General features: G+C 42.9%; 5 protein-coding genes and 1 long non-coding RNA gene across 11 annotated transcripts; 2 read left to right on the top strand and 4 right to left on the bottom strand.

The window, feature by feature from the left end:
- Positions 1–50498: 50498 nt before the first annotated feature.
- LOC115152649 (uncharacterized) lies at positions 50499–51216 on the bottom strand. Its single transcript, XR_003867549.1, has 2 exons — positions 51026–51216; positions 50499–50804 (listed from the first exon to the last, which is right to left on the bottom strand). It is a non-coding gene; the product is annotated as an uncharacterized LOC115152649 (long non-coding RNA).
- Positions 51217–57405: 6189 nt separating this feature from the next.
- On the bottom strand, positions 57406–58747 carry LOC115153470 (transmembrane protein 100-like). The gene is made up of 2 exons (XM_029698938.1): positions 58618–58747; positions 57406–58343 (listed from the first exon to the last, which is right to left on the bottom strand). Exon 2 carries the CDS (start codon positions 58218–58220, stop codon positions 57810–57812), a length of 411 nt encoding a protein of 136 aa, XP_029554798.1. The 5' UTR covers positions 58221–58343; positions 58618–58747; the 3' UTR covers positions 57406–57809.
- A 23466-nt stretch (positions 58748–82213) lies between these two features.
- On the top strand, positions 82214–107526 carry dna2 (DNA replication helicase/nuclease 2). The gene is made up of 23 exons (XM_029698935.1): positions 82214–82581; positions 86479–86535; positions 87137–88170; positions 88320–88493; positions 96449–96632; positions 96730–96878; positions 97574–97705; positions 97818–98046; positions 98166–98283; positions 98397–98550; positions 98684–98878; positions 99259–99492; positions 100578–100694; positions 100797–100906; positions 101061–101170; positions 101763–101984; positions 104700–104893; positions 105322–105411; positions 105568–105775; positions 105987–106076; positions 106329–106511; positions 106698–106844; positions 107038–107526. Exons 1-23 carry the CDS (start codon positions 82555–82557, stop codon positions 107089–107091), a joined length of 4212 nt encoding a protein of 1403 aa, XP_029554795.1. The 5' UTR covers positions 82214–82554; the 3' UTR covers positions 107092–107526.
- LOC115153469 (phenazine biosynthesis-like domain-containing protein) lies at positions 107281–110549 on the bottom strand. 2 transcript variants are annotated; one of them, XM_029698936.1, is made up of 9 exons: positions 110405–110549; positions 110173–110266; positions 109823–109921; positions 109600–109709; positions 109442–109471; positions 109265–109353; positions 108978–109153; positions 108835–108897; positions 107281–108473 (listed from the first exon to the last, which is right to left on the bottom strand). In XM_029698936.1, exons 1-9 carry the CDS (start codon positions 110486–110488, stop codon positions 108361–108363), a joined length of 858 nt encoding a protein of 285 aa, XP_029554796.1. In that variant the 5' UTR covers positions 110489–110549; the 3' UTR covers positions 107281–108360. The 2 variants fall into 2 exon arrangements, with proteins under 2 accessions (XP_029554796.1, XP_029554797.1); XM_029698937.1 differs by having other exon boundaries at positions 110173–110257.
- A 1388-nt stretch (positions 110550–111937) lies between these two features.
- hnrnph3 (heterogeneous nuclear ribonucleoprotein H3 (2H9)) lies at positions 111938–117400 on the top strand. Of its 2 annotated transcripts, XM_029698933.1 has the most exons (11): positions 111938–112032; positions 112735–112833; positions 112957–113112; positions 113548–113691; positions 114181–114319; positions 114944–115128; positions 115251–115343; positions 115433–115566; positions 115742–115877; positions 115988–116044; positions 116150–117400. In XM_029698933.1, the coding sequence occupies exons 2-11, from the start codon at positions 112746–112748 to the stop codon at positions 116221–116223; spliced, it is 1206 nt and encodes a 401-aa protein (XP_029554793.1). In that variant the 5' UTR covers positions 111938–112032; positions 112735–112745; the 3' UTR covers positions 116224–117400. The 2 variants fall into 2 exon arrangements, with proteins under 2 accessions (XP_029554793.1, XP_029554792.1); XM_029698932.1 differs by lacking the exon at positions 111938–112032 and having other exon boundaries at positions 112040–112833.
- Positions 117401–120905: 3505 nt separating this feature from the next.
- rufy2 (RUN and FYVE domain containing 2) lies at positions 120906–136929 on the bottom strand. 4 transcript variants are annotated; one of them, XM_029698929.1, is made up of 19 exons: positions 136741–136929; positions 135927–136053; positions 132600–132773; positions 130180–130297; positions 128893–128994; positions 128514–128637; positions 128097–128161; positions 127719–127784; positions 127272–127341; positions 127071–127172; positions 126819–126935; positions 126381–126548; positions 125195–125292; positions 123851–123970; positions 123588–123717; positions 123361–123455; positions 123019–123067; positions 122652–122732; positions 122326–122469 (listed from the first exon to the last, which is right to left on the bottom strand). In XM_029698929.1, the coding sequence occupies exons 2-19, from the start codon at positions 136000–136002 to the stop codon at positions 122326–122328; spliced, it is 1899 nt and encodes a 632-aa protein (XP_029554789.1). In that variant the 5' UTR covers positions 136003–136053; positions 136741–136929. The 4 variants fall into 4 exon arrangements, with proteins under 4 accessions (XP_029554788.1, XP_029554789.1, XP_029554790.1 ...); XM_029698930.1 differs by having other exon boundaries at positions 135927–135987; XM_029698928.1 differs by lacking the exons at positions 135927–136053; positions 136741–136929 and adding an exon at positions 134935–135211 and having other exon boundaries at positions 120906–122469.
- Positions 136930–144179: the final 7250 nt, after the last annotated feature.

Here is a 144179-nt window from a genome sequence, read left to right as displayed (position 1 = left end):
CACGACCAGGTCTCTGACCTCCTCCCTATAGGCTGTCTCATCGTTGTCGTTGATCAGGCCTACCACTGTTGTGTCATCGGCAAACTTGATGATGGTGTTAGAGTCATGCCTGGCCATGCAATCATGAGTGAACAGGGAGTACAGGAGAGGACAGAGCATGCACCCCTGAGGGGCCCCTGTGTTGAGGATTAAAGTGGTGGATGTGTTGTTCCCTACCCTTACCACCAGGGGGCAGCCCGTCAGGAAGTCCAAGATCCAATTGTAGAGGGGGGTGTTTAGTCCCAGGGTCCATAGCTTAGTGATGAGCTTTGAGGGCACTATGGTGTTGAACGCTGAGCTGTAGTCAATGAATAGCATTCTCACATAGGTGTTCCTTTTGCCCAGGTGAGAAAGGGCAGTGTTGAGTGCAATAGAGATTGCATCATCTGTGGATCTGTTGGGGCAGTATCAAAATTGGAGTGGGTCTAGGGTTTTTGGGATAATGGTGTTGATGTGAGCCATGACCAGCCTTTCAAGCACTTCATGGCTACAGATGTGATGCTACGGGTCGGTAGTCATTTAGGCAGGTTATCTTAGTGTTCTTGGGTTACTATGGTGGTCTGCTTGAAACATGTTGGTATAACAGACTCAGTCAGGGACAGGTTGAAAATGTCAGTGAGGACACCTGCCAGTTAGTCAGCGCATGCTCGGAGTACACATCCTGGTAATCCGTCTGGCCCTGTGGCCTTGTGAATGTTGACCTGTTTAAAGGTCTTACTCACATCGGCTACGGAGAGCATGATCACACAGTCATCCGGAACAGCTGGTGATCTCATGCATGTTTCCGTGTTACTTACCTCAAAGCGAGCATAGAAGTAATTTAGCTCGTCTGGTAGGTTCGTGTCACTGGGCAGCTCGTGGCTGTGCTTCCCTTTGTAGTCTGTAATAGTTTGCAAGCCCTGCCACATCCAACTAGCGTCGGAGCCAGTGTAGTACAATTCAATCTTAGTCCTGTATTGATGCTTTGCCTGTTTGATGGTTCGTTAGGCATTAGGGTTTGCTGGGCTGCGTCCCGACTCATTTTAGGGTTCTATCCTTCATTGGAGTTTTGTACCCTGCCTTGTTTTACGGCACTTTTTGGACTTGTTCATTAAACGTGTGTTTCACGTACCTTGGTCTCCTGCGCCTGACTTCACTACTCCTGCATGTTAGAGTCGCTCTAACACCACTGTTACTTTTAAAACCTACCCAAACCAGAAAACGTGGATAGATGGCAGCATTCGCGCAAAACTGAAAGTGCAAACCACCACATTGAACCATGGCAAGGTGACTAGGAATATGGCTGAATAAAAACAGTGTAGTTATTCCCTCTGTATGGCAATCAAACAGGCAAAACGTCAGTACAGAGGCGTATGTAGCAGGGTCTACAGACAATCACGGATTACAAAGGGAAAACCAGCCACGTCGTAAACACCAACATCTTGCTCCCAGACAAGCTAAATACCTTCTTTGTCAGCTTTGAGGATAACACAGTGCCACTGACGCGGCCCGCTCCCAAGGACTGTGGGCTCTCGTTCTCTGTGGCCATTGTCCGTAAGACATTTAAGTGTGTAAACCCTTGCAAGGCTGCCGGCCCAGACGGCATTCCTAGCCGCATCCTCAGAGCATGCGCAGGCCAGTTGGATGGAGAGTTTATGGACATATTCAATCTCTCCTTATCCCAGTCTGCTGTCCCCACTTGCTTCAAGATGTCCACCATTGTTCCTGTACCCAAGAAAGCAAAGGTAACTGAACTAAATGACTACCGCCCAGTAGCACTCACTTCTGTCATCATGAAGTGCTTCGAGAGGCCAGTTAAGGATCATATCACCTCTTTACCTGAAACCCTAGACCCACTTCAATTTGCATACCGTCACAATAGATCCACAGACGATGCAATCGCCATCACACTGCCCTATCCCATCTGGACAAGAGGAATACCAATGTAAGAATTCTGTTCATTGACTATAGCTCAGCCTTCAACACCATAGTACCCTTCAAGCTCATCATTCAGGACCCAGTTGCCCTCTGCAACTGGGTCCTGGACTGCCTGACGGGCCGCCCACAGGTGGAGAAGGTAGGAAACAACACCTCCACTTCTCTGATCCTCAACAAAGTGGCACACAAGGGTGCGTGCTCAGCCACTTCCTGTACTCCTTGTTCACCCATGACTGCTTGGCCATGCAAGCCTCCAACTCAATCAAGTTTGCAGACGACACAACAGTAATAGGCCTGATTACCAACAATGATGAGACAGCCTACACGGAGGAGGTGAGGGCCCTGGTGGAGTGGTGCCAGGAAAATAACCTCTCCCTCAACGTCAACAAAACGAAGGAGCTGATCTTAGACTTCAGGAAACAGCAGAGGGAGCACGCCCCCATCCACATCGACGGTACCGCAGTGGAGAAGGTGAAAAGCTTTGAGTTCCTCTGCGTACACATCACTGACAAACTGAAATAGTCCACCCACACAGACAGTGTGGTGAAGAAGGCGCAACATCGCCTCTTCAACCTCAGGCAGATTAATAAATGTGGCTTGGCCCCTAAGACCCTCACAAACTTTTACAGATGCACAACTGAGAGCATTCTGTCGGAGTGCCTGGTATGGCAACTGCACCGCCCGCAACCGAGGTCTGCACAATGCATCACCAGAGGCCCACTGCCTTCACTCCAGGACATCTACAGCACCCAATGTCACAGCAAGGCTAAAAAGATCATCAAGGACATCAACCACCCGAGCCACGGCCTGTTCACCCCGCTATCATCCAGAAGGCGAGGTCAGTACAGGTGCATCCAATCTGGGACCGAGAGACTGAAAAACACCTTCTACAGTATCTCAAGGCCATCAGACTGTGAAATAGCCATCACATCACTTTTATCTTGCCCATTCACCCTCTGAATGGCGCACATACACAATCCATGTCTCAAGGCTTAAAAATCCTTATTTATCCTGTCTCCTCCCATTCATCTACACTGATTGAAGTGGATTTAACAGGTGACATCAATAAGTGGTCATAGCTTTCACCTGGATTCATCTGGTCAGTCTATGTCAGGGGTATGTTGGGGCAACAGGTGGCCTAGTGGTTAGAGCATTGGGCCAATAACTGAAAGGTTGCTAGATCAAATCCCTGAGCTGACAAAATAAAAATCTGTTGTTCTGCCCCTGCTGTTCTTAGGCTGTAATTGTAAATAAGAATTTGTTCTTAACTGACTTGCCTAGTTAAATAAAGGTAAAAATACATTTCAAACTCATTCCATGGAGGGCCTAGTGTCTGCATGTTTTTCCTTTCAATTAAACCCTAGACAACAAGGTGTGGGGAGTTGCTTACTAATTAACTCCCTTAATTCATAAATCAAGTACAAGGGATGAGCGAAAACCTGCAGACACTTGGCCCTCCGTGAAATGAGTTTGTCAAGTGGTCTATGTCATGGAAAGAGCAGGTGTTCCTAATGTTTTTTACACTCAGTGTATATTGGCAATGGCAGCATGCCTCCCTCTGTTTATATAGATATATCTCCTCTGTAAATTGTATATTTCCACTGTAATCAGCCCATACTCTAGACTTGTATGTTTTATGTTCCGATATTGTATATTCTGTATGATATCTATGTTGTTGATATCTGTTTACATTTGAGTCATTTAGCAGACGCTCTTATCCAGAGCGACTTACATTTCATTCATTTCATTTCTTTTTTTTTTTTTCATACTGGCCCCCCGTGGGAATCGAACCCACAACCCTGGCATTGCAAACACCATGCGTTGCAAACACCATGCTCTACCAACTGAGCTACAGGGAAGGCCTGTTGTCTGTATTCTGTTTGTATATTGTGCAGTGGAGGCTGCTGAGGAAAGAACGGCTCATAATAATGGCCGGAACGGAGCAAATGGAATGGCATCAAACACCTGGAATACATGTGGTTGATGTATTTGATACCATTCCACGGATTCCGTTGCAGTCATTACCATGAGCCCATTTTCCCCAATTAATGTGCCACCAACCTTCTGTAATTGTCTGTTGCTGGCAGCACCTTCTCACTGAGGCAAATTCCTGGTATATGTAAATGTGCTTGGCGAATAAAGGGGATTCTGATTTAACAATCATAGATCCCCAAAGATCAATACCTGCCAGAAGGAATGAGACGGAGAAATAAAAGACGAAGTGATGACCAGGTTAAACTGTCGTAAAGATGTTGTAAAAAAAAGAAAGAAAAGACAATATGACCTTTATTATATCATGTGTGAATACCATAGTAAGTAGCAATATGTTAATATTAGAAATTAGGCTATAGCTCCAGCTCTAGATAAGGTATGTTGTGTGTTACACAGTTCTCTTACAGTCGAAAGGGAATGGAAGGATATAGATCTCTGAGGAAAAGAGATAAAAAGCAGAGCTAGAAGGAAGAGGGCAGAAGGAGAGAGGGATGAGAGAGACTAATGAACTGAATGATAGGGTGAGCCCACATTCACGAGAATGAGAGAGAGAGAGAGAGAGGGCTACAGAGATAGACAAGGGTAGAGAGAGAGAGAAATGGAGGCGGGGGTATTGAGAGAGAGAGAGAGAGAGAGAGAGAGAGAGAGAGAGAGAGAGAGAGAGAGAGAGAGAGAGAGAGAGAGAGAGAGAGAGAGAGGGCTGAAAATGGAGGGAGAAGTTTTAAGCATCGCCAGCAGTACGCCTGGATGCATAAAGGATCCATCATCATGGTAGGAGTGTGCTTAACAAGACCTCCTCAACCAGCTCTCCTGATGAATAACTCACTACTGATATGATATGAGGCTTATCTCACCATCTCTTCACTGCCTGAACACTAGGATCTCTACTGATAATTGTAATAATATGAGCCTGCTCTCACCTTCTCACTGTAAGCTACCGCAACACCACAGGCCTCCAGCCTGAGTACCAAGCTCTTACTCCGAATTCTTCTCCTCTTGCCTTGGAAGGCTGCAAGGTTTTAAGTATTTGATCCAGGCCCAATAAACACACCTTATTCAAATACTGTAATCCACCAATGGTCTTCCCACAGTGTGGCCCTCCTTCATCGGAAGGGAAGAAAGTTATTCTAGTTCAATTGCACTCACACAGAGTGAGATCTGGGGCGGCAATATCTCTTATCATCATCAGTTCTCTTTTATCTCTCCATCCTCATCTCACTGACACCAAATGTAACATAACATTGCAGAATGTAATGTAATGCATTGTAGATGAGAGTGTAGACTGGAAAAGTTGAAAACATACTTATTGTCCAGAGCAGTGAGGAACATTATCAGGAGCATTGGTGCTCATTTTGTTGTTGATTAGATGTAGATAGTTACAAGGTCGATGTTAAAAACAGCACTGGGCTGTTTTAGGGAATAGCCATCCGTTATGTAAAAACCACATACATTTCACGTCACAGGCCAGATGTCATATGTCATTTAGAAAACTTTACTTTAAAAGTAATAATTTACATGAATTCCATTTAAAAAGGCATGGTCCCAAAAAGTTTTGTCTAGTTCCAGGTGTGTTCCAGGGACATCCCCAAGGATGTTTTTAGGACTTTCTAATAATGTTGTGTCATGGTCCCCTGGAGGTTTTTGTCTAGTTGCGGAAAAAATACGGTAAATCTACAACTAGCTACCGTATTTGTACGGCTAAATTTAGGTGTTCATGTTAAAAGGACAATATGTTGCTGTGTAAATGGCATTCAACCTCACTTGGGATTTGAACTCTCAATCTGTAAGTACTTTGCCTAAAGTTGCAGTAAAAATAAAGTAAATATATAAAACAACTTGGTGTTATTTCACTAAAGTGGCAGTATGCTGCTGTATTCTGATTTCAACTACTGTAAAATTTTGTATAATTTTGTACTTTGTACACATTTGGGACTCGGCCTTAAATGGAATTTGAAATAATAACCTCTTGGATGCTAGCAACTTGAAATGTCCTGCTACAGTGCAGCTACACCACCAGATATTCGAGTGAGAAACAGAGTCAAGTAAATAATTGTACAATTATTACCACCAACGTAAAACTATCAGTGCTCAAGGACACTTGACAGAGAGTACACATAAATTCTTTAGGGATTTCAACTTGCAAACTCTTTGTTGGGAGTGCAACAATGTTTCTGCAGTGCCACCAGGTTTATACTTACTGCTGGGAATGTAAATTTACACACAAAAAAATAAGGGTATGGTTAGGGTAGTGTTGTTCCCTGAGGTACAATAAGTTCAAAGGTACACTTCACAGTTACATATACAAATTCACATGATACAGTTTGGTACCTTGTAGGTATGGAAGCTTTTTCTACCCAATATTTTGAATATAAGGTACGATCACCACAGCGTTTTGAAATATAGATAGGGCAATGTACTGGTTGGGGCTCTATAGCATATTTGGGGGCATGGTCAAAAACATGTGTATTTGTGCCAACCGTCAGTGAAAGTGTTGTAGCAGTTTAAGTGTTTGATGTCAATGCCAATGCAAGTACCTCCTTTGACACTGTCTGTTCTGCAAACGGTGTAAAATAATGTTTCAGTAATGGGGTGCACTGTAAAGAGATTTTTTTGCGTTTTCAAGTAACTTAAGGCTGGCTTGTTGCCATAAGTTGCTGAGAATTTGTAATTTATTAACTGGAAACTACTTGTCAGTAAGTTACTGTAGAAGTCACAATAACTTACTGCCAAAACTGTGCCTTCACTGATGTCTCTGATAACATGCACATCACTTGCTGATTGGCACCGTACTGTAACAAAAGATTGCAAGTGTGACTTATTCGAGGCGTGGCTTTCAGCTGTTGCTTTTTGGTCTCCCATGAGAAGGAATGTCATCCCAGTTAATGTTGTATTCTGTCGATAAACATTAAAGGGGAATTTCACTCCAGGGGAATCAGACTTGTTTTCATCATATCTAAGGCATTTCTAGGACAGTGAGCTATGTTTCACACATAATTTCCCAGGAGGAATGCAGGTCAGGGCTTCACGCACTGAATGGTACACCCTATGACGGCTTCCGATGTATTAATGGGGGGGTGAGATCCCAAAAATAAATGTAGTCCTGCTTTGTGTCATTTCACGAAGGCTCTATGTTATACTGATCACACTATACGTTTTATGTGTGTGTAGATATGGTTGTCCATGTTCGATAGAGCCATTGGACGTCTTTCAGCGATGCTCCTATCGGCGGATTCATTGCTAAATATACAAGCAGAGTTAAAAAAGTACTCGCACTCAAAAAAACATGAAAAGTAATAACCCAAGGTGGCCTAGATGCAAAAATAACATAATTCATTTACCTTCATCAGTACAGTACAACCAAAATAACAGGCGCAACAGTTGCCACCAGATAGTTGATTGGAGACTGGCGAATAGGGAGTCAAAGCATATTAACAAGAAATATAAAGAAGAATATCAATAATGGACATATAATTGAAAAGATGTCACATATGATTGGAAAAAGACAACAGTTTGGGCTACATAACAATATCAAAAGTAATAGATATGAAATACATCCGTATTGCGGCATCTGCGGCAAGAGAAAACACGGTCAATAGCACAGAACTTAAAATCAGCCACAGCATGATTAGCCTCATGAAAATGTCTGGCCACTGGTGACTTTAGGTAATTTCTTTGGATGGCACTGCGATGCTCGTTGATGCATAACCGTAGTTGTCTGAGCATAATACCAGTGTATTGCAAGCCGCATGGACAAGACAGTAGATAAACAACATTGTTAGATCCACAGGTAATGAATCTATTGATGGTGCATTCTTTATTTGTGACAAAAGATCTGAAAGTGTTGGACCTTTTTAATACCTGTACAGGCCGCACAATTGCAGCAGGGGAAGAAACCACGGGCATCATCCAGACCTTCCTTAGGAGATGTTGATGCATCATAAGTGTCTGCGCGCACCAGCATGTCCCTTACATGCTGACCACACCGCTCGCGTGCATGCTTTGATTTTGTCCACCCACACCAGACGCGATCAGGACATGCAGGTTGAAATATCAAAACGAGCTCTGAACCAACTATATTAATTTGGGGACAGGTCGAAAAGCATTAAACATTTATAGCAATTTAGCTAACTAGCTTGCTGTTGCTAGCTAATTTGTCCTGGGATATAAACATTGGGTTGTTATTTTACCTGAAATGTCCTCTACTCTGACAATGAATCCACAGATAAAAGGGTAAACCAAGTTTGTTTCTGGTAAGCTTCACAAACAGAACCCAGTTCTATTTCAGCGCCTGGCTACGCAGATGCTTGTTGATGTGCGTGAGCAGTGTGGGTGTAATGATTGAATAACATGTATGTGTACATTTATTTTGCAACAACCATCTCCCTTTTTACAGTCCCCCTTCCCCCAAAGCCATTTTCTGAGCTTTTTAGCGTACTTGAGTATTTCATATCTATTGCTTCTGATATTGTTATGTAGAAAAAAGACTTGTCTCTTTTCAATTATATTTTACATTTTCATTTTCTATTTTTTATACTCTTCTGTACATTTCTTAGTATACATTGACTCCCTATTCGTCATTCTCTAATCAACTATATGCTTGCACCTGTTGCGCCTGTTACGCACAGCAGGTGTGTCTTAAGTACTGTACCTGTCTTCTTAATTTGTTTGTACAGCACTGATAGGTATAAGGCCGAAATGTATGCTCTGTTCCTTTTTTTAAATATATAGCACCTTGCACTTTCACTTTTTGTATTCTTTCGAGCATAGATTAAATTAATTATATTATTTTTACATCTCGCCTCCTTGGGTTATTCCTTTTCATGGTTTTGAGAGCGAGTACTTTTTTAACTTTACAGATATTTTCTCTCCCACGCACCGACTTTCATTCAGTGCAAACCCTCATCCTGGCTTTCTGAATATACAAGCAGACACATTTTTTTCCAGACTCTGAAAGACTACAACTTGTGTTGGGCGGTGCTTCATGCTCTGGCCCCTGCCCCTGCCCAAAGGCGTGCTTTTTTTTAAAGGAGGCGGACACTAACAACAATCCTTTGGAGCTGTTCAGAATCCCAGTGCACATCCAGAGTGAGTGAGGAGAAAGAATTATCCCAGGAGAAAAGGTTGTCCCTTGAGAGGGCAAGAACAAAATTTATGTCAGGAGAAGTGTAGTGTAATCATAAGGAGAGGTATTCTTGGAATACGGAGGAGGAATGGAGGGGAAAAGAGAGGCAGAGGAGGTCGAAGAGAGAGAGGGAGGAAGAGGGTGAGCTTGAATCAGTTAGAAATAGCAGAAAAAGGGAGATGCTTTCTTAAAGAAGAATGATAGAAAGGTTAAGCAGAGTGAGCAGTATGCCGGATTGAAGACAGGAGGAGAAATGGAAGTGAGTGAGGGCGAAGTATCAGGGGTGGTAGGTGAGGTGAAATTTTCGGAGCCCTAGGATTGCGCCAAGGGTCAGGATAAAAATGAATCTTTGACGGTAGGTGTGAAATTTGGGGGAAAAAGTGGACTCTTGCCTTTTTGCTGATTCATTTGTGGTTTCAGGGTGGGTGAAAACAAAGTTGGGTGTTGTGGAATCGGTGATGGTGACCAGAAGGGGTCTTGTTTGTGTTTCTGCTGGTCAGAGGGCGCTCCATGTTTAAATGAATGGGGACAAGAGATGTGAATTGTTTTGCTCTCAATAAATGGGCACCATTGAAAGGAGTGATTACTGGGGTAGCGGTAAATGTGAAAGTTGACCAACTGAAGGGGAAGATTCCCAATGTCTGTGATGCTTGTCGTTTGGTGCAATGCAGACAGGGTGGCGTGAGTGGTGAAACAGAAGAGTCGTTGTCTGTTCTTTTGAGTCTTTGCCCGACAAAGTGATGTTAGGGTATATCAGTTATCCTGTACAAGCTTCTGTGCCGAATACATTACGTTGTTACAGGTGTCAAGCTTATGGGAATGTGGCAGCAGTGTGTAGGAGGGAGGATCCTGAGTGGGAAAAGTGTTCAGAAGGGCATGAGACAATGGAATAGGTAGCATTGGGGAAAGTAGTGGTATGTGTTAATTGTAGGGGTGCCCATGGGCCTGTGGATCAGAAATGTCCAGTACGAAAGAGGCAGGTTGAGGTTTCCAGGGTTAGAGTGGTGCAGAAGTTGTCATATGCTGAGGCAGTGAAAAAGTAGAGGAAGATGGGGCAAGGGGGCAAGGGGGCAAGAGGTAGGGATCCTGAGAGGAGTGGTGTGAGTAGTAGATCTGTACAGAGGGATAGGCCAACAAGTGATATATGTTTCAGTAAGATTGGATTTTTAGCATTTATAGCAATGGTTATCAACTGTACTGTAGGGATGGAACTTAAGTCACAGAAAATTGTGGTTGTGGCAGCAGCTGCAGAGAGGTTTCTTTTTTTCACCTTTATTTAACCAGGTAGGCTAGTTGAGAACAAGTTCTCATTTGCAACTGCGACCTGGCCAAGATAAAGCATAGCAATTCGACACATACAACAACACAGAGTTACACATGGGATAAACAAAACATACAGTCAATAATACAGTAGAACAAAAGAAAACAAAAAGTCTATATACAGTGAGTGCAAATTAGGTAAGTTAAGGCAATAAATAGGCCATGGTGGCGAAGTAACTACAATATAGCAATTAAACACTGGAATGGTAGATGTGCAGAAGATGAATGTGCAAGTAGAGATACTGGGGTGCAAAGGAGCAAGATAAATAAATAAATAAATACAGTATGGGGATGAGGTAGGTAGATAGATGGGCTGTTTACAGATGGGCTATGTACAGGTGCAGTGATCTGTGAGCTGCTCTGACAGCTGGTGCTTAAAGCTAGTGAGGAAGATATGAATCTCCAGCTTCAGAGATTTTTGCGGTTTGTTCCAGTCATTGGCAGCAGAGAACTGGAAGAAAAGACGACCAAAGGAGGAATTGGCTTTGGGGGTGACCAGTGAGATATACCTGCTGGAGCGCGTGCTACGAGTGGGTGCTGCTATGGTGACCAGTGAGCTGAGATAAGGCGGGGCTTTACCTAGCAGAGACTTGTAGATAACCTGTAGCCAGTGGGTTTGGTGACGAGCATGAAGCGAGGGCCAACAAACGAGAGCGCACAGGTCGCAATGGTGGGTAGTGTATGGGGCTTTGGTGACAAAACGGATGGCACTGTGATAGACTGCATCCAGTTTGTTGAGTAGAGTGTTGGGGGCTATTTTATAGATGACATCACCGAAGTCGAGGATCGGTAGGATGGTCAGTTTTATGAGGGTATGTTTGGCAGCATGAGTGAAGGATGCTTTGTTGCCAATTCTAGATTTAATTTTGGATTGGAGATGCTTAATGTGAGTCTGGAAGGAGAGTTTACAGTCTAACCAGACACCCAGGTATTTGTAGTTGTCCACGTATTCTAAGTCAGAGCCGTCCAGAGTAGTGATGCTGGACGGGCGAGCAGGTGCGGGCAGTGTTCGATTGAATAGCAACCCTGTGGCACACCCATAGAGACTGCCAGAGGTCCGGACAACAGGCCCTCTGATTTGACACACTGAACTCTATCAGAGAAGTAGTTGGTAAACCAGGCGAGGCAATCGTTTGAGAAACCAAGGCTGTCGAGTCTGCCAATAAGAATGTGGCTGCACAGGAATGTCTCTTATCGATGGCGGTTATGATGTCGTTTAGGACCTTGAGCGTGGCTGAGGTGCACTCATGACCAGCTCTGAAACCAGATTGCATAGCGGAGAAGAAACGGTGGGATTCGAAATGGTTGGTAATCTGTTTGTTAACTTGGCTTTCGAAGACCTTAGAAAGGGTATGATAGATATAGGTCTGTAGCAGTTTGGGTCTAGAGTGTCACCCCCTTTGAAGAGGGGGATGACCACGGCAGCTTTCCAATCTTTGGGAATCTCAGACGATATGAAAGAGAGGTTGAACAGGCTAGTAATAGGGGTTGTAACAATTTCGGCAGATAATTTTAGAAAGAGAGGGTCCAGATTGTCTAGCCCGGCTGATTTGTATGGGTCCAGATTTTGCAGCTCTTTCAGAACATCAGCTATCTGGATTGGGTGAAGGAGAAATGGTGGGGACTTTGGCGGGTTGCTGTGGAAGTTGACCGGGGTAGGGGTAGCCAGGTGGAAAGCATGGCCAGCCGTAGAGAAATGCTTATTGAAATTCTCAATTATAGTGGATTTATCGGTGGTAACATTATTTCCTAGCCTCAGAGCAGTGGGCAGCTCGGAGGAGGTGCTCTTATTCTCCATGGACTTTACAGTGTCCCAGAACTTTTTTGAGTTAGTAATACAGGATGGAAATTTCTGTTTGATAAAGCTAGCCTTAGCTTTTCTAACTGCCTGTGTATATTTGTTCCTAACTTCCCTGAAAAGTTGCATATCACGGGGGCTATTCGATGCTAATGCAGAACGCCACAGGAGGTTTTTGTGCTGGTCAAGGGCAGACAGGTCTGGAGTGAACCAAGGACTATATCTATTCCTAGTTCAACATTTTTTGAGTGGGGCATGCTTATTTAACCTCTACGGGCTAGGGGGCAGCATTGAGAATTTTGGAAAAAATATGTGCCCATTTTTAACTGCCTCCTACACCAACTCAGAAGCTAGAATATGCAGGTTTGGATAGAAAACACCCTAAAGTTTCTAAAACTGTTTGAATGGTGTCTGTGAGTATAACAGAACTCCTATGGCAGGCAAAAACCTGAGAAGGTTTCATGCAGGAAGTACCCTGTCTGACAAGGTGTTGTTGTTCTTGCTTCTGTTTATTGAAGAGTCAGGATCTTAGCTGTAACGTGACAATTCCTAGGGCTCCAATAGGCTCTCAGAACCCGGGAAAAACCTGAACGATGACGAGGCAGCCTCAGGCTGAAACACATCATCTCCTTTTCCAAGTGTCCCATCAGAGGACAATAGAATTAGGCGCGTGCGTGATTCGCCCCGTGGAGTATTTTCCTTCGGCTGTTTAGCTAATTGCAGATTCCCGGTCGGAATATTATCGCTTTTCTACGAGATAAATTGCATAAAAATTGATTTTAAACAGCGGTTGACATGCTTCGAAGTACGGTAATGGAATATTTAGAAATGTTTTGTCACGTTCTGCGCCATGCGCACGACCGTGATTTAGCATTCTGATAGTGTCTAGAACGCACGAACAAAACGCCGCTGTTTGGATATAACGATGGATTATTTGGGACCAAACCTACATTTGTTATTGAAGTAGAAGTCCTGGGAGTGCATTCTGATGAAGAACAGGAAAGGTAAGACCATTTTTCTTATAGGAAATGTGATTTTGGTGAAGGCTAAACTTGCCGGGTGTCTAAATAGCTAGCCCGTGATGGCTGGGCTATGTACTTAGAATATTGCAAAATGTGCTTCATCCGAAAAGCTATTTTAAAATCGGACATATCGAGTGCATAGAGGAGTAATGTATCTATAATTCTTTAAATAATTGTTATGCTTTTTGTGAACGTTTATCGTGAGTAATTTAGCAAATTGTTAGTAAATTCCCCGGAAGTTTGCGGGGGGTATGCTTTTTCTGAACGTCACATGCTAATGTAAAAAGCTGGTTTTTGATATAAATATGAACTTGATTGAACAGACATGCATGTATTGTATAACATAATGTCCTAGGTGTGTCATCTGATGAAGATCATAAAAGGTTAGTGCTGCATTTAGCTGTGGTTTAGGTTTTTGTGACATTATATGCTAGCTTGAAAAATGGGTGTCTGATTATTTCTGGCTGGGTACTCTGCTGACATAATCTAATGTTGTGGTTTCGTTGTAAAGCCTTTTTGAAATCGGACAGTGTGGTTAGATTAACGAGAGTCTTGTCTTTAAATAGCTGTAAAATAGTCATATGTTTGAGAAATTGAAGTAATAGCATTTCAAACGTTTTAAAAATCGCGCCACAGGATTACACTGGCTGTTACGTAGGTGGGACGAATTCGTCCCGCCGGTCCCATAGAGGTTAAGATGGTGAGGAAGGCACTTTTAAAGAATAGCCAGGCATCATCTACTGACGGGATGAGGTCAATGTCATTCCAGGATACCCCGGCCAGGTCGATTAGAAAGGCCTGCTCGCAGAAGTGTTTTAGGGAGCGTTTGACAGTGATGAGGGGTGGTCGCTTGGTCGCAGACCCATTACGGATGCAGGCAATGAGGCAGTGATCACTGAGATCTTGATTGAAAACAGCAGAGGTGTATTTGGAGGGCGAGTTAGTTAGGATGACATCTATAAGGGTGCCCGTGTTTACGGATTTGGGGTTGTACCTGGTAGGTTCATTGATAATTTGTGTGAGATTGAGGGAATCAAGCTTAGATTGTAGGATGGCCTGGGTGTTAAGCATGTCCCAGTTTAGGTCACCTAGTAGCACGAGCTCAGAAGAAAGCTGGAGGGCATTCAATTCACATATGGTATCGAGGGCACAGCTGGGGGCAGAGGGAGGTCTATAGCAAGCGGCAACAGTGAGAGACTTGTTTCTGGAAAGGTGCATTTTTAGAAGTAGAAGCTCGAATTGTTTGGGTACAGAATTGGATAGCCTGCAGAGTTCTGTACTATCTTTGCAGTAGATTGCAACACCGCCCCCTTTGGCAGTTCTATCTTGACGGAAAATGTTATAGTTAGGGATGGAGATTTCAGGGTTTTTGCTGGTTTTCCTAAGCCAGGATTCAGACACGGCTAAGATATCTGGGTTGGCAGGGTGTGCTAAAGCAGTGAGTAAAACAAACTTAGGGAGTAGGCTTCTAATGTTAACATGCATGAAACCAAGGCTTTTACAGTTACAGAAGTCAACAAATGAGAGCACCTGGGGAGTGGGAGTGGAGCTAGGCACTGCAGGACCTGGATTAACCTCCACATCACCAGAGGAACGAAGTAGGATAAGGGTACATACGACCTTGCCATCTAGCACGTTCGGAACAGAGAGTAAAAGGAGCAGGTTTCTGGGCACGATAACATAGATATAAGGCATAGTGTACAGACAAAGGTAAGGTAGGATGTGAGTACATTGGAGGTAAACCTAGGCATTGAGTAATGATGAGAGAGATATAGTCTCTAGAGACGTTTAAACCAGGTGATATCATCATATATTTCGGAGGTGGAACAACATGGTTGGTTAAGGCATATTGAGCAGGGCTAGAGGCTCTACAGTGAAATAAGACAGTAATCACTAACCAGGACAGTAATGGACGAGGCATATTGATATTAGAGATAGGCATGCGTAGCCAAGTGTACATATGGGTCCAGTGAGTGGTTGGGCTGACTGGGGACACGGCGATTCAGTTAGCAGGCCGATGCTAACAAGCTAACAGTTAGTAGGCCGGGGCTAAACAAGCTAGCAGTTAGCAGACCGGGTTAGCAAGCAAGCAGTTAACAGACTGGTGCTAGCAAGTTAGCCTTTGGGGGACGTCGCGATGGGGGTAAGTCTGTTTTTCCCTCTTCGTGCGGTGATGTCGATAGACCAGTCGTGGAATTAGTATGGTTCCATGTAGCTCTACGTAGCTAGTTGGCCGCGGTTAGCAGAATGGGCCTTCAGCGGACGTCGCGCCTGAGGGGCCTGTTGGAATCCTCGGGCAGATTATGTCGGTATTCCAGTTATAAAGGATCGGCGGGGTTCCGTGCCCCGTACCGGCAGTGGAAGGGGTCCGGATATTGTAGCCCAGGAGTGGGCTTCGGTGGTAGCACAGGAGCCCTAGCCAGGCTAGCTTCAGGCTAATTGGTGCTTGCTCCGGGATGGAAACGCTAGCCAGGAGTAGTCACCCGGGATTGCGGTTAGCTAGTTCCGAAAATCCAGATGAAAATGTTCAGAGTTTGCGGTATGAATCCGGGGATATGGGGGGGAAAAAAAATAATAATAATAGGTCCGTTATGCTCTGGTTTGAGTCACGTTGTTCGAACTGGCGAGAGCTTCCCGAGCTAAAGACTAGCTGATGACCGCTAGCAATGGTTTGATGACTGTTAGTTGGTAGGTAGTTAGCTGGCTAGCTTCAGTTGAGGGGTTCCAGATCCAAAGTAAATAGAAATACTTTAGGAAAAAAAACAGATCCACGCCACATTGGGTGAGGCGATTTGCAGGAGAGTATTTAAAAGTTGAGGTTTAGGAAAATATTTTTAAAAAGATATGCGAAGAAAAATATGTAAAAAGATATATACAAGGGACACGACAGGACAAAGACAAAGACGTCTGACTGCTACTCCATCTTGGATTCACTGAATTTTTACGAGACTTGACGTCAGAAGAGTTAGAGGTTGGCCTGAGGTAGGACTAGATCTATTTAAATAGTGGAGTAGGGTGGTGGGGTTTTAGTGAGTGTAGGGTTAGATGGTAGGGTAATTGTTGATTTATTCATATTACATTTTTTTGTACATATACAGTGCCTTCGGAAAGTAATCAGACCTTGACTTTTTCCACATTTTGTTACGTTACAGCCTTAGTCTAAAATGGATTAAATGGAAAAAAAATCCTCAGCAATCTACACACAATACCCCATAATGAAAAAGCAAATACAGGTTTTTAGAAATGTTTGCTAATTTATACAAAATAAAAACAGAAATACCTTGTTTACATAAGTATTCAAACCGTTTGCTATGAGACTCGAAGTTGAGCTCAGGTGCATTCCTGTTTCCATTGATCATCCTTGATATGTTTCTACAACCTAATTGGAGTCGACCTGTGGTAAATTCAATTGATTGGACATGATTTGGAAAGGTACACAACTTTCTATATAAGGTCCCACAGTTGACAGTGCTTGTCAGAGAAAAAAACAAGCCATGAGGTCAAAGGAATTGTCCGCAGAGCTCAGAGACAGGAGGCACAGATCTGGGGAAGGGTACCAAAAAATGTCTGCAACATTGAAGGTCCCCAAAACACAGTGGCCTCCATCATTCTTAAATGGAAGAAGTTTGGAACCACCAAGACTCTTCCTAGAACTGGCCTTCCAGGCCAAACCTGGCAATCGGGGGAGAAGAACCTTGGTCGAGGAGGTGACCAAGAACCTGATGGTCACACTGACAAAGCTCTAGAGTTCCTCTATGGAGATGGGATAACCTTCCAGAAGCACAACCATCTCTGCAGCATTCAACCAATCAGCCCTTTATGGTAGAGTGGCCAGACGGAAGCTACTCCTCAGTAAAAGGCACATGATAGATCTCTTTGAGTTTGTCAAAAGGCACCTAAAGACTCTCAGACCATGAGAAACAAGATTCTCTGGTCTGATGAAACCAAGATTGAACTCTTTGGCCTAAATGCCAAGCGTCACGTCTGGAGTAAACCTGGCACCATCCCTACAATGAAGCATGGTGGTGGCAGCATCATGCTGTGGGGATGTTTTTCAGCGGCAGGGACTGGGAGACCAGTTAGGATCGAGGCAAAGATGAACAGAGTAAAATACAGAGAGATCCTTGATGAAAACCTGCTCCAGAGTGCCCAGCACCTCAGACTGGGGTGAAGGTTCAGCTTCCAACAGGGAAATGACCCTAAGCATACAGCCAAGACAATGCAGGAGTGGCTTTGGGACAAGTCTCTGAATGTCCTTGAGTGGCCCAGCCAGAGCCCGGACTTGAACATCTCCGGAGAGACCTGAAAATACCCAAGAAGACTCGATGCTGTAATCACTGCCAAAGGTGCTTCAACAAAGTACTTAGTAAATGGTCTGAATAGTTATGTAAATGTGATATTTCAGTTTTTTTTTTTTTATAAATTAGCAAAAAATGATAAAAGCCTGTTTTTACTTTGTCATTCTGGGGTATTGTGTGTCAATTGAAGAGGGAAAAAATTATTTCATACATTTTAGAATAAGGCTGTCACGTAACAAAATGTGGAAAAAGTCACCCTATTTATTTTTCAACTGAAGTATAAGGGAGGTATACTCCAGTCAAGTAGGTGACTGTAATGCAACATTTATTGGATGCCAACTGCCAGTAAACCTCATTGAAGAAAAGAAGAAGAACAATCCTTTGTGCAAAACTGAAAGAACTGTCCAGATGCAATGATTTCCAGAAGCCCCAAAGGTTCCAGGCGCATGTCGGACAGGCAGCCACGAAGGTCCACCTCCGCCGTGGGTCACCGAAACCTCCTCCTCAGAAACTCTAGCGTTCTCTGCCCTCCCGGATGAGAGGTGAGACGCGACGAGTGAGCCCACTGATGTACCTTGGACCATGCAACCAAGAGGAACAAAAAGTCGGGGACTGAGGCGTTTAGCCTCCTGAATGTAGGCCAGGTTGTTGTGGTAAGTCCAAACCATAAAAGGATGTTCCGAACCCTCCAAACAGTGCCGCCACTCCTCCAAAGCCAGGTTGACCGCAAGAAGCTCCCGATTGCCGACATCATAGTTTCTCTCCGCTGGAGTGAGACGCCTGGAGAAGAAGGCACAGGGATAAAGCTTTTGATCTTTAGCTGAGCGCTGAGACAGAACCGCACCCACGCCAATGTCAGAGGCATCCACCTCTACCACGAAGAGAAGAGAAGGCTCCGCATGAACTAGAATGGGTACAGAAGATAAACAACGTTTCAGGTCTGGGAACACCTTCTCAGCAGCAGGGGTCCAGCATACATACCCAGCCGAATACTTGGTGAGCAATGTCAATGGCGCAGCCACAGAACTAAAGTCTCTCACAAATCTCTGATAGAAATTAGCAGAACCCCCAAAAACGCTGGACTTGCTTGACTGTGCTGGGCCGCGGCCAGTTGACCACCACTTCTATCTTTTGGGAGTTAATCCGTACACTGCCCTGAGACACGACGTACCCCAGGAAGGAGATCTGAGGAACGTGAAACTCACACTTCTCGGGCTTCACAAGGTGAGAAAGGAGTCTTTGAAGAACCTGGGGAACATGTTGGATGTGTTCAACCATGGACCTGGAGAAGATGAGGATGTCATCCAGGTACACAAACAAACTGGTGAAGGAAGTCGTGCAGCAGATCATTAACCAGGGCCTGGAAAACGGCTGGAGCATTTGTAAGTCCAAAGGGCATGACATGGTACTCATAATGTCCATTTTGGGTGTTGAACTCTGTCTTCCACTCGTCTCCCTGTCTGATGCGCACCAGATTGTACGCATTCTGTAAATCCAATTTTGAGGAAACTGTAGCTCCCTGGAATCTCTCAAAAGCTGACGATATAAGAGGAAGAGGGTAACAGTTCTTGATGGCAATGTTATTTAAACCTCGGTAATCGATACAGGGAAGTTATCCCCCATCCCTCTTTCCAACAAAGAAAGAACCCGCTGCTGCAGGTGAAGTGGCTGGCCGAATAAAACCAGCCGCCAGCGCCTCCTTAATATAACTGTTCATGGCTGCAGTCTCTGACCCAGATCCCAGTAATCCCGAGGTACGCGGGAAAGATCAGTCTTGTCATCCCCAGCCGGTGGAACAGGAGAATCGGAAGTCTTCAGACGAGCAGGGACGGAAAGATATGGAGAGCGTTGCTGGCAGGTAGACTGGCAAGTGGACTCTTCCAAAGGGCCAGTCAATTTGAGGATTATGGATAGAAAGCCACAGATGTCCAAGAACCAGGGGAAGCTCAGGAGAGTACACCAAATTTAACTGGATAAACTCCACATGATAATCCAGAACTCGTAGCTGAATAGGCATAGTGAGTTGCTTCACCTTTCCAGACCCTAAGGGTTGACCATCCAGCGCAGTGACCGACAACGGAATGTCCAACTAAGTGAGGGGCAGCCCCTGATGGCGAGCTAATATGCGATCCAGAAAACAGCCGGTAGCCCTAGAGTCTATGAAAGCAGGAATGTCCAACTGCCCATTGTCCCACCACAGGTTGGCCGGAAGCAAGGTGCGTACCGTGTCGGCAGCTGGAGACTGTATCTGACTGTATTCTCCCATCTACTGATGAGTCATCCCGTTTCCCGTCAGCTTGGAACAGGAGGCACGGAAATGTCCAGCCTGTCCACTGTAAAGACAACGTTGCTCGTTAATCCTGCACCTTCTCTCCAGAGCGGAAAGTCTGGTACGTCCCAATTGCATCGGCTCCTCTGAAGGATATGAAGAAGAACCAGAGCCGAATTGAAAACTCTGACTGGGTACAGAACAGCGGACACAGCATAAGGCAGTAGAACAACCAAAGAATCGACTCCCTCAGCAGGACCCAAAACACTGGAGACCACTCAGAACCCCTCCGTCCTCTCACGACAATGTTCCCGAAGCCAGTTGACTGCAAGTGGCTTCGGATGGGGCCACAGTGTCTCCTGACCCCTCGTGTCTCAGCCTCCAGTATTTATGCTGCAGTAGTTTGTGTCGGGGGGCTAGGGTCAGTCTGTCACATCTGGAGTATTTCTCTTGTCTTTTCCGGTGTCCTGTGTGAATTTAAATATGCTCTCTCTAATTCTCTCTTTCTTTCTTTCTCTCTCTCGGAGGACCTGAGCCCTAGGACCATGCCTCAGGACAACCTGGCTTAATGACTCCTTGCTGTCCCCAGTTCACCTGGCCGTGCTGCTGCTCCAGTTCCAATTGTTCTGCCTGCAGCTATGGAACCCTGACCTGTTCACCGGACGTGCTACCTGTCCCAGACCTGCTGTCCCAGACCTGCTGGAACCCTGACCTGTTCACCGGATGTGCTACCTGTCCGAGACCTGCTGTTTTCAACTCTCTAGAGACAGCAGGAGCGGTAGAGATACTCTCAAAGATCGGCTATGAAAAAGCCAACTGACACTTACTCTTGTGTTACTGACTTGTTGCACCCTCGACAACTACTATGATTATTATTATTTGACCATGCTGGTCATTTATGAACATTTGAACATCTTGGCCATGTGCTGTTATAATCTCCACCCGGCACAGCCAGAAGAGGACTGGCCACCCCTCATAGCCTGGTTCCTCTCTAGGTTTCTTCCTAGGTTTTGGCCTTTCTAGGGAGTTTTTCCTAGCCACCGTGCTTCTACACCTGCATTGCTTGCTGTTTGGGGTTTTAGGCTGGGTTTCTGTACAGCACTTTGAGATATCAGCTGATGTAAGAAGGGCTATATAAATAAATTTGATTTGATTTGAGTTGTCAATCCGGATGGCCAGAACAATAAGCTCATCCAGAGTGTCAGGGTTGTCCCGGGAAGCCAGTTCATCCTTGAGAACATCGCTGAGTCCGTTCAGAAAGGCTGATTGAAGTCTCTGTATTCCAACCGCTCTCAGCAGCGAGTGTCCGAAAGTTAATGGCATAATTAGCTATGCTCTGGCTGCCTTGCCGAAGCGCAATGAGTCTTTGAGCAGCGTTCCTGCCACTGATGGGGTGATCAAAAACCTTCCTCATCTCTTGGGTGAAGCTTTGCCAATTAAAACAAATGTCTGATTGCTACTTCCATGTGGCCGTGGCCCAGGCCAGAGCCCGTCCTGAGAGCAAGGAGATGACGTATGCCACTCTGGAACGCTCGGTGGGAAACGTCGATGCCTGCAGCCCGAAGGCCAGCGAGCATTGGAGTATAAACCCCCGACACCTCCCAGGATGCCCCTCATAGCGCTCCGGTGCCGGGAGATGAGGCTCCCGAAGGGAGGAAGACACTGAGCTGGTAGCGAGCGGAGGATTAGGAACAGCCACAGGTGAAGCAGCCGTTGCTCTTGTCTGTTCTATCTGCAGAGCCGACAGAAGAGTTCTTAAATCATCCGACAATGTTTGCAACCGCGCCTCATGGTGGTCAATCACAGTTCCATGGTGGGTGAGAGGCGACCGTAAGTGGTGGAGTTCGACATGTTCCTCGGACGACGGAGAAATCTCTGTTGGGTCCATTGTCTTGACAGAAACAAGGCAACAGCACAAGAGTACACTAACAAAACATGAGACCTAAGCACAGACACAGGCCAACTGAGGAACCCAGCCAGGTGAACAGAGAAGGAAATTAAACACAGGTGAAACCAATAAGTAATAATCAAGGTAAGCTGAAAACTAGGAAACAAGGTATGGCTGCCCTCCAGCGGTAACCTAAGGAAACAACAATGAAATAAAACAGAAACTGTGACAGTTCTGGCGGCTTGTGGTGGGCCAATGCCCTATTAAGACACTTTATGTTGGTGTTTACTTTATTTTGGCAGTTACCTTTAGGTTATTGTACCACAGTCCTCAGAAAGAAATTAGATAATAATTTATCCTATACATCAGATTCTCATATTAGTGACATTTGTTTGAGGTAATACAACAAACACCCACTCTCGACTGGTAGCTTACTAATGCAGCCTCTCGACAGAGAAACAGATAGACCTCAGTCCTCTCATTACTCACATCCTAAACCCTGCTGCTGGTACTTGTTCACCAGCATGAGCCTGCATGTGATTGGTTCAAGCAGCACTTGTGTGAAACCTCCAACCTGCCATGAGGTCTGTATATATCCTCTGTGTGTTTGTTGTTGACTACAGTTCACACTTTACCATGTCTTGCTGCTTCAAAGGGATATCCTCTCCTGAGGGATCTTATGTTCTGCCTATGGGCTTCAGTTTATAGTCTGTTGCTAGAACCTTGACACAGGGGTTGACATAACATAGAAAAAAGTACATTTGTACATATTGTATGATATGTCTTAATTTGTGGATATGCATCATCCATTATCTAAGATACTATTTGGAGAGGTTGGTAGTTTCAGATGTTTTGGGCAAAGACTTTGCTATTCTAGCTTCAGGGGCAAGCTGGTTGCACCATTGGGTGCCAGGAGAGAGAGCTTTGACTGGGCTGAGTGGGAGCTGCCCTCCTGTAAGGGGTGGAAGGGCCAACAGACCAGAGGTGGCAGAACGGAGTACTCTGGTTGGGGTGTAGGGTTTGAGCATAGCCTGAAGGTAAGGAGGTACAGTTATTTTTGCTTCTCAGTAGGCAAGTACCATGGTAGTGGATGCAAGCTTCAACTCGAAGCCAGTGGAGTGTGCAGAGGAACGGGGTGACATTCGAGAACTTGGGAAGATTGAACACCAGGTGGGCTGCAGTGTTCTGGATAAGTTGCAGGGGTTTGATGGCACAAGCTGGGAGCCCAGCCAACAGCGAGTTGCAGTAGTCCAGACGAGAGATGACAAGTGCCTGGATCAGACGAGGGATAAATTAGGACCTGCGCCACTTCCTGTGTATTATAGAGTTGTACTCTACGGATGTTATAGAGCATGAACCTGCAGGAGCGAATCACTGCTTTGATGTTTGCAGAGAATGACAGGGTGTTGTCCAGGGTCACGCCAAGTTTTTTGCATTCTGGGAAGGGGACATTATGGAGTTGCCAACCATGATGGTGTCGCGACCTGGGTGTCAGAAGGGAGGAAGGACAAAAGTAGTTGAGTGTCATCCACATAGCAACTGAATTATGAACTGTATCCACGTGTGTTGTCTGCTGTAGTTATTTCTTGTGATTTGTGTTCGTATTTATGCACCTATTGGTGATGCTGTGCTGTTGTTTGTTGAGATGCAAGACAAATTTCCTGAAAGGGACACACAATAAAGAATCATTAGCAATAATAGGAATGACTATGTAAGGATATGACGGAGCTGAGTGACTTGAGTATTGAGAGAAGAGGAGAGGGCCTAGAACCGAGCCCTGTAGTGAGAGCACGTGGTGCAGACACAGATCCTCTTGACGTTACCTAGCGGAAAGGGAGGAGAGTAAGGTCGAAGAGGCAGAAACAGGAGACAGCCGGGAGAAGGATTTATTTAACCTTTATTTAATTAAGCAAGTCAGTTATGAACAAATTCTTATTTTACAATGACGGTCTACCTCGGCCAAACCCTCCCCTAACCCATATAACGCTGGGCCAATTGTGCGCCACCCTATGGGACTCCCGATCAAGGCTGGTTGTGATACAGCCTGGGATCAAACCAGGGTCTGAGATGCAGTGACTTAGACCGCTGTGCCACTCGGGAGCCGCCCTGAGATGAAAGGAGAGAAGATGAGAGAGTAGTGGGAGAGAGATAGCAAAGATTGAGACTTCCAGACAGAAAAGGAAACAAAGTAGTGATCAGAGACCTGGAAGGGGGTTGCAGTGAGATTAGTAGGCGAACAGCATCTAGTAAAGATGAGGTCAAGCGCATTGCCTGCCTTGTAAGTGGGAGGGGACTTGGAAAGGGTGAGGTGAGGTCAAAAGAGGAAAGTAGTGGAAAGAAAGAAATCAATTAAATACTGACGTCAGGAGGTTGAAGTCCCCCAGTACAATGAGTGGTGAGACAATTTTCTCAAATTCAGCACATTTTTTATCAAGGAAAGTATTATGTGTGATGTTTTGGTCACTCAAAAAGCTATTTTACATGGGAATAAGAATGACAGTGCCAGATCTTTAAAAAGCTGTAAGTAGTTGCAAAGATGCTAACTAGCTAAAGTGCTAAAGGTGTTCAAGGTGAGAGTTGAACAGTCACAATATACGTTCAACCATCCCTTCCTGACCATATGGCTTAAACGCAGAATCATATGATACAAAATGTATTTCTGTATTTTGAAAGTTATATAACTTGAAAACTTGATTGCTGACATGCAAAACATGTTGGGACTGTATCAACAATGATCTAATGAAACAATACCAAAAGATAGTTTTTGCGTGTCATTTTCCTGTAAGTAACCTACTAGTTGCTCTGTCTGCACTTACGTTGTTAACTTTTGGGGAGTGTGTATCAATCTCCTATTTTGCTGCACCAAACATAAAGCCTAGTTGATAAGATCATGGTGCATAATAACCAGTGGCCTGGGTAAGAAAAAAAGCTGAATTCTTGTCATTGTCTTCTCAAAAGCTTTATCTCATTATAAAAACAGATTGAGATAGAGGAGAAAGAAAGAATTAGCAATTTGAACAGTTTAATATAGAGCAGACAGTAATGATTTCTCCTGAAAGTGACTGCTGTATTTGCCCAAAGAGTGTATGAGGACTGAGAAGCACAGAAACAAAATACCTGATGATAGTATATAACCCTCCAAGGGATTACGTTGGCATAGATCCTGCTAAAACAGACACAACACAATGCCACAGATTTCTTAAGTTTTGAGGGAGTGAGCAGTTGGCATGCTGACTCTAGGAATGTCCACCAGAACAGCTGCCAGAGAATTCAATGTTCATTTCTCTACCTTAAGCCACCTCCAACGTCATTTTAGAGAATTTGGCAGTACGTCCAATCGGCCTCACAACCACAGACCGCGTGTAACCACGCCAGCCCAGGACCTCCACATCCGGCTTCTTCAAATGCGGGATCGTCTGAGACCAGCCACCTGGACAGCCAATGACACTGAGGAGTATTTCTGTCAACACCAGTGGGTTGGCCTGGCTCCCAAGTGGGTGGGCCTATGCCCTCCCAGGCCCACCTATGGCTGCGCTCCTGCCCAGTCATGTGAAATCTGTAGTTTAGGGCCTAATTAATTTAGTTAAATTGACTGATTTCCTTATATGAACTATAACTCAGTAAAATCTTTGAAATTGTTGCTGGTTGTGTTTATATTTTGTTCAGTTGTATGTTCCTTGTTTAAAACTTTAGTCATACATTGAGTTGGTATTTTGTTTGTTCAGAATGTTATATTTGCACAACCTCAATGGAATGTTCAGCAAATAATGTTGAGCATAAACTGCTAGCTCCCTGTGTTGTTTTTAGACAGAGCAGAGGATCTGCAGAGAAGAATGGGAGAAACTCCCCAAATATAGGCGTGCCAAGCTTGTAGCATCATACCCAAGAAGACTCAAGGCTGTAAGGTGCTTCAACAAAGTACTAAGTAAAGGGTTGGAATACTTATGTAAAGGTGATATTTCAGTTATGTACTTTAAATACATTTGCAAAAATGTCTACAAGCCTGTTTTTGCTTTGTCATTATGGGGTATTGTGTGTAGGTTGATGAGGGGGAAAAAACTATTTAATCAATTTTAGAATAAGGTTGTAACGTAACAAAATGTGGAAAAAGTCAAAGGATCTGAATACTTTCTGAATGCACTGTAGTTATCATGTGCTATGTGATTGAGGTGGATTGATTGGTTATGCCAAGGGAGCCAATAGCAGATAATAATTGATTTCAATTCACACCCTGGTTTCACTGGATGTTTCCCAAATGGCACCCTATGCACTACATAGTGCGCTACCTTTGACCTGGGCCCAAAATACTCTGGTCAAAAGTAGTGCACTATATAGGGAATGGGGTGCCATTTGGGATGCTCCCCTGGTGTCAGTAGCTGTGGGTGGACTCTTGAACATGCTGCAGGACTGTAGTCATATAAATAATTGGACCAAGGCGCAGCGTGAGTAGAGTTCCACATTTTAATAATAGTGAAACTTCTCAAAACAACAAAGATATGACGATGTGAAATACGTAGCGCACATAAGCACACATACAAAACAAAACAATATCCCACATCGCAGGTGGGAAAAGGAACATACTAAGTATGATCCCCAATTAGAGGCAACGATTATCAGCTGCCTCCAATTGGGAACCATACACATACACCAACATAGAAATATACTATCTAAACCCCACCCTAGTCACGCTCTGACCTATTACACCACAGAGAACCCCGAGGGCTCTCCACGGTCATGGCGTGACAGTGACCCCCCCCCAAAGGTGCGGACTCCGACCGCGAAACCTGAAACTAGAGATGGGGAGGGTTAGGGTGGGCAACTAGCGTCAGTGGCGGCTCCGGTGCAGGACGTAGCACCCGCTCAGACCGCGAATCCGGCCATGGAGCCGGGCTGAACGCTGTGCCCGGACTGGGTACCGGCACAGAGGAAGGCTCCGGCCATGGAGCGGGACTGGACGCCGTGCCTGGACTGGGCACCGGCGCAGAGGAAGGCTCCGGCCATGGAGCGGGACTGGACGCCGTGCCTGGACTGAGCACCGGCGCAGAGGAAGGCTCCGGCCATGGAGCGGGACTGGTCGCCGTACCTGAACTGGGCACCGACGCAGAGGAAGGCTCCGGCCATGGAGCGGGACTGGACGCCGTGCCTTGACTGAGCACCGGCGCAGAGGAAGGCTCCGGCCATGGAGCGGGACTGGACGCCGTGCCTGGACTGAGCACCGGCGCAGAGGAAGGCTCCGGCCATGGAGCGGGACTGGTCGCCGTACCTGAACTGGGCACCGACGCAGAGGAAGGCTCCGGCCATGGAGCGGGACTGGACGCCGTGCCTTGACTGAGCACCGGCGCAGAGGAAGGCTCCGGCCATGGAGCGGGACTGGACGCCGTGCCTGGACTGAGCACCGGCGCAGAGGAAGGCTCCGGCCATGGAGCGGGACTGGACGCTGTGCCTGGACTGGGCATCGGCGCAGTGGAAGGCTCCGGCCATGGCACCGGCGCAGGAAGCTCCGGGCCGTGGACCATCATTGGAGGCTCTGAACTGTGAACTGTCACTGGAAGCTCTGTACTGTGAACCTTCGCTGGAAGCTCTGGACTGTGAACCGTCGCTGGAGGTTCCGGGCTGTAGACCGTCGCTAGAGACTCCGGACTGTATACACGCACTGGTGGACGAGTGCGGGGAGCCGGCACTGGACGTACTGGGCTGGGAAGACGCACTGGAGGCCTGGTGCGTGGAGCTGGCACAGGTTGAACCGGACTGATGACACGCTCCTCAGGGTGAGTGCGGGGAGCCGGCACAGGACGTACCGGGCTGGGGAGGCGCACTGGAGGCCTGGTGCGTGGAGCCGGCACAGGTTGCACCGGACTGATGACACGCTCCTCAGGGCGAGTGCGGGGAGCCGGCACAGGACGTACCGGGCTGGGGAGGCGCACTGGAGGCCTGGTGTGTGGAGCCGGCACAGGTTGAACCAGACTGATGACACGCTCTTCAGGGCGCCTGTGCTGCAGAATACACCTAACCAACATCTCTCTCCGATATCCCTCCTCCAACTGCTCCATCGACTCCCAGACGGTCTCTGGCTCTGTCCTCGGCTCGGCCGACCGCCCCTTGTGCCCCCCCCCCCCCCCAAAAAAAAACTTGGAGTTGCCCTTGGGCTGTTTGTGGCCGTGGACCCCGGCGTTGTCGCTGTCCTCCTTTACTCCTCGGCGACTCCCGCCAAGGAAGGGTCTCGCATCCACCTAGTATCTCTTCCCATGTCCAACTCTCCTTCACCTCCTGGGCACGCTGCTTGGTCCTGTAATGGTGGGATATTCTGTCACGATCGTCATATAAATAATTGAACCAAGACACAGCGTGAGTAGAGTTCCACATTTTAATAGTAGTGAAACTTCTCAAAACAACAAAAATATAACGATGTGAAATACGTAGCGCACACATACAAAACAAAACAATATCCCACATCGCAGTTGGGAAAAAGAACACACTAAGTATGATCCCCAATTAGAGGCAACGATTATCAGCTGCCTCCAATTGGGAACCATACACATACACCAACTTAGAAATAAACTATCTAGAATCCCCCTAGTCACGCTCTGACCTATTACACCACAGAGAACCCCGAGGGCTCTCCACGGTCAGGGCGTGACAAAGTGACTCAAGTAGTTGGTGCATACTCTCACCATTCTCACACCATGCATGAGAGGGATATGTCATGAAGAGGATGTGGAGTGAGCGTGGAAGAGAGAAGAGAGGTGAGGAAGGGAGGAGTTGGAGTGAGTGAATTTGAAAGCGAGAGGGATGGAGGGGGTGATGTATAGTGATGTGAGGCTGTCCTGCTTTTTCTGCTCTCCTTTTCAGAACGGTTAGTCTAACACAAGGCATAAACACATATGCCCAGCGTCCCTCCCCATACACACATGCACACACACACGGAGGGGCATACACTCCTTCACACTATGCCAATGACTAATTGATAACCAGTGCACATGGCTTTGCTTAGCAACAGTAATGTACTCACTACAGTTATATAAAGATGTACAAAACCTATCCACAAACTGTCTTTCCCTCATTTTCTTCCTTCCCGCCATCATTGAGATCCCAGGCAGATTGATGTATAAGAGATGAAATGCCCGGGTGAAGCTCCAGTGAGTCACCTTTGACCCTCAACCCCCATCTCACCTCAGCACACTGGTTCTGTATATTGATGCTTTACTCAAGTCCTCTACTCACAGGGAGGTTATGGTCCATCTCAGTCACACATAGTAAGACAGTGATGTGAAAAACACACACACAAAGAGAGAGAGAGAGAGAGAGAGAGAGAGAGAGATTAATGACAGCTCAATTCAGACAATTGGAAAACTTCTCAAAGCACACACTCAGACACATTTGTGCCAACAAAGCAGGTTAAATACACACTATTCATGCACAATAGAGATATGTCACAATGCTGTAAAGGTCATTCAAAGTAAAATACAGTAGATCAATGGCATCACAGAGCACACAATTCCTGTACCTCCCCAATCTCACTGTGTCTCCTGTGACATTTTCAACCAAACGCCCCCAGACAATGCGTCCATCCAGCTAGTCACTTCTGTGGTACCGTATTAGCTGCTAGAAACATGACCAGCAAAGAAGTGGCAGGGAGACAGAGAGAGGGGAGCATTGTGGAAGAGATAAATATAATTCTAGAGCAAGCGAGAAAAGAGAGTTTTACAGTAGACGGCCTAATTTTGTACACACATACTGAAACATGTTCAGTATTATGTTCATACACTACATGACCAGTTTACAGTAATTTTTTAATTTTTTTTTTATCAAACTCACATAATACCGAATAGATAGAGATATTAATTGGATATGGAGTTAATTGTACTTGTAAGGCGTGGGTGTTGGTAGATGAGGAATCAAATGCAGGAGCACAGCGATTCGGTGTATGGGCTTTAAACATAGAGAGTCTGGGAACATCAAACAAGTGGGGGGAAAGGAACCATATTTCGGTAATAGAACCAGTTGAAAATATGCGTTGGTACTTAATGTATATGATGTCTGTTCGGTTGTCATCTGAGACATTATGACTGATGACAGGACGACATAAACTGTATCTGGGAAAGTCTACACATTCTAGTTATCAGATTCACATGGAATTGTTGTGCAAATTAAATGTTTGAATATGAAACTATTTGTGATAAGATTAAATCTAATTTTAGCTTCCAAATTAGAGAATTGTGTTTTCATAAGGTTAGAGCCCTGCTAAATCAGTGGCCTGCCCCTGTGAAGAGACATGGGTTATAAACTATGATACACACCCTTCTCTCCCTCCACTATATAAGTCCTTGACGAAAATGTAACCTCCTGTTCCGAGGACGATAGGACGACAGTCCATACGTTAAATGGGACTAACATGTCAACTACAGAACTAAGCCAACCTCAGCGTGAGTTTTGGTTGTGAATGGTATGAACTTTGAACTCTTATTCACTAAAGAAGTGAGACCTCCTAGCCGTTGAGTTAGCAACAGCAGCTGTAAACGTAGGCTAGGAAAGGACGGATGACGTATCCAGTCTAACACACAACGAAGATACTACAACGTATGCAATTTACCACCAGAGACATTCTTCCGAGGACAGGAAGATCTCTGTTGGCCAACACGGCCAGCATCTACGACCAACCTACCGAAGCGCAGCTCAGAGTAAATATTTATTGCATTTTCCTTTTCCAAATGGGCGGTAATTTAGAATGCATAAGATACTGTATTTACGAAAGCTTAGCTTCTCCCTTTGTTCCTCAGTCTTCCCACTCTTTCATTCAAGCCCAACCCCCTCTCTTTGTGTAACAAGCCATCATACAGGTTCCGTCCACCAGGGACGTTTTCTGTATGACATAATTTGCATTCTGTGTATATGTAATTCTGTGTGATTAGTTAGGTATTTAGTAAATAAATAATTAAACCCAATTTTGTATTGCTGATTCAACTTGTTAGCCAGGGTTCGTGAAGATAACCAAGAATTTACAACTTTCAGATGAGACTGACATAAGGTGACAATTAATATTGACTGCTATTGATGTAAAATATTACTAGGTCTTTCTAAGTTTCTAAGTTTATTTGGAAGATAACAGCTCTATAAACACTCTTTGTGGTGCCCCGACTTTCTAGTTAATTACATTTACATGATTAGCTCAATCAGGTAATATTAATTACAGAGAAAGGATTTTATAGAATAGCATGTCATATCACTTAATCCGGACAACTACGAAGAAGGACAATAGGAGAAGAGTTGTTGGAACCTTTTCGGACAATCAGAGCCTTATAAGCGTGCCATGAAAAGGCCCAACCCCCTTTCCAAGGCTGCCCCGTTCACAGAGAGATCCCCAGGGAACCCAGGCATTTCACATAAATACATTCATGATTTCTTGCTCAAAGCGGGCGTCGGTTCGTGTGCAAAGTATATGGTTATTGTAGGTGAGAGTAGTTTCTGAACATGGCAATGTTAAATGTCTCTGTCCCTGTAATGGAAATTATATGATTAAAGGTTTGACTAAATGATTTCACTCAGAAACCATATAACCTGTTGAAATGTATTAGTAATTATAAGGCTATAATAATATGTTAAAAACTATAATCCAATACTGTGTGTGAGGAGACTGTTTAAGACTAAGACACTGTTACCACTTCAAAATGAGCAGGGCAGAGTTGATAAGACGACCTTGGGAAAGGAACAGGAAAAGAGGCCTCCCTAAGTTAGGGAGAGAAACAACGGCCTGGGAATGGCTTAGTTGGCAGGAGGTTAGAAGACAGGTGGCAAGGTTTGATAAGGAATGTAAGTGTACTGTGGAAAAATACAGCCGCCTAAAGTGGGATGGAGTTCTTTACTGATGCGAGTTCATTTGGGTGTGTGTGTGTTAATATAAAAGGCTTTGTACATTGTATGGATTTTAGAGCTCTCGTAAATAAACATTCTGACCAATTGTAAGCTGACTCTCCATCTGCTTCAATCAACCAGAATCGTACACCCTCTGGGGGGCAGACTGAGTAGTTTAATTGAAGTTCGGTTTAAGAACATTGATAACTTAATTCACGTAACAGTCCCTCTCTCTCCCTCTCCATCTCTTCTTTAACAAGCATCCATGTTGTTGTCATTCCACTAGGGACCTGTTTTCAGCGTATTAAGTCTCCAGTCAATAACTGGTGCAGATTGTGTGTTTATCCTGTGTTCCCATTTAATTAGTTAGTAAATAAATAATTAATAATAATTAATAATTAGTTTGTGTAGTACTGAATCATAAGTAAGGCTCAGGTTTTTGCAGGTGCAAGGAGGTTACGACTGCTCAGAATGGTGACATGATAAGAGGTTATTATTAATAAGTTGACTGTTTATAGATGTGATAGGTAAAAACCTTTTAGAGTTTAATTCGGGAGATGGTAACGCTTTAAAGAACCACTCTCGCGGTGCCTCAGATCCTAATGAGTGAGTTAATTGTTACATAATTAATTTAATCCGGTAACAATTAAACATAGTTAGTTAATTAGATAAATAACAATTTTCTGATTGTTAGTCAAGTCACGACAATGGGTTCACCCAAGCTGTACACCCACTGTGCCAGTACTAGAGTAGCTGATGAAAAGGAGATGTTGCCATTATCTGTTTGTGTAATCTGGTTGTATACGTGTGTGTGTGTGCGTGCCTGCATACGTGTGGCATCCCTCATTAAAAGGGGGCCATAGTGTATGGGTGAGCCATGACGTCAATCTGTGAGCTACAAATCAAACAGTATCAGTTCCTTTGAAGAAAAAATAACAAGGATACAGAGATTAGTAGTACCCAGATTTCAACCAGGCCCACTGACATACTGTAATTCTCTTCAGATTCACAATTAGTTGTGTGTATTAATGCTTTATTAAATGCAAGATTATTAATGTAAACTAAACCTGTGTACATTTCTGTCAATCAAACTGAAAACAAAATGGCAGTCACAGGGGATGAGAGGAAGAGAGATATAAATATAGTACTCTCCCTCTGTGGTAGGCTCCCAGAGTGTTGCACCAAAAGCAATCTCTCTCTCTATTTCTCTCTGTTATCACTCTCTATTATTTTTCAAACTGGTTTTATTCCCTGACATCTGTAGCCTATGACTCATCTCATTAGCAGGATTAACTAATTAGTCTGCCATTGATTCATCTGCTGATCCGCTACTCATGCCTGGCAGGTCCCAGTGATCCTCTACTCATGGCTGGCAGGTCCCAGTGTCAAAGGTCCTTAATTAGCATACTCAAAAGTAGTCTGTCATGTCCTCAGCTCTAATCAGTACAGACACCTTCAGTCAGTCACATTGAACGGAGGGAGAGACAGAGCTGCTGTAGTCTCTGAATTACTGCATGGGTTATGTCCTAAATGGTACCCTATTCCCAAAAGTAGTGCACCATATAGGGAACAGTGTGCCTTTGGGATGCACCCCATGAGTTCAGTGAAGTCTAGCTGTCACGTCCTGACCAGTATTTAGGTATTATTTGTATTATATTTGGTCAGGACGTGGCAGAGGTATATTTGTTTTGTATGGTAGGGTTTTTTTGTGTGTGGTGTAGAGGGGTGTTTTATTTATGTGTTCCTGGGTTTTGGGTGTATGTTCTGGGTTAGTATGTTCTAGGTTCGTTTTTCTATGTGTAGGTTTGGGTGCTGGACTCTCAATTGGAGGCAGGTGTTTCTAGTTGCCTCTGATTGAGAGTCCTATAAGTAGGTGTGTGTTTGGTTTGTAGTTTGTGGGTAGTTATCTTTTGCATTGCTGTCTGTTCAGCCTGTGAAACTGTCATCTGTTGTGTTTATTGTTTTTTCGTGTACATCATATTTAAATAAAATGATGTGGAGCACGCAACCCGCTGCGTATTGGTCTGACAGTGATTTCGAGATATCTTCAGATGAAGGTGAAGATTGTGACACTAGCCTAATCAAAGGTAGCTTCAGCTCTAGTGAAGGTCTGATTAGGCTAGATAGGCTAACAATAATGGTGGATAATACATTTCTTATTTCATTTGTATGGATTTTGAGAAGGAGGTGGTCATGTTGGGGAATGGGTGCATCATAAAATGATAAGATTTACTGGGGTACACATTCCTCCCATAGGACTTGGCACTTTCCTGTAACCCAGGATAATTAGCGCCCCTGAACAAAGCTATGTTTTGGTTATTTAACCCCATACCTGAGGACAGCAGGTATGGGGTTAAATAACCGGCAGGTCAATTATTAAGGTATTTTCTGATACTTGAGTGACATGGTTTACAGTACCTCAGGCAGGTTATCCAGAAAAAGATGCAACTCAATTATTAAGGTATTTTCTGATACTTGAGTGACATGGTTTACAGTACCTCAGGCAGGTTATCCAGAAAAAGATGCAACTCAATTTCACAAGGCTTAACCTCTCTCGGGTATGTGGGACGATTTCGTCCCACCTACGTAACAGCTACTGAAATTCCAGTGGCGCGATTTTTGAATCGTTAGAAATACTATTACTTCAATTTCTCAAACATATGACTATTTTACAGCTATTTAAAGACAAGAATCTCGTTAATCTAACCCCACTGTCCGATTTCAAAAAGGCTTTACAACGAAAGCAAAACATTAGATTATGTCAGCAGAGTGCCCAGCCAGAAAAAATCAGACAGCCATTTTTCAAGCTAGCATATAATGTCACAAAAACCCAAACCACTGTCACGTCCTGGCCAGTATATAAGGTTAATTGTTTTGTAGTTTGGTCAGGGCGTGACAGAGGGTATTTGTTTTATGTGGTTCGGGGTGGTGTGTTTGTGTAAAGGGTGTTTGAGTTAGTATGTCCGGGTTTTGGTTTATGTCTAGGTAGTTCTATGTGGAATCTAGTGTGTGTGTTTCTATGTTTGGTTGATTGGGGCTCTCAGTTGAAGGCAGGTGTTGTCTATCTGCCTTTGATTGAGAGTCTCATATATGAGGGTGTGTTTGTGTTTGTGATTTGTGGGTGATTGTTCTGTGTTCAGCCCTAGGCTTTGCCAGACTGTTTGTTGGTTGTTCGTTCATTCTCGTGGTTTGTTATTTTGTATTCATTTTGGAAAGTTAATAAATCTCAAAATGAGCATACACTTACCTGCTGCGTATTGGTCCACATTTTCCGATGACGATTTCTTTATATCGTCAGAGGACGAAGACAACCGTGACAACCACAGCTAAATGCAGCACTAACCTTTGATGATCTTCATCAGATGACACACCTAGGACATTGTGTTATACAATACATGCATGTCTGTTCAATCAAGTTCATATTTATATCAAAAAACAGCTTTTTGCATTAGCATGTGACGTTCAGAAAACGCATAACCCCCGGCAAACTTCCGTTGAATTTACTAACAGTTTGCTAAATTACTCACGATAAACGTTCACAAAAAGCATAACAATTATTTTAAGAATTATAGATACATTACTCCTCTATGCACTCGATATGTCCGATTTTAAAATAGCTTTTCGGATGAAGCACATTTTGCAATAATCTAAGTACATAGCCCGGCATTACAGGGCTAGCTATTTAGATACCCACCCAGGTCAGCATCCACCAAAATCACATTTCCTATAAGAAAAATGTTCTTACCTTGCTTGTTCTTCATCAGAATACACTGCCAGGACTTCTACTTCAATAACAAATGTTGGTTTGGTCCCAAATAATCCATCGTTATATCCAAACAGCGACGTTTTGTTCGTGAGTTCTAGAATGCTTCTTCGCGGTCCCGCGCATGGCGCATTGGCGTGTCAAAAATGTCTAACTATTCCATTACCGTACTTCGAAGCATGTCAACCGCTGTTTAAAACCAATTTTTATGCCATTCAACTCGTAGATTAGTGATAATATTCCGACCGGGAGTATGCATTGAGCCTAAACAGCCGAATAAAATTTCTCCTCAGAAGCGACTCATGCACGCGCATCATTCAAAGGTCCTCGGAGCATCCACTTACAAAAGGCGATAATCTGTTTCAACCTGAGGCTCCCTCGTAAACCTTCAGTTATTTCGCGGGCTCTGAGAGCCTATTGGAGCCCTGGGAATTGTCACGTTACAGCTAAGATCCTTACTTTTCAATAAAAAGATGCAAGACGCACGACTCCTTGTCAGACAGGGTACTTCCTGCTTGAAACCTTGTCAGGTTTTTGCCTGCCATAGGAGTTCTGTTATACTCACAGACACCATTCAAACAGTTTTAGAAAATTCAGAGTGTTTTCTATCCAAACCTGAACAATAATATGCATATTCTAGCTTCTGAGTTGGTGTAGGAGGCAGTTAAAAATGGGAACATATTTTTTCCAAAATTCTCAATACTGCCCCCTACCCCAAACAGGTTAACAAACCTAAACAGGCCTAACAAACTAATCCTCTTCAACTACGTGGATTAACAGGTCAATTTGCAACATTTAGAGCCATTGGAGTTGGTTAAAGGGGTCCCACAAGGTTCTATACTTGGTCCATTACTGTTCACTCTCTACATAAACAATATCGGTGATGAGATAAGAAAGTGTCAAATTCATTTATATGCTGATGACACTGTCATGTACTCTATTGCTTCAACAGCTGACCAAGCATTATCACTATTGGAGACAGATTTTAAGATATTACAAGGGTCTTTTATACAGCTGAAACTTGTTTTAAATGCAAAGAAAACACATCAAGTTGGTTGAAAATACACTTGCACTTACGAGCTTAGATGGTTCTCGAATTAATCAGGTCTCTGCATATAAATACTTAGGGGTATGGTTGGATGATAAACTGTCTTTTAAAATGGATATTGACAAACTTTGTAAACGGCAAAAAATCAAGCTAGGCTTCCTCTATAGAAACTGGACATACTTGTCCTCTACAAATAGAAGACAAATTGTGCAAGCTACTTTTATGTCTGTTATAGATTATGGGGATATTATTTACATGCATGCTACGGCAACAACACTTAAATCGCTGGATGCTACTTATCATTGCGCACTTAGGTTTATTACGGGTGCTAGCTACAGAACTCACCACTGGGTTTTATATCAACATGTGGGTTGGACTTCGCTGTCCGTGAGACGAGAACAACATGCTCTCGTGTTTGTCTATAAAGCACTTATGAATAAGCTACCTTCTTATTTATCATCACTCATCAATATTAGAATTAGAATTCCTAAAACCAGGTCTCAAGCATGGATTACACTTGAGGTCCATGCGATTTCCAGAGTTGGGTATGGTTGCCTTTTCCTGTTACGCTCCTTGCCTATGGAATAGCCTGCAGACTAAACTTAAACTTGAGACTCTTGTCCCCCTTGCTCATTTTAAATATTTATTGAAGCATTTTTATTTTTGTATTGCTTGTAACTGTTTCGGGTAATGCAAGTTCTTGTGCTGTTAGTAGAATAACCTATGTGTAAATGAAATCTGTTGCTGTATTTTTATTTTTTTGTGTGTTATCTGTGATCGTTTTGTTTGTCTTGTTTAGTTTTTTAATCATTGTACCTAAACTGTATGTGTAAACATGTATACGCAGGGCCCAGCTGTAAAAGAGACCTTGGTCTCAGTCTGTGTTCCTTGTTGGAATAAAGGTATAATAATTTCTTAATGTAGAAATAGTGATCTAACTACCAAAACATGGGTACTTTGTGATGATAACATTAACAAAAGGCATGATTAGCCTGTATGTTAGATGTAATCTAAATTGTAATCTATGGAATCCCAAAAGTAATTATTTATCATAATAAATAATACTGTATATGACATTTAGCAGATGCTTTTATCCAAAGTGATTAACAGTCATGCATGCATACATTTTTAAATATGGGTGGTCCCGGGAATCAAACCACAATCCTCATGTTGCAAGCAACATATTCTACCAACTGAGCCATACAGGACTACATGTATGTACCACACCATCATGAAAGGGCAATAAACAATAACTAATAATGCTGCATACTCCAAGAAAGATTAAAATCTCACCTTTCTGGTAACAGTAGTTATAAATTGCTGAGGTATAGTCACTTTTAAAGACACAAGCTCAACATCACAGAACAAATATGATAAAAATATGAAATATTTTATATGATGTATTTGGTATTCAACAAAACTGGCTTGAAATGACAATACAAATATAGTAAAAAAAAGAGCTATAAGATTTCACCTTCCTTATAACTGTAAAATACATATGTGTATGTTAAGTGTTAGAGAAAACGTGCATATTTTCTAAAGCTTTCTCTTGATCAAAACTTTTGCCCCTATCCTTCTGAACATCAGACAGGGCTCTAGCTTGGCTTCCTAAACTCATTTCGGAAATGCCCTTTCATTCATAATAATCGGAGCCAGTCAGGATAATTAATGTGGCAGGTTAGGAGTAGTCTCGTAAACCTGATTCAAGGCAAATACATTGTGGGAGGCAACAAGTCTGCCTAGGGAGACAAGAATAGGATAGCTAAACAAGCAGGTTAGGAAAATGAAGGTTAAGGTTAGGAAAAGGCTTAGGCTTAACTAAAATCATACAATTAAGCAGCAAGGAGCCACGCAAAAACAGTCTTGAGTGGCAACCAATATGCCCAATTACAGTAGTTTACAGTAGGTTTACATACACCCACTTACGTTGATCCTCCCACTTATTTCGCCGCGCATATCCACATATGCAATTACTCATGGGCCATGACTCGTGCTTGTCAGTGGTGCATTCAAGACAAATAGGAACTTGGGAGAAAAACTAGGTCAAATCATGATGTCTGTGATCTTCAGGTGGGAAAGTCGGAGCTCTAGAAAGATGCCAGAGTTTCCGACATGGAATTCCGAGTTGGATGACCATTCAAAACTATTTTTCCCAGTCGGAGCTAGTTCTTTTCCGAGTTCCCAGTTGTCCTGCATTTACTGAAGTCGGAAGTTGCAATATCGCTCAACCAGGAGTTGATGGACAATCGGAAGAGTAAATTAAATGGTAGGTGGGACATCGCAGCTTTAAGTGGCACAGGCAGAAGAAATTATTAATGCGTTCACATGCTAGACAGAAGGCAGAAATCTTTGACTTGCTAACTGGTTGAACGCGGCACGTGTATAATGTAACTACAACCACTCAGCAAATTGGACATTTCCAAGCTTCCTAGTTCCGACTAGCACGTGAACGCGGAAATACTCCAGAGTCTGTGAAAACTAGGGCTATCGCTGAATGCAAGGCATTTCGATCGACGTCGTCCACAGATAGATTTATAATCGAAAATGTTGGACAGAAGCAGTATACCAGAACCACACTAGTCCCCTCTTTAGGGGACATTACACCTAAGATACTTTAGAAGATCTAATAGCGGAACAACCAGCCTGTTCTCATAGACGTGACGTAACATAGTAAACGTAAATCATGTGTCGTATGGTTACATTGGACAGATGGTTACTTATGGCAAAAGTTAGAATCTCATTGCGGATAACTTTAGCATTTTAGCAACTTACTATGTTCAAGTACTTACTATGTTTTTACCTACTTTCCAACTATTTAGCATGTTAGCTAACCCTTCCCCTAACCTTAAGCTTTTTAGCTAACCCTTCCCCTAACCCTAGCCTTAACCCTTTAACCTAACTCCTAAACTTAACCCTGCCTTAATCCTAACCCGAACTCCTAGCCTAGCTAACGTTAGCCAGCTAGCTAATATTAGCCACCTAGGCACCTAGATAGAATTTGTAAAATATCATAGGTTTTGCAAATTCATATCATATTTAACATTTTACAAATTCGTAACATAAAATATGCATTCTAATTCGTAACATATCATACGTAATCCACAAATCCACAAATTAAGACATACCATACGGAACGTAACATATCATACTACATGGAGAGCCGGATTTGCATACATAATAATACGAAATGCTCTGAGACCAGGTTGGATCAACAAACAAATGGGGTGCCCAAAACAAATTGAATTGCCAGCGTCCAATTACCAACTCATTGTAATTGTAAACTGCCTCATTTTGTATGTCTAGCAGTCAGATTACACATTGAAGGGTTCTGCCGACAACCCTCTATGAAGGGTTCTACCAATAACCATTTTATCATCAAAAGTTCTTCATAGAACTCTCTATGAAGGGTTCTACCGAAAACCCTTTTATCTTTGGTGGGTTCTTCCTAGAACCCTCTATGAACGGTTCCACCAGCCTTATTAGCCTTTAAAATTGTATTATTTATGACAATACATTACATGTATCATAAGGTCTTTCTTTGAGGGCCTAGTTATACCCTACCCTAACTCCTGTTTTAAAGGCCACGTCAGGCCTGCAAGTCACATTACGCTGGCTTGCAAAGTGATATTTAATTCCTACTGGAATCTAGCCAAAGTTATGATATCCAACAATTTTTTTTTTTAAATCACCTGGAACCTGCATTCAGAATGACTGCCAGGGTAGGGAAGATTTAATACTGAGACTACCTAAATCATCTAAACTAGAACAACCATATTAGTAACAGGTGCAATAGGTCCAATTACTAAGAGATTGGATTAGTTTAGAAAAATGTATGCTATTTATCTTTGTGTAGCATAAAATGTATCAATCAATCAAAAACACAGATATTAAAACAAACATTTCTGAAACTCACCCTGCAATAGAGCATTCTGGGAAATATGATATATGGTTCTATGTGGAACCCTTCTTGCCATCGAAAGAATAATCAAATAACCCTTTCTTCCAAAAACGGTTATTAGGATGTTAAAGGTTCTAGATAAAACCCTTTATACTACAAATAACCCTTGTCTTCCAAAAGGGGTTCTTAAGATCAAAACGGTTCTTGTTAGAACCCTATTCCTCCCCAAAGAACACTTTTGGAACCCTTTTTCTACGAGCGTAGATATGTGAGGAAACAATGAAGAAGTATCCTTGAAGCCATAATAATAACTCAAGGATAGCTGGATTAATGTAATTCTCTTCTCATTAACAAGACAAACAACACTTGGGTCTGGTACCATTCTGCACCTCCCTGTAGTTAAAATAGAAAATCACAGGTTAGCTGACTAGAATGGACAGGTGGATCCTCGCACACACACTGTTTACTGAGATGGATGTCCTCATTATGGTTTGTTTCACAGGAGAGTTGAATCCACCCACACTGCAGAGCAAAGACACAGGGGAGTTGAACATGCAGCTGGGCTAGACTACTACACTAGAACACGTGCAGTGGAACATCACAACATACTATTACAGTTGTTCTCAACTGGCTTTGCCTCCCAACCCAATATTTGCATCGTGAAAAATAATAGCCAAAATACAATCTGAACCAAAAACAATGTAATGCTATATTTATAGTAAATGTAGCAATTATATGACAAGGGAACAATATTCCCACCTCTTTCATTGTCAATAATAAAATGTTGTCCAAATTCTTAATGAAGAATGTTAATAAACTCACTGGTTTGAGACCACAAAATTAACCAAAATAACGCTGCCAATGCTCCATGTTGACCCACGATTGCATGGCCAAACACGACTCTAACACCATCATTAAGTTTGCTGACGAGACAACAGTGGTAGGCCTGATCACCGACAACGATGAGACAGCCTATAGGGAGGTCAGAAACCTGGCAGTGTGGTGCCAGGACAACAACCTCTCCCTCAACGTGAGCAAGACAAAGGAGCTGATCGTGGACTACAGAAAAAGGCGGTCCGAACAGGCCCCCATTAACATCGACGGGGCTGTAGTGGAGTGGGTTGAGAGTTTCAAGTAACTTGGTGTCCAGATCACCAACGAACTACCATGGTCCAAACACACCAAGACAGTCGTGAAGAGGGCACGACAACACCCTTTCCCCCTCCTGAGAATGAAAAGATTTGGCATGGGTCCCCAGATCCTCAAAAAGTTCTAAAGCTGAGAGCATCCTGACCGGTTGCATCACTGACTGGTATGGCAACTTCTCGACCGTAAGGCGCTACAGAGGGTAGTGCGTATGGCCCAGTACATCACTGGGGCCAAGCTTCTTGCCATCCAGTACCTATACTGGACGGTGTCAGAGGAAAGCCCCAAAAAATGTCAGACTCCAGTCACCCAAGTTATAGACTGCTTTCTCTGCTACCGCATGGCAAGCGGTACCGCACAACCAAGTCTAGGACCAAAAGGCTCCTTAACAGCTTCTACCCCCAAGCCATACGACTGCTGAACAATTATTCAAATGGCCACCTGATTATTTACATTGACACCCCCCTCCATTTGTTTTTTACACTGCTGCTACTCACTATTTATTATCTGTGCATAGTCACTTCACCCCCACCTACATATACAAATGACCTCGACTAACCTGTACCCCCGCACGTTGACTCTGTCCCGGTACCCCCTGTCACTAGCAGTTCTGGGGGGGGGGGGGGGGGGCAGGGAGGGCCAGTGCCCCTGTGACAACAATTTTGGACCCCCTTGTGGCCCCCCTAAATGTGGAGTATGAAATAATTTTTACATAACTAATTTTTGCTATCGTTCTTTTTTTACATCCATTATTAGACAGTGGCAACGATGATGATTATGAACATGGTCTTTTGCCTGCTAATGCCTGCTAATGCAATGAAGGAAACGATATGACAACAATAACGTCTAATGTAACTGGCCCCTCTAACAGTACAACTGGCCCCAGCTTGGCCCCCCCCCAGTTGAAATGGTCTAGAACCGCCACTGCCCCCTGTATATAGCCTCGTTATTTTTATTGTGTTACTTTTTATTATTTTTACTTTAGTTTATTTGGTAAATATTTTCTTAACTCTTTCGTGAACTACACTGTTGTTTAAGGGCTTGTAAGTAAGCATTTCACAGTAAGGTCTACACTTGTTGTATTCGGTGCATGTGACAAATAAAGTTTGATTTTATTTTATTTGATAGCTCTATATTGAAAATACTGTGATTGAAGAAAATTTGTTCAGAGATTAAATTATTAAAACACTTAAGTTCATTATCATTTCTACACACTTTCTACCTGGTTTAAGTCACTTAAGTTTAGACCAGAGTATTTAAAAAAAATGATGTTACTCAGACATAAACAATTACCCACTCAAAACCTCCCGCGACCCAAATTTGGGTCACGACCCACAAGTTGAGAATCGCTTTAGTATTATACTTGGACAACAAATTACAAATAATTATAATTAAATCATTTAGCATCTGAGACAGGCATGATTCATAGACAAAAGTGAAACAGGGAGCCTCTTGATTCTAGCAATATTATTTATGTGAGCAATATCCATGACAGGGCAGAGGATAATAATTATGCCAATGACTACCCTTTCCATCTTATTTTTATTGATTATTTGTGCTATAGGAATAGCCTATCATTTGATTAAGACAGTTAATAAAATTGTTATTCCGCCCATTGAGACAAACATTATGGATTTATAACTGATTAATCATTTATTTAAATAGCAATAATGCATTATGTTGTCTTTTCTCTGCTTCCATTGTGTCTGATTTACACTCTCTAAAGGCTCACTGGGGCTGCCAAGGTAGATTGGGATTGTATCCCAAATGGCACCCTATTCCCTATACAGTGCACTACTTTGCACCACAGTCCTATGGTGCACTGTAAAGGGAATAGGGTGCCATTTGGGACTTAGGCAGGGTAATAATGATAATACATCTCAGCAGTTTCACCACAGCATGCCTGCCACAGAAACCAAGAAACTCCCTCCATTATATTCCTCCTCCATCACAGCATGTTACTGTACATTAACAGGCATGTTACTTAAATGACCTGGGCTTTGCCTTTGCTTCTCCGAGCCCCTGCTTGAAGACACGCAAGCACACACACACACACACACACACACACACACACACACACACACACACACACTTCTAGACTAATTTCTTTCAAATGGCAGAAATCAGGGAGCACTCAGAAGAACCAACTGTGTGTGTGTGTGTGTGCAGGGAAACTCTCTTACACACGCACGCACGCAAGCACGCACGCACACACAGACACACACACAGTTGGTTCTGTCTCAAAGCACTAAACTAATCTGAATGTCATACCATATATGACAGTTGCTGCTGATGTTCCAGGATGTTCAAGCGCTGTATTGAACAGGAGGACATTGAGAGAATAATTGGAGCTAGCTGAGCCTAGCTCATAAATAAGCCCATTGGTTTGTATGGTTGGTCTAGTCAGGAAGAGTTGTTTAGAAGCCAGGCTCTATCTCTTGAAGAAACCCAGTCACCATCTTTAATTTCAAACTTAATTTCAATGTCTTATCTCCTTGATTCTGCTCCCATGAACACATTCAGTGAGGATATCTGTTTGAATGGGGCTTTGTGAAGTGAGAGATTGAGAACTTTGAGACTGAGAAATCGGTGATTGTCTGATTAGGAATATCAATTGTTTTATTCCATTCGCGGAAGTATAGGCCGAAGAGAGTAAAAATAGAGTCTTTGTGTTCAAAACCTGATAAAACATCCATTCACTCCATGAAACTTATTTCCGTTGTTCCGGAGGTGGTTGTAGTAAGTTAACCTATAGAAAGAAAGGCTACACTTGAGTCCCAAATGAAACACTATTCCCTGGTGCACTATGGGCTATTGTCAAAAGAAGTTCACTATATAGGGAATAAGGTGTCATTTGGGACACGCCCTACATGTTTGCTAACTCTGTATATACAGTTCATTCAGAAATTATTCAGACCCCCTCCCTTTTCCCACATTTTGTTACATTACAGCCTTATTTTAAAATGCATTAAATAAAAACATTTCCTCATCAATCTACAAACAATACCCCATAATAACAAAGCGAAAAAAGGTTTTTAGACATTTTTGCAAATGTATAAAAAAAAAAAAAACAGAAATACTTGTTTACATAAGTATTTAGACCCTTTGCTATGAGACTCGAAATTGAGCTCAGGTGCATCCTGTTTCCATTCATCATGCTTGAGATGTTTCTACAACTTGATTGGAGTCCACCTGTGGTAAATTCAATTGATTGGGCATGATTTGGAAAGGCACACACCTGCCTATATAAGGTTCCACAGTTGAATGTGCATGTCAGAGCAAAAACCATGCCATGAGGTTGAAGGAATTGTCCGTAGAGCTCCGAGACAGGATTGTGTTGAGGTACAGATCTGGGGAAGGGTTCCAAAAAATGTCTGCAGCATTTAAGATCCCTAAGAACACAGTAGCCTCCATCATTCTTCAATGGAAGAAGTTTGGAAACACCAACACTCTTCCTAGAGCTGTTGGCTGGGCTCCCTGCCTGTGCCATTAAACCCCTACAACTCATCCAGAACGCCGCAGCCCGTCTGGTGTTCAACCTTCCCAAGTTCTCTCACGTCACCCCGCTCCTCCGCTCTCTCCACTGGCTTCCAGTTGAAGCTCGCATCCGCTACAAGACCATGGTGCTTGCCTACGGAGCCATGAGGGGAACGGCACCTCCGTACCTTCAGGCTCTGATCAGTCCCTACACCCAAACGAGGGCACTGCGCTCATCCACCTCTGGCCTGCTGGCCCCCATACCTCTAAGGAAGCACAGTTCCCGCTCAGACCAGTCAAAACTGTTCGCTGCTCTGGCACCCCTATGGTGGAACAAGCTCCCTCACGACGCCAGGACAGCGGAGTCAATCCCCACCTTCCGGAGACACCTGAAACCCCACCTCTTTAAGGAATACCTGGGATAGGATAAAGTAATCCTTCTAACCCCCCCCCCCAAAAAAAGATTTAGATGCACTATTGTAAAGTGGTTGTTCCACTGGATATCATAAGGTGAATGCACCAATTTGTAAGTCGCTCTGGATAAGAGCGTCTGCTAAATGACTTAAATGTAAATGTAAGCTGTCTGCGCGGCCAAACTGAGCAATCAGGGGGAGAAGGGCCTTGGTCAGGGAGATGACCAACAACCCGATGGTCACTCTGACAGAGCTCCAAAGTTCCTCTGTGGAGATGGGAGAACCTTCCAGAAGGACAACCATCTCTGCAGCACTCCACCAATCAGGCCTTTATGGTAGAGTGGCCAGATGGAAGCCCCTCCTCAGTAAAAGGCACATGACAGCCCGCTTGGAGTTTGCCAAAAGGCACCTAAAGGACTCTCAGACCATGGGAAACAAAATTCTCTGGTCTGATGAAACAAAGATTTAACTCATTGGCCTGAATGCCAAGAGTCATGTCTGGAGGAAACCTGGCAACATCCCTACGGTGAAGCATGGTGGTGGCAGCATCATGCTGTGGGGATGTTTTTCAGCGGCAGGGACTGGGAGACTAGTCAGGATTAACGGAAAGATGAACGGCGCAAAGTACAGAGAGATCCTTGATGAAAACCTGCTCCAGAGCTTTCAGGACCTCAGACTGGGGCGAAGGTTTATCTTCCAACAGGACAATTACCCTAAGCACATAGCCAAGTCAACGCAGGAGTGGATTCAGGGCAAGTCTCTGGATGTCCTTGAGTGGCCCAGCCAGAGCCCGGACTTGAACCCAATCAAACATCTCTGCAGAGATCTAAAAATAGCGATGCTCCCCATCCAACCTGACAGAGCTTGAGAGGATCAGCAGAGGAGAATGGGAGAAACTGCCCAAATACTGTTGTAGGGTCATACCCAAGAAGACTTCAACAGAGTACTGAGTAAAGGGTCTGAATACTTATGTTAAATTTGATTTTTTTTTCTAAAAACCTGTTTTTGAAGTGTCATTCTGGGGTATTGTGTGTAGATTGATGAGCATATTTTATTTTAAAAAATCATTTTAGAATAAGGCTGTAAAGTAAGAAAATGTGGAAAAAGCCAGGGGGTCTGAATTCTTTCAGAGTGCACTGTATGCAAGGGATTTTGGGCCCCATGAAAAGATGTCACATTGGGCCCTACCACCACAGGCCACACCAACCCTGCGCAATTGCTGTAACCACACACCTTCAGAACCCAATCGACCCATTCAAAGCTTTAAATAACTCTACCTTCGCAGGCTTGCAACTCTCGTGTAGTCCAATATTTACTGTACGAAATTTACTGACAGTGAGCTGTGAAAATATAACACTGTGCAGACATGCATGCAACATTCTGCATACAGTGGAATTCACTATTTGATGTAAGACTGATACCCTCTATAAGAAATGTGCAAAAGGCTATCTTTACATTCTTAATGTAATTTTAATGGTAAAATTCTTGAATGGAAAATGATCTTAACATTAATTAATAAGTTAAAATAAATATACCTTAAATATACATTAACCTCTTCAATTAAAATAAATTAACATTATCATGTATAGAATGATATAACTGTCACGTCCTGACCAGCAGAGGGAGTAATTGTATTATAATTTGGTCAGGACGTGGCAGAAGGGAGTTTGTTTTGTATGGTTGGGGTTGTGTGTGTTATTAAAGGGGTGTTTGGTTTATGTAGTCTGGGGTTTGAGTATATGTTCTAGTGTTGGTTTTCTATGGTTTTCTAGTCTGTCTATTTCTGTGTGGTTTGTGTGGCTCCCGATCAGGAACAGCTGTATGTCGTTGTTCCTGGTTGGGAGTCATATATTAGATGCTTGTTTTCACCTGGGGATTTTGTGGGAAGTTGTCTTTTGCACTGCTAGTGTTCTTAGCCTGTGAAACTGTCGTCTGTCGTTCTTTTGTTTTGTTGTTTTTGAGGTTCTCTTTATTTAATACATTTTAAAGATGAGCATCCACATTCCCGCTGCGTTTTGGTCATCTCTTCCCAACGACACCCGTGACAGAACTACCCACCACAAAAAGACCAAGCAGCGGAGTAAGGAGCAAAGGGATTTTGAGATGGACTGGCGGGAGAAATGGACCTGGGAGGAAATTCTGGACGGGGCTGGACCTTGGCACCAGGCTGGGGAATACCGTCGCCCACGGGAAGAAATAGAGGAAGCTAAGACAGAGAGGCGTCGGTATGAGGCCATGTACGCGCTGAGGGAGAAGCACGAGAGGCACCCCCAAGAAATGTTTTGGGGGGGGGCACACGGGTAGTTTGGCTGGGCCAAGGATGAGCCCTAAGCCAGCTACCCGTGCTTATATGGAGAAGTGTATGGAGTGGAGGGCGCCGAAGTTTGAAGAAGTGTGCAAGATCTCGCCCATACGCACGCACAGTCCAGTGCAAGTTTTTTCAGCCCCTCACAGATGCCGTGCTAGAGTGGGCATCCAGCCTGGTAGGAGGATGCCAGCGCAGCACGTCTGGTCACCGGTGCGCCTCCTAGGACCAGGCTACCCTACGCCCGCTCTACGCACGGCAACCATCAGGCCCCTGCACAGCCCAGTTCGCCCTGTACCAGCACCCCGCTCGTACAGGGCTACTAGTTCCATCCAGCCAGGACAGGTTGTGCAGGAGGTGCGATCAAGACCGCCTGTGCGCCTCCATGGCCCAGTATTTCCAGTTCCTGCCTCTCGTGCTGACCCGGAAGTGCGAACCCCTAGTCTGGCACGTCCAGTACCAGCACCACGCATCAAGCTTCCAGAGAGTCAGCCTAGTCCTACTCAGCCTGTTCCCGCTCCTCGCACTAGCCATGAGGTGCGTGTTCCCAAACTGGCACTTCCAGTACCAGCACCACACATCAGGCTTCCAGTGCGTAATACCAGTTCCACTCGGCCGGTTCCTGCTTCCCGCACTAGCCCTGAGATGCGTGTCCCCAGGCTGGTACCTTCACTACCAGTCCCACGCATCAGGCTTCCAGTGCATCAGCCCAGCCTCGAGTGTCCGGAAACAGTGCCCCGTCCAGAGTGTCCGGAAACAGTGCCCCGTCCAGAGTGTCCGGAAACAGTGCCCTGTCCAGAGTGTCCGGAAACAGTGCCCCGTCCAGAGTGTCCGGAAACAGTGCCCCGTCCAGAGTGTCCGGAAACAGTGCCCCGTCCAGAGTGTCCGGAAACAGTGCCCCGTCCAGAGTGTCCGGCAACAGTGCCCCGTCCAGAGTATCCGACAACAGTACCCCGTCATGAGTATCTGGTAAGAGTATTAAGCCCGGAACCGAGTGAGACGGCCTACAGTTCGGAACCAAGCGAGACGGCCCACTGTGCAGAACCCAAGTGAGACGGCTTACAGTTCGGAACCAAGGGAGACGGCCCACTGTGCAGAACCGAGTGAGACGGCCCACAGTTCGGAGAGGGGTGAATGGGTCTGCAGTCCGGAACCGAGTGAGTCTGCATGCAATCCGGAACCGAGTGAGTCTGCCTGCAATCCGGAACCGAGTGAGTCTGCCTGAGATCCGGAACCGAGTGAGTCTGCCTGAGATCCGGAACCGAGTGAGTCTGCCTGCGGTCCAGAACCGAGTGAGTCTGCAGGCAGTCCGGAACCGAGTGAGTCTGTCAACTGTCCGGAACCAAGTGAGTCTGCCTGCGATCCGGAACCGAGAGAGTCTGCCTACAGTCTGGAGGGCAGTAGGCCAGAACCTGAGCCACCTCCAGTATAGGTGGGTTGGGGAGGCAGCCACCCTCCCTTCCCTCCCTTTAGTTAGGGGTTTATTTTTTGGGTTGTTTTTTGTTGTTTAGGTGCATTCGGGTATGCACCTTTGGGGGGGGGGTACTGTCATGTCCTGACCAGCAGAGGGAGTAATTGTATTATAATGTGGTCAGGACGTGGCAGAAGGGAGTTTGTTTTGTATGGTTGGGGTTGTGTGTGTTATTAAAGGGGTGTTTGGTTTATGTAGTCTGGGGTTTGAGTATATGTTCTAGTGTTGGTTTTCTATGGTTTTCTAGTCTGTCTATTTCTGTGTGGTTTGTGTGGCTCCCGATCAGGAACAGCTGTACGTCGTTGTTCCTGATTGGGAGTCATATATTAGATGCTCGTTTTCACCTGGGGATTTTGTGGGTAGTTGTCTTTTGCACTGCTAGTGTTCTTAGCCTGTGAAACTGTCGTCTGTCGTTCTTTTGTTTTGTTGTTTTTGAGGTTCTCTTCATTTAATAAATTATAAAGATGAGCATCCACATTACCGCTGCGTTTTGGTCATCTCTACCCAACGACACCCGTGACAATAACAAACAAAATAATAAAATCAGAAGCAGATTTTTGAACTAAGTATACATACCAACTAGAAAATAAGCAGCTGTAAAAGTGGAAATGGAAAACAAAATGGAAATGAAAAGGCCTGATGGTGGCGCTAGAGGAAAGGTCAAGTGGTCACCAAATCAATAGGTTTCTTCCACTTGGGGTCTTGATTGTGCACAACACATTTTATGGCAATCCAGCCATTACTTGAGATATATCTTGTTCTCAGTCTGTTCTCAGTCTTGTTCTCAGCCTGTGGGCATCATGTGCGTAGTGATCCAATATCCATAGCCATTTAACAGTTATCACTGGCCCTTGCTCAGCGCCGAGCCTTCTTGCTAGCACAGTCACTGATCAAGTATTTGAAGTCCAGCTTTCTAGCTAACTGACTTTCAACGGACAGCATGGCAAGACTGCAAAGCCTATCATGGGACATAGCATACCTCAAATAGTTTTTAAAATCAGTTTTAGCTTACTGAAAGCTCTCTCGCCACCAACAACATTCACAGGCAGTGTGCAAAACATACGTAAAGCAATGCACACTTCACCAAAAATGCTTTGCAGCTGCAATTTTGCATCTTACAAATTGCATTCAGGAGACCAAGAGGGAACAAGTTAGGGGGGAAAGTGGCAGCATATACAGTGTTAAGGTGTTTTACTTTATTTTGAAACTCAAGTATAAGATCTCTGGAATACTTCATGATCAGTGGTTGGGACACAGAAGGGACTTTATCCTCACTAATCTGCCCAACTTTCAGAACAGCAGAAAATTCTTCTATAATGTTTGCAGTGGTGTGGAACCTAGTGTCCAAGTCACTTATGTTGTCCATAGCAGTAAAAAACACTGTGTTCCAAAACACTGTTGCTGCACTGTCCTGAGCTGTCTCCTCTTGAGAGGTCTCATCATGGAATCTCTTCCTTTTCCTCGTGGCAGCTGTGTTCCTTGCTAAATTGAGGTGCAACATCCATTTGCGTAGCAATCAGTGTTGCCTCAGACATGAGAGACTCCCATCCATCTCTAAGAGCCTGCATCTCTTCCTTTAAGGCTCTGATATTGGCTGTCTCTGTCAAGTGAGATTTTTCCTGACTGGAGTATCACATTCCTGTCCTCAATGCATTGCAGTACATGTCATTCAACACAATGCTGCTCACCCCCTTGTTCAGTTGGGAGTATGGCTGGTTCTGGGTTATGGGGATACAGGGCTGCTGAGCCTGAAACTGCATCTGTTGGGCCTGGCACAAGGCAGGGGCAGGGACAACTGATTTAGTATGAATAGCTTGCTAAAAGTTTGCCTGCATTGATTAAATGTCGGCTAAAAGAGGAGCGAAATGTAAACACTCAGAATGTTCTGTGAAGATTAAGTAACTAATGTTAGGGGAGCAAAAGTAGCCTATTTCACTATGGACTAAGCTAACAGAATAATTTCCACCACACAAGGACTACACCCACCTACCTTTGTGAAAAATTGGGTGACATACTGTTGCCCTTTCTTTTCTCTTTCCTGTTTTTCGTTTCTTTCTTTTCGTTATTGGAAGCCAGGTTTTCTTGAGGAAGCTGAGACATGACGCTCCACCGTCACTCCTCACTCGCAATTCACTGCTAGCAAATAACGTTCGCGCCTGGTTCGGGGGCAGGACCGAACCATTTCATGTAAATAGAGGGGGGGATGGACAATACAGAGGCTCTCTGGATGTTTACTTTTTGCCAAAAACAAGAAAAGAAAAAGAAACCGTCAGTTTTATTAGTACATTGTAAATAAAATACTATACTAATGATGATAGGTTAATAATTTTATATAGATTCTTTTTACCTAATGTTCTAATAATTTTTTAGGGCCCCTGTCAGTCACAGGCCCTTAGAATCGTCCTAATTTTCCCCCCATACGGCGCCCTGACTGTATGTACGGTGCATTCAGAAAGTATTCAGACCCCTTTACTTTTTCCAAATTTTGTTACGTTACAGCCATATTCTAAAATGTATTCAAATTCCTCATCAATCTACACACTATATCCCATAATGACAAAATCAAGAAATGTTTTTACAAATTTTAGCAAACCTTTTAAAAATAAAAAACAGAAATATAGCATTTACATATGTATTCAGAACATTTGCTATGATACTCGAAATTGAGCTCAGGTGCATCCTGTTTCCATTAATCATCCTTGAGATGTTTCTACAACTTGATTGGAGTCCACCTGTGGTAAATTCAATTGATTGGACATGATTTGGAAAGGTACACACCTTTCTATATAAGGTCCCACAAAAACTATTTAATTCATTTTAGAATAAGGCTGTAACGCAACAAAATTTGGAAAAAGTCAAGGTGTCCGAATGCACTGTATATATTACCATTAGTATATTACCATAAGTATTTATATATTCCTGCTACCAATCACTTTTCAGCCCTGTTTATACTGCATGTGCAGTATATCCTATTACCAGTCACTTTTTATGTATAAACCCACCTCAACCACTCCAGTACCAACTGTATTTTCAAAGATGTTACTGAGTTACAGTTCATATAAGGAAATCAGTCAATTGAAATCAATTCATTACGCCCTAATGTATGGATTTCACATGACTGGGCAGGGCCACAGCCATGGGTGGGTCCGGGAGGGCATAAGACCAGGCCCAGGCAATCAGAATGCATTTTTACAAACAAAAGGGCTTTATTACAGACAGAAATAGTCCTGACTTTAACAATTAATTAAATTAAATTAATGATATCTACCCATTGACTCTTGAAGAATATACAATTGTTTTCTGAGGTCTTGGCTGATTTCTTTTGATTTTCCCATGATGTCAAACAAAGAGGCACTGAGTTTGAAGGTTGGCCTTGAAATACATCCACAGGTACACCTCCAATTGACAGGCCCAGTTCTATTGCACAGCTGGCAACCTCTCATGTGTGTTAGCTCCAGGGTCACAGTGTGTTGCTTCTCCCTGACACAGTCTGGATGCCTGAGAGAAAATTCTCTCTCTATACAGACTAGTGTGCTGCATACGCTACCTGCATTCACAATGAGTGGGATCTCTGTATTCTTTCCTCTGAGATCCTATACGAGTTTGTGAATGGGAGTATATCCCCAGCAAGTGGCTTCAACAAATGTTTTTTCCCAGTTGAATGTCTCTCTCTCTCTCTCTATATAATTATGAAAACGTAACCTTCTTTTCCAAATTATTCAATAGCTGTGGCTTGTTTTCAGATGTATAAACGAGACAATTCCTTAATCAGAGAGGGGAAGGGTAATTACAGCGTTTCACTGTTTTGTTGTTTCACAAAGAGCTCCGTCTGTGGATCAACAAGATTCAAATGTTCAACATCCTTATATTTCAATTTCCTGTGTATTACAGTAGGGTTGATGGTCTTTGTTCAGACGTCCATCTGGTGCGTCTGAATAAAGTCATTGAAATTTAAAACATACCAGTTCTGTCACGACTCCTACTACCGAAGGTGGCTCCCCCTCCTTCTCGGGTGGCGCTCTGCAGTCGTCGTCACCGGCCTACTAGCTGCCACTGATTCCTTTTTGTTTTCCCCCCTTTTCGTTATTAGGTGCACCTGTTCTTAGTTGGGCTAATTAGCTGGCTTTATTAGCCAGCAGGCCCGCCTGCTCTGTGTGTGGGATTATTTTTCCATTGTATGCTGTGCGTGATTACACGCGGTTTGTTGCACATTCTTCAGTGGTGCGTATGTTTGCGCAAGCTGTGTTTGTCCCGTGTGTTTGGGGCACTTTGCTTTGTTGTGCGCTCTGTGCGCTGTTTTGGGTTGGCTGTCGTTTTGTGTGGAAGCCTCTAGGGCAGGTGGCACCAAATCGTCCCACCTACGTAACAGCCAGTTGAATCCTGTGGCGCGATTTTCAAATCCCTTAGAAATGCTATTACTTCAATTTCTCAAACATATGACTATTTTACAGCTATTTAAAGACAAGACTCTCGTTAATCTAACCACACTGTCCGATTTCAAAAAGGCTTTACAACGAAAGCAAAACATTAGATTATGTCAGCAGAGTACCCAGCCAGAAATAATCAGACACCCATTTTTCAAGCTAGCATATAATGTCACAAAAACCCAGAAGACAGCTAAATGCAGCACTAACCTTTGATGATCTTCATCAGATGACACACCTAGGACATTATGTTATACAATACATGCATGTTTTGTTCAATCAAGTTCATATTTATATCAAAAACCAGCTTTTTACATTAGCATGTGACGTTCAGAACTAGCATACCCCCCGCAAACTTCCGATGAATTTACTAACAATTTACTAAATTACTCACGATAAACGTTCACAAAAAGCATAACAATTATTTTAAGAATTATAGATACAGAACTCCTCTATGCACTCGATATGTCCGATTTTAAAATAGCTTTTCGGTGAAAGCACATTTTGCAATATTCTAAGTAGATAGCCCGGCATCACAGGGCTAGCTATTTAGACACCCACCAAGTTTAGCCTTCACCAAAGTCAGATTTACTATTAGAAAAGTTTGATTACCTTTCCTGTTCTTCGTCAGAATGCACTCCCAGGACTTCTACTTCAATAACAAATGTAGGTTTGGTCCAAAATAATCCATAGTTATGTTCCATCAGCGGCGTTTTGTTCGTGCGTTCAAGAAACTATCCCAATGGTAAATAACGGTCACGCACACGGCGCATTTCGTGACAAAAGATTTCTAAATATTTCATTACCGTACTTCGAAGCATGTCAACCGCTGTTTAAAATCAATTTTTATGCCATTTTTCTCGTAAAAAAGAGATAATATTCCGACCGGGAATCTGCAATTAGGTAAACAGCCGAAAGAAAATACAGCACGGGGTCGAATCGGGCACACGCCTAATTCCTTTGTCCTCTTATCGGCCACTTGGCAAAGGCGATAATGTGTTTCAGCCAGAGGCTGCCTCGTCATCGTTCAACTTTTTCCCGGGCTCTGAGAGCCTATGGAAGCCGTAGGAAGTGTCACGTTACAGCTAAGATCCCCACTCTTCAATAAACAGAGACAAGAAGAACGACTCCTTGTCAGACAGGCCACTTCCTGCATGAAACCTTCTCAGGTTTTTGCCTGCCATATGAGTTCTGTTATACTCACAGACACCATTCAAACAGTTTTTTTAGAAACTTTAGGGTGTTTTCTATCCAAAGCCAATAATTATATGCATATTCTAGTTACTGGGCAGGAGTAGTAACCAGATTAAATCGGGTACGTTTTTTATCCGGCCGTGTAAATACTACCCCCTAGCCCTAACAGGTTAACAAAGGCTATTCAAGAGTCCTTCAGTAGAGTCAGAGAGAGAGGGAAGGGAGAAAGGTATTTATGGGGGGGTCATAAACCTTACCCACAGGCCAACGTCATGACACCGGTGACTTGTCGTGAAGTCCTGAACAGAACTACAGAGTTGATTTTCCTTCCATTCGCTCTTGAAGATGCTTCTTTGAAGATAGGCTAGACAGCCGTATCGATGGTTCCCAGTGGGGTGATGAGAGTAGCGTAATACGATGGTCTGGGCAGAGTAACAGGATGATCCTACTTAAATTCGCTTTCGAAGATACTTTACTTAAGACAGCTAATCAGCCATACCAGTGATTGTCCGGGAGGTGAATTTACCGTCTCGACCTCATGTTGAGATTCAAAGTTCAAACCATTCTAAACGCGTAGCTGCCACTCACACTTTTTCTGGTTCCATGTGTTAATTCGTAACCCATAATTTATACATTTTGTTTCGAAAGGGGCGGTTCCGGCCGGCTGGCTGCAATAACTTTGTGGTGATTACTCACTGTGCAAAGTTATGGCAAAAAAAATATCTGTTATAGCTTCTCAAATCATATCCCTCTTTTAACAAAAACACTTTTATAATTTTTCATATTACATGCACAATCTATAGTATGGACTTCATCTATGTTGTGGGTATACTTTCCAATTTACAGTATTTCCTTTATTGTAACGCCCTGGCCATAGAGAGGGGGTTTTTGTTCTTTATTTTGGTTAGGCCAGGGTGTTACATTGGGTGGGCTTTCTATGTTCTTTTTCTAGGTTTTTTGTATTTCTTTGTTTTGGGCCGTGTGTGGCTCCCAATCAGGCACAGCTGTAGTTCGTTGTTGTTGATTGGGAGTCACACATAAGGAGCATGTTTTTCCTTTGGGTTTTGTGGGTAATTGTGTTTCTGTTCAGTGGGTTTCCTGTCAGTACTGTTTGGCTGTCGGTTTTCCTGTTTTTTTGTATAGTGTTCTCTTTGTTTGAATTAAATGTCAAGATGAACACTAACTCCGCTGCACCTTGGTCTTCTTCCGACGACAGCCCTTACATTTATAGCATTTTTAATGACATCACAAAATAACAGAACACTAATGTCATTTTGTTTTATAGATCGCCTGACTATTCCGCACGTTCTACGTTCAAAATATTGTTCCAGTATTCGCTTTTGAACATGTTAGAGTTTCACCTGCAAAAAAGGTCTATTGAGACAAAACACATTCCTTTGATGAATTTGGAGAACACAGGCCTGGATCTTCTCCCTTGATTTACAACAGGATGCGAGTGTCAATCCCCACTAGTTCTTTCCTCCCCCTCTACGAGTGAAATGGGGTCTGATTGAAGTAATTCATTGCAAACCTAATCTGACCTATTTGGATTCTCATGGTCAGTCATGACACCATTACAGAGATATATTGATGTTGAAATAAAGGCACTGAAATAAAGGCCACGGCAACGCTGTGACTGACTGATAGCTAGCTGTACACAACGTTTCCCCACAGGAATGTAAGATGGTGTCCCAAATGAAACCTTATACACTACTTAGTACACTACTTTCAAAAGGTAGGGCACTATATTGGAAATAGGGTGCCATTTCGGATGCACATTAAATCTACCCAACAGAAAGAGATTGATACAGAATGGTAATGCCGAGGATGTTCTGTAAAGTCAGAAAACATTATTTTGCTGCAAGGAAACAGGCAGATAGCTATATCAAATTAACTTTTTTCTCTAGTTCAATTATTTAAACAGAAAATCTCAAATACAAAATGTTTTAAAATTTACATTTCCCAATAAACTATACTGTACACAATCTTTATATATAGACATTAATATACATTCATTTAAAGAGGTACATTGATTGCAAACGTGGCAACTTATGTGGTAAGACACAATAGTGATCAGACCTGCGACAAATACATTACTTCAAATACTTCAAAATATTAGAAAGTATTTGAGGATCACTTGATTTAGCTTGGAGTTTCCACTTTTGGGACTATTCTGTTCAATTGAGCCAGGCTATACTAAATCAAGCGCAGCTCACATATTTTAAAGTATTTGACATATTATATTTGATCCAGGTCAGGTAGTGATATGTGATTTGTGATATGAATGTCATCCAAATGACATATCAGTCATAAACCTCTGCATATCTAAGAGCGCACCAAACATACATGTAATATCAAACATACAGAGGAATGCAAAGTTGACAAACTTACAGCAGTCTTGTCGCAGGGTGATGTCATTATCTGAAACCTTCAACTATGAATTCATACCAGTTAGAGGTGCACACACGCAAGTCAATTCATCACAATGTATTACTGACACGACAGCAAAAAGAACCACTGGTAAAAATGTAACATCTCAGCCCATTCTGTGGCAGATCCAGTGATGTCCTCGTTTTTAGGACACTGCTAAGCCAACTGAAGTGGAAAGCAGAAATTAGTAATGAATCTATGAATGAAAAGCGTGAATCACTATGAATGAAAAGCGTGGACACAAATGCTGGGCCAAAATGGCATCCAATTCCCTACACTATGCACAATGTAGGGAATAGGGTATACACTATGTAGGGAATAGGGTGCCATTTGGTACACATCCAAAGTCTGATTTCATCATTCTGATGGGACATCTCACTGCTACAGTAGGTTATCAGGGTCTACTGTTAACCGTTGACAGAACTCTCTGAACTTGAAACCGTGAAAACACTGCCCTCCCTCCTCCACACAATGAAAAACAAAGTAAACCTCCTCAGAGACATGGGGCTGGGAAAAAAGTAAAGAAGGAGGTTATATTTCCAAACAAGAGAAAGAAGATATAGGAACTCTCAACCCTCTCCACCACACTGAAATCTAGCGTCTCGCTGAAGCACGTGGCAGGTTGATCGGTTTGGACCTCACAGATTTTCAACCTTTCCATCCATCCATCCATCCTTTCATCTGTCTGTGTCTCTGTCCCATACACCCCTCTTCCTCCTCCAGACCTCACAAGGTGCCCTGTTCAGAGCAGAAGAACCCTCCCTCCTTCTTCTTCCTTCTCTTCAGCCTGTGGTCCCTCCAGCAGACTGCCGCCATCAGCAGCATGACCATCCCAATCACCAGCAGCACCATGGACACCACCTTGGTCTGGTGCAGGTCTGGCGTGTTATACATGAAGGTGACCCCTGTCCCTGCCACACCGATCACCAGCGAGACCACCCCAAATGGGAACACACAGCGGTACCAAGACTTCTCCGTGCCACCAGTGGCCTGGGCTAGTCGTTCTAGTGTGGAGAGAGACTCTGGGGGTTGGACCAGGTCCCCTCTATGGGGGGACTCCGGAGGTATGTTGCTGCCACAGTCCAGGTCTGGTTGAAGCACCGGGGCCGAGGGTTGTCGTCCCGAGGAGCAGCCCATTTCAGAGCTGCGGTCCTAGGGAGAGGAGAAGAGTGAAGGGGGGTTCTTCTGGTGGATCTCTTCTTTCTGCTACTACAGGGGCTGCTGCGTTCTCTGTTGTTGTCGTCTGGAGACAGCGTGTGCCTGGAGGGTGAAAGACAGGGAGAAGAGATCAGGAGGGAGACACTGAGATATATGGAGAAAGACAGAGAGGCAGAAGGGAGACTGAGAGGCGGAAATGAAGAAGTTATCCAGAGAAATAAAAAGAGATGGAGATGGGGAGAGAGACTGATGAAGTCAGACACAGAGAAAACAATGAGACAAACAGAGACAGATTCAGACAGAAAGAGAAAGGGAGAGAGAGCAAGTGATATGAGCTCTGGCTTCGCATGCAGTCTCTGCAAGAGGATCCACTTACTCTGTCTCAATGTGTTTGGTGCGTGGTGTGGTGTGTGTTCTGCATTGCATCCGTCCGCCCTCCCAGTGGCTGCAGCACATTGTGTGTTGTATTTCCACAGCCTGTGAGGTTTAAAGAGACCGAGAGGAGGAGGAGGGGCTAAGGAGAGGTGGTTGGTGTGACTCAGGAACCTGATTGGCTGCCCAAGCACAGTGACGTCAAAGACAAGAGGGATGAAGAGGGACGCGAAGGGGTGCGGTTGGGAAGTAGGGGGACAATGGGAGATGGTTAACTGTTCCATCTCCTCTTTATCTCCTCTACTCTGAATGATCCATGTATGTGTGTGCGTTGATGGAGAATAGTAAAGCAGCCCAGGTTTAGCGATGATACCATCCAACCATAATGTTGTTTCAAATAATCTACACCTAGGTTACCTTTATGATGCAAAGCCATTTAATCTGACGTAAGCAGGCAGTAACACAGTAAAACAAATCAACTTAGATTTAAACACACACGCTTTCATGCACGCACACACATGCATTCATACACACACACACACTCTCGCTACCCCTCGATATAAATAGCCCAACAAGCAGGATACATGAATAAGGACAGTCCGATTTTCTGGATAGCAGGTTCCTCTATCTACTATCCCATTTACCTGAAACTACCAATCAATTAGTCTGCATGTGCATGTGGGGAGTAGAAGGATGCCGGTTGTGTGTACGAGTGTGTGTGCTGTGTGCGCAAGAGCATATCGCCCTTAGATCTCTGTCTAGTATAGGCTTTATAGATCATGAACATGACTCTATCCCTTCAATAACCCTCTCGCTCAGACTGTATCCTCAGTGTCTCCCTCCATCCGTTCACACGCTGTAACAAATCCACTGTAACTTCATGGCAATCTTCTCACAAGTTCCCATTCAGAGTTTTGCGTCACCCAGCCACTCAGGTCCTCTTAAAGAGGTGGCATTCGAGTCTGTGAATGTGTGTAATGTGTGTGCTGGGAGTCGGGAAGCAAGTTCAGGGGTTGAATAATTTAATAAATAAATGAAAACATAATACAAAACAAGAAACACGAACAACGCGGGAAGAAACCAAAGGGAGTGACAAATAAAGGGCAGGTAATCAAGGAGGTGATGGATAATGACACTCCAGGTGAGTGTCATTATGCGCAGATGCACGTAAGGATGGTGACAGGTGTGAGCCTTAACGAGCAGCCTGGTGACCTAGAGGCCGGAGAGGGTGCACACGTGACAGTACCAAGATGACCAAGATGACGATCCCGGGGATCAGGAGCGGACCGTTCACCTCTGCTAAGGCGCGCGAACCTGTCGATCCAGCTGAGGCGCGGGAGCATGGCGACCAAGAGCGCCGGAGAGAGAGCATGCGTGACAGTGCCCCCTCCTTGGGGCGTTGGGCTCCAGCCACAGGACCCCAACCACAGGGACGATCCCGGGGAGCCGATGCGGACCGGTCACCTCCGCTGAGGCGCAGAAACCTGAGGAACCGGCTGAGGCGTGAGAGCCTGATGAGCCGGCTGAGACCACCCTGGATGCCTCAGTCGAGGCACGGGAACCTGTTCACCCAGCTGAGGCATGGGAGCCCATCGAGCCCGCTGAGGCATGGGAGCCTGTAGAGCCAGCTGAGGCATGGAAGCCCGTCGGGCCCGCTGAGGCATGGGAGCTTGTCGAGCCAGCTGAGGCATGGGAGCCTGTCGAGCCAGCTGAGGCATGGGAGCCTATCGATCCCGCTGAGGTATGGAAACCCGTCGAGCCAGCTGAGGCAGGGGAACCCGTCGAACCCGCCAAGGCATGGGAATCCGACAAACCGGCTGAGACCTCCCAGGTAGCACCGGCTCCACTCCCTGATACTTTCCTTTGTTGAGTCGTCATTCTACAACGTGTGCGCTGGGAGTCGGGAAGCAAGTTGAGGGAGTGAATCATTTAATAAATAAATGAAAACATAAAACAAGAAACACAAACAACGCACAGACATGAAACTGAAACAGAAACAATGACAACTGGGAAAGAAACCAAAGGGAGTGACATAGAAAGGGCAGGTAATCATGGAGGTGATAGAGTCCAGGTGAGTGTCATTATGCGCAGATACATGTAACGATGGTGACAGGTGTGCGCCATAACGAGCAGCCTGGTGACCTAGAGGCCGGAGAGGGAGCACACGTGACAATGTGACAGACCACCCGAGGGGCTAACCCGGCCTTACCGTGTGTGTGTGTGTGTGTGTTCATGTGTGTGTGTAGTGTACAGGTTCAAATCAAATTTTATTGGTCACATACACATGTTTAGCAGATGTAGTGAAATGCTTGTGTTTTTAGCTCCAACAGTGCAGTAATATGTAACAATTCACAACAATACACACAATACACACAAACCTAAAAGTAAAAGAATGGAATTAAGGGATATATAAATATTAGGATGAGCAATGTCGGAGTGGCATAGACTAAATAGCTTCAAGTTTCTTGGTGTCCACATCAACAACAAACTAGAATGGTCCAAACACACCAAGACAGTCGTGAAGAGGGCACGACAAAGCCTATTCCCCCTCAGGAAACTAAAAAGATTTGGCATGGGTCCTGAGATCCTCAAAAGGTTCTACAGCTGCAACATCGAGAGCATCCTGACCGGTTGTATCACTGCCTGGTACGGCAATTGCTCGGCCTCCGACCGCAAGGCACTTCAGAGGGTAGTGCGTACGGCCCAGTACATCACTGGGGCAAAGCTGCCTGCCATCCAGGACCTCAACGCCAGGCAGTGTCAGAGGAAGGCCCTAAAAATTGTCAAAGACCCCAGCCACCCCAGTCATAGACTGTTCTCTCTACTACCGCATGGCAAGCGGTACCGGAGTGCCAAGTCTAGGACAAAAAGGCTTCTCAACAGTTTTTACTGCCAAGCCATAAGACTCCTGAACAGGTAACCAAATGGTTACCCGGACTATTTGCATTGTGTGCCCCCCCCAACCCCTCTTTTACGCTGCTGCTACTCTCTGTTTATCATATATGCATAGTCACTTTAACTTTACATTCATGTTCATACTACCTCAATTGGCCCGACCAACCAGTGCTCCCGCACATTGGCTAACTGGGCTATCTGCATTGTGTCCCACCACCCTCCAACCCCTCTTTTTACGCTACTGCTACTCTCTGTTCATCATATATGCATAGTCACTTTAACCATACCTACATGTACATACTACCTCAATAAGCCTGACTAACCGGTGTCTGTATATAGCCTTGCCACTGTTATTTTCAAATAAGCATTTTTACTGTTGTTTTATTTCTTTACTTACCTACACACACACACACACACCTTTTTTTCACACTATTGGTTAGAGCCTGTAAGTAAGCATTTCACTGTAATGTCTACACCTGTTGTATTCGGCGCACGTGACGAATACATTTTGATTTGATTTGATTTGTAAGTATGTGAACCCCTAGGCAATTGACTTCTCTTAAAGCTAAATAAAGTCAGGAGTCAGCTAACCTGGAGTCCTATCAATGAGATGAGATTGGAGATGTTGGTTAGAGCTGCCTTGCCCTATAAAAAACACTCACACAATTTGAGTTTGCTATTCACAAGAAGCATTGCCCGATGTTAACCATGCCTCAAACAAAAGAGATCTCAGAAGACCTAAGATGAAGAATTGCTGACTTGCATAAAGCTGGAAAGGGTTACAAAGTATCTCTAAAAGCCTTGATGCGCATCAGTCCACAGTAAGACAAATTGTCTATAAATGGAGAAAGTTCAGCACTGATGCTACTCTCCCTAGGAGTGGCCATCCTGCAAAGATGACTGCAATAGCACAGTGCAGAATGATCAATGAGGTTAAAAAGAATCCTAGATCTTCACCTGGATCTTCCAGCGCTACTGGCAAAATATTCTGTGGACAGATGAAACTACAGTTGAGTTGTTTGGAAGGAACACACAACACTATGTGTGGAGAAAAAAAGGCACAGCACACCAACATCAGAACCTCATCCCAACTGTAAAGTATGGAGGAGGGAGCATCATGGTTTGGGGCTGCTTTGCTGCCTCAGGGCCTGGACAGCTTGCTATCATCGATGGAAAAATTAATTCACAAGTTTATCAAGACATTTTTGCAGGAGAATGTCTGTCCACCAATTGAAGTTCAACAGAAGTTGGGTGATGCAACAGGACAATGACCCAAACACAGAAGTAATGTGGTGGCTAATTTCTGCATTACCAAATGAGGAGTTACAAACACACCAGTCCGAGTTAAACTACATCTTTAATACTTAAGATACTTTTGCAAAAGCACTTGACCCCAATAATGCACTCTCTCGAATGAACCATTGAGCAAGGTGGTTACACAATGGCTACAGGGATCTTTTATAGCAACGATACACCCCTTTCAACGAACATTGACAAACCACAGATACTTAGTAACAGTTCACAAAAGTTAAGTTTTGTATGACAGATATCCATAAAACACATCAGACAGTAACTGCTATGTCAACAGGGTTCATTGTATAGCCCAGTATCTGGTCCCCTTAGAACTGTCCCTCCCTGGTACGGTATTGAACAAAAACACCATTTCATCCAATGGCATATATCAATTGTCAACTCTAGATACTCCCATCTCAAGAAAACCCCCTCTTGACCCTACTCCTGGACAGGCTCACTGGGGGGAGTGAGCCTCTAGGCCATATATTATCACAGGATAAGTGCGAGATCTAAGAGAGGACATACAAGGGTCCATTTACTGCCATAATCCTCCCCACAATAAAGAAAAGGAGGGAGTGACTTGCTCAGACATTGTGGAGACAAGTCATTGGTTCCCCATTAATCACGCCATCCCTTCACATGGTTTAAGAATAAGTAAAGACACATTCCCATGATGACAAGTCTGACCTCTCCCCTCTCTGGGCCCCAAGTGTCTGAGCCCCAGCTAAGGGAGACGTGCAACTGAAAAGACACCAGAGTCCAATGGACACTTTCTAATGACAAGTACCTCAAATAAGCATATTATATTAATAAAACATCTTAATTATCTATGTTACCCAACTAATTCTGATTCGTCCACGACAGTAAATCAACAACAGAATGGCTTCAACAGAAGAAAATACGCCTTCTGGAGTGGCCCAGTCAGAGTCCTGACCTCAACCCGATTGAGATGCTGTGTCATAACCTCAACAGTGCAGTTTACATCAGACATCCCAAGAATATTGCTGAACTGAAACAGTTTTATAAAGAGGAATGGTCCAAAATTCCTCCTGACTGTTGGTTGTACAGAAGCGTTTGGTTGAGGTTATTGCTGCCAAAGGATACTCAACCATTTATTAAATCCAAGTTTTCACATACTTTTTCTGCCCTGCACTGTAAATGTTTACACGGTGTGTTCAATAAAGGCATCAACACGTATAATTGTTTGTGTGTTATTAGTTTAACAGACTGTGTTTGTCTATTGTTGTGACCTAGATGAAGAACAGATCACATTTTATGACCAATATATGCAGAAATCCAGGTATTTACAAAGGGTTCACATACTTTTTCTTGCCACTGTACATGAGTAAAGCAAAATATGTAAACATTATTAAAGTGACTGGTGTTCCATTATTAAAGTGGCCAATGATTTCAAATCTATGTATATTGGGCAGCAGCCTCTAAGGTGCAGGGTTACGTGAAGGGTGGAAGCCGCCTAGTGATGGCTATTTAAGTCTGATAGAAGCTGGTTTTCAGTCTCTCGGTCCCAGCTTTGATGCACCTGTACTGACCTTCGTCTTTTGGATGATTGCGGGGTGAACAGGCAGTGGCTCAGGTGGTTGTTATCCTTGATGATCTTTTTGGCCTTCCTGTGACATCGGGTGCTGTAGGTATCCTGGAGGGCATGTAGTTTGCCGCCGGTGACGCGTGGGGCAGGCCGCACCACCCTCTGGAGAGCCCTGAAGTTGCGGACGGTGCAGTTGCCGTACCAGGCGGTGATACAGTCCGACAGGATGCTCTCAATTGTGCATCTAAAAGTTGAGGGTTTTATGTGCCAAGCAAAATTTCTTCAGCCTCCAGAGGTTGAATAGGCGCTGTTGTGCCTTCTTCACCACACTGTCTGTGTGGGTGGACCATTTCAGATCATCAGTGATGTGTACGCCGAGGAACTTGAAGCTTTCCACCTGCTCCACTGCGGTCCCGTCGGTGTGGATAGGGTGTGCTCCCTCTGCTGTTTCCTGAAGTCCACGATCAGCTCCTTCGTTTTGTCGACATTCAGTGAGGTTATTTTCCTGGCACCACACTCCCAGGGCTCTCACCTCCTCCCTGTAGGCTGTTTCGACATTGTTGGTAATCAGGCCTACTACTGTTGTGTCATCTGCAAACATGATTATTGAGTTGGAGGTGTGTGTGGCCATGCAGTCATGGGTGAACAGAGAGAACAAGAGGGGGCTGAGCACACACCCTTGTGAGGCCCCTGTGTTGCGGATCAGTGAAGTGAAGGTGTTGTTTCCTACCTTCACCACCTGGGGGCGGCCCGTCAGGAAGTCCAGGGCCCAGTTGCAGAGGGCGGGGTTCAGACCCTGGGCCCACGAGCTTAATGATGAGCTTGGAGGGTACTATGGTGTTGAATGCTGAGCTATAGTCAATGAACAGCATTCTTACACACAGTTGAAGTCGGAAGTTTACATACACCTTAGCCAAATACATTTAAACTCAGTTTTTCACAATTTCTGACATTTAGTCCAAGTAGAAATTCCCTGTCTTAGGTCAGTTAGGATCACCACTTTATTTTAAGAATGTGAAATGTCTGAATAATAGTAGAGAGAATGATTTATTTCTGCTTTTATTTCTTTCATCACATTCCCAGTGGGTCAATTACACTCAATTAGTATTTGGTAGCATTGCCTTTAAATTGTTTAACTTGGTTCAAACATTTCGGTAAGCCTTCCACAAGCTTTCCACAATAAGTTGGGTGAATTTTGGCCCATTCCTCCTGACAGAGCTGATGTAACTGAGTCAGGTTTGTAGGCCTCCTTGCTCGCACACACTTTTTCAGTTCTGCCCACAAATGTTCTATAGGATTGAGGTCAGGGCTTTGTGATGGCCACTCCAATACCTTGACTTTGTTGTCCTTAAGCCATTTTGCCACAACTTTGGAAGTATGCTTGGGGTCATTGTCCATTTGGAAGACCCATTTGCGACCAAGCTTTAACTTCCTGACTGATGTCTTGAGATGTTGCTTCAATATATCCACATCATTTTCTTTCCTCATGATGCAATCTATTTTGTGAAGTGCACCAGTCCCTCCTGCAGCAAAGCACCCCCACAAAATGATGCTGCCACCCCCGTGCTTCACGGTTGGGATGGTGTTCTTCGGCTTGGAAGCCTCCCCCTTTTTCCTCCAAACATAACGATGATCATTATGGCCAAACAGTTCTGTTTTGTTTCATCAGACCATAGGATATTTCTCCAAAAAGTACGATCTTTGTCCCCATGTGCAGTTGCAAACCTTAGTCTGGCTTTTTTATGGCAGTTTTGGAGCAGAGGCTTCTTCCTTGCTGAACGGCCTTTCAGGTTATGTCGATATAGGACTCTTTTTACTGTGGATATATATACTTTTGTACCTGTTTCCTCCAACATCGTCACAAGGTCCTTTGCTGTTGTTCTGGGATTGATTTGCACTTTTCGCACCAAGGTACATTCATCTCTAGGAGACAGAATGCGTCTCCTTCCTGAGTGGTATGACGGCTGCGTGGTCCATGGTGTTTATACTTGCGTACTATTGTTTGTACAGATAAACATGTTCAGGCGTTTGGAAATTGCTCCCAAGGATGAACCAGACTTGTGGAGGTCTAAAACTTTTTTTCTGAGGTCTTGGCTGATTTTTTTTGATTTTCCCATGATGTCAAGCAAATAGGCAGGGAGTTTGAAGGTAGGCCTTGAAATACATCCACAGGTACACCTCGAATTGACTCAAATTATGTCAATTAGCTTATCAGAAGCTTCTAAAGCCATGACATCATTTTCTGGAATTTTCCAAGCTGTTTAAAGGCACAGTCAACTTAGTGTAAACTTCGAACCCACTGGAATTCTAAAATAATCTGTCTGTGAACAATTGTTTGAAAAATTACTTGTATCGTGCACAAAGTAGATGTCCTAACCGACTTGCCAAAACCATAGTTTGTTAACAAGAAATTTGTGGAGTGGTTAAAAAAATAAGTTTTAATGACTCAACCTAAGTGTATGTAAACTTCCGAATTCAACTGTATATACACACATACACATATATACTCAGCAAAAAAAGAAACGTCCTGGCACTGTCAACTGCGTTTATTTTCAGCAAACTTAACATGTGTAAATATTTGTATGAACATAACAAGATTCAACAACTGAGACATAAACTGAACAAGTTCCACAGACATGTGACTAACAGAAATGGAATAATGTGTCCCTGAACAAAGGGGGGGTCAAAATCAAAAGCAACAGTCAGTATCTGGTGTGGCCACCAGCTGCATTAAGTCTCCTCCTCATTGACTGCACCAGATTTGCCAGTTCTTGCTGTGAGGTGTTACCCCACTCTTCCACCAAGGCACCTGCAAGTTCCCGGACATTTCTGGGGGAATTGGCCCTAGCCCAGACGTGCTCAATGGGATTGAGATCCGGGCTCTTCTCTGGCCATGGCAGAACACTGACATTCCTGTCTTGCAGGAAATCACGCACAGAACGAGCAGTATGGCTGGTGGCATTGTCATGCTAGAGGGTCATGTCAGGATGAGCCTGCAGGAAGGGTACCAAAGGAGGGAGGAGGATGTCTTCCCCTACAGCGTTGAGATTGCCTGCAATGACAACAAGCTCAGTCCAATGATGCTGTGACACACCGCCCCAGACCATGATGGATCCTCCATCTCCAAATCGATCCCGCTCCAGAGTACAGGCCTCGGTGTAACACTCATTCCTTCGACGATAAACGCGAACCCGACCATCACCCCATGTGAGACAAAACCGCGACTCATCAGTGAAGAGCACTTTTTGCCAGTCCTGTCTGATCCAGCGACGGTGGATTTGTGCCCATAGGCGACGTTGTTGCCGGTGATGTCTGGTGAGGACCTGCCTTACAACAGGCCTACAAGCCCTCAGTCCAGCCTCTCTCAGCCTATTGTGGACAGTCTGAGCACTGATGGAAGGATTGTGCGTTCCTGGTGTAACTCGGGCAGTTGTTGTTGCCATCCTGTACCTGTCCCGCAGTTGTGATGTTCGGATGTACTGATCCTGTGCAGGTGTTGTTACACGTGGTCTGCCACTGCGAGGATGATCAGCTGTCCATCCTGTCTCCCTGTAGCGCTGTCTTAGGCGTCTCACAGCACGGACATTGCAATTTATTGCCCTGGCCACATCTGCAGTCCTCATGCCTCCTTGTAGCATGCCTAAGGCACGTTCACGCAGATGAGCAGGGACCCTGGGCATCTTTCCTTTGGTGTTTTTCAGCGTCAGTAGAAATGCCTCTTTAGTGTCCTTAGTTTTCATACCTGTGACCTTAATTGCCTACTGTCTGTAAGCCGTTAGTGTCATAATGACCATTACACAGGTGCATGTTCATTAATTGTTTATGGTTCATTGAACAAGCATGGAAAACAGTGTTTAAACCCCTTACAATGAAGATCTGTGAAGTTATTTGGATTTTTATGAATTATCTTTGAAAGACAGGGTCCTGAAAACGGGACGTTTCTTTTTTTGCTGAGTTTACATGATATCATAATATGTGTTATTTCATAGTTTTGATGTCTTCACTATTATTCTACACTGTAGAAAATAGTAAAAGTAAAGAAAAAGCCTTGAATGAGTACTCCTTCCAGGGTTTTTCTTTATTTTTACTATTTTGTTACATTGTTTACAGAAGACAGACTGAAGACATAGGTGCCCACCTGTGCTAATTAGCCATCTAGTGTGCTCCGGACCACCCGTGTAAGCGTAACTGTGGAAAAAGTGTAGTTCGTCAACTGGAAGCACACACAGCTTATGGATCTGTGCAAAACTACTACAGTATGTGTATATTTTTTATTTGAAAGATTCTCATTCTCAGTTTCTAAAAAAACGTTTAGCAAGCAATGATTATTGACGTTTCTAAACGTTAAAACACAGCATCTTAATTGTAGTTCACTCACAGCCAACCGTGGGCTAAGCTAACCACTGAAAATCCAACGGATAAGAAAACTTTGAGAGCTAAATTAGAGTAGGATGCATAGAACCCTACCTCTCTCCTTATCCTAGTTGCTGTACTTTTTTAGACTCTCAGGATGTTCATTTCTAGCTCATAAACTACAACCATTTGCTGTGATGATTTATTTGATTCATTCTTGTTTTACCTTTTGTCTCCCATAATCTATTCAACTCTCTCATGTGTCCTGCTCCCAGAGATCAACAGACTGCTATTCACCAAGCATGGACTCAGCTGATTCACTCACCTGTGAGGAGAGCCCTCCTACTGCAGTTTGAACTAGCCCTGCCGTTACTATTACACATTGAGACCCCATATGCATTTGCCTGTTGTCTTCTCTTTGTAGGTTTTGTTATACACAGTATAACCAGTCAAGAGAGTTTTAGCGTTTAAGAGCACCAACTACAGATACACATGCTTGTTAGAGCATCTCGAAGACTTAATTCAATATAGAATCAGTTTGACGAGGTGAAAAACAGATTGTTTTACTATTGTAACATGCAGTGATGAGAATGATATTGTCCCTGTCAGGAGCCCAGGCTTTTTCCTTGCTAAGGGAATTCTCTCTCTCTACATCGGTTGGCTACATTGGTGACTAGGGTGAAATCCTTTAGATACACCTATGGAATCTGGGCACACAAATGCTCCTAGAGAGAGGGAGGAATACTGAAGTATGCATTGATGACAGTTCTACTGTTTCCATCAGAGGCTCAGGCATTTGGCATATGGTAATGCGCTTATTTCTAGACTGCAACATTGTAAGATTGTGAGCCCCCCCACGACACTAAATTTTGATACTTCAAATACTGCCTGAAACACCTTTGTCATTTGTCTCCATACTCAAATGGGAAAACACTAAATGTAGCTAGGTTTCCATCCAATTGGCAACAGGTTTTAATGCAAATATTCTAAAATCCACAATAAAGAAAATATGCGTATTTTCCCAACAGTGGTGTTTTCACCAAACTGACTTGTGCAGATGAAAATCAGTAAGTGATGACATAGTACTGTCATGACGTTGCCCTCTCTCTGGGTACAGCGAGCACAGTTGAACCCCTTCCCTCTGCACCAGGCTTTTTCTATGCACCATTCCCCTACCTACCTTCCCTACCCAGGCTGCTGTGGTCAGAAGGCGGTCGTAAATTCCAAAGGGAATGTCCTGCCTCACAGGCCACAGTTTTGAGACAGAATGGTTTCATAGAGAGACAAAGGAATTCTTCCACCTCACCGGATGGGGGAACCAAACGACATTTATGTTCTGGAGAAGGTATAAAAGATCGGTGAAGAATCCAGCTACGAACTGGTCCGCTTGGTACAATTTTGTGAAACTCATTAGAGACAATATGGCCATATTACCATACTAAGGTTTATATACTAGCCTCAGCGATGAGACTTAAATCTAATGGTTGTATAAAATTTATGAATAAGGATAAAGCTATTTGGAATATGTTGATATGCTATGTACTTATGTTAATGTGAAAGAATTGTATGTCTGTTCAAAGCTTAACTAAGTCATCGGCACGCCCCCAGGGACACAGACAGGACAAGGCGTCATGTGACAGCCTTTTCTACGTTCAGGATATAAGCCCACCCAGGGTTTCTTTCTGCAGACCAGCTTACCTCGAGAAGAGAGAGAGCCAATGTTTGACCATGCATTCCTCTACTGAACTTTAACCATACCACGTGGTTAAACTTTTAGACTATCGATACCGACAGAATAAAAACAAGTCTTTGATATTAATTACTAGTCTGCAGCTAGAAATTCGGTGTCATTGATCGCGAAGACCGACGAAACATCCATTCTATAACGACTTTAATGAATGTCGCTTTGAAAGATCCATTCTAACCACGAGAGAGAGAGAGAGAGAGGGCGAAACTCTCCAACAAAGATCACGACGACACACTGAGCGTAAATATATATATTGATTGCAATTGTTTCCGAATGAGTGAGCGTTCATGTGCAAAGGATTAGCATATCAATTGTTAATATTTATCGACTCTGTTGTGCCTCCTCAGCTGCCCTTTTTCACCCTTTGTTTAACAAGCCGCCATGCCGGTTTAGCCCACTAGGGCACATTCCTCTACCATTGCTTTGTAACGATACCTACTGTTTTGTATGCTTTCTGTGAATTACTTAGTTTAGTAAATAAATAAAATAAAGACAATTGATGTATGGATGACTTAGTGAAGACTGGGTTCGTGCAGATAACAACAATTTACGACGTTTGGAATGAGACTGGACGCGAGGTAATAACACATCATTAAAACAAGAAGATTATAGATCAGATCTTATAATATAATATATAATGTTAGAATATCTGACAGTTATATTAGGAAAATTATAACTGTGTAATCTGAATATTTTCCTTGGTGCCCCGACCTCCTAGTTAATTACAGTTACACAATTAATCAGTTAATCACGTAATAATAATTACAGAGAGTTATTTGATAAACATGTCTTCAAGTTAATGATGCCCAAAGACACAACAGTACTGAATAAAAAATCAAAAGTTCAATGTGTTTCCATCACATTTCCAACTGTACTGATCATTTTATCACAAAAAAATGTTGTGGTAAACAGCAAATGTGCCTCCTCTGGTATTGGCACGTGCAACAGCTCACAGATACAGTGAGATTATTATGGATAAGAGTAAGAACATCTGTATTTGTCAAACGGCACACAAGCATCGATCATGTCCTGAACCTCGGCAAGACGGAGCTGCTCTTCCTCCCGGGGAAAGACTGCCCGTTCCATGATCTCGCCATCACGGTTGACAACTCCCTTGTGTCCTCCTCCCAGAGTGCTAAGAACCTTGGCGTGATCCTGGACAACACCCTGTCGTTCTCCACTAACATCAAGGCGGTGACCCGATCCTGTAGGTTCATGCTCTACAACATTCGCAGAGTACGACCCTGCCTCACACAGGAAGCGGCGCAGGTCCTAGTCCAGGCACTTGTCATCTCCCGTCTGGATTACTGCAACTCGCTGTTGGCTGGGCTCCCTGCCTGTGCCATTAAACCCCTACAACTCATCCAGAACGCCGCAGCCCGTCTGGTGTTCAACCTTCCCAAGTTCTCTCACGTCACCCCCGCTCCTCCGCTCTCTCCACTGGCTTCCAGTTGAAGCTCGCATCCGCTACAAGACCATGGTGCTTGCCTACGGAGCTGTGAGGGGAACGGCACCTCCGTACCTTCAGGCTCTGATCAGGCCCTACACCCAAACAAGGGCACTGCGTTCATCCACCTCTGGCCTGCTCGCCTCCCTACCTCTGAGGAAGCACAGTTCCCGCTCAGCCCAGTCAAAACTGTTCGCTGCTCTGGCACCCCAATGGTGGAACAAGCTCCCTCACGACGCCAGGACAGCGGAGTCAATCACCACCTTCCGGAGACACCTGAAACCCCACCTCTTTAAGGAATACCTGGGATAGGATAAAGTAATCCTTCTAACCCACCCCCCCTTAAAAGATTTAGATGCACTATTGTAAAGTGGTTGTTCCACTGGATATCATAAGGTGAATGCACCAATTTGTAAGTCGCTCTGGATAAGAGCGTCTGCTAAATGACTTAAATGTAAATGTAAATGTCACCAGAGTGCAGACTGTGTGAAGTAACAATGTTTATTGTAACAACAGGGGCAGGCAAATGACAGGTCAAGGCAGGCAGGAGTCGATTATCCAGAGTAGGAGCAAAGGGACAGGACGGCAGGCAGGCTCAGGGACAGGCAGAGTGGTGAGACGGGTGGGTACAGGGTCAGGACAGGCAAGGGTCAAAAACCAGGAGGACGAGAAAAAGAGAGGCTGGGAAAAGACAGGAGGTGACAGGACAAACGCTGGTAAACTTGACAAACAAGCCGAACTGGCACAGACAGACAGAAAACACAGGTATAAATACCCAGAGGATAAGTGGGGAAGATGGGCGACACCTGGAGGGGGTGTAGACAAGCTCAAGGACAGGTAAAACAGATTAGGGCATGACACCCTCGATAATTATTGGAAAGCACCAAGATCACTGTGCGCTTTCACCACCCAGTGAAGTCATCATAGTTTATTTAATCTGTAGTTTAATAAATTGCATGGTTTCCCGAGCCTTAGTGGGAGGACCTCACACCATATCATCACGTGACTCCACGTTAACTTCAATATGATCATGATTATATCAATCTTTGCGCATAAAGGCGTTTCCACCGCCATTTCTCGCATAATTCATTTTACCAACACAAAAAAATCCCACCATGTCGATTGAACAAATTATCTGTCTGCATTTACAACACTGTACCGAGACTTCCTGTTTCCATAACAGATGTTGATTTTTTTTTTTTTTTTACGGTATGACTTTACTGGCATAAGAACTGTGGATGGAAACATGGATAGTGATGTTCTTTTTTGTTCGAATATATATGCATGAAACGTACATTATGGAAAACAAGCCTCACACTCAGTCATAGTTAGTAGTAGAATAATGAATTGGCAAGAATGAAGGTTCAGAGGAAAGTTAGCCTGATCATTTAAACCACTTAAATATACACTGCATTCGGAAAGTATTCAGACCCCTTGACTTTTTCCACATTTTGTTACGTTACAGCCTTATTCTAAAAATGATTAAATAATTTTTTTACCCTCATCAATCAACACAAAATACCCCATAATGACAAAGGGAAAAGAGGTTTACATAAGTATTCAGACCCTTTGCTATTAGACTCGAAATTGAGTTCAGGTACATCCTGTTTCCATTGATCAACCTTCCAGAAGGACAACCATCTCTTCAGCACTCCACCAATCAGGCCTTTATGGTAGAGTGGCCAGATGGAAGCCACTCCTCAGTAAAAGGCACATGACAGCCCGCTTGGAGTTTGCCAAAAGGCACCTAAAGGACTCTCAGACCATGAGAAACAAGATTCTCTGGTCTGATGAAACCAAGATTGAACTCTTTGGCATGAATGCCAAGCGTCACGTCTGGAGAAAACCAGACACCATCCTTACGGTGAAGCATGGTGGTGGCAGCATCATGCTGTGGGGAGGTTTTTCAGCGGCAGGGACTGGGAGACTAGTCAGGATCGAGGGAAATATGAACGGAGCAAAACACAGAGAGATCCTTGATGAAACTGTGCTCCAGAGCGTTCAGGACCTCAGACTGGGGCAAAGTTTCACCTTCCAACAGGACAACAACCCTAAGCACAAGTGTTTCAGCCAAAGCCCGGACTTGAACCCGATCAAACATCTCTGGAGAGACCTGAAAAAAGCTGTGCAGCTACGCTCCCCATCCAATCTGACAGAGCTTGAGAGGATCTGCAGAGAAGAATGGGAGAAACTCCCCAAATACAGGTGTGCCAAGCTTGTAGCGTCATACCCAAGAAGACTCGGGGCTGTAATTGCTGCCAAAGATGCTTCAACAAAGTACTGAGTAAAGGGTCTGAATACTTATATAAATGTGATATTTCTGTTGTTTTTTTATACACTTGCAAACTTTCTATAAACCTGTTTTTGCTTTGTCATTATGGGGTATTGTGTGTAGATTGATGAAGGGGGAAAAAAAGATTTAATCAATTTTACAATAAGGCTGTAACGTAACAAACTGTGGAAAAAGTATACTGAATACTTTCCGAATGCACTGTATTCACATTCACAGAACATTTAGTATTTCCAAACTGCTTTTTCTAGATTCTTACAGACTATTTGTCATTCTCCATACCTTATTCCAATGTCTTCAACATTTGCATGCCTACCGTGGTATTGGGCAGCTGCTGGCATTTAAGAACTCATCTGGTTTAGAAATCAAACTCTGGTCACCTTGTATAAACCAACACCTTGTATTCATTTTGCCCAGCTGTTTTTAGTGAAGATTATATTGCAAGGTATGCTTTATGTGTAGGATATGTCATGTCTTCTAATATGCATATGCAGCTGTAGTTTTTAAACCTCCATTCTAGCATACATGACACACACACACACACACACACACACACACACACACACACACACACACACACACACACACACACACACACACACACACACACACACACACACACACCTTTCTATCTACATGATTTTATTTGGGTTTCTATGTCAATTATATGATTGAATGTCTCTTTAAGCCTGAAGTTAGTTACTTGACCATGACGAAACAGGATTCAAAAATGTAATTCACCGACAGAGAGAGACCTAATGAAACACTAGCTTCCTGAGCAGGCAAATTGACATTTACAGTAGCTGGCTAGGCTAGTCAAACTCTAACATTGGCTAGCTTTCAATACATTGGGTAAGTGGTCAATGGAATTACCTCTTCATACAATCAATACAATTAGCATTGTAGGCTGCATATTTCAAATGCACTCGAAAACAGGTATTTAGATGGAAACATGAGGGTTCTGATTGGTTCCAAGTTTAGTAGACAGTGTTGAAATATACTTTTAATGAGAAAATGTGCAAGAATTGAAGGTGCCAACAAATGTCATAGTCATAAGAATGTTTTACTCTCTTATTCAAATAAATCTGCTCCTCCCTTAATGGGAATAGATCAACTTTACGTTTTTCGGCTTCGGCCTGCCACCTACCCACTGGACAAAAACTGGTTGAATCAATGTTGTTTCTGCATAATTTCAACCCAAAAACTTTTAGTCTAAAGTCAATGATACAGTGATTTTTTTTGGTTGATTTCACATTGAATTCACATCTCAACCAATATGTAAATGAAAACTAGACGTTGAACTGACGTGTGTACCCAGCGGGTAGTTACTTGATCAAGAAGCATGTTGTCAGTTAGCTTGCTAGCTAGCTAGCAGGAGTTAGCTGTGGATTGTCAACTCATTTATTGTGTACGGATGAGAAAATAAACCCTTTAATTGTCTGCAAATGCTTGTGAATTGTTGCATTATTCAAGAGTGTAATATAGTTTGGTAGAATTATTGAATAGTGTAATATGTTTTAGAAGAAAAGTTGCTTGGATTGTTAAATAGTTTGTGCTTAGGGATGGGTTGAAATTTACAGAATGGTTAGGAAAATGGGGGAGTGTCATGCTTTTTCAATTTCAGTCAAGGGGAGGGTTTAGTATTTTTAAATCCAGTACAGGGGAGGGTCATGTAATTTGTATTTGGTGAAATTTCTATATTTCTCAGTGTTTTAGAATTTCTACCTTATTAGGTTACACTGTATATCAATGTGTGCCCGATACCGCCCCTCATCTCTGATTCTCTGCGGCGCGCAATATCAAGTGCGCCTATAGGCTATTTAGTGTGGTCTCAATCAAATGATCTATAGCCAAAATACTATAAGCTACGAAGTGCATGCTAGGAGAAGCACAGAGCAAAGTTATATTTCTAAGATAGCTGCTGGGATGGTGTAAATACAACTAGGCTGCATTACACACTGCAATGGATATTCCAACCCTGAGCCCTGGCTTGCTCTGCTCTTGCTGATCAAATTTGTATGTGCTCCCTAACCAATGGCTGTGCTGTGTAGGCCTACTCAGTGGCCTTGTGGTTAGGGTGTGCGCCCTGGGATTGGAGGTTTGGGCGTTTGATCCCTGGCACAGTCATACCAAAGTAAAATGGGGCCCAATGCTTCTCTGCTTGGGGATATGGCCATGTGATAGATTTGCCTCTTGTTCAGGCCAATCTAACGTGGTGCATAAATTGGATTTATTTATCTTTATTTTACTATGCAAATCAGTTAAGAACAAGTTCTTATGTTCAATGACAGCCTAGGAACAGTGGGTTAACCACCTTGTTCAGGGGGAGAACGACAAAATTTTACCTTGTCAGCTCAGGGATTCGATCTTGCAACCTTCCGGTTACTAGTTCAACACTCTAACCACTAGGCTACCCAGCTGCCCTGATATGGCTTCTGCAGAAGTCAGGGCATTCAATTCAATTCAATTCAAGGGGCTTTATTGGCATGGGAAACATATGTTAACATTGCCAAAGCAAGTGAGGTAGATAATATACAAAAGTGAAATAAGCAATAAATCAGTAAACATTACACTCACAAAAGTTTCAAAAGAATAAAGACATTACAAATGTCATATTATGTATATATACAGTGTTGTAACGATGTACAAATGGTTAAAGTATAAAAGGGAAAATAAATAGGCATAAATATGGGTTGTATTTACAATGGTGTTTGTTCTTCACTGGTTGACCTTTTCTTGTTGCAACAGGTCACAAATCTTGCTGCAGTGATGGCACACTGGTATTTCACCCAGTAGATATGGGAGCTTATCAAAATTGGGTTTGTTTTCGAATTCTTTGTGGATCTGTGTAATCTGAGGGAAATTGTGTCTCTAATGTGGTCATACATTGGGCAAGTGCAGCTCAGTTTCCACCTCATTTTGTGGCAGTGTGCACATAGCCTGTCTTCTCTTGACAGCCAGGTCTGCTATGGCGGCCTTTCTCAAAAGCAAGGCTATGCTCACTGAGTCTGTACATAGTCAAAGCTTTCCTTAAGTTTGGGTCAGTCACAGTGGTCAGATATTCTGCCACTGTGTAGTCTCTGTTTAGGGCCAAATAGCATTCTAGTTTGCTCTGTTTTTTTGTTAATTCTTTCCAATGTGTCAAGTAATTATCATTTTGTTTACTCATGATTTGGTTGGGTCTAATTGTGTTGCTGTCCTGGGGCTCTGTGGGGTGTGTTTGTGAACAGAGCCCCAGGACCAGCTTGCTAAGGGGACTCTCCTCCAGAAGAGTAGGCCTACCGACGCAGAAAAGGGCAAACTTTAACTGCTGGCTACTCTTCTTCCGTTGCTTAGCACAACGAGAGAAGGTCACAAGTGTTTCCCCAAAAGCTGTCCAGGTTTATTAATATTCTATTGTACAGAAAGTGAATAGCTTAATCAATTGATAGTAACAAAATTAGATTACTTCCCAAGTAAAGTCAATTTTTTGGTCTCCTCTGCTATAGAAGATTGTAGCTTAGCCTCTGAATGTCAAAGAAACTAAACAAGTGTACAAAACAGCTATTTTCATGACAGACTGATCAGCTGAATCCAGGTGAAAGCTATGATCCCTCATTGATGTCACCTGTTCAATCCACTTCAATCAGTGTAGATGAAGAGGAGGAGACAAGTTAAAGAAGGATTTTTTAATCCTTGAGACAATTGAGACATGGATTGTGTATGTGTGCCATTCAGAGGGTGAATGGGCAAGACAAAAGATTTAAGTCCCTTTGAATATGGTAGTAGGTGCCAGGCACAACCAGTTAGAATGTGTCAAGAATGGTTCACCATCCAAAGGACATCCAGCCAACTTGACACAACTGGCATTGGAGTCAACATGGGCCAGCATCCCTGTGGAACGCTTTCGACACCTTCTAGTCCATGCCCCGGCAATCTGAGGCTGATCTTCTGGGGACAGCTGAAAACCCCTTTAAGGTTCCAGATAGCACGAGTGTACTTAATTCAGACTTAAATTTGGCATCACCTGATTTTACATTACTTTGTGTTTTTTATAAGGCCAGATTCAAAAGCTTAATTAAATAATTTTTACAGATGTATTTCAGATATGCCCAGGGTCCTAAAAAAGAAAACAAATGTCATCACTATTTTAAAACAAATGTGTTAATAGGGCAGTACATTTTGTACAGAAAATGCATGTATTCAGTAGATTGCACTGTACTCTGGCATTAAAGGTCAGCCACATCTCTCCTTTCATAGAGAACAAACTGAGTCATTGGATTATCATATAATTTTCAGTAATAATTTCAACACCAAGACCCATCGTCTTGTCCTGTGAGTCTGACAACAATGTAAGCATTTTATTATTTTCCTTTTCTGAAATGTATATGTGTGTGTGTGTGTGAGAGAGAGGTTAACTGTTGGGTTCTTTATAGTTCGGCTTATTGGACAGGTCAGAGTCTATTTTTGAAGTTGTTGAGTGGTATGGAGGTTGTTTGGCATACACTAGATGCATGTGTTCCAGAGTAGAGAGACCCACAGTAGCTACTGTAATTGAAAACTGGCAGTGTCTGCTGTGGCAGGTGGGAAGGTGCAAATTACCTGAATGTCTTGTATTGTATTTATTTTGTATTGGCTTTTGAATCGAGGTGACATGAGTGGATTATTTTTGCATATATTTCTTTACAACATTCTTTGTAGATTTAATCGCTCAAAGTTCATCTCAAAGTCCACATGATTGATGCATTTATCTGTTTAAATTATTTTTGTTGGGGGGGTGGGGGGAGACCCCCACTGCTAGGATTCACTTTCTGGCTCTGGGCTAATTCACCAATGTCCTCAAATACTAGCAACGCCCCTGGTAGATGGGTTTTGGAATGAGCTAGTCAGACCTAATCCCAATGGAAATGCTGTGGCAGGATTTGAAACGAGCAGTTCATGTTTGAAAGCCCACAAATGTTGATGAGTTACAGCAGTTCTGCATGGAAGAGAGGGCCAAAATTCCTTCACAGTGACGAGAGAGACTGATCAACAACTACAGGAAGTGTTTGGTTGGAGTCATTGCAGCTACAGATGACAAAACCAGTTGTTGAGTGTAAGGGTCAATTACTTTATCACACAGCGGCATTGGGTGTTGCCTAACTTTGTTTATGAAATAAGTATATAATTGTTGTGTTATTTGTTCACTCAGGTTCCCTCTAATATTAGGTTTTGGTTGAAGATCTGGTAACATTCAGTATCGAAAATATGCAATGTAGAGAAAATTTGAAAGGGGGCAAATACTTTTTCACGGCACTGTAAATACAGTGCTTTCAGAAAGGATTCAGACCCCTTGACTTTTTTACATAGTGGGATTAAAATGGATTTAATTAAAATGTTTTGTCAACGATCTACACAAAATGCTCTGTAATGTCAAAGTGGAGAAAAAATATCTGACCTTTTTTTGTTATTTTATAGAAAATAAACACTAATATATTTTGATTAGATAAGCATTCAACCCCCTGAGTTAATACATGTTAGAATCACATTTGGCAGTGATTACAGCTGTAAGTCTTTCTGGGTAAGTCTCTAAGAGCTTTGCAAACCTGGATTGTACAATATTTGCCCATTTGCTCTTTTTAAAATTCTTCAAGCTGTGTCAGGTTGGTTGTTGATCATTGCTAGACAGCCATTTTCAAGTCTTACCATAGATTTTCAAGCTGATTTAAGTCAAAACTGTAACTAGGTCACTGAGAAACATTCACTGTCATCTTCGTAAGTAACTCCAGTGTATAACAGGCTTGCATTTTAGGTTATTGTTCTGCTGAAAGGTGGATTTGTCTCCTAGTAGCTAGGTTTCCATTCATTTGGCGACAGATTTCCGCGTGAATATTCAGATAAAGAGAATATGCACATTTTCCAACCAGTGGTATGTTTCCATCAAACTTGTTGCAGATAAAACAATCTGTGTGTGATGACGTACTGCACACAATTAACTTTTTCACTTAAGTTTTTATGTACCAAATATTTTTTTTAAGTTCAATGTGTTTCCATTGCATTTTCAACAAAAACGATTGCATTAAATAGCACGTCTTGGGACGTGCACTCTAGCCATCAGCCCGCAGATACACTGCAGGTAGGCTGTGCGGGTAGGCTAGTCTACATGATGAAATTATTATGGATAAGAGCAAGAGTATTTGTATTTGTCAAACGGCAGTCAAGTATTGATCATCATGTCACCAGAATAAGACTCTATATATTTATTAAGGAGCGTCAAGATCACCACGCACTTTGACCCCCCTGTGAAGTTCATCATAATTTGTTATATCTGTAGCCTAATAAACGGCATGATTTCCAGAGTCGTAGTGGGAGGACCACACACCATGTCATTGCTTGACTCCAAGTTTACTTCGATATGATGGTTGTTATGTCAATATTTTTGCATAAAGGCATTCCACCTCCATTTCTCGCATAGTTAATTTTACCGACACAAAAAGGTCCCACCATGTCGAATGAACAAATGATCTGTCAGCCTTTATAAAATTGTACCGAACTTCCTGTTTGTATCACAGGTATTGTGATTTTTTTTTAATACGGTATGACTTTACTCGCATAAAAACTGTAGAAATGTGGTTAGTGTCTGTTGGAAAGCAGACTGAACCAGGTTTTCCTCTAGGATTTTGCCTGTGCTCTATTCCTTTTCTTTTTATCCTAAAACACGTCCTAGTCCTTGCCTATGACAAGCTCACCCATAACATGATGCAACTACCAACATGCTTGAAAATATGAAAAGTGGTACTCAGTGATGTGTTGTGTTGGATTTGCCCCAAACATAATGCTTTGTATTCTGGACCAAAAGTGAATTTCTTTGCCAAAGGTTTTGCAGTATTACTTTAGTGCTTTGTTTTGGATGCATATTAGAGAAATTGTTTTATTCTCTACAGCCTTCCTTCCTTTCATTTTGTAATTTACGGTAGTATTGTGGAGAAACTACAATGTTGTTGATCCATCCTCAGTTTTTTCCTGCCACAGCCATTTAACTCTGTAACTGGTTTAAAATCACCATTGGCCTCATGGTGAAATCCCTGAGACGTTTCCTTCCTCTCCATCAACTGAGTTAGAAAGGACGCCTGTATCTTTGTAGCGACTGGATGTATTGATACACATCCAATGTGTAATAATAACTTCACCATGCTCAAAGGGATATTAAATGTCAGCTTTTTATTTTTTTATTCTTTTTTTTACCCATCTACCAATAGACGCTCTTCTTTAAAAGGCATTGGAAAACCTCCCTTGTCTTTGTAGTCGAATCTGTGCTTCAAATTCACTGCTTGATTGAGGGACCTTAAAGTTAATTAAATTCAGGCTGTAACACGACAAAATGTGGAAAAAGTCAAGGGGTGTGAATACTTTCTGAAGGCACTGTACACACAAATTAACCATCATGAGTAGGCCTAAGGAAATATGAAAATACTTGAAAATAACCCCTATTTAATCTCTGAAAGAAAATTCACCGGAAATTGATGGTTTGCTGTATGGATCAGATGAGATGGAGGTTATTACCACTAAATAAATTATTCGGAAAAGTTCTGGTGTGCCACATAATCTTTTATCCCATCAAGTTGTGTCACGGTTTGGGAACCACTGCAATATATGTTAGGAGTACAGTTAAGAATGTGGACACTGTGGCCTTTATAGCTATGGTGATTAATGGCACTGCCAAGGTGGAGAGGAAGTCCAGGAAAATAGATACAGTATCATTGTGGATGTGGCAGAACGGTTCCTGGGACTGAAAGACTTCTCGGTGGTGGAGTTCCATAGACTATTTTCACAAGCTGTACCAACCTCGTAGGTCATAGAGTCTGAGAAGGGAGATATGAAGATTTGAGGTAAGGAAGAAGTGGGAGCTTTGGGGGTTTTGGTTTTGTCAATGTATTTGTTTTATTGTTTTATTTTGGGTACATTTTCCATATCACGTATTGGTTTCGTTTTTACCTTGTTTTTTTCAACCCCGTCCAGTTAGTGGCGGTAATACACCGTTTTGGTTTGTAGTCTGCCATAAAACTCATAGAAGAAGAAGAAAATATTATGGAGTGGGAGTGTCTTGATTCTAACTACTATTAATGCTTTTAGCGCGAAAAATAAGAAGGAATACATAGCTGACAATGAATGAAATAACCTGAAATAGCTAGCTAGCCAAGTCTTTTGACGATGTTGGCTACCTTTAAATATGTGTGATTAGTGAAGTAATACATTTCCAGCTAGGAACTAGCTAACGAAATATGTAAGCTTGCGTTGACTAAAACCAATAACGTTAACTAAAGTAATTTAGCCACTCAGGTTAGCTTCAGCTATCTAAAGCTAGTCATCTAAGTTAGCTATCCTCCACGTCGTCAGATCTCTAACGTTACAATGCAGAGGACCAAGTTGAAGAACTCTGTGAGTATTTGCACCTTTTTATGATGCATGTAAAAGTAATAGCTTGTCACATTAATACGTAACGTTAGCTCGCTAGCTGGCAGGGTTTCCCTTAGCTCTTCATGACTCTCAGTTCCATTACATTACACACAGCTAAATCACATAGCTAAATCGCATAGCTAAGTCGTCTTCTGTATGGGGGAGATTTGTTAAAAGCCCAGAAGTTCAGTCTGAACATTAACACGCGTCACTTGGTATGGTTTTGTAAGCATAAGGACCTTTTCATATCAGCAAGAAATTATTTTCAAAAAACGAACGGTTAAATTGAGACACCTTGTGCATATTCTAAAACATGGGGGTGTAGTGGGATATCCAATGGGCTGGACGATTCTCTTCTCATCTTGAAAAAAATTATATTAAAGTAAATGAATCCGCTATCATTAACACGATGGAAAAATCTAATGATTTGTAATTGAGTTATACAACGGGGGAGTATAATCCTGAATGCTGATTGGTTAAAAGTGCATTCCAGCCGGTGTCTTCCACAAGTTACCGCAGGCATTTTCGCTCTCGTCCCAACCATGTTCATTACTATGGGACAGCTAGAGATCGAATTTGTTTCAATGTTGCAAATGTCGGAGATAGACAGCAAGGTCTAGGATGTAGACCAAAGATGAGAAGAGAATCGTCCAGCCCATTGGATATCCCACTACACCCCCATGTTTTAGAATATGCACAAGGTGTCTCAGTTTAACCGTTCGTTTTTCCTAGACCTTGCTGTCTATCTCCGACATTTGCAACATTGTTTCAATATTCAAATTCGATCTCTAGCTGTCCCACGGTAATGAACATGGTTGGGACGAGAGCGAGGCAGGCAGCGTTTCTCAGCCAGTCGAAATCATGAATCAGCTGCCATCATTTTTATGGATGGATCCAAATAAATGTCACTAGAAAACAGTTTAAACAAATGCAGATACTGTTGTTATTCAGTCTGCTCTGTTTTGACGTAATTGTAAATTAGCCGTATTTGGCTAGCAAGCAAGGGATAAGAACGTTGCCAACCAGTATGGCAATAAAACATTTAAAACGAACGACTGGGTCGCATCCAAAGATACAGAACAAAAAGACTGAACGACTGGGTTGTGTCTGGCAACCGAACCAATAGAACGAACGACCAGGGTAGCAAACCTATATTTGGTTTGGGACTATATCTTGTGGAAGGATGAAGTAGTATGAATACATATATCAAAATAATGTTTTTAATGAAAATATGTCTATCATTATTTGAATATGTTGGTAACCAGTTGTATAAGTGATAATGCTTTCAAAGCCTGCGTTTGGAAGATATCTTGGCACAGTTTGCAACACTCAGGCATTATCACTTAATTGTGTGCATCTGTAAGTTGTTTGTATTTTTAATATATATATATATATATATATATATATATATATATATATACATACATACATACATACATACATACATACATACATACATACACACACACACACACACACACACACACACACACACACACACACACACACACACAAATTCAATCAAAATAATTGATACATACCTTGTTAGGGTGAGTGTACCCATATGGCCATATATCGATTTTACAGCACATGTTAATGGAAAACAGACTGAACATGAGGTGACCACCTGTGCTAAACGGCTTGCATTCTCCGAACACCTGTGTATAAGCCTAACTCTGAAAGTGTTGGTTTGTCGATAGAGGAACTCATAAATGTATGGATCTGTGCAAAACTGCAACAGTAAGCAAAATATCAAAATTTACTGGGGGAGGGGTGATCCAAGGGTAGTCAAACTTGTTTGTTTTTGCTTTGGGGAGGGTTGTTTTTTTCCCTATTGGGCGCAGGGTAATGTGTGTGTTTACCTTGTTTACAGTTTCTCTTCTGATTTATATTTAAGCAAAAAGGCCCGAGGAGGTGTAGATGCTATATGGCTTAATGAAATGCGTCATAATGTAAACTGAGCATTATTTAAGCAATAAGGCCCGAGGGGGGTGTGGCATATGGCTAATATACCACGGCTAAGGGCTGTTCTTATGCGGAGTGCCTGGACACAGCCCTTAGCCATGGTACATTGGCCATATACCACAAACCACCGAGGTGCCTTTTTGCTTTTATAAACTGGTTACCAACATAAATATTTTTTGGGTCATACCCGTGGTATACGGTCTGATATACCACGGCTTTCAGCTTTCAGGCCTCAAATCACCCAGTTTATAATTTACTTAGAAACAATTGCTTGACTTTTGATATTACCCTAATAAAGTTTATAAATGTTTGTCAAGGTTTGGTATGGCTATTATTAAACTTTAGCTACTGTGGGCCTATGAAATTAAGGCAATGTGCTCTGGCACTCCAGCTAACTCTGACAGTTGAACTTGAGGTGAGGAATTCTGTATCAGGCTTACAAGAGTTACTCCTATAATCTAACAATATAATGCTTATCTTTATAAAAAAAAATATTCTGATAGAAAATTTTCAAATTGGCTTCCTCCTGTACGTTTATCTGTAGAGCAGACGCAGTAGCCATCTGAGATAAAGAAATGCATGTCTGTGTCGTAGCATGCCACCAGCAATACTCTCTCTGGGGTTAGGCCTAAGCTTCTCTTCCTTTATATTTACAGTACCAGTCAAGTTTAGACACCTACTCATTCAAGGGTTTAACTTAATTTTTACTATTTTCTACATTGTAGAATAATAGTGAAGACATCAAAACTATTCAACAAACTGGATGTAGTCTATCACAGTGCCATCCATTTTGTCACCAAAGCCCCATATACTACCCACCACTGCGACCTGTATGCTCTCGTTGGCTGGCCCTCGCTTCGTATCTGTTGCCAAACCAACTGGCTCCAGGTCATCTATAAGTCTTTGCTAGGTAAAGCCCCACCTTATCTCAGCTCACTGGTCACCATGGCAGCACCCACACGCAGCACATGCTCCAGCAGGTATATTTCACTGGTCACCCCCAAAGCCAATTCCTCCTTTGGTCGTCTTTCCTTCCAGTTCTCTGCTGCCAATGACTGGAACGAACTGCAAAAATCTCTGAAGCTGGAGACTCATATCTCTCTCACTAGCTTTAAGCACCAGCTGTCAGAGCAGCTCACAGATCACTGCGCCTTTAAATAGCCCATCCAACTACCTCATCATCACCATATTGTTATTTATTTTGCTCCTTTGCACCCCAGTACCGCTACTTGCACACTCATCTTCTGCACCTTTATCACCCCAGTGTTTAATTTGCCATACTGTAATAATTTCGCCACTATGGTCTATTTATTGCCTCACCCCCCTTATCCTACCTCATTTGCACACACTGTATATAAACTTTCTCTATTGTGTTGACTGTATGTTTGTTTATTTCATGTGTAACTGTGTTGTTGTTTGTGTCGCACTGCTTTGCTTTATCTTGGCCAGATCGCAGTTGTAAATGAGAACTTGCTCTCAACTAGCCTGCCTGGTTAAGTAAATGTGAAATAAAAAATGCTGCTGGAAATTTGAGACAAAATATCCACAAGAAAAGTATTACCAAACATACTTTTCAAAATGCTGGTAGTGCATTCAGATTTCACCTGAAGCATGCACACACAATGTAAATGCATGCATGAAATTCATACATACTAGCAGCTCGTGCATGCGTTTACATGATTTTGCACATACTTTAGGTGATAGACGTCTGAGCGCACTAGTACCAGCTTTTTTACCGAATCTTTTTAATACTTTCCTGTCGGTATTTTGTCTCGTTACGATATGATAACTGATTCAGAGGGGTTGGGTTAAATGCGAAAGACATACATTGTTGTACAACTGACTAGGTATCCCCCTTTACCCTAACACCACAAAGGCTCTATGCTAATTTGTTGTACTTTGTCCCAACGATAGGTAATTGGCGGCCATCAGAAGACACTCTCTTCATTTTTCTACTCAAACAAGCCCAAGGTGACCCCCCCCCCCCCCAATTGCCTTGTCCTTTGCGTTAAGACGTCCGCATGCTTCCGGAACAGTTCGGTAGAGTTTGTGCTGCATATACTATGATATTTTCCTTTTCCTTTTGGACTAAGGTGAGTTTTTATTCGGCTTTTTTGGGCGCACATTTTTTCTGGAGGCAAGCAGAATTTCAGAGAAAGCCTACTCCCCTTCCTCGGTGATTGGTCAACAGTAGGGATTCTTCAATAGTCTTTGTCATTCAATGAGAGACGACTTGTTTTATGCACATTTTTTCATAACTGCACCAAGCATTTTAATTGTGCAATTTTACATTCAACTAAGATCTTCTGCAAAAACGTCAAAATTAATGACAGATTTATTGAGGTAGATTAATTCTGACTATTTAGAAGAAGTGTATACTGGCTATGGCGTCTCAATGGACGTTACTATTGCTGCTTTTTAAGGGAGCATGTGAGCACACTCGTTCGGCTAGCAGAGTTGGCTAGGCACCAACTGAACTGAAGCATGCTGACGCCTTTACCATTTGTTATTGAATTATCCTCACTCTGTACAATTGTTGACAAACTTAAGTCTGACCTTGTGTTGGTTTCAGGAGTCAACGCCTCCCTCAAAGAGAACTATATGCAGCATAACTGAGACGGACTCCTCAAATGTCACCTCTAACCAGCGCAGTGTCCTGGGGGGCATTGAAAATTCTCCCCTGTCTTTTGACCTCTTATCTGTCCCAGAGACCCCCGACAGCCAGATCAGAACCTCTCACCCTGCCAGAAAGCCTGAAGATGGGCATCTCTCTCCTATCTGCCGCAGACCGTGCTCCAGAGGGGTCAGCTTAATAAGGGAAAATTCTCCCAAGGCAGCTATGTTCTCCCTGAGGAGTAAGATCAGTTCCCCACCTCAGGTACAGACGAGCACCAAGAACAGTAACACACAACGTTGCTCTGTGAAAAGACTGTTCAGTCCCGATGACGTGCAGGTTGCCAAGCGTCCGAAAACCATGTCAGTAAAGAGGCCCTCCATTAGCCCTCTGCGGAAGCCTCTCCTTCATGGAGAGGACTTCCTGAGCGAATGCTTGCAGGTCATTGGTGACACTCAAAACTCCAAAGGTACTAAATTCCAGCAGGACACAGGCCTAGCTGTGAATGGCAGAAAGCCATCCAAGGCTGGTCAGATACACTTAGGTTACAGTGTATTGAAATCAGGAGCCAAGGAGAAGATTAGAAACGTCATGCCATCATTAAAGCCACTGTCTGTCAAAAGAGCTTCGTCCTTGTCCTCTAATGAGAGCTCTCTCCCCAGCAGCTTGAGTGAATGTGAAGAGGAGTGTGCTTTTACTGTCATTACAGAACAGAAAGATGCCACAGAATATAATAGCTGCCTCAAAGACTTGAATACAAGCGGTGGGCGTGTGATCTTCACTAGCTTTGAGAAGCCTAGTAGTGTAAAAACTAGCCTTCCCAATCCCAATAAGAGCTTAATGGAAGTTGAAAGCAGTGCTTTCAGAGACCGTGGCACTGACGGGAAAGCAGTAACATCAGAAGACCACCTGGAGGGGCTGGAGGACAACTGGTTTGATGACAAAATGGAAGAGAGCTTCAGTAACACTAAGGAGGAGAAATCCAATGCTGGGTATGATGAGCACATCTAACTTACTAGTCATCAACTCAACAACAAAAAATTGAATGAATTTTTTTTTATATGCCTGAAATGCCTTTTTTCTGGTATGGAGTGATATTTGTGCATATGAAATTACCCTTTTGTTGTTTTTCACTAACCAGTCAAAAGAAAGGCATCCCAGACCATGTTATTCTGACCACTGGGCTGCACAACCGCTACTGGATACTAGATGTGCAGGAGGTCCACGGTGCTCGTGGCTCTGCGGAGAAACATCTGACCATCACTGCCTCCAAGACCTCCCATCCTACTGAGATCTGTATTCTGAAGGATGGATGGTAATTTTCTGCACAATACATTATTTTATATACCTAAATGAGTGGACAAAACATTAACACCTGCTCTTTCCATGACACATACTGACCAGGTGAATCGAGGTGAAAGCTATGTTCCCTTATTAATGTCACTTGTTAAATCCACTTCAATCAGTATAGATGAAGGGGAGGAGACAGGTTAACAAGTTATTTTTAAGCCTTAAGACATGGCTTGTGTATCAAATGTTATTTGTCACATACACATTTAGCAGATGTGTTTATTATGGATCCCCATTAGCTGCTGCCAAGGCAGAAGCAACTCTTCCTGGGGTTGAGCAAAATTAAGGCAGTTTATACAATTTTAAAAACATTACAATACATTCACAGATTTCACAACACACTATGTGCCCTCAGGCCCCTACTCTACCACTACCACATATCTACAGTACAAAATGAACGTGTGTTTGTAGTGCGTATGTTATCGTGTGTGAATGCATGTCTGTGCCAATGTTTGTGTTGCTTCACAGTCCCTGCTGTTCCATAAGGTGTATTTTTATCTTTTTTATATATATATAAAATGTTTCTGCTTGCATCAGTTACTTGATGTGGAATATAGTTCCATGTAGTCATGGCTCTATGTAGTACTGTGCGCCTCCGATAGTCTGTTCTGGACTTGGGGACTGTGAAGAGACCTTTTGTGGCATGTCTTGTGGGGTATGTAGGGCTTATCTAATACGTAAAAAAAAAAATCTCCCCAAATTCTGTTTTTTCTGTAAAAAAAAAAATCTGTATTCTGTGTTTTATGCTAATTTTATCATCAAAGAGTTTCTAATAATGTGAATGAATAAAATGTCAATTTTAATAAGATCTATAACAGTAAATTTGTAATGATGCAACACATCATTGCACAATTTTTTTTATCAAGGCAAGTGCTTCAATAGAGTTCTACTAAGTTTTTCATTATAAATGAAAAAAGTAATGCAAGAATCTAGGCAACAATGCAGCAAGCAATAGGCAAAACCTAGAGTTATACTTATGTAAAGAAAATGCGTTTATTTTTTGTAACTCTTGTGAAGCACTTTATTTTAACTTGTAAATGGAAAAAAAAAGATTCATGCAAGAATCTAGGCAATAATGCAGCAATAGGCAAAACCTATTGAACTACCTTCTGAGCTCCTATGTCTGTCCATTGTAAGTTTTCCATCTATCACAGATATCTCCATTGAAGTACATGATTGTCAGCCTCTGTTGAGCTCGGTGAGTGCCTCTCGCTTGTCTGTGAGTAGAGTCTTGTATTTGCTGAAACTCCTCTGTTGACTAAACTGAGTGGGAAGTAGATGTAGGGCACTGCCACTTCTGCAACTCTTGGGAATCTCGCACTCAGGCCCCTCCAGTAATCAGCAAGCTCCAAAGCAGGTGAGGGCTCCCTGGACACACAGTGGTGATAGGCAATCCATTCTTCACTGAGCTCTGTTGATGGGCTTGCCATGGGTTTCAGTTGTGTATTAGGCTGTTGAAGAAGACATCTCATCCATGTCACAAGTGATGCAACTTCAGAATTATTTGTAGTGCTGCCAGGTCTCACCCACCAGATTGATGACATGGCAGAGACAGGTTACATGGATACTGTTGGTCATCCCTCCTTTCAGAACCTCCTTGTATGTCTTCAGGCAGTAGGAGGCATTATCTGTGACCACTGCCCAGGCATCTTTCAGGTTCAGATCGTTGCTGTGGAGGGAGGCTAGTATAGCTTGTGAAAACGTTGAGTAGGTGCTTCTGTCCATGAAAATGACATCCACCAGAAAGTACTGGTTTTCAACACCTGCAATGAAAGATAAGGAAAACTGTTTTAACCTAAAATAATTGGCAAAGTAAGTTATTTCAAGTGTAAACACAATATAGATACAGCGATAGTTAGCTAGATGGAGAGGCAGACAGCTGCTGACATACATCGCTATATTTCACCACGGTAGCTCGTTGTTTGGAATATCACAATTTGCATGCGGAAAATTCACATTGCAGAATGTAAATGTAGGCTAATGCAACGGTATATCAATAGGCTGTTAAATGAACTCACCATGACAATGATTAGAACGCTGCAATCCCTTGCATCTGTTGTCTCGTCAACAACCACCCCAAACTTCTTCCCACGGATCTTCTGTAGAACGGCAGTCATATGTTGGTTGAATACACAGGGCAGGTGAGTTTGACCGAGGCTGCTCTCATTTTTGGGCAACGCTCCTCCCTGTTTGCAATGCTTCACTAGAAACAGCCGTAGCTTTCTTCGCTTTTCTAAGGGGATGTCAGACTCCAAAGTCCTGATATAAATTGTCTTAAATCGGCTGATGCGCTTGCACTAGTAATGGTAGTTTGAAGAGGCATGCTCTGGCTAACACAGTGCTTTTCCTTGTTCTTCACATGGGCTTTAGATTTTAAGTGGTCATCACACATTTTTACGTGTCCAATCAATAGTATGCTGACAGGATTTTCAAAACAGCTTATCGCCTGACTCATAGTTTACTTCTTGGCCGTCATAGACGGCCTCTTCGACATGTTTCTCAAAGTGACAGCCAAATTGTGAGGTGACGTAAGGGTTCTACGCCTGACCGACCCCCCCCCCCCCCCCCTCTCAAAACACGCCAATCGAAAACGGAAGTATTTCTCTAGGCCTACTTGTCAGTAATTTTATTTTTAGTAACCTAATTGTCATTTAGGTTACTACAATAATTAGGCCTACTTTTGATTTATTTTTTGAATCAATTTCAGCCAAATTATAGAAAATTCCTCTCTTCCGTCCCAGTTTTCCGCATCGCGGAAATCATAGGGCCCTAGGTATGCATGGGTGTCCGAGCTGTGCACCAGTAGTTCAAACAGACAGCTCGGTGCATTCAACATGTCAATACCTCTCATTAATACAAGTAATGAAGTCGATCTCTCCTCCACTTTGAGCCAGGAGAGATTGACATGCTTATTATTAGCTCTGTTTACGTCCAAGGACCAGCCGTCTGAACAGTAGTCCAGGTGCGACAAAACTAGGGCCTGTAGGACCTGCCTTGTTGATAGTGTTAAGAAGGCAGAGTAGCGCGTTATTATGGACAGACTTCTCCCTGTTTTAGCTACTGTTGTGTCAATATGTTTTGACCATTGACCGTTTACAATCCAGGGTTACGCCAAGCAGACTTGCTCAGTTTCCACATTATTTATTACAAGATTTAGTTGAGTTTTAGGTTTTAATGAATGATGTGTCCAAATTACAATGGTTTTAGAAATATTTAGGCCTAACTTATTCCTTGCCACCCACTCTGAAACTAACTGCAGCTCTTTGTTGAGTGTTGCAGTCATTTCAGTCGCTATAGTAGCTGACATGTATAGTGTTGAGTCATCCGCATACATAGACACACTGGCTTTACTCTACCTGGATTGTGTTGGAGAGGCTTCCATTTAAAATGTTATTGCGGGTGTAGTGAAATGCTTGTGTTCCAACAGTATCTAACAATACACACATTTTTAAGTAAAATATCTAAATATTAGGACGAGCCATTTCAGGGAGTGGCATTGTTTGACTAGAATACAGTGTATATACATATGAGATGAATAAAGCCGTATGTAAACAGTATTAAAGTGACTAGTGTTCCATTATAAAAGTGGCCAGTGATTCCAACTCTATGTATATAGGGCGTCAGCCTCTAAGGTGCGTGGTTGAGTAGTCAGTTGGTAGCCGGCTAGTGATGGCTATTTCACAGTCTGATGGCCTTGAGATACTGTAGAAGCTGTTTTTGTCTCTCGGTCCCAGCTTGGATGCACCTGAACTGACCTCACCTTCTGGATGGTAGCGGGGTGAACAGGCTGTGGCTCGTGTGGTTGATGTACTTGATCTTTTTGGCCTTCCTATGACATTGGGTGCTGTAGGTGTCCTGGAGGGCAGGCAGTGTACCCCCGGTGATGTCTTGGGCAGACCGTACCACCCCTGGAGAGCCCTGTGGTTGTGGGTGGTGCAGTTGCCATACCAGGTGGTCATACAACCCAAGAGGATCCTCTCAATCTGTAAAAGTTTGTGCGGGTCTTTGGTGCCAAGCCAAATTTCTTCAGCCTCCTGAGGTTGAAGATGCACTGTTGAAGAGGCACCTTCTTCACCACACTGTCTGTGTGGGTGGACCATTTCTGATTGTCATTGATGTGTACGCTGAGGAACTTGAAGCTTTCCACCTTCTCTACTACGGTCCTGTCTGTGGATAAGAGCGTGCTCCTTCTGCTGTTTCCTGAAGTCCATGATCAGCTCCTTCGTTTTGTTGAGGGAGAGGTTATCTTCCTGGCATCACTCCGACAGGGCCCTCACCACCTCCCTGTAGACTGTCCCGTAATTGTTGGTAATCAGGCCTACTACTGTTGTCGTCTGCAAACTTGATGATTGAGTTGGAGACGTGCGGGGCCACGCAGTCATGGGTGAACAGAAAGTACAAGCGGGGAATGAGCACGCACCCTTGTGGGGCCCCAGTGTTGAGGATCAGTGAAGTGGTGTTTTTTCCTACACCACCTGGGGGGGGGGCGTCAGGAAGTCTAGGACCTAGTTGCACAGGGTGGGGTTCAGACCCTGGGCCCCGAGCTTGATGAGCTTGGAGGGTACTATGGTATTGAATGCTGAGCTATTATCAATGAACAGAATTCTGACATAGGTATTCATTTTACATTTACATTTTAGTCATTTAGCAGACTCTCTTATCCAGAGCGACTTACAGTAGTGAATGCATACATTTAATTAAAAAAATTCTCCGTACTGGTCCCCCGTGGGAATCGAACCCACAACCCTGGCGTTGCAAACACCATGCTCTACCAACTGAGCCACACGGGACCTATTCGTCTTGTCCAGATGGGAAAGGGCAGTATGCAATGCGATGGTGATTGCATAGTCTGTGGGCCTAGGGTGTCAGGTAAGGTGGAGGAGATATGATCCTTAACTAGCTTCTCAAAGCACTTCATGATTACAGAAGTGAGTGCTATGGGGCAATAGTCATTTAGTTCAGTTACCTTTGCTTTCTTGGGTACAGGAACAATGGTGGACAACTTGAAGCAAGTGGGGGCAGCAGACTATGGTAAGGAGAGATTGAATATGTATATAAACACTCCAGCCAGCTGGTCTGCGCATGCTCTGAGGACGCGGCTAGGAATGCCGGCAGCCTTGCGAGGGTTTACACACTTAAATGTCATACTCACGTTGGCCACGGAGAAGGAGAGCCCACAGTCCTTGGGAGCAGGCCGTGTCAGTGGCACTGTGTTATCCTCAAAACGGGCGAAGAATGTGTTTAGTTTGTCCGAAAGCAAGAGGTCGGTGTCCGCGACGTGGCTGGTTTTCCCTTTGTAATACGTAATTGTCTTTAGTCACCGTGTGAACGTCAATTTTATTCTCTGACGCCACAGTGAACATATCCCAGTCCAAGTTATCAAAAACAATCTTGAAGCATGGATTCTGATTGGTCAAACAAGCGTTGAATAGACCTTAGCATGGGTCCTTCCTGTTTGAGTTTCTGCCTATAGGAAGGGAGGAGCAAAATTGAGTTGTGATCTGATTTGCCAAAGGGAGGGCGGGGGAGGGCCTTGTAGGCGTTTCAAAAAGGCGAGTAGCAGTGATCTATTGTTTTTCTTAAGTGAGTACTACAGTCAATTTGTTGATAGAACTTCAGTAGTGTTTTCTCAAATTTGCTTTGTTAAAATCCCCAGCTACAATAAATGCGGCCTCAGGGTATGTGGTTTCCAGTTTGCATAAAGTCCAGTGAAGTTCCTTGAGGGCTGTCTTGGTATCGACATGAGGGGGAATATACACGGCTGTGACTATTTGAGGTATTCTAGGTTGGTGAACAAAAGGACTTGAGTTTCTGTATGTTATCACAATCACACCATGAGTAGTTAATCATGAAACATACACCCCTGTTTTTCTTCCTCCCGGAGAGTTCTTTATTTCTGTCTGCACGATGTACTGAGAACACAGCTGGCTGTATGGACTGGGACAGTATATCCGGAAAGAGCCATGATTCTGTGAAAAAGTCTGTTACGGTCCCTGATGTCTCTCTGGAAGGAGATCCTCGCCCTGAGCTCGTCTACTTTATTGTCCAGAGACTGAACATTAGCGAGTAATATACTCTGAAGCGGTGGATGATGTGCACACCACCTGAGTCAGACTAGAAGTCCACTCCGAATACCTCTTCTCTGCCGGCGGTGTCTTGGAGCAGCCTCTGGGATAAGTTCAATTGCCCTGGGGGGTACAAACAAAGGATCCAATTCAGGAAAGTTGTATTCCTGGTTGTAATGCTGGTGAGTTACCGCTGCTCTGATTTCCAAAAGTTCTTTCCGGCTGTATGTAATATCAACAAAAAAAAATTACAAAAAAAAATTAATCTGGGATAATGATGTAAGAAATAACAAACAAAAAAAACAATGTTGCTTAGGAGCTAGAAGCAGAGCTTCCATGTCTGTTGCCGCATCTTACATATGTGTCATTCAGAGGGTGAATGGGCAAGACAAAATATTTAAGTGCCTTTGAACAGGGTATGGTGCTAGGTGCACCGGATTGGTCAAGAACTGCAACGCTGCTGGGTTTCTCACGCTCAACAGTTTCCCACGTGTATCAAGAATGGTCCACCACCCAAAGGACATAACATTTGATTTTATGTGTCACATGCTCCGAATACAACAGGTGTAGATCTTACAGTGAAATACTTGCTTACAAGCCCTTAACCAACAGTGCAGTTTAAGAAACTTTAAAACTTATTTATTTACTATATGAACTGAATTAAATAAATACAAAAATATATATTTTTAAACCAGAAGAAAATAGAAAACTAATAACTATAGTGCAACAATAAAATAACGATAATGAGGCTATGTACAATGTGTGGAGGCACAGATTAGTCGAGGTAACTGAGGTAATATGTACATGTAGGAAGAGGTGACTATGCATGGATAATAACCAGAGTAGCAGCAGCATAAAAATGGTGGGGGCTCCTTAGCTTAGTGATGAGCTTTGAGGGCATGGTGTTGAACCCTGAGCTGTAGTCAATGAATAGCATTATCACGTAGGTGTTCCTTTTGTCCAGGTGGGAAAGTTGGGGCGGTATGCAAATGGAGTGGGTCTAGGGTTTCTGGGATGGTGTTTGTGAGCCATGACCAACCTTTCAAAGCACTTCATGGCTACAGACGTGAGTGCTACGGGTCGGTAGTTATTTAGGCAGGTTACCTTGGTGTTCTTGGGCACAGAGACTATGGTGGGCTGCTTGAAACATGTTTTTGTTAGACTCGGTCAAGGACAGCTTGAAAATGTCAGTAAAGACACTTGCCAGTTGGTCAGCGCATGCTCAGAGTACACGTCCTTGTAATCCTTTTGGCCCTTCTGGGGCGGCAGCGTAGCCTAGTGGTTAGAGCGTTGGACTAGTAACCGAAAGGTTGCAAGTTTGAATCCCCGAGCTGACAAGGTACAAATCTGTCGTTCTGCCCCTGAACAAGGCAGTTAACCCACTGTTCCTAGGCCATCATTGAAAATAAGAATTTGTTCTTAACTGACTTGCCTAGTTAAATAAAGGTAAAATTTAAAAAAAAAATTGACCTGTTTAAAGGTCTTACTCACATGGGCTGCGGAGATCGTGATCACACAGTCGTCCGGAACAGCTGGTGCTCTCATGCATGCTTCAGTGTTGCTTGCCTCGCAAGCATCCAGCCAAATTGACAACTGTGGGAAGCGTTGGAGTCAACATGGTCCAGCATCCCTGTTCGACACCTTGTAGAGTCCATGCCCTGACTAATTGAGTCTGTTCTGATGGCAGAACTCAATATTAGGAAGGTGACCTTAATGTTTTGTACACAGTGTATCGAACTCCAATATTTTTTTGTTGCACATTTTAGAACGTGATTCTGGCTAATATTGCTCAAGTTTACTTTCAGACAAACAATATAGTTAATGTGAAAATAATAGTACGTCTTGCCTTCTCTAGGGAGTCGACACCAGTGTCCACGGGTGATGTGGTTCACTTGGAGGGCCAATGTGTCTCAGGTACCTGGCTGATAGACAGGGAGTCAGGATTCTTGGTGCTTCTCCCTGACGTGCTCATATCTGGCACTAGCATCGCCAGCGGGATCCGCTGCATGAGACGGGCCGTGCTGGGGGAAATGTTCAAGGTATGATCATGAAATACCAGGCTCAGTTATCCTATCTGTTTATGAATTGATTGACTGACCTTATTGTAATGATATGTAATCCTCACCTTTGCCTTAGCGGTTTGACGGAGGCTCCAAACAGATGCTGAACGGTACGATAGTTCATGAAATCTTCCAGAAAGCTGCAATGTCTGGAGACTTCTCTATGGAAAGGTTGCAACTGCTGGCCAACCAAGCCCTGCTCAGCCCCAACTACCTGGGAGACATGTAAGAGTCATTGTACTATACCATACATGCCATCATACATTGACATTGGGAGTTTCTTAGGAAATGTTAAAGGGATACTTCAGGATTTTGGCAATGAAGCACTTTATCTACTTCCCCCAAGTCAGATGAACTCATGGAGACCATTTTTCTGACTTTGCGTGCAGTTTGAAGAATGTTGCTAACTAGCGTTAGCATGCTAGTAGATACCATAGACTTGTAGTCATTGCGCATAACGCTAGTTAGCAACTTCCTTCAAACTGCACGCAAAGTCAGATAAATGGTCTCCATGAGTTCATCTGACTCTGGGGAAGTAGATAAAGGGCTTCAAAATTCTAAGTATCCCTTTTAAAGGTGCAATATGCAGAAATCGCTTTGGTTGTTAAAATTCTAAACAAGCAAGTTCAGTGTAGAGAATCATTGTACCATCTAAACCGCTGTGAAAAATAAAGTATTTTCACCTGTTTTGAAGCTGGTGACCAAAAACCGAAAGTAAAATACACAAAAACCAAACTTAAGCATGGGATGCATAGATATAGCACACATTGAACAGATTTACCACGTTAGTCTTGCTTTCAATGAGGATGACAGATCTTTAATCCGGTCAAATTCACATTGAATTGTGGGTGACCCAAAAAGTTACATTTTGCAGCTTTAAGTGTGGGTTTAATTGTAATTCTTCTCAACCCTCCTCATAGGTACACCCTGAAACTGACTCAGGAGGACATGAAGCAGGAGATTTGGGAGTACCTGCCTGCACTGACAGATTGGGCCAGAGATTACCTTCACACCTCTCCACAGGCAGGCAAGAAACTGTTAACTCTCAAATTGTGAGTAGTACCAACTCACCCCACCCCTAACTAATTTCATTCTCCATTCTATATCTTAAAAAATCTTTGACAGACTGGCAGTTAAAACATTTTTGGTCCTCCCCACCCACAGGCCAAGTGATGGGGCACTGAGCTGGCAGGACTCCGCATGCAGCATCGCTGTCACAGATTTTGTGGACATCGAGGAAAACATTTGGTCGCCACGTTTCGGCCTGAAGGGTAAAATTGACGTGACAGCAGGGGTGCGTATTCATCGCAAGGGCAGGCCTCCACTCAACAGGGTAATGCCTTTGGAGCTGAAGACTGGCAAAGAGTCCAACTCCATTGAACACCGCAGCCAGGTACTGCACCAGTGGAACGAACACACGCAGTCAGATTGCAAATACTGAGCTCTATGAACCATCCATGCATTATGACTGCAACAGTGCTCAAACCAATAAAATCTCTTATTATTGTCCAGGTCATCCTTTACACTCTGATGAGCTTAGAGAGACGCAGTGATGCAGAGGCAGGATTCCTGCTCTACCTGAAGACTGGCAACCTGCATCCTATAGTTGGAAACCACATGGACAGAAGAGGTAAGCCCTGATCACAAAAATGTGTTTGGAACTTTATTTTCCATGGGGAACAGTTTTTATTAATTTCTTTTGAGACAGGACCTCATAGTTGACTAATGTTCTATCTCTCTCAGAGCTGTTGAAATTAAGGAACACCCTGGCTCATCACATTGGCAATAGCATGGAGAAGGAAGGCAAGACACGGATGGCACCTCTGCCAGGGATCATCACAGACCGACAGGCCTGCAAGTGGTGTCCCCAGATCAGGAACTGTGCTCTCTATGACAGGTACAACTGCCTTCCTTCCAGAGTGAACTACTTATATGCTGATAGGAGATTCAGGACGACAGCAACTTCATGCCCTTAAAAATCAGTGTGTGTGTGTGTGTGTGTGTGTGTGTGTGTGTGTGTGCGCGCGCAGGGCCATTGAGAGCAGGGCTCCAGACTACTACTCCAGTGAGTCACAGCAGTTGTTGGTGCAACAGGAGAGTGAGCACCTGACAGAGGCCCACCTGCTCTACTTCAGCCACTGGCTGCTACTCTGTGCCCTGGAGACCCACACCATGGAGAGGAAGGGAGGCCGGCACAACATCTGGCTGCAGTCTGCCCAAGAGAGGTCCGGAGGAAATCACGTGTCTATGTATCAGATAATGTGGTCATTTAGCAGATGTTTATCCAATGTGACTTACAGAACTGTGAACATTGACAGTGACATATGTGAGCTGATATAGTGTTGGGGGGGTGGGCTATAATTGTTTGAAAAAATTACATGAGTTTTCACTATGGATGTTTGTTGAACAATTTATATCTGTAATAATAGGTCTTTAATCTGTTACATTCACTGACAAAATGTACTCTAAATTTGAATGCAGACATTTTATGCTAAAAGATTCCACAACTCCCTTAATGGTGGTCCTCAAGCTTTTGCCGGTGATTTGGGTGGTCCTGAATTTATTTTTATTGGGAACCGCTGTGTAATTTGTTTTTGGTGTCCAGGGAGAAGAGTGGGGGGTGTATGGGAAACATGCAGCTGATTGGCCCGGTGAAGAACCAGTCAGATGGTGTGTATATCCACCGTTTTGAGCGCCGTCGTGGCGGGGAACAGGGTGTGACGGGCTTGATTGTTGGCGACAGAGTTGTGGTGAGCGACCAAGATTTGCAGCTAATTGGTGTGGCAGCTGGATACGTCACAGACGTGAGCAGCACTGCAGTAAGCTGCTCCCTGGATCGGTAAGATGGCAGTATCAATGTCTTTCTAAACACTATGGGAATCTGGGAATGGGAGGTTTAGTGCGTTTCTATATACAGAACCAGTCAAAAGTTTGGACACCTACTCATTCCAGGGTTTTTCTTTATTTTTACTATTTTCTACATTGTAGAATAATAGTGAAGACATCAAAACTATAAAATAACACGTATGGAATCATGTAGTAACCAAAAGTGTTAAGCAAGCAAAATATATTTATATTTTAGGTTCTTCAAAGTAGCCATGCTTTGCCTTGATGACAGCTTTGCACACTGGCATTCTCAACCAGTCACCTGGAATGCATTTCAATTAACAGGTGTGCCTTAATTTGTGGAATTTCTTTACTTAATGCGTTTGAGCCAATCAGTTGTGTTGTGACAAGGTAAGGGAAAGGGGGATACCTAGTCAGTTGTCCAACAATGTATTCAACTGAAATGTCTTACGCATTTAACCCAACCCCTCTGAATTGGAGAGCATAACCAGCATGGCTACCACAGCATTCTGCAGCGATACGCCATCCCATCTGGTTTGCGCTTAGTGGGACTATCATTTGTTTTTCAACAGGACAATGACCCAAAACACACCTCCAGGCTGTGTAAGGGCTATTTGACCAAGAAGGAGAGTGATGAGTGCTGCATCAGATGACCTGGCCTCCACAATCACCCGACTTCAACCCAATTGGGATGAGTTGGACCGTAGAGTTAAGGAAAAGAAGCCAACAAGTGCTCAGCGTGTGTGGGAACTTCTTCAAGACTGTTGTAAAAGCATTCCAGGTGAAGCTGGTTGAGAGAATGACAAGGGAAAGGGTGGCTACTCTGAAGAACCTCAAATAATCTCAAATGTTTAACACTTTTTTTCCCGTTGCTACATGATTCCATATATGTTCATAGTTTCGATGTCTTCACTTTTATCCTACGATGTAAAAAATAAAATAAAAACCCTTGAATGGGTAGGTGTCAACTTTTGACTGGTACTGTGTGTATATATAGATCTGTTTTAGCTTGTTGGTTTCTTTGCTATTTGTATGTGTATTCTTCTGAAGTTGAAGCTGCTCCCCTCATCTCCATAGGGACCTTTCGAAGTGTTCCTCTGATGTTGTGTTCCGACTGGACCAGGACGAAGGGGTAATGGGATTGAGCACCCATCTGGTCAACCTCTCCAAGATGATGGAAAGGTCTCCTCCAAGGTCTGTTCAGTACTACTGTCTGAAATGGAAATAACTTAAAATGTTAATTCATAACTCTTTAAGAGTAGGTATTAACTCATGGCTCCACCTCCCCCTTTGCAGTGAAAGACTAAGGGAGCTGATAGTGGATTTCCACCCTCCTCAGTTCATTGACAACCTCAGCAGTGTGTTGCCCAGGGAAGCTAAGGACACAGTCGCCAACATCCTGAAAGGTGTGTCCCCTGATTTCTTACCTCTGTTCCCCGCTCTCCTTTGTCTCACTTTAGTTGTTACCTTTTTATATAAACATTTTATTTATTTGCTAACTTAATTTCAAAGCTCTCCAGTGAACTATAACACTAACTTGGTGTTTCATCTCTGTCTCAGGGCTCAACAAACCTCAGAAACAGGCCATGAAGAAGGTTTTGCTCTCCAAAGATTATACGCTCATAGTTGGGATGCCTGGCACTGGGAAAACCACCACTATATGCACACTGGTAAGATCAATGTTTGTCATTTCCCTGTTCTACTTAGATACTCTGGGTGTATTTTGTAAATTCAATCTTGAGTGCCAGAGTGTGCTCAGTGTTGTCACATTGTCCGTTCGTAAATTCAGAGCGTTGAGCTCGGAGCGTTCAGAGTGCACTCTGCCCGAGGAGTATGGTTGACCCGAGCTTTCTGACCTCACAATGGCAGTCAAGCTCCCAAGCTAACTGGCTAACGGTGGATAGTTTGCTAGCTAATTCCATACACAAATGAGAGAACACCTCACTGACCATTTTACTCACCCTAGATGAGCTGTTTAGGCTGTTCATGTTATCCAGAGCATTGGTGGCATTAACTGTGCTGCTGGCAACAATTTAATTACGCTTCTTTTGCCGACGTTTACTGACACCGGCCATATTCAAGGGGTGTTCGTAAATTCATCAGTTATTCTGCGCTCTGGCACACTCGGACGAGTGCTCTGAAATCGGAGTAGATAGCCAGAGTGAATTTACGAACACACCCTCTGACCCTTGTTCGTGCAGTGAATGTGATGATGAACATTGGAGTGGTTGTTCAGTCTCCCTCCTCTCTGTCCTTACTCAGGTGCGTATTCTCCATGCATGTGGCTTCAGTGTGCTGCTGACCAGCTACACCCACTCTGCTGTGGACAACATCCTGCTAAAGCTCCGGAGGTTCAAGGTGGGCTTCCTGCGTCTGGGCCGGGCCCAGAAGGTCCACCCAGACATCCTGGCCTACACAGAGGAGAAGTGTCGGGCCAACGGCATCCACACACTCCCTGAGCTGGAGAATCTTTACAACAAGGAGGTGAGTGGGCTAAACTGAGGGATAGAGCCAACTTAGAGCGATGCTCTGCCACCCAATTATGTTGCACTTAACCCAGGCTAAGGAAGAGCAGTTCCATGATTAGGACTGTTATGGTGACCGTATTACCGCAACACTGGCGGTCACGAGTCATGACGGCAGTCAAATTCCGCTTGACCCGTTTAGTCATGGTAATTATGCTTCTCCAAGCTCTGCTGCATTTTATCTATTTTATTTAACCTTTGTTTAACTAGGCAAGTCAGTTAAGAACAAATTCTTATTAACAATGACGGCTAAACCGGCTGACGCTGGGCCAATTGTGCGCCACCCTATGGGACTCTCAATCACGGCCGGTTGTGATGGAGCCCAGGATCGAACCAGGGTCTGTAGTGACGCCTCTTGCACTGTGATCTAGTGCTTTAGAACGCTGCGCCACTCGGGTCGTTTGTAGCCTACCAAACTTGCTAACTGCCTAGTACTCATTACTCTATTGTCCCTCTAATCACTCTGACATCAAACAAATGTAATCAAAAATCTAATCAAACATTTCATGAGAGCCCATGAGCTTATGTTGCGCAACATTTCTGGAGGCTATTGTTGTGGAAATTCAGTACTGAGAGAGACTTGGTCATTTCTTCGAACAATCATCTTTATTTAATATCAATTAATTATTGCAATAATGAAACCCGAAGACTGTTGGGCCGAGAGCCCTTTACAGACAATGCACAGTTTATATAGCTGATACCCAGAATCCTTGGTTCCACCCCTCCATATAGATTGGGGGGCACCATAAGTCACTTTGGGTTCATCCTGTGGTCATCTGCCTCTGGTGCTGTCTCCCAGATGCCAGGATAATTAGGAATAGTGAGGCCTTTGTTCTGTTCCTCCAGGCTATTTATATCTTGGTGACACCCACCACATTTTATCTATGGAATGCCAGCTGTTGTATTTTACATATCCATCACTTCTTATTAAGAAAAATATGTGTCAGGTAAAAAATAGATAAGAAATAAAAATAACAAATAATTCAAGAGCAGCAGTAAAATAACAGTAGTGGGCTATATACAGGGGGGTACCGGTACAGAGTCAATGTGCGGGGGCACAAGTTAGTCGAGGTAATTGAGGTAATATGTACATGTAGGTAGAGTTAGTAACTATGCATAGATAATAACAGAGAGTAGCAGCAGCGTAAAAGGGGGGGCAATGCAAATAGTCTGGATTGCCATTTGATTAGCTGTTCAGGAGTCTTATGGCTTGGGGGTAGAAGGTGTTAAGAAGCCTTTCTTCGGACATAGACTTGGCACTCCGGTACCGCTTGCCTTGAGGTAGCAGAGAGAACAGTCTATGACTAGGGTGGCTGGAGTCTTTGGCAATTTTTAGGGCCTTCCTCTGACACCACCGGTTATAAAGGTCCTGGATGGCAGGAAGCTTGGCCCCAGTGATGTACTGGGAGGTAAGCACTGCCTTCTGTAGTGCCTTGCAGTCGGAGGCCGAGCAGTTGCCATACCAGGCAGTGATGCATCCAGTCATGATGCTCTCGATGGTGCAGCTGTAGAACCTTTTTAGTATCTGAGGACCCATGCCAAATCTTTTCATTCTCCTGAGGGGAAATAGGCTTTGTCGTGCCCTCTTCACAACTGTTTTGTTGTGTTTGGACCATGATAGTTTGTTGGTGATGTGGACACCAAGGAACTTGAAGCTCTCAACCTGCTCCACTACACCCCGTCGATGAGAATGGGGGTGTGCTCGGTCCTCCTTCAGTCCTCCGCAATAATCTCCTTTGTCTTGATCACGTTGAGGGAGAGGTTGTTGTTCTGGCACCACATGGCCAGGTCTTGGACCTCCTCCCTATAGGCTGTCTCATCGTTGTCAGTGATCAGACCTACCACTGTTGTCATCGGCAAACTTAATGTTGGTGTCGTGCCTGGCCATGCAGTCATGAGTGAACAGGGAGTACTTGAGGCGACTGAGCACGCACCCCTGATGGGCCCCCGTGTTGAGGATCAGTGTGGTAGATGTGTTGTTACCTAACCTTACCACCTGAGGGCAGCCCGTCAGGAAGTCAGGATCCAGTTGCAGAGGGAGGTGTTTAGTCCCAGGGTCCTTAACTTAGTGATGAGCTTTGAGGACACTGGTGTTGAATGCTGAACTATAGTAAATGAATAGCATTCTCATGTAGGTTTGCCTTTTGTCCTTTTCCTTTAGTATTCTTCATACTATAAAATAATGACACGGAATTGTAAGAAAATCTTGTCTGCTAAATGAACTAGTGTAGCCCACCGCTAAATGGCACAGCCAGATCAGGGCCTAAATTAAGGACAACTGGGTATGCAATTCTGTTCTGAAATCAACTACATTTTCTTCATGTTTCTTTAGGCCTATCTAAAAGAAATAATGGATTTATTGTGGTGGTATATTACATGGATTTGTTAGACTTTTTAAATGTAGATTTTCCAAAAGTCTGCATCAGTGGCTTGTAGGCTATGGGTGGAAGCCAGGAGATCCTGAATGTGTTAGTTAATTAACTGTCAATTACTGTGAGACAGGCAGTTATTTGCTTGACAATCACCTGCTGACAATTTTATTACTGCCACAGCCCTATCCCATGATCTACAATTGTTCAAATGGACTCTCAGAAGATGGCAGAACACAACCATTGAGAGACTACAGTTCTCATACAAAAACGTTTATGTAATAACCCCTCCCATCTCTCCATAGCTGGTGGTGGCCACCACATGCATGGGTGTAAAGCACCCCATTTTCTCACGTCGTCGTTTTGACTTTTGCATTGTGGACGAGGCGTCCCAGATCAGTCAGCCAGTGTGCCTTGGGCCCCTGTTCTATGCCCAGCGCTTTGTCCTGGTGGGGGACCACCAACAGCTGCCCCCCATTGTCCAGAACACAGAGGCTAGGTGAGTAGATTCTAGTGATGGGGTAAAAAAATCGATAAAGTTACACCAGGATGTTTTGACAAGATTGCAATATTATTTTTGCTCTAGCTTGCTGTACCTTCACCAAAATGCTAATATTTGTCCTTCATAGCTTGTTCTCCATCTTTTTAAATAGGGAGACAATTTGTTTTCAGCAGTTTTATTTCCATGACACACAATCACAGTATCGAATCGCAATGCAAATAGAATCGCAATACATATTGTAACGGCAACATATCGTTATAATATCGTATCGTGAGGTCCCTGGCAATTCCCAGCCCTAGTAGACCCATCCCTACCACCACCACCTACCCCACCTCTCAGGGTCGATGAAACCAAACGTACCATAAGAGTGTGGACTCTTGGAGGAGAGTTTCCTCTCCGTTTCTAATGTTTCAAGTCGTCATCAGGTTGTTGGGTATGGACGAGAGTCTATTCAAGCGTCTCGAGCGTAAAAGTGAGGCTGTAGTCCAGCTGAACGTCCAGTACAGGATGAATAGGTGGGTTGTTCTTCCTAACAAAATCATGTCAACTGTTTCAAACAATTTTTTCAACATCAATTTGTTTTTCTATTGTTTATATATTTTTCTCAATGGTTACTGTTTCCTTTCGTCGCACCCAACGTTTTTACACTCATTTCGTGGTGGCCTCCACAGTAAAATCATGTCCCTGAGTAACACTCTGATGTACGGAGGGAGGCTGGAGTGTGGCTCAGAGAGGACGGCCAGCGCCATGCTGGCCCTGCCCTCCCAGGGCTCTGTCCAGAGGCAGCTGGAGCTGAGTCTGGGCCGGCCGGAGGACCTGGCTTGGGTCCAGGCAGCTCTGGAGCCTCTCAACCCTGTCTGCTTCCTGGACACCACCCAGGTCAGTCTCTTGCGCCAATATTATTCTTACAATACTCTTTATTTTGATTACTATATTTTACATGATGCCACAAACCTAAATAAGCATTTAAGTGTGGCTTGTTTGACGTGTGTATATATGTGCGACTGTGTTGTTGGACCTTTGTATGTTATTCGACCTGTATATGCATGCCTCTTCTTTATGAGTACCTCACTGCTGCTCTGACTGACAGGTTCCAGCCCTGGAGACGGTTGACCAGGGGGGAATCAGCAACCAGACAGAAGCTGCTCTGGTGCACGGCATAGTCAGTCTGCTATTGAAGGTGGGAGCTTCAATAAAAGTCAAATGAAACGCACAAATTTCAATTAATTCATCCGATTTATTTGGACTCACAGCAATGACAGAGGTTGTATGTACTGTGTTAGTACAGCAGAACCAATATACCATGGTAAGGGCTGTGTCCTAGCACTCTGTGTTACGTCGTGGATAAGAACAGCCCTTAGCCGTGGTACATTGGCCAGATATCACACCCCCTCTGGGTTTATTGCTTAATTATACCCTCGTGTTCTACTAGGCTGGGTGCAGGGCCAGTGACATCGGGGTCATCGCTCCCTACAGACAACAACTGAAGGTCATCTCAGGCCTACTAGCCGGGCCAGCCTTCAGCACTGTGGAGGTCAACACTGTGGACAAGTACCAAGGCCGCGACAAGAGCGTCATCATCGTTTCCTTTGTCAGGAGTCACCCAGAAGGCAATGTGAGTGGACCTTAAACCGAACATGTCCCTTGAGATCTTGACCTTGGTCAAAGTACTTCCATTTTGGATGGATAGTTATTAAAACAGATTTTCTGCAAATTTCAACATTAGTTATTTGTATATAAATTGGACATATTGTATGCGTCGTGACATTTTTGATCTGTGTGAGACCTGGTCTGTTGCCAGCTGGGTGAGCTGCTGAAGGACTGGAGGAGGCTGAACGTGGCCATCACGAGAGCTAAACACAAGCTCCTCATGGTGGGCTCGGCCCCCACCCTGCGCCGCTACGCCCCCCTGGAAAAACTCCTCAACCACCTCACACAGGAGAGCATGATATCCTTTACACTGCCCAGTATGGCCTTAACCATGGCTGAGAGAAATAGTGGTGAATGGATGCTGTGGAGGTGCTATAATATGTTTGTTGTATAGACATCTGTGTTTTACAGGTTTAAACAATGTGTGTTAAGTTGTTGTTTATAATGATTACTGTTCAATCCACTCAGGGTGTTTGTCTTAACTGGCCCACGTCTTCCAGCTCCCTCCAGCAGCCCATGAGGTATTACCCACCATGCACCTGTGACAGGACATCTGAGGTAGAATAGTACCTTTCCTCCACTCACCATCTGGAAATCAGCCTTTAGACTTATCAAGCAATGTAATGATTCCTCAATATTGATTACTTGAAAAATTACTTGAATAGTTGATAGTATGCTATATATTTTTTTAATTAATGTTTTAACAAGAATCCATGGCAGCTATGTTTGCGGGGTTATTGTTTTAATGCTTTTTATTACAACAGAAGGTGATCATTCGAAAGTTGAAGTACAGGCACCATTTACACTGTAAATCTGCTATGTAGCAATTACTCAGACATTGCCTCACAGACCTCCGTTATTATTATTAAGATTGATAATTTGTAATGTTTCTGAGCCAGTGCTGATTGTCAAGCTTTTACTTGTTATATTGACGTTAATTTAGAAAATTTCTATGTGAATAAATCATTTTAAGTGTTGTACATTTTTGTTTCCCCTTGTGTCCCTGTCAGTAAAATTCCAGACTGTTGAAATAGTCCTCACCATATGTATTTGGAAAATGAAGCAAAAATTCTAATTCTGACTTCTTAAAATGGGGGGACACGATTCATGAAGGGCTTTTGTCTTGTTAAAGAAGTTGTTTTCTTTATCGGAACCAAATCTGCATTTTGGAGTCCAGACATGGGGTCACATGTAGAGTCCAAACACTTTCTTTTTTTGCAATTTCACAGGGTTTTCAGAAATTTACCCTAACCAGCAATACACTTCCTCATGCTTATGTTGCAGTGCCAGAGTTTAGATAACATGAACAAAATCTTAAACACCAAAATAAGTAATTTTAAGAATGGCAACGCTCTCAATGTATATAGTGTTGCAACCAATATGTATGAAAATACCCTCACATTAAGTGACATTCTGCATTCTCATCTCCTATTCAAAACTTGATCTCAAATCCAAAATGCTGGACTATAGAGCATAGATTTTAAGTGAAGCTTTACTGTCCAAATACAAATTGTGAGGATTGTATGCTGAATGTTCACTAGAGCGGTAGGTAGACTAGCGGTAAAAGACCGTTGGGCCAGTAACCGAAAAATCGCTGGTTTGAATCCCAAGCCAACTTGGTGAAAAATCTGCCTGTGCCCTTGGCAAGGCACTTAACCCAAACCTGTAAATCGCTCTGGATAAGTGCATCTGTTATATGACAACTGTAAATGACTAACAACTTGATACAATGGAATAATCTCAAACTCAAATAATCTGTAGCCACAGCTAGGTCTACAGATTATTTGGCTAGGTCGAAGTGAACAGTATAGCCTCTACACAGTTAGAATCCCTTGCAGGACGGTTACAGCCTGGCCAGCGATATTCAGTCTGCCATCATCCCGTAGCTCCAGCTCCAACTCCCCACCACGACTGGAGCACTGATAGGCTGTCACACAGGAGGAGAATGCAGTGTGTTAGTGGTAGTTCTTTGAATGATGTTTACATTTATTTATTGGATTTTATTTTACTCAAGATGTACCTGTCCATCAATATCTGTAAATTGATTGGGTTCTGTGCAATGGAATTTGAACTCCATGTTGCAATGCTGTTTACATTACCCACCACAGAAGGTTGGTGGCACCTTAATTGGGGAGAACGGGCTTGTGGTAATGGCTGGAGCGGAGTAAGTGGAATGGTATCGAATACATCAATCACATGGTTTGCATGTGTTTGATGCCATTCCATTTGTGCGGTTCCAGACATTTTCATGAGCCGTCCTCCCCTCAGCAGCCTCCACTGTTACCCACCCAGCATCTTTTTCTTGCCCAGTTTCTCAGACCAGTAGCCTGCAAGGACAGTATGTGCAGAGCCTGCAATGATGTAAAAACAAACAAAATTAAACTTTCTAAAAGACTACAGAATAAGACTTGCCGATGTCCGCTGTACTTACCAGTCACAGGGTCCTCAGGAATCCCGAACCAGGGGGAGAAGTTTCTGGAGTAGAAGTCATAGCCAGGCTGACAGCCAGGGGCTCCAATCATGGTGACAATCAGACCCCTAACCCTTCCGCCAGTGTTTACATGGAGAAGAACTGCTGGGTCTGGCTGGAGGGATGTGAGCACTGACCTAAAACCAGTCACTTTTTCAATCCCTTTCAAGTGAAGTTTGCCATTCCATCCTGTTTCCCAGCACTAGTGATAATGTGTAAAGTGTTTAAAAAAAAATAATAATAATTACCTGTCACAAGTGTCAGCAAGGCGCACCATTAGCTTTTTGGTGGTGCCACAGAGGCACACTTCTTGAACTGGCTGGTCTCCCACAGCAGCCTGCACATACATATTCAGACTGATGGACATGAGCTTAACTCTTCACCATAAATTATAGAAACAGTGGTAAGAAGGATGATGCACTTACATTAACTATGTCTTTAAATTCATTGAGATCCTGTGGATATGAAGTTTCAATTCTGAAGTTACATTCATTTGCAAAGGCTTTTATGCAATACTTATGTGTGCAGTGTATATATAATATCATGTTGAACATGAATGTACCACATTGATTTCATCACCTACCAGCGGAGTAGGTTTGTTCAGAGGGAAATCCATCACTATAGATTCCCCCTGTTGTTGCACATGCAGCTCTCCACTCAAAGTCTCAAATACCACTGTTGCGTTGACATTTTCTTCAGGAAGGGGATTGTGGGATAGAAACAATTGAATTGCACTATATGTTTGTACTAGTTGCCATTCACTTGCTTACATGTGAGATGCTGTATTATGTGACTGTCATTCTTACTTTTTTTGTAAAACAGTACAGCAGCTGAAGCTAGAGTGGCATGTCCACACAGAGGAACCTCAGTGGTGGGGCTGAACCAACGCAAGCGGAAGCGTGCTCCTTCAATACAACACATACCAAAATACATACAAGTTCCCATGTCAGTAATCTTAGGATGTTGTGATGAGTTGATTTACCTTTTCTTTCCTGAGCCCCATATATTCCATTACTCTCATTCTCATTGGCATCAATCACCCCCTCTTGGTTAATTGCAATAAAATAGAGTACCACCAGATGGCAGATTTGGAAAACTTCTGCACAGAAATAGAATACAGTTTCAACTCTATTTTAGAATGTCTTGAAAAAGATACCTGAGCTGAAGTCATCTTTTAGCCTTATGATGAAGGCAGTCTCTGACAGGTTCATCTCAGCAGCAATTTTCTGGTACATATCATCCTGCAATTCCTGCTTGGTTGAGAACAGTCAACAGTATTTTTTTTGCATGATTACTGGTTAGATAACTTAAAGCAAATACTAATGTTGATTATTCAGCAATACATGATATGTAATAAGATGTAATTATGTATAAAAAATTATACTTGCATGTAAAAGGGGACAAACTGCTGCAGGATTTCCTTTGAAAGGTACATTGGTAAATGCATCAACAATGAATACTGGAATCTCCATTACTTATTAGAGTGGCCTATGCTGATTTCCCAGTGAGAAGTGCAGAAGTTTAACAGGTGCATGCCTCCAAATGGACTTTAACCAGTGGGTGTGTCATCCCAAAAGTCTAAAGTCCATTGCTTCCTCTCCTTTTCTCCTTTCCTTCATCTGCACTGATTTGCTAGTGCTGGCTTGGCTAGACAATCTCCCCATAGAATATGCCCACCTTGAAATATTGCTCTTGTCTGTCTTTTCAGGCAGTGCAGATGAATACGGTCTTTCATTGATTTCATAGAAATGGACAGGTGTAGCTATCTCTCGGTACGCATCTGCCCTTGGTTCATTTTTCTTATTTTTTTCAAAATCACAAGGAGAGGAACCCACCTAAAACAGGGGTGCGTTCAGTTTGATTCCACATTTGCTAGGTTATGTGACGGTTTGTACTGAAAGACACATTTCCCCAAAACCGTGTGTGCACCATTCTTCAACAGCCTTCGCAGTCAATTATTTATATATACACTAGATGACAGATAGGTGGCACTGTGTTAAAGCCACCATGCCTCCATCTTGGCACTCCTTCACCGCTGTAAAAAATATATATTTTGGAGGCTATAGAAATGCATTTATTAATGTCTACATTAATTTTTGCCACATGTATTCTATTACAGATACCTTAATGCATAATTTTACATATTGTGAGATAAACCTAAAAATAAAACATGAAAAGTACTGTCCCCATTACAACAAACATATACCTAAATACATATGAATTTGCCTTTCAAACATTTTTATTGAAATACTGTAGAATCCCATTCATTCCTATGGAGAACTGCACCTACTGGGGAGTGCCAATATGAAACAATTTTAGGTAATTCATTTCATTATTCTTTTGGCCAAATGTCATATTCACAAATGTAAATTTACAAGTAAAACACATTTTCTTACCTTACAAAATAAAGTGAACTAAATTTTAAGACAATTAAATATTATACCAACAAAAAAGCTGTTAGAAGTGTGGCTAGCTATTTATCTAGAAATGGCAATCATGTTAGCGTACTTCTTACTAAGATTATTGTTCTAAAACATGTTCTTGCGTGTAAAATAATCAATAGTTAAACTTTCAGATAAAGTTTGTTTGAATTAAACATGTTCAATGGCTTTCAGGAGCTTTTTCTCTCACTACCCTGTTTAAGACAAGGGTTTAGCTTTCTTGGAATTAAGAATTGTATTTTCAATAATCTAATTTCTTCTTAATTTTTTGTTTAAGGAGAAACATACGAAATAGCGCAAGAAAATTTCCAATAACCTTTTTGAGTAATAGTAACTTTGCTTAACTTTCTTCTTACGTGTATAGTTAAGGGAAAAATTGCAATTAAGAACGTTTTGTGAATCTGGGCCTTTGGTAAATTTGGTTAGCGTTCCCAGAAGTCTCGCGATGTTGCGCCACTGCGTTTAGAAACTAGTAGAGGGCGGCTGTTGGCAGAAGAGATTTTATGTTCTCGCGACATTACCTGCTGCGGAACTCCCTGTCACCTGAGAAGAACTGAGACCGGGGAAAATAAATTGTAAGACGCGTTTTATCATTTTATTCCCAACATTTTTGTGGCTTCCTATTGAAATATATAATGTTTTTTTTATTCGCGTTGGAATGGATATATTTTCGGAACTGGATGGACAGTTTTGTTTTCTGACCTAGACCATTTGACCGTTGCGATGTCCTAGCTAGCTAGCTTAGCAAGAGTTGGCTAGCTAGCTAACGTTATTTAGCGTCTACTCCGGAACAAGACTGGCTAGCTAGATAGCTAATAATGTATTCTCGAAAACATACCATTATCCATCTGGATAGTTTATGGAAATTGGTGTTTTAGCCACAGTCAGTCAACTATCGAGGACATCTATAATGACAGAACCCAATTAGCAGTGCTTGAGTGAGAAATTAATCTCTCTGATTTCATTCTAGCTAACGTTAAATATCAAGACTTGTATAGTCAAAAAAAGACCGGTAACCTTGTAACTAGTTAAGATAAACTAGTCAATAATTGCGAGGTTCGCCAAAGTCCGAAGAAGATGAAATCGACCTTGAGGCAAACAACTAACATTAGCTGGTTTAACTAGTTAACAATTAACGTTAGCTAGCTCATGTTAATTACTAGGAAATGTAATTCCACATGTAGGCCTAGCTAGTACTTTAGTGAGGTTGTAAGTTTTATGCACAGTATTGCTAACGTTAATGAGGACTTGTATTGCCCTTTTTAACCATGGTCCAGAGGAAGAGACTATGTCTGTGAATGATGATGGGTATGTGGTGAGAATTCGGGGCTTGCCTTGGTCCTGCACCCAGGAAGAGGTGGCAGGGTTCTTCTCTGGTGAGTAGGCCACGTTCATAAAACTGAAAGTGGTGGCATTCAATAGTCACTTTATCGTTTGTTTGCACCTGGCTGGTCAATAAAGAAGGCACCAATGAAGTTAATCTTGTGTATGGCTTGCAGATTGTAACATCGTCGGGAAAGTGAATGGAGTGTGCTTCACGTTTTCCAAAGAAGGAAGGCCCAGTGGAGAAGCTTTCGTGGAGCTGAAATCAGCAGAGGATTTTAAAAAAGCCATAGCAAAGGATAGGAAACACATGGGTCATCGCTATATTGAAGGTATTTTGTCTGACAGATCTCTAATCTGTCTGTCGTCACATTTAGACTTATCAATCAGTCAGCTAGTTGTGATTCAGTATATTATTACTGACGTTGCCCGCTCAAGGATTGACATTAAGGGTTGTCCGGGACAAGTGACCTGAGCAGTTGCACAAGTTGAGCCTGCTCAGAGGTTGCCCCATTGGGCAGGTGATTTTATTATTTTTTACTGATGATAACCAAAATACAAAGTATTTCAGTAGTCTGGTCTTTCTGATTCCTCCCCAGTGTGTTTGTGAAAATAGATAATTTTATACTTTCGGGCAAGTGATCATAGTCTTCGGCAACCAAAAAATACCCATGACGGGCAACCAAAAAAACCCCAAAACTTGCCCAGTGACCGAGTACCTTTCAGACCTTAATGTCAATCCTTGCCGTTCCTGTCCGGTCTTGTAGTTTTCAAGTCAAACCGTAGCGAGATGGACTGGGTGTTGAAACGCAGCGGCCCTACTGACTACGACAGCTGCAGCGGGTGTATGATACGTCTCCGGGGACTTCCTTTTGGCTGCAGTAAGGAGGAGATAGTGCAGTTCTTTGCAGGTACATACATAGTGTTACTTTACTTAAACTATGAATGCAAAAACAGGCCTATTGCTGGATTAGAGTTTTCAGGCATTCAAGTAAGTGCATGACAAGCAAATACAATAAACATAATTAAATCCGTATTTGGCTTTATAAGAATGTGGTGACTTAGTATAGCATGATATTCAATCTCTTATTGTTCAATAACATACATGCACACAAATGTACAAATATCTGTTTATAAAACCACATGCAAAGTCACCACATCTTCTGGATGGCATGATGCTGCTCTGATGTTACTGTTCTTTGAATAACATGAAGTCAATGTGTTCATGAATAAAGTTCAGCAGTATGTTTGTTCTTGGGTCTTTTGGTGTGTCTAATACTAAGAGATATCACATTGAAATAGTCAAATAAAAGCGGAAAGGGTTTTTCTTTTGTACATATGGGAATGTTGCAGCTTTTAACATGTCTCCCCTTGTGGGGTTATTTGTCCTTGGGTTAAAGGGTTGAAAATCGTGCCAAATGGGATAACATTGCCGATGGACTACCAGGGGAGGAGCACAGGGGAAGCCTTCGTGCAGTTTGCCTCAAAGGAGATAGCAGAAAAGGCACTGGGGAAACACAAGGAAAGAATAGGGCACAGGTGGGGACGGAAAGTCTGGGCTGGGTATTAATTTTATGACTAATATGGGGCGGGGGGTCATGCATCTTTCCTATAAGTTAAAGATGGTATGATCATTCATAAATCACACTTTGAATACTTTTTTTGTTTTGTTACTTGGACAGTTACCATGCTTAATCTGGGCATTGTCTTCCATTGAATTTATTTGTCAAGCAGTGCAATGGGGAAAAGGGAATTAAGATCAGTGCTGCACAATTGAGAGCCTTGACAGTACAATAGATATTGTTTGACAGTACCACCATAGAGCTGTTAATAGCTGAATTGTGGGAACTAGGCTATTTATGTCAGAGTGCCTTCTAATACTGCATCATGATGAAAGTGCAAAGTAAAAACCTGCTGCAATATTAGCAGTTTATGTGAAAGCTGTGCCATATTGTTACTGCTATTGCTAAAATGAATAAATTATATTATTCCTTGCCCCTCTAGATGTACAATAAAGCTATCTGTTTGACCCCAACTATTTGGCTTAGATAAAGTTGCCCATATGAAATCATGCACAATGTCTTGTCTGCTGATGTTTTCCTTATGGCTATTGTCCCATGTAGTGTTCTTGTCATAACCCCACCTGCATTTAAACCCATTCAGGTACATAGAAATCTTTAAGAGCAGCCGGAATGAGATCCGGGCTTACTATGAGCTCCCCAGAAGGATGATGGGGCAGAGACCCAGTCCCTACGACAGGCCCATGATGGAGCGAGGTGGGTTCTTCCCTGGTCCAGGACGAGGGGGTGCTCTTTTGGACCAAATGCGTGGAGGAGGCTACAGTGGGGGTATGTGCAATAGTTTTGGTTAGTGAAGTCAGTTTAGTGTTTGAGAATGGACTGGATTGAGGATGGCCAATGGTCTGAAAAGATGATCATTGATTCCCTATTCTCTGTGTCTGTTCACGTAGGCTATGGCGGATTTGACAACTACAATGGCTTCAGTAATTACTGTTTTGGCAATGGCATGTTTGATGACCGAATAAGGGGCGATAGAGGAAGAGGTAAGATATGCTCTTTCCTTTTTAATGTCACACTGAAGGTGTGCCTGCGTTTCCTTCTCAGGAAAATGTATTCTGTGCTTGGCTTGCAGCTATAGGTGGCCATGGCTACGGTGGTGCAGGTGATCATAGCTCCCACAGCACCTCCCACAGCGGCTTCCACAGTGGCCATTTTGTACACATGAGGGGCCTGCCTTTCCGTGCCACTGAGGGAGACATAGCCAATGTAAGAATCACATTTCTCTAGTAACCATAATCACTCCCATTTCTCTTTCCAATGATGTCAACACATTTTAAAGTAAATATTCACAGTCCAATTATGTAACTTGAATGTATCCAATCATGGGGGTCAGAGCAGCCCCTTACTCTTTGGTGTGTATGTGTGTGCCTTTTTGGTTTAGTTCTTCTCCCCATTGACTCCTGTGCGAGTTCATATCGACTTTGGACCAAATGGAAAATCCACAGGCGAGGCTGATGTTGAGTTTAGGTCTCATGAAGATGCTGTTTCAGCTATGTCGAAGGACAAGAATCACATGCGTACGTGTATCCCTACTTTGTTTTACCCTGTTATGATTACCCCACTCTCAAAATGAAGCATAAAATATAAAAAAAAAATTGAAGGGGATTTATTTATTTTTGTTCTGCAGAACATCGATACATTGAGCTCTTCTTAAACTCAACTGCTAGTGGAGCATCTGAAATGGGTAAGTTTCTTCTCCCATCTGCCTGTATTTCAGAAAACACTCAGACAACAATGGTTGAATCAATGTTTAATGCCATTTCTGGATTTATTTCCTGGTTGGTTTTAGGCCGCGGCGGCGGTTTCTATGGTAACTCAGGAGGCATGGGCTTGAGACGGAGTGGACTGAGGGGGATGTTCTAAACGGGAGTAATCACCATTCTAAACCAAACGTTCAAGTCTTGAAGATTTGTTTTGTATTTGAATGTTTTCACATGTTCAGAAAAAGTACCTACTTAAAATATTTTCCAGTCTCAAAGAGTGGAATAAAAAGTATATATTTGAGCAGTTGCATAGGCTAACCAACTATTGTACATTTTACTTAATACATTTTATATTTAATTCTGTGTCTCAGTTTAAGATCATTTCAAGACCATTAGCAATAATGCATATTTTAGTTAATTACTACTATTGTTAGCTAATTTCCCCACTTCTGTCTGCATTTTTCTATGCTTTACGGCTTGATTCAATCAGATCGAGCATTAACCTGTTTGCCGACATCTGCATAGCAGATTTTGTGGCGGGTTTGGATGTGTAACTGCGGTATGAGCTGACAAATCGGTGAACAGCTGCTCGTGTCAAACAATTCCCTCAACCCAACCATGTTAGAAGTTAAACGGCGATAGAAGTGTAGGCTCTATCGATGATAGAAATGACTAAAATGTCAAACCATTGATGTTAGGCTATAAATCCCCCCATCCAAATGAATGAAAACATGCCTCAGTCTAATTCGAGTGTTTGAATTTAACAAGGCTGCATGAACTTCTAGCGCAGCTGCGGGATTATAAAGTCGGGTGGTTTCGTTGCATCCAATCGCATTGTCTGTGGTACGGTAACGCAAGGAGCCGCATGTGGATTTGACAGCTCTAACACAGTACCACCTCTGACACCATCTGATTGAATTTAGCCCTTAGACTTGAAAGTCATTGCTAGCACGGGTTAAAGTGCAGAGGGAGGGAGGGGGTTCAGAGAAAGAGTCCAAAGTGTAAGAGAAGACTTAGACAGCGCTCTCCCTGCCTTAGTCGTTTTACAAACATTGATCCAGGCTAAAGAAATGTGTATGTGGCAGGCCCTATTCAGGTGACTGATGCCCTGGAATGGTGGTATGTTCATGGAAAAACTACCTAGAATTTACAAGCTGTGTCCTCTATCGATAATATCTAAATAATTTGAATTATAACTAATTTAGTAATACAACAGAGGTTTTTTTATAATTCTAGCCAGTAGTTTTGAAAGTTGTGCTCACGAGCCAAAACGGGTCCCCTGAAAATGTTGCAAGGAGTATTCATATATAGCCAATTATGACTATATTGTAAAAATTCATGAACATTTGCTTTTTGGTCTTCATTTAAGGTTAGGCTTAAAATCATATTTTAAGATGAATTGTGGGGTTTGATTTAGTTGCTGTGGTAACAGGTGACGACCTCTAGCACTACCCACAGTTTTTAAACTATGGTGCCCAACATGGTTCAGTGTGCCAATAAATCAGCACTCTAGGTTTTTTCAAATTGCATCTGTCTTGGAGCTAGAATTGGGATAAAGTTTACTGTGCTAATGATCATACAGACAGAGTAATGGAGAGCACTGTATAATACAGCGAACTTAGCAAATGAGGCATTTGTGGTACAGTGCCTTCAGAAACTATTCCTTTGTGGTACATCCTGAATTCAAAATGGCTTACATTTCTCACCCATCTACCCCATAATGGCAAAGTGAAAATGTTTGTCGAAATTTTTGCGCATTTACATTTTTTTGCAGAAATCTAATTTACATACAGTACCAGTCAGAAGTTTGGACACCACCTCATTCAAAGGTTTTTATTTTTTTTTACTATTTTGTAGAATAGTTAAGACATCAAAAGTGTTTGAAGAATCTAAAATATATTTTGATTTGTTAAAGTAGCCACTCTTGGCGTTCTCTCAACGAGCTTCACCTGGAATGCTTTTCCAACAGTCTTGAAGGAATTCCCACATATGCTGAGCACTTGTTGACTGCTTTTCCTTCACTCTGCGGTCCAACTGATCCCAAACCATTCAATTGGGTTGAGGCCGGGGGATTGTTTGAGGCCAGGTCATCTGATGCAGTGCTCCGTCACTCTCCTTCTTGGTCAAATAGCCATTACACAGCCTGGAGGTGTGTTGCGTCATTGTCCTGTTGAAAAACAAATGATAGTCCCAATAAGCGCAAACCAGATGGGATGGCGTATTGTTGCAGAATGCTGTGGTAGCCATGCTGGTTAACTGTGCCTTGAATTCTAAATAAATCACTGACAGTGTCGCCAACAAATTACCATCACACCTCCACGCTTCATAGTGGGAATCACACATGCAGAAATCATCCATTCACCTACTCTGCATCTCACAAAGACACGGCGGTTGGAACCAGAAATCTCCAATTTGGGCTCATCCGACCAAAAGACAGATTTCCACCGGTCTCATGTCCATTGCTCGTTTCTTGGCCCAAGCAAGTCTCTTCTTCTTATTGGTGTCCTTTAGTAGTGGTTTCTTTGCAGTAATTCGACCATGAAGGCCTGATTCACACAGTCTCCTCTGAACAATTGATGTTGAGATGTCTGTTACTTGACACATCAAGTAACAGACTTGATGTGTCAAGTAACATCAAATTGGGCTGCAATTTCTGACGCTGGTAACTAATGAACTTATTCTCTGCAGCAGAGGTAACTCTGGGTCTTCCTTTCCTCCGGCGGTCCTCAGGAGAGCAAGTTTCGCACACCTGTTAATTGAAATGCATTCCTGGTGACTACCTCATGAAGCTTGTTGAGAGCATGCCAAAATTGTGCAAAGCTGTCGTTAAGGCAAAGGGTGTCTACTTTGAAGAATCTCATGAAATATATTTTTTGATTTGTTTAACACTTTTTTGGTTACTTGATTCCATATGTGTTTTTTCAGTTTGGTCTTCAGTATTATTCTACAATGTAGAAAATAGTACAAATAAAAACCATGGAATGAGTAGGTATGTGTCCAAACTTTTGACTGTGAAGTATTCACACAGCTTTGCTATTACACTCCAAATTGAGCTCAGGTTTGTTAAATTTCCTTTGATCATCCAGTCCCGCTTTATTTGATGTGCATCTTTTCGTTTCATAAGCACTACATAGATGCTTCTCAAATCATTTACAACTGTATATCATGCTCTATTAAGATTGTCACAGTTATGCAACATTAAATCTATGTTCACATTTATTAATCTTATGGAGCATGAAATACAGTTAGATTTGTGGCCAATTTATGCAGTGCTTATGAAGCCTTCATAAGATGCACTTCAAATAGTGGGACCGATCATGGATGTCACAACAACTTGGAGTCCACCTGTGGCCAATTCAATTGATTGGACACACCTGTCTAAGGTCCCACAGTTGACAGTGCATTTCAGAGCAGAAACTATACCATGAATTCCAAAGAACTGTCCGTAGATCTCTGAAATAGAATTGTGATGAGGCATATCTGGGGAGGGGTAGAACACAATTTGAGTGTTGAAAGTTTCCAAAAGCACAGTGGTCTCCATTGGGAAATGGGGGGGAAAAAAATTATGGAACTACCCAGACTCTGCCTAGAGCTGGGCGTCCGACCAAACTGAGCAACCGGGAAGAAGGACCTTGGTCAAGGAGGTGACCAAGAACTTAATCACCACTGACAGAACTACAGAGTTCCTTGGCTGAGATGGGAACCTGCCAGAAGGGCAACAGTCTCTACAGCACTTCACCAATCTGGGCTTTATGGGAGCGTGACCAGACCGAAGCCACTCCTGAGGAAAAGGCACACGTCCGCATACCTGGAGTTTGCAAAAAGGCACGTAAAAGCATAAGGCAAAAGATTGGTCTGATGAGATAAATGTAACTCCTTGGCCTGAATGCAAAGCGCTGTCTGAAAAAAAAAAGACAGCTCATCACCCGTCTTAACACCCTCCCTACCGTGAAGCATAGTGGCAGCATCATGCTATTGGTATGCTGTTCAGCAGCATGGACTGGGAGTCTGGTAAGGATAGAGGGAAAAATGGTTGGCAAATATGCGCAACCTGCTTCAGAGAGCAAACAGACTGGGGTGAAGATTTACATTCCAACATGACAATGACCCCAAGCATACATTCAAAGCAATACTGGAATGGCTTCAGAAAAATAATGTGAAAGTCCTCGAGTGGCCGAGGCAAAGCTCTGTCTTGAATCCCATTGAAAACATGTGGAAAGACTTGAAGGTTGCTGTTCACCGCCGCTCCCCATCAAACTTAAATCGGCAAGGAAGAATGGGAGAAAATCGCCAAATCCAGATGTGCAAAGCTGATAGACACCCAAGACTACTCAAAGCTGTAATTGCCACCAAAGGTGTTTCTACAAAGTATTAACTCAGGTTTGTGAATACTTATGTAAATTAGATTTCTGTATTTAATTTTCAATAAACGTGCAAATATTTTTTTTACATGCTTTCACACGTGTGTGAGAGAGAGAGGAAAAAAATCTATTTAACCCATTTTTAATTGAGGCTTTAACAAATGTGGAATAAGTCCCGTGTGTCTGTTGGTAGAGCATGGCACTTGCAATGCCAGGGTTGTGGGTTCGATTCCCACAGGGGACCAGTATGAACAAATATGAAAATGTTTGCATTCGCTACTGTAAATCGCTCTGGATAAGAGCGTCTGCTAAATGACTAAAATGGGTATGAATACTTTGAGGGTTCTGTAAGTAGATGGGGGGACGCCATCTTTATTAATGTCTGCTATTGTATACTACATCCATTTCATATTTTATGTCCTGCCTATATTGTACGAATTGTAATTCGTACAATATGTTACATATTTGTAAACGCTTAAGATCCCGTTCAATCACTTTAATTTTCATAGTCAAAATGACATGATTGGCAACATGAATTAATGCTTTGCAAAGTAACTGGCTTCTATTGAAAACATACTGCACACAGCATGTTTTGATCATCTATGTGAGATGTAGCACATCCATTTGTAATAAAGTTAATTCCAGTTTTGGAAAATTATATTGTAAACATTGTTTTGCTGATTGAATACAAAACAAAATCCAGCAAGTGTATAAGTGGTTACATGAATTAGTGCATCTCAAATTCCTTGCCACTTTGTGATACAAGTTTTTTAACTTGCCTGACAAATTTGAATAAAATGTGCAGAAAAATTTCTCTCTGAAAAGAAATACAAGATTGGCATGTTTACAAACTTAATTGTTAGCTAGCTACAGTATTTGAATACTTAAGGTAATAATTTATTAGGCCTACTTAATCAAAAAGTACAACATACATTTGCTGCGCTGTTTCATGTAGTTTCTGCTTCTTCATCACAAAGCAGTATCGGAAACATTAGTGCTTTTGGTAAACATACTTCTGAAATGTGCCTGCATTCTACCATGCAGAAACAAATCTGTGAAAGGTACTCATTTAGTATTTTGGCTTATTAGAGGCACATGTGAATTACATCAGTTAAAGGAGAAGTTCACTTTGTTTAACCAAATCTCTTTTTTTGTAAATAGCATGCTATAGAAGTGTCCAGCCACTTCTTTTGCGATTTCACTTGGTTTTGAGAAACCCTACCAGCAAGATACTTCCTCATGCTCTTTCTACAGTTGCAGGGGCACAAATAAAACGTCTCCAAAAACATATATATTTTTTTAGAAACGACAACACTCAGTATAGTGATGCATTTCTTTAGATGTTGTACACAAGTGTCATTACAAACTTTATCCGCAATGTTATTCCATTTTGTTAAACTCGAGTGATACTTTCCGTGTTCAAGCATTCCCAGGTTCTCACCATAATGGGAATGAGAAAGCACACAAATGTAAATAAAAAAGAGATTTGGTTAAAAAAAAGATGTACTCGTCCTTTAAGACTGTTCAAGTGAAATAACATGACTCAAAACAAAAATATATGACTCCAGTCCTTATCACATCAGGCTCAGCCACTGTATCACACAGAGAAACATACTTTAAAATTGTCTCATCAAGATATTCTTACTGCAGATTTGGAATGATATGCTCAGCTGCCCAAATGGTTATCTATTGTAAGGGAATGTTGACATTTATCACAAGAACCTTAGTGTCACAGATATAACATCTCAAATCTCATGCTACACAAAGCGATATACCTTGTAGAATGTACACACTTGACACCTGATAACAGTCACACGAGCTCAGAGGTTTCCTGGTAGTCTGAGCTGCGGGGAGGTGGGGGATTGAGTTAAAGCTGCGGCTGGACCTGAAGGGGGGGCATCTCACGTGGCATTGGAGGAGCAGCGTTGGAGGAGAAGGGCGTGGCACGTATCACAGACCCTCACTGGTTTTGGCGAGGCAGGGAGGGGCAGCTCGTTGTCAGAGCAGGCATTGCAGAAGATCTCCCCACAGTTTCTACAGTGGTGCTAGAGAAATGAGACATGGAAAACACCTCAGCTTATCTAGGCAAGAAGTACACCCCAAGGAGAAGGTGGGTTATGGTTTGCATAGTTGCCATTCTTGTTAATGTCACATTTTTTGGTTTGATTGCTGGTTCAGCATTGTCCCAATTAATTCCACATGAAAAATGTAATGAGTTCATCCTAACCTTTCTCCTAGAGATGGAGAACTCCTTCTCACAAAGTTTACAGTGGGTAGCATCTTTGTCCTTCAGCCAGACCTGCCCTCCCTGGAATATTTGTTAGATATGGCACTCATGGAACAGCACTGGCAAACTTCAACATGCTTGTTGGTAGTTCAGTTCAAATTAAATAAAAGTTTTGCAGATGTTATCACAGGTGCAGTGAAATACTTATGTTTCTCGCTCAAACAGTGCAGCAATATCTAGTAATACAATGCACACAATCTAAAAGTAAAATAAATTCAGACATTTCAATTAAGTTGTTTTCATCAGAAAATGTTCTGAGTGGATTGAACTTTCATTTGAACAATGATGTAGAACTCAAGACACTTACCTGAAGAGCTTTATTTGCCTCTTTTATGTCTTCGATTTTAAGTTTTGATCTGGATTAAGAAAAGCCAGGCATCAGTTAACTGAATTCAGGTCTCATATTATTCATTAAAAAAATCCTTAACGCACTAACTAAAGGCCAGGAGGAATGAAAGGAGATCATGTATGTGATTATAGCCCCTCCACAACATAAAATAATGTTGCTTCTGTTACAGCCTTTCCACTTTTATCTTAAAAGGTACGTTGAGATTGCTGTAATTGATGTGGGTAAGAGGCCGCATTCCTATTTGAAAGAGACAGTGTTAGATAAAAACGTACATCAAATGAGTTTAAAATAGACAAGTACTCGCTAAGTTTGCAGCCTAGCTCCTCCAGGGCCTGCTCCTGTTCTTCACAAATCCCCTTCAGCTGGCTGTTCTCATCCTGCAGCCTGTGGAACTCCTGGAGAAAAACATGTCAAATACATCAATCCACCATGTGTATAAATATACTCTACACCTGTGACGCAACAGAAACTATGTTGAACATAATACTTCTTAATGCCACAATAAACCCCACGAGGAACCCTCAAACCTTTTTAAGTCCATTTATTTGCTGGGCTTCAGCACTGAGCTGGGCGACGATGTCTCGTTCCCTCTCCAGGTCGTTCTGTAAGGTTTGCCGCCACTCCTTCTCAATCTTTAGGTCTGTCTCCAGCTGCTGCCTACAACAGGAACAAAATCCTGGATTACTATCCTTTAATCTTCATTTTGGTGCAGAGACAAACAATATATTTATTGTATATAGGAATAAGTGCTAAGAGCTACTGTAAATATACAGTATGTATGTGCACTTACATTTGTTTCTCTCTCTGGGCTATCTGCTTTTGGAGGCTGTCGGCTTTGTTGGCAAAGTCGTGCTTGAATTTGCGAGCTCCATCTTCTGCAGTCCAGCGGTCCCGCTCTGCCTCTTGTAATCTGGTGTAATTCAAACCAACTGGGTAAAACTGAGGCTCCAATCACAAAGAAAAGGGGGTACAGGGGGTTGGGATGCAATGGGACAAACTGGCAGAAGAAAAAGGGAAGACCGAACACCTACAGGCAGGCAGGCCCCTTTGGAGGGAAGATGGCCAGGCAGTGGCAGGCCAGTTTAACATTTCCATGAACACACTCATGGGGCTAAAGATGGTGTGTTCACTACACTCAAAGACAAACGTAATGGTGCTGCCAATGATTTCATCATTCCACGACCACAATTTCAAAACATTTAACTTTATTGTTTCACGTGATAAACAATTGTTATGCTTTTTATTGGCTATAATGAGTATAGTATTTGCTCTTACAGATATGTTTGAGTGTATTAGTTATTACAGTGCCACAATAATGGGATGCACTACAAAACTTCCTTTTGTGAAAGAAGCTTATCTTAACATTAGACTGATACAAAAACCAATGAACTGTTACTTTACGATACTGCATATGAACAAATCCCCTGCCTAGTGTTTGCTGAGAGTTAGTGGTTGTGTTTAAAAGCTCAGAAAGAGATGTCTTTAACAAGCTTGTATTGGTTCTCAGTGTCTGTGCTGGCACATTTTACAAATGACATGGCGAGTGTGCGTGTCTGGCTCAGCAAATCTTTATCACTATTGAGATCAAGTAGGTATGATGGGGGGGGGGGGGGGTGTACAGGATGATAGAAAGAGGTGTATCGATGTAGAAATGAAAAGTATGAGGGTAAAAGATGGAAGCAATAAAGGCAAGAAGGAAAGCAAAAAGGGAAAGAGGATGTCAATATCAGTGAACCTCCATTTTACCAAAAACCTTAAGAAATTGTTAAGCAAAGCATTCTCATAAAGATGTCACAAAGAAGATGGAAAACCAAAGGAAGACAAAGGGAAGGATGGTCCGTGTTGACTGAGACGTGACGAAGCTATGGTCGCATCACAACACAACCAGACTACAGCCAAATCAATGCTCCAAATGATTGATAAGGTGAAACATATATTTATAAAAATTACACCTACATGCAAAAAGAGGAAATACTTTGCATGCCACATTATGGCCCAGTTTCCTGCACACAGATTAAGCATTTCATCTCCACTGAAAGCACTTTTTAGTTCAGGGCTAGGCTTAATCCGGGAAACCGGGCATTAAATATTAATTGCAAATGATTTAAGAGGATCTTTAAGTCAACACCCTTACCTTTGCTCCAGTTGTTTCATGGTTGCTGTGATTTGATTGGTCTTCTCCTCCAAACGAGTGATCATGTCGTTCTTCTGTTTCATGCCATCATCAGAAGTCTGGTTGACAACACAAGAAAGCCCTCAGATCACTATAGTCACTGTAAAATAACCTGCCTTCAGAAAGTATTCACACCCCTTGACATTTTCCACATTTATTTGTGTTACAGCCTGAATTTAAAATGTATTAAATTGAGATCTGTCACTGGCTTACACACAATAACCCATGTCAAAGTTGAATATGTTTTTAATTTGTAATCTATTTTAAAAAATTATTAAAAATGAAAAGCTGAAATGTCGAGTCAATATTGCTTGAGTCACCTATTAGTAAATGGGTAAAAATCAAAAAGCAGACATTGAATATCCCTTTGAGCATGGTGAAGTTGTTAATTACACTTTGTATGGTGTATCAATACACCCAATCACTACAAATATACATGCGTCCTTCCTAGCTCAGTTGCCGGAGAGGAAGGAATCCACTCAGGGATTTTACCATATTTTCAACCATAGTGGTGGCTGCATCATGTTATGGGTATGCTTGAAACCGTTAAGGACTGGGGAGTTTTTCCAGGATAAAAAATTTAACAGAATGGAGTTAAGCACAGGCAGAATTCTAGAGGAAAACCTGGTTCAGCTTTCCAGCACACTGGGAGATGAATTCACCTTTCAGCAGGACAATAACCTAAGGCCAAATCTACCCCGGAGTTGCTTACCATGAAGACAATGAATTTTGGCCGAGTTACAGTTTTGACTTAAATCTACTTGAAAATCTATGGCAAGACCTGAAAATGGTTGTCTAGCTATGAGCTTGAAGAATTATGAAAATAATAAATGGCCAAATGTTGCACAATCCAGGTGTGGAAATCTCTTACCGAGACTTACCCAGAAAGACTCACAGACGTAATCACTGCCAAAGGTGCTTCTATAAAAGTATTGACTCAGGGGTGTGAATACTTATGTAAATGAGATATTTCTGTATTTAATTTTCAATAAATGTGCTAACATTTCTAAAAACATGTTAACGTTTTCATTATGGGGAATAAGTCAAGGGGTATGAATACTTTCTGAAGGCACTGTAACAAACAATATAGCCTACTATATTCACAAAAGCACCAGCAAAATGTGCCATACAAAAAGCTCCACAGTACCTGCATTTTTGTGTACATTTCCACATTGATGGCCTTGACTTCGTCCAGCTGGTGGCGCAGGCCGATCAGTGTGTCCTGTTTTTCGTGAATGTCCTTCTCCAACAGTTTCATGGCCAGATCCATCTCCTGCTTCATGCTCACCTGTACCACCAACTCATTTTCCACATCCTACAGTGGGGCGCAAGGACAGCAGCTGTCGGTCACCCCAAGTCCTGCTTAACTGTAAACCACTGACTCTCCTTACACAGACAATGCTACTGACTGCACCTTGCAAGCAAAGATCACCATTTCAGAATTCCGAGTTGGCTTACGTTGGCAGTGTTGCCTCTATTGTATAGGTGAGGCAGGCTCCACTTTCTACTGTAGCTCTTCCCTCAGCCTGTGCTGAGGGAAGAGTATCAAGGGGAAACAAGGGGAAACAACTGGATGACAACTGACCTGGCGTAGTTGACACTCCTCTCTGAGCTGTCTCCTGGCCTCGTTGTACATCTCGTCAAGGCCCTGCCTCGACTGCTTATAGGTGTCCAGCTCCACATCCACGTCAACCTGGGTCACCTGACAGTGACACAAGAGGAGACATTAGTGGATTAGACCAGACCCACATGTCCTTAGACCACAAACACAACAAATGAAGAACATGTTGAAGTCTGACTGACCAAGACAGAGAGCAGGACATTGTAAAAGGCAAACCTCAAGTTGCTGCTGAGCTTTTATGAGAATAATAGTGTTCTCATTTCTAAGCTGATGGTTCTCCTCTTGCAGTTTGATGATGTTATTTTTTGCAATCGCCAGCTACAATGAAAAGAGGTTCAAATGAACACCAAATCAGATGTATAAAATGGTAAATGCTTTAGAATGTTAGTACAGTACTAATAAGAGAGAATGCCATACCTCCTCAATGAGTATAGAGTTTGATTTCTCCAAGTTATCGACCCTCCCTTGTAAGCCGTGTACTGAAGAACTGTGTCACAGAAACAAGTGCTAATTTAGTGCCATTTCATATTTAGTCTCTCCCAACAGACATTTGAAGAAACACACTGCTTCAAATGAGTCTACTGCATGTTCAATCAGACTTAAAAGTCCTCACAAAAGAACCTGAGTAGTCCTTTCATTGTCTTTAACAATTCAATTTCCTGCCGTTGAACTTGTGAGCTTGAGTTCAGTAGTGGTTCAGGTTGTGCAATGAACGTAAGACAATACAACAGAAGAGACATCTGTACTTGCATAACCAGTGCCAATGACTTGGCCTAAACAAGAGCTGAAACACATGGTTGAGCAATTATCACACCAATTTTTTTTTTTAAACAATGATACAGTATGGTAAAGAAAAAGACTTACTTAAGCTGCCTATTTAATTCTTCAACATAGTTCTTCTGGTCTAGGATGGCTGCTATTTGACCATTTCTATTGGGAAAACAAATCATGGAAGAGAAAATCTGTAAATTAGTCAACATTTATGTTCAAACGTTTCAAGCATACTATTATCCTTCTCAGCTTATCCAAGACAAATAATGTATAGTAGTAGATGTTTTAATGGGTATATTCCATCTCATTAAATCAGTGATCGAGAGAGAGATATATACACACACACACATTTTAAGGTTGTGTCTTTAGATTTGGGGCAGGGTCCCCAGACATTCTGCATGGGAAAAATGAAGTCCCCGTTGAAAATGTTTGAATACCACTGCATTAAAGTAACAAGAGTATCTACTTTACCTTTCTCCACTTCTGTAGTCATCAATGTCATTTTTCAAGTACATTGAGAAGTCAATGACCCCAACCTAAGAAATGTTAAATGTCACATACACCATTATTTAGAAATGTCTGCATAGACTGTGACCAGTATATTCCTTTTCAAGTTGGGCTGAGATAATTAGACTATAAAATGTCCACTACTACAATCTGAGCAGATTAGAAGCACAGCTGAACAGTTTTCACAATGTTTGCACTGTGACAGTTCTTCCAGATACTAGTTTGTTGGGATGAGACGAGTAATCTCCATGAGGTGAAAGGAACCCCAATCCTGTGTCAGCAAGTAGGACCCTGAATAACAGTGTCCTCTCACTTGCCTAATTTAAAGGCTGTCAATGGGGAATTTTTTAACAATGACTGAAGTGAGGGGTGTTGACTCACCTGTGTATCCAGGTCCTCGCCCTTGACACACAGGTTGGCATCGATCACATTGAGTCCCACCAGCAGGCCAACGATGACAGCACCCTCCTCCTCTACCATCACAGCAGAGTTGTCATAGAAATCACTGTGGGTACACAGAAAGAAACGTATTTCACATTAAATTGTGAAGACAAATATAATTACTGTTTATTCTAACAGTATATCTTTGACACCTCCTTTACCCATCTGAAGGTATTAGCATCTAGCCTGCTGAGAGGCAGATGGTGGACCCCCACTGAGGAGCCTCCCTTGTCTGCCGGCCCAAGGGGTTTGATTGGAGGAGAAACAGTGTGTGAGAAAAACAGTGTGAGTGAATTGAGACTGGGGGTACTTCCAGTACCTCAGCAGATCCTTTCTGGTGATCAGAAGGCGGAGGTAATCAGCCAGCCTCTTCTGCATCAGGGCCAGACGCAGCCAGGCCCGAGCTCTGCCCAGTGGAGTCCTACAACAACAGAGCACAAACTGCAACTATTAGTCCAACAACCCATAGTCATATATGATATCCCTATTTTACATTCTAAGTGAAGAGGCCCATGGGGGGGGGGACTGTGTCATTAAAATATCCAAACACTGCATCTATGTGTGTGGATTAGATGTGGCGTGCATGATTTGTGATCGACATGCAAGTTGTTTCCATGTTCAGCACACTCAGAGGAAAATGTATCTGCTTGCTTTCCAAGGTTATAAAATAGATGTCTTCCCCTTTATTTCTATGGTGTTCCCTTTGCAATCCGAGGTACAATTCTGCTGCTCCAGAGTTTCAGTCATAAAAACCCCCACAACTGAACAGAAAACAATGTGAAAGTACAACAATACATTGACACCATCCTGTTCTGACTCAAATGTTCTCTTTATTATATCAGTAAACAGAGGAGTCCACTTTTAGTACACTTTCAGCTTGCAGTGAACAGTAGTGGCTTTTATGGCCTACAAATGTAAACAAAACCAACATCTGTTTATTATCTATGCATAGTCACTTTACCCCCACCTACATGTACAGATTACCTCAACTAGCCTGTACCCCCACACACTGACTCGGTACCGGTACCCCTGTATATAGCCTCGTTATTGTGTTACTTTTTTTTGTTGTTACTTTCGTTTATTTAGTAAATATTTTCTTAACTCTTTTCTGAAAACTGCATTGTTGGTTAAGGGCTTTTAAGTAAGCATTTCACGGTAAGGTCTACACCTGTTGTGATCAGCGCATGTGACAAATACATATTGATTTGATCTGAACAAAGGTCATAAAACAGAAATGTCTGAGAAAACGCGTTGCGGCATGGTGTCAGCCTACATCAGGTATAAAGATGGCTGACACCATGCCGAAATGCTTTGACCTTTGTTTGTCATGTTAACTATTGACAACGAAATGGCAAGAGAATAAAGGCTTTTTAGGGCTCAATTCAATCCGTAGAGCTGAAGATCAGCGTTGTAGCACAATTGACATTTAAATTCAGAGTTCCGCGTCAGCGGCGACTGCATTCACAGTAAATGCTGCATCTGTCAGTTCAATCGGAAATGACCTTTACATTTCAAACGCGCTATAGCGCTGAACTTCGTTGAAGCAGATTGAATCAAGCCCTTAATCAAAAAGTGTGTGTGTGTGTGTGTGTGTGTGTGTGTGTACTTTAGTCCTGGTAGGTCCCTGACGCTGGCTGCAATCTCTCCTGCCTCAGGACACAACTTCTCCACCATCTCCAGAGGACCCCACAGTGACTTGTTGTATCCAAGAAAGGACTTCTTCACTAGGGTTGCAAAAACAAACATTGATCCTTATGCCATGGGTAATGTTCAACAACACTGTCGAGAAATTGTGTCTTTGCAACCTTTAACTATCAAATAATGTATGTGAAAGGGGAGATTGCATATTTGTATTTCCAGCATGTCCCGACCAAGGGCTGGCATTGGGGATTATGCAGTTGTTAGCTGCGTGTGAGTATGTGTGTGTGTGATTATGTATGAATGAATGTGTGTGTGTGTGTGTGTGTGTAGCTAGCTGTGTGTGAGATTATGCATGTATGTATGTATGTATGTGTGTGTGTGTGTGTGTGTGTGTGTGTGTGTGATTATGTATGTATGTGTGTGTGCAGCTAGCTGTGTGTGTAGCTAGCTGTGTGTGATTGTGTGTGTGTGTGTAGCTAGTTGTGTGTGATTATGTGTGTGTGTAGCTAGCTGTGTGGGATTGTGTGATTATGTGTGTGTGTAGCAAGCCGTGTGTGTTTGTGTGTAGCTAGTTATGTGTGTGTGTAGCTAGCCCGTTGTGTGTGTGTGTGATTATGTGTGTGTGTAGCTAGCTATGTGTGATTGTGTGTGTGTGTGTGTGTGTGTGTGTGTGTGTGTGTGTAGCTAGTTGTGTGTGATTATGTGTGTGTGTAGCTAGCTGTGTGGGATTATGTGTGATTATGTGTGTGTGTAGCAAGCCGTGTGTGTTTGTGTGTAGCTAGTTATGTGTGATTATGTGTGTGTGTGTAGCTAGCCCGTTGTGTGTGTGTGTGATTATGTGTGTAGCTAGCTATGTGTGATTGTGTGTGTGTGATTATGTATATATATATATGTGTGTGTGTGTGTGTAGCTAGCTGTGTGTGATTGTGTGTAGTTAGCTATGCGTGATTGTGTGTGTGTGTGTGTGTTATTATGTATGTATGTATGTATGTATGTATGTATGTATGTATGTATGTATGTATGTATGTATGTATGTGTGTATGTATGTAGCTAGCTGTGTGTGTAGCTAGCTGTGTGTGATTGTGTGTAGCTAGCCCAGTGTGTGTGTGTGATTATGTGTGTGTGCAGCTAGCCCATTGTGTGTGTGTGATTATGTGTGTGTGTAGCTAGCTGTGTGTGTGTGTAGCAAGTCGTGTGTGTGTGTTTGTGTGTGTAGCTAGCTGTGTGTGATTGTGTGTAGTTAGCAATGTGTGATTGTGTGTGTGTGTATGTGTGTGTGTAGCTAGCTGTGTGTGTGTAGCAAGCCGTGTGTGTGTGTGTGTTTGTGTGTGTAGCTAGTTATGTGTGATTGTGTGTGCGTGTGTTATTATGTATGTATGTATGTAGCTAGCTGTGTGTGTAGCTAGCTGTGTGTGATTGTGTGTAGTTAGCTATGTGTGATTGTGTGTATGTATGTATGTATGTATGTATGTATGTATGTATGTATGTATGTATGTATGTATGTATGTGTGTGTGTATGTAGCTAGCTGTGTGTGTAGCTAGCTGTGTGTGATTGTGTGTAGCTAGCTGTGTGTGTGTGTGTGTGTAGCTAGCCCAGTGTGTGTGTGTGATTATGTATGTATGTATGTATGTATGTATGTATGTGTGTATGTATGTAGCTAGCTGTGTGTGTAGCTAGCTGTGTGTGTAGCTAGCTGTGTGTGATTGTGTGTAGCTATCTGTGTGTGTGTGTGATTATGTGTGTGTGTAGCTAGCCCATTGTGTGTGTGTGATTATGTGTGTGTGTAGCTAGCTGTGTGTGTGTAGCAAGCTGTGTGTGTGTGTGTGTGCGTGTGTAGCTAGTTATGTGGGATTGTGTGTGCGTGTGTTATTATGTATGTATGTATGTATGTATGTATGTATGTATGTATGTATGTATGTATGTATGTATGTATGTATGTATGTATATGTGTATGTGTGTGTGTAGCTAGCTGTGTGTGTAGCTAGCTGTGTGTGATTGTGTGTAGCTAGCTGTGTGTGATTGTGTGTAGCTAGTCCGTTGTGTGTGTGTGTAGCTAGCTGTGTGTGTGTAGCTAGTTATGTGTGATTATGTGTGTGTGTAGCTAGCTGTGTGTGTGTAGCTAGTTATGTGTGATTATGTGTGATTATGTGTGTGTAGCTAGCTATGTGTGATTATGTATGTATGTATGCATGTCGTGTGTGTGTGTGTGTGTGTGTGTAGCTAGCTGTGTGTGAGTATGTATGTGTGTGTATTCCTGTATGTATTCCTTATGTAATGAACATAAATTATTATGCAATGAAAACATGTCCATAAGCTGATACTGTCACCATTATGAATAGGATTCAACTAGTTCTGCACCATGGTAACGATGAGTGACTGAATACCTTTGAGGCCATGTTTGAGGCAGTGCTCCATGACAACAAAGAACTGCTGGAGTGGAGGGTAGTCGGAGTCCAGGGTGCGTCCAAAACTGAGGGCCGACTCGATCAGGCCTTTGATGCTGAGCTTGGCCATGTTCAGCAGGTTAGTTCTCTCCATCGACATAGGGTCCCGCAGAGCTAGAGAGGGAAGGGAACAGACCAACAATAGAGAGTGGTCAATTCAAACTACCTATACTATGTCACAAAACATTCATCAGAAACAGTTTTGCACTGGTCTCTAGCTGGAAATATGCAGAGATCCTATTAAATTACTTCTTACGTTTCTAATATGAGTTCTAATATGTAATTCTATGGATTTTTTCAATTTTATTTAACTAGGCAAGTTAGTTAAGAACAAATCCTTATTTACAATGACAGCCTACCCCGGCCAAACCTGGACGACGCTGGGCCAATTGCACCGCCCTATGGGACTCCCAATCACGGCCGGATGTGATAGAGCCTGGATTCGAACCAGGGACTGTAGTGACGCCTCTTGCACTGAGATGCGGTGCCTTAGACCGCTGCGCCACCCATGCTTTGGGCAGTATCTTCTACGTTTTTGAAAGGCCAGCAAGATATGGCAGCAGGCCTACAGTTTCAGAGTCTAGGCCTCAGTGATTGACTAGTGCTCTATAACAGGGGTATGCAGTATCCCCCCCTGATGTTTTTATGAATATCGTTCGCAACAATAGAATACTTGTATTTTTATTAACATACCAACAGTAGAATATCTTTCTAATGATGTCAGCTTTATTTCTCAACTCCTAATATTCAGCAAATTATACTCACTGGAGTATCTGACAGCACCCGCAAACAGGCTACCATTGCGACAAGTGCCGCTGGTAAGCTTTCTGGAATTGGACATAACATTTTTGCCAACACATGGCTAACCTTTGTTTAACCAGTTGCTCTTAGCAAAACTGTGTTTGGAGTTAGCCTATTAGCTAGAAAGGTCTGTTAGAATTTACACTTCCTCTTCCAATTATAATGTGGGGTGGTCAAAATAATAAAAAACTATCTACTTTAAAATATTGAGTCCTTCTCCTTGCCATTATCATTCACATGATAAGACATGTGAATGAATTGTTTTGCTAATGTATGATGAGAGTCCTTGGGTCGCCGGTTTGCCTGGGAGGGGGTCCCTGGGCAAGATAAGATTAAAGACCCCTGCACAATAACCTGTCCCCAATCAATCAGCACTCTCCCCATGTTGACAGAGCCACTGAGAATAGGATAACATTTATGCAAATATTCAGACACATGGTAGAGCATGGCGCTTGCAACGCCTGTGTTGTGGGTTGGTTCTCACGGGGACTAGTACCAAAAAAAAGTATGAAAATGTATGTCGCTCTGGATAAGAGCTCTGCTAAATGACTAAAATGTAAATTGGGCAAATGGCATTGAGCATGTTGCTATTCTGTTTCAGATCAGAGTAGTCAGTAGGCTGTCATTCTGTCGCACCACTTCATGTGTGAGAGTTCTATCCTTGCATTACAGGCCCAGTAATTCCAACTTCATAAGAGATGCAGCTTGCCTGCATCACCCATAGTAACCGCAGCAAGCATCACATCTGGATCACGCTGAGACCGACCAGCGAGCACGAGCCCTTGAAAATAAGTCATTTCAATGTCTTTTGCTCATAGGGCGCGGTGTGGTTTCGAACCAGCTATCGGTCTGTAGAAAAACCACATTAACCTTCTGGTGTTATCACAATTTAACAATATTGCGGTCCGCTATCACACACTATTGTACCAGACCCCCCCCCCACCCCCCCCCCCCCCACCCCCCCCCACACACACACACACACACACACACACACACACACTAGCATCCCATTGGACTTTCCCTTATTGTGTACCGTAGTGCTAACTAGCTAGCTTCGCAGTCGTTAACAGACCTGCAGGAAAGCAGCGTTTTGGTGCATTACCGGCATCTACAGTACTGTACAGGAGCAGCTCAGTCTCCCGCCTGTGTACAGCGTCCTGGCGTAAACATTTGCCAATAGAAGTATAAAGAGGGGTTCCTGCAGATACAGGAATGCCCACATGCAGGAAGGCCCCGGATTGCGTGCCGCAATTACACCCTTTTCCAAATGGTCAATGAATGAATATGACTTGATTCTGATGCGCAAGCGGAAAAAGATATGCACGCTGCTAAATTGATTGTATGTTGCACTAAATCAACAATGACCGACATATGCATTTGATTATGTAACATGGGAAGAGGCACCCGATGACATGCCAGCTTTGTTGATTTATGCAAAAATCTAAAACAACATGAACACATTACTCCAAATTACCTGGGACACTCCATTCGTTTACAAAAGATGTGGGTTCTGCTACCTTTGCCAGAACATGACTGCTGCTTCCTGAAAAGGTCTCCGATGCTTTCCTGGCTAGGGCAAATATGGGCGCCTGCCATCTCCCATCCCCTGCCATCATGGCCGTGGACGTGGTGCTAGCTTTTTCACCGGCCGATTTTTCTTCCTGTAACCTAAGGATTCCAAATACTTGAGACTTCTCCTTGTTGCTTTCTGCTTCAGCTAATGCAAGGTCTTGCTCTGCAGGTGTCGCCATCGTCGAAATATCATACGGTTATGGACAGTTCACCTGGCGACCATTGTTGCACAAATGTTTGGGATAACATTGCTAAATGATCCGATGTCAACCCTTTAATGTAGAGCACATTTCGTCTACATTCTACGAGTGAAGACCGCTTTCACAGTCATCAATAACAAATGGTCCCTTATTCGGCGTAGAGTAGAGATTTGTTTACACCCTACTGAAGCTGAATCCCTCTAGTCCGTAGGGTGGTGTCAAAAACGCTCCCAAAACAAAAGCACTACGTAATGGAGTGCCATACTTGGGATTCTGCTACCCTCTACCGCTGGCTGGAAGAACTACAGTTGATTATACATATACATGTATCAATTCTTTCAATTGAGTAAAATGTTAAATAGGATTAATTAAATGTTTGTCAAATATATATTTTTACTAGCCCAGCTCTGTACAGTGTTTACAGAAAATGGAAGTGATGATCAGCCATGTATATTTCTTGTCAACAAGTGAACAGAAATGTATAATCTTACTCATGAATTAAAAAATGAAGTCAGTAGATAAACGTGATGCATGTCCCTGTGAAGTTAATCATCTGAAATTGATAGTTTCAATAATTCAATATAGCCTTTCAGTAGGATTCCAGTGTCTCTAAAAGAATTGTGTTGTAGCCAATTGTCTTGTACCAACCACCATGTGATTGAGAAGAAAATATAGGTTATCTGCTTTTGTTTACCTTGACTGTATGCAAGTCGCTCCATGCTCTCAGTATGAGTGATGCCCCAGCGATGTAAACTCTGAGGGGAATACATAGTGTAAGATCACTTCGGCCCAAGGAGATCCTGGACACACCAATATTTGTTCTGCGATAAGAAAGGAGAGTAGTCAAAGTGCTACACAATAGGAATGCCAACAGCAATTATCATTCGTACAAAACCAACATTACAAGGGGTATGAATTTGTGGATATTTTAAATATGAAATTTACAGAATTAAAGGGGGGAAATATCATTTATGTGCATGAGGGCCAACTGAGGGGAATACAGACAGTCAGTTTGCCATAAACCAACATATATAATAATGTGCACTTTATGGTCCTTAGTTTTGAATCTGGATCATAGCACAGCAACTCATGAACCAATGGAGATGATCATTTTGTTTGTGTTATAAAGCAATACGATTATAACTGCTGTTCTTCGATACTGAACATTGTTCGGCAGAACAGCCTTCTTATATTTTCAGAAGCAGCACTATGTGGAGTCCATTGACAGTGTCAGTCATGTTTCTGCTGTTCTCCTGCAGATTAGCCAGTCAGTGCTAAACTATCATATGACTAATTTCCTGCTGCACCCTCCCTGTCTGTGTCAGTCCAACATGTACTCTACACTGCAACATCCTCCCTTCTGTGTTCTCTTGTAGAATGTTCACCGGACATATACTAATTGACATTATACACTGGCACTAAACTAACCACTGGACTGTCTGACTCTGCCAAATGGGCCCCTGGATTCTACAGCATTTCTAGAGTGACATAAAATGGTGCCAACTTACCTCAGGCAGAGCAGCAACACACTATTTGTATTGGTTCAGCTGGGCTCAGACTGAATCAGTAACTCCAGACCTTCCCTGGCTGGGGCCGAGGCCTGTTCGCTGTGCTGCATTGGACCTTGGTACCGAGGGAGCCTAATCCCTCTGCAGTTACAGGCAGAGGAGTGGGGATGTCTCTCAGAGGAACCACTTGGAGCACATAATACACATACGGGTAGCAGAGGAGAGGGGTCGATGAGGGCGGGGGAGGAGTCTCCCACTGAGAAGGGGAAGACGTAGTTTTGCTGATGGGGACGAACAAACCTACAGACCAGCCAACCCCTGGCCTCCTGCAGTAATGCCGCGTTCAAAACAACAGAGAACTCGGAAATCTCCGACCAGTGCATTCAAGATAACTGCGAACTCGAGAAAAGAAAAAAAAACGAGCGCCGACTGGGAAAAATCGTTTTGAACCGTCATCTAACTCGAAATTCCAAGTCCAAATATCGGGCATCTTTCTAGAGCCCCAATTTTCCGACCTGAAGATCCCCGACGTCATGATTTGACCTCTTTTAACACCCCATTCCAGAGTTCCCATTTGTCTTGAAAGTACCACAAATAAATTACAGACATTCAGGAAGTGGTTTAGTGAGCGACACCTCTGTTAGAATGCATTACTAGCTAAATGCATGGAACATACACATATTAAGATGATAGTCACAAAAGGATCACTCAATATGTATCAGTGACAAATTCTGTAAATATTAATATGGATATTAATTTCAAATAATTTTGTAACATATTTGTATTATTTAGAAGCACATGGTTTTAATTAAGACATACAACAAAGAACTGCCCTTTTACGTTAAAATGGTTATCTAACTGTCTGGTCTATACATCACTTTCTGTGTTTGCAAACATTGCCACACGAGGGCGTTGCGCTCAAATTGGTGGCAGAATAAGAGTCAAAAAAGCCTCTATTTACATGTTTCTTTTGAGTGCATTTCACACTACTTTTGGATTATAATTCGATTTTTTAAGGCTCGTATGAATGTCCTGCTTAATATGTTTGTGTCATTGCAAATCAGCTACATTATACCATTAAAAAAAACACTTGAATTGAATGGGCGCTGATGGCGATGGCGTTCTTACTGCCCCCAAGAGTCGCTTGCATCTGTGTGTGATGACAGTGTGTCGTGTACTGGAAAAAGGGGCTATGGTCCGATCAGTAAAAAGTTCTTATTTACTTTCCATGATGCTGTTCTATATTCTACCCAGGAGGTAGCAGTAGCTCCCAAGGCAAGGGTCATGGTACCAGCTCCTGCCATCAGATTGAGAATCTGTCAAATTTGTGTTGATAAAAGCAATGACGGATCATAATGGCAATTTTTGACCATGTGGTCAAACAGGGATGGTGGAAAGAAAACAAAATAATTTGTGGTTCCTATTCAAAGTCAGCTGCCAGGCACTAACATGATCACACATTCCAACTAATGCACCCTTCATAAACCAGTGTTTGAACATTTTATTTAGTGCAATGTAAGTGCCCTTCTGTTTAAATAACTTTGACTCAATGTAATATCTGTTTAAAGTAACAGGTTCTAGGCCCATTTAAAAGTGGAATGTTCTAGGCAGATTAAAAAAAACTAAAGTTAAATGAATGTTAAAGGTTTGCAATAGGAAAACAGTAAGAGTACACAAAATGGCTTCAAATCAACTACTCTGCTCACAGGTGTTGACCAAGCACAGTAACAAACTGTCCTGATGAAAGACAAAACAATTAGCAACTGAACTTACATATTAAGTTAAACAGAATTTAAAAAAATACACAATAGATAAATAATCACCTTTAGGGAGGGCACCATCACACTGCTTGAACCCCAAAGCCTCCCAAAACAAATCAACTGGGAACCAAAAGGAGATTATTGCAGTGGCTTTACAGAACAATACAAATACTGAATATTGGTTGACTCAAATACTGATGGAAATTCACGAGTTTAAGGACCAGACATTGAAATGGGTTTAGAATATTTGAGGGAATGGAAATAAGAATTAGGATTCAGGAGGGGAATGAGAATGGACTGGATGAAGCAGAGGGCAGCAGATGAAGGATCCAGGTAGTGGACTGGGCAGTGGCATAGCCATGGATGGGCCTGGGAGGGCATAGGCCCACCCACTTGGGAGCCAGGCCCAGCTAATCCGAATGAGTTTTCCCCCTTAATTACAGACAGAAATATTCCTCAGTTTCATCAGCTGTCCGGGTGGCTGGTCTCGGATGATCCCGCAGGTGAAGACGCCGTATGTGGAGGTCCTGGGCTGGGACAGTAACACGTTGTCTGCGGTTGTGAGGCCAGTTGGACATACTGCCAAGTTCTCTAAAACGATATTGGAGGTGGCTTTTGGTAGAGAAATTAACATTCAATTCTCTGGCAACAGCTATGGTGGACATTCCTTCAGTCAGCATGCCAATTGCATGCACCCTCAACTTGGAGAAATCTGTGGCATTGTGACAAAACTGCACATTTTAGAGTGGCTTTTTATTGTCCCCGGCACAAGGGCCAACTGTGTAATGATCATCCTGTAATCAGCTTCTTGATATGCCACACCTGTCAGGTGGATGGATTGTCTTGGCAAAGGAGAAATGAGTAACAGGGATATAAACACATTTGTGCACAACATTTGGGAGAAATAAGATTTGTACATATGGAACATTTCTGGGATCTTTTATTTCAGTTAATGAAACATGGGCCCAACACATTACATGTTGCGTTTATATTTTTGTTCAGTATAGTTGAGGTAGTACAGGCATATGGACGAGATACCCACAGAGGGACTCAACCTTAGACCCCAGAAGAGCAAGCATAAATGACAGTGACAATTTAGTTTTTTTTCTAAAATTGAAGAACCAGGCTCAGCTGGGGAGCTAATCCTCTTTTTAACTGGTTCAAATCAAATCAAACTTTATTTGCCACATGCGCCGAATACAACAAGTGTAGACTTTACCGTGAAATGCTTATAGTTCGTTGGTGATGTGGACACTAAGGAACTTGAAACTCTCAACCCACTCCACTACAGCCCTGTCGATGTTAATAGGGGCCTGTTTGGCCCGCCTTTTCCTGTAGTCCATGATCAGCTCCTTTGTCTTGCTCACATTGAGGGAGAGGTTGTTGTCCTGGCACCACACTGCCAGTTCTCTGACCTCCTCCCTATAGGCCATCTCATCGTTGTCAGTGATCAGGCCTACCACTATTGTGTCGTCAGTAAACTTAATGATGGTGTTTGGTCACACAGTTGTGGATGAACAGGGTAGAATAGCCAGACAGAAAACACTCCTTAGTATTAGGAAAATGACACCCCACTTGGAGTTTGCCAAAAGGCACCTAAAGGACACTCAGACCATGAGAAACAAGATTCTCTGAATTTTTTGGCCTGATTGCCAAGCATCACGTCTGGAGGAAACTTGGCACCATCCCTATGGTGAAGCGTGGTGGCAGCATTATGCTGTGGGGATGTTTGTCAGTGGGAGGGACTGGGAGACACGTCAGGATTGAGGGAAAGGTGAACGGAGCAAAGTACAGAGAGATCCTTCATGAAAACTTGCTCCAGAGCGCTCAGGACCTCAGACTGGAGTGAAGGTTCACCTTCCAACAGGACAACAACCCTAAGCACACAGCCAACACAATGCAGGAGGGGTTTCGCGACAAATCTCTGAATGTCCTTGAGTGGCACTGCCAGAGCCTGGACTTGAACATCTCTGGAGAGACCTGAAAATAGCTGTGCAGCGACGCTCCCCATCTAACCTGACAGAGCTTGAGACGATTTGCAGAGAAGAATGGGAGGAACACCCCAAATACAGGTGTGCCAAGCTTGTAGCGTCATACCCAAAAAGACTCAAGGCTGTAATCGCTGCCTTGAATGCTTATGTAAATGTGATATTTCCAGGGGATTTTTGTGCTAAATTTGCAAAAATGTAAAAAAAAAATAATAATAATTTTAATCAAAAAGTCAAGGAACATGGTCCAAATGATAGAAGATAAAGATTTGAACTCCAAACATAGCAGGAAGCAATATTACGTCAATCCCAGTGTGGAGAGACTGCGCTGGAGACATAACCTGGTCTCAGCATCTGGATGAAGGCAGACAGGATGCCAGTGGTGATGGGCCGGGGGGGGGGGACGCAATTCAGCAAGGCTGAAGTGTGGCCAGCAGTTGAAGACTAAGAGGCAGTTGGTTCACTAATATAGGAGATGGTCTCAGCTGATAGGACCAGGGGCCAAACCCCTGCAAGAGCAGTTGGCTGAGCTAACTGGGATGTGAGAGTTCATTGCTGGTAGGGATGGAAGATGAGACGCTTCAGGGGTGCCAGTCACGGGACCAGCGGGACCGGAGGTGAAGAGAGAAGTAGTCACTGGCAGAAAGAGGGCGTGAGCCGCCGCCGCATGAGTGTCGAAGGCAAACGTAGTAACCAGGTTGTTGGAGCACGGGGACGCCGGCCGAAGGAAGGGGGGCAGAGTGGACCAGCAAGCAGAGGCAGTGCAGGGGATGCAACAGGGACCGCTGGTGTCGAGGAAAACTAGATTCAGGCAGAGTGGGCTGGACAACTTCAGTCGGAGGCTAGGTGAAAAGCCAAGGTCCGGAGCTGGTTTGGGGGCCTGGGTCAAAGTCTTTGAGGCCTTATCTAAGGCTTGGAGGCTGAGTTGGTGGTGTTGGAATGAATATGTGGCAGTAAAGGTACTAGTGGATGTTGTCACAGTAGCCCTTGGGTGCATGGTGTCACCATGCAGTAGTTAACATGGGTGGAGGGGGGGATGTGGTCCAGGTGGGACAGGCAGCCATACTCAACCGACCAGAGAGAGGGAAACGTAGATTAGTGGAAGAAAAGGGGCACAAAGGTATAATATTTTACAATATTTGTCATGAGAATTTTCAATCCCAATGATAATAATTAACAATCAATAAGCTTTGACCGATCCCCGAGGTTTGTAAGACCCTGGGTTTAATAATAATTAGGCAAAGACTCAGCTTATGCAAAAGGTTCGTACAGTTTATTCACAAGAGCGCTCTGAAGTCCATTAGACAAAGACATCCATTTTATAATTCACTCCCTACTTACGCACATACCTCCACACAAACAGTAGATATCCTACACACATACATACACTAGGTGAGTTGTATCCACTGTTTATCACTCCCAAGCCGACAGTTCCATTCCCCCGAGATTAGAGGAACCTTGAAAGGACTCCCTGTCCTATCGTAAGTTTCTCAGAGTTCTAGCCAGGTCGGGTCATGCATAGTTCAATGGTTCTCCGTCTCTCCTTAGTCACACTGAAGTTTACCATTCTAATTCATTATACATGTTACATAAACTAATAATCACTAATAGTTACGTTTCAGGGTGGAATTCTTTAATCATTACCTTTAAGCATATAGATTCCCTTATCAATATTTTACAAAGGTAAAATAACGAGAGAACAATCATGGCTGGATGGATGCCATGCAATGACATGAAGATGGCATTTCTAGAGTGAGAACGCAGGTCTGCAGGATGATAGGATGTGGCCAATATATGGCAAATTTGCAACAACCTGATACTATGTGGCCTGCCGTCACAGCCTGTGGAACACATCACCTGGACAAGCTTTAATTAATGGCATAATGAGGAGTGGCAAGCAGCTTTTATCAACTACTCAATGTGAATGGAAATTAATACGGAATGTAATAAATGAAATACTGTATGGGCGATGGTTGAATAACCGGGATTCGGAAGTGATGGTTGGCGGCACAGCCTTACGGGTCCACCGAGGAGCAGGGCATGCAGCTTGCATGTGGCCGGGAGATGTGCTGGTGCGTTCTGTGACAGCAGGGCCGTGGATAGTCGGGAAATGTGCTCCGGACTGCACGCTGAGAATGGGCTGCGGAGCTGGCCGGCTTGGAGGAGAGGGAATGTTGTGAAAGCAGGTAGCTTGCTGGTCCGAAATATGAGAGGAACGAGGGATGCAAAGACCCTGAAGACAGCAATTGAAAACAAAATAAAACTAAAGCATGAAACGCCAATTGATTTCAACAGCAAAGTTAAGAGACAAAGAGAGTAGAGGTTACTGAATGAGATCTGACAGCTGCGAGATGCAACAAAACTTGCTCAGGTGGAATGTTAGTTTGATCAGGTTTAAGTAGGGTGGCAGTGGTGATAAAGGAGAGTGAGGACAGGTGTGGAGGCTGATTAGCAATGAGTTGTAGCTGATGCTTGTTGAGGAGCTGCATTCAAGGCTACTAGTTATTAAAGTGTTGCGAACAGGCGTGGAGGTTGATTGTCACCCATTGAGCTTGTTTGGGTTGCTCTGGATCGACGTGGACGACAGTGTGATCCAGTTACCACCAATATCCAGCAACTTCGCACAGTCATTGAAGAGGAGTGGGACAACATTCCAAAAAATACAATAATTCAAAAAAATAAGAAATAAAAAAGTAATACAAAAAACACCCTTCCAACCAACCCTATACTCATTAAAAACTCACTACCCCATTTCAATACTTTGACCCTATCCGCTCCAGCACCATGCCAATGGCCAGTCACCACTCAACACACAAACTATTCTGAAGTCAAATCTTGTATGCCCAAATACTTCTCTGCAGCTGCCACCACAACATCTATTTTCTGTGATTTATGTTCCATTTCTGTGGTACAGTTGATAACCATTGCTATGAACGCTAAGAAGCCAACCTTACTGAAACATATATCACTCGTTGGCCCATCCCTCTGTGCTGGCACAGATCTACTACTCACAGGGATCACCCTTGACCCACCCTCTTCTACTTTCTTCAGTGCTTCAGCATACAGTGGTTACTCCACTAAAAGTTTTGCGATTATGCTTAGAGGTAATTTGTGGTTTATTACGGTACCCTGTGTCACTACTTCATTGCTCCAAACCAGCACACGGGGGAGTTAGAGCACTGATTATGCTTTTTGGTTCCTACTGTGTCTCTAACTGACAATGAATGAGTGACATAAACCAAAATAGAAACTGATAATTGTGCACGACTTCAGTATTACTTACTAAAACTGTTGTTACACTAAGGTTTTTATTATTTTATTTTGTTAGGATTATTTTGCTCTACTGTAGTAGTGTAGCCCACTCCCAACCGGTCACGTTGTACAGCGCCTGAGTGGCACAACGGTTAATATCCATGCCGACCTCGACTGGGAGACCCATGAAATGACTGTAGGTTTTTGGTTTCCCTCCCTCTAAAAACATAAATAAATAATTCTAAATAACAAACTGGCATCATTTACACATTAGTAACAATGTCTCACCCCATGTTCAAGAATGGCCTTTTTCTCGCTCATTTTACGCTATTTGAAAACAAAATAATCTCCAAAATATTGTTATTTTTTAAACAAAGTGATTATTATTATTATTAATTTAGAATTATATAAAAGCCCCTTGGATATTCTCACAGATATA

The sequence above is a fragment of the Salmo trutta genome, chromosome 18 (genome assembly GCF_901001165.1).
Source record: "Salmo trutta chromosome 18, fSalTru1.1, whole genome shotgun sequence".
In the NCBI taxonomy this organism is placed as follows: Eukaryota; Metazoa; Chordata; class Actinopteri; order Salmoniformes; family Salmonidae; genus Salmo; species Salmo trutta.
The sequence above is the reverse complement of the archived record's forward strand: the minus strand, read 5'-3'. Positions and strand labels throughout refer to the sequence as shown.

What these genes read in the sequence shown, in the direction of transcription:
- LOC115153469 (XM_029698936.1), bottom strand. Translation starts at nt 110,488, where the DNA reads ATGGAGATTCCAGTATTCATTGTTGATGCATTTACCAATGTACCTTTC. An exon ending in AAAAGATGACTTCAGCTCAG is followed by an intron (nt 109,922 to 110,172) that starts GTATCTTTTTCA and finishes GTTGTATTGAAG; the next exon opens with GAGCACGCTTCCGCTTGCGT. An exon ending in AATTTAAAGACATAGTTAAT is followed by an intron (nt 109,354 to 109,441) that starts GTAAGTGCATCA and finishes ATGTATGTGCAG; the next exon opens with GCTGCTGTGGGAGACCAGCC.
- LOC115153470 (XM_029698938.1), bottom strand. Translation starts at nt 58,220, where the DNA reads ATGGGCTGCTCCTCGGGACGACAACCCTCGGCCCCGGTGCTTCAACCA.
- dna2 (XM_029698935.1), top strand. Translation starts at nt 82,555, where the DNA reads ATGCAGAGGACCAAGTTGAAGAACTCT. An exon ending in AACTGTGCTCTCTATGACAG is followed by an intron (nt 98,551 to 98,683) that starts GTACAACTGCCT and finishes GTGCGCGCGCAG; the next exon opens with GGCCATTGAGAGCAGGGCTC. An exon ending in ACCTCACACAGGAGAGCATG is followed by an intron (nt 106,845 to 107,037) that starts ATATCCTTTACA and finishes TAACTGGCCCAC; the next exon opens with GTCTTCCAGCTCCCTCCAGC.
- hnrnph3 (XM_029698932.1), top strand. Translation starts at nt 112,698, where the DNA reads ATGAGGACTTGTATTGCCCTTTTTAACCATGGTCCAGAGGAAGAGACT. An exon ending in GGTGGCAGGGTTCTTCTCTG is followed by an intron (nt 112,834 to 112,956) that starts GTGAGTAGGCCA and finishes TATGGCTTGCAG; the next exon opens with ATTGTAACATCGTCGGGAAA. An exon ending in TGGAGGAGGCTACAGTGGGG is followed by an intron (nt 115,129 to 115,250) that starts GTATGTGCAATA and finishes CTGTTCACGTAG; the next exon opens with GCTATGGCGGATTTGACAAC.
- rufy2 (XM_029698928.1), bottom strand. Translation starts at nt 135,211, where the DNA reads ATGGCGACACCTGCAGAGCAAGACCTTGCATTAGCTGAAGCAGAAAGC. An exon ending in CCTCAAACATGGCCTCAAAG is followed by an intron (nt 130,298 to 132,599) that starts GTATTCAGTCAC and finishes TTGCAACCCTAG; the next exon opens with TGAAGAAGTCCTTTCTTGGA. An exon ending in AAATAAATGGACTTAAAAAG is followed by an intron (nt 123,456 to 123,587) that starts GTTTGAGGGTTC and finishes GTTTTTCTCCAG; the next exon opens with GAGTTCCACAGGCTGCAGGA.